Consider the following 144,179-nt stretch of genomic DNA (forward strand, 5'->3'; position numbering starts at 1 on the left):
TTCTCTGCCACTCTGTAAAACTAATATAAGCCCAGATCTCTTGAAGTGCTTGATGTGGACTTGACCTTCCTGTGTTAATAGTTGGACTCAATAACCCTCAAGGACTCTTCCAACCAAAACAGTTCTATGACTCTATGATTCCATGACTCTATGATTCTATGCCAGTATCATTCAGCAAACTCCCCTCATTTATGCCTTTCTGCAATCCCCACTGGTGTCAATTCTACTTGTAGAAGATTACAGCATTACTGCAGTGTTTCTGAAATTACTCTTTCTGGTTCCTTACAAACCTGAACAGCACCCACAAGGGCTGCGTCTCCCAGTCTGGCAATTTCATCTTCAGATATGTTCTCTATCCTATTTCCACACTGTCCCCAGTTGCTGATGTGGTTATTAGTACATAATCTGACTTATCTTCTACCTGGATGTGTTGGTTGTATTTTATGACCAGTAGTCTAGCATCACAACAGATATCAGCACAGATATCCATGAGCAGATCAGGATTTTTTTTTTTTTGAATGGGCATTTTTTTATCTCTGAGTATTTCTGTAATGACAGGGATTTTGTATATGAGTTAGTACCTTAGAGCATCCTCATTGTAAGCATTTGCAGTAAGATTTATCTTGCAATATGTTGGCCAAAAATTACTAGCAGCTAAACGGATTTTGCACAAACATCACGAAACAGCTGTGAAATATGACAGCATAAACATTCTTTCACATATCCACAGGACTGGAAGGGATTCTCTTTCCCAGGAAATATGGAGAAACAGACAGTAGAAAAGGTTCCAAAGTACAGAGTACAGCCTGAGCAAAGGATTGAAAGCACATTTCCCAGAGAGATACAAAAGGTGTGTTTCTACAAATAAAGCTATGCTATGCAGAGAGAAATTAAATACCTCCATGTGAGCTAATGCCATACTGGGAACAGTGTACTGCACTAGCACAGTGCTTTTCAAGGCAACATTCTAATGCATACCAAGCTGATAACCATGGGCATCGCTATGCTAATGGCTTCCCACTTAACATCCTTAGATGTGGTACAACATACCTTTGGACAGCACTCTCTTGCACTGTCATTACAGAGGGCTCTTAGTAGACAGGGGTGAGTTTTGAGACCACAGTCTGACAAGGCCAGTTGTTGAAAGCTGCTTGTAGGAGAGGAAAAAAGAGGGACAAGCAGACTCCATAAGCCAGAGTCATCATTTGAAAAAGGAGTGTTGAATACCTTAGGTCACGTCTTTAGCAACTGTAAGCTGGCACAGAGCCACTGAAATCTGAGAGCTTTGCAAAACACCAGCAGTTGGGACATGGTCACAAAATTAGTTCCAGTGCTGAGCATTTACTTCTGAATGTGTTTGCTTTTGCATTATGCACTGGACCCTCCTTCTTAATTATAGTAATCACCTGTGTACTTACCAAACTGCGTTGTATAACTATGTTCTTTGGGCACTAATGTCCCCTTTCAGAAAATACTGTCCTAAGGGTGAGAATAAATATAGATAGCCAAAATTGACAGATGTTCAGACTGGTGAAAAATGGGAGAATTTTATCTTTGAAAAGGCATCTATGCATACTTACTAGCAGCTGATAGGTGATAAAAATCAATTCAGTTAACATGACTAACAGGATGTGTTTAGAAAAAAGGAGTGGAGACTTATGCACAGAAAACCAAGGACAATGAAGCTGCCAGGTAAAACAATTCACTGATTCTTGGACCGCCACATCACCTGGCTATGCAAGAAGTAAAACAGATGGTAAATGTTCACACCAATGAACTTATAAATAGCATTTCATAATAGACAAATATGTACTGTCTAGTGTATGCTAAGGATATCTAACCTTTATTATCCATGCTATAATAGTAATGCTTTGGGTATAATCTCGTTCTTAGCCTTCTCATATCCAAGTCATGTAAGCAGAATTTTTGCATGTCAGTCATAGCTGAAATGCAGGAAATCAGTAGGCACATAGCCCAGTTTATGCATACACAAGAAGACCATGGGGGGAAAAGAAAAAAAAAAAAGATAAAATTTATCATATTGACCCAATTGGGATCCTATCAAAGGTCTTCATGTTTATTGACTGCATTTAAAAGATTGGTTGCATCTGATATACAGTAACTAGCCAGCTAGTTACTGTATATCAGAACACTGATTAGGGTAGGGAACTGCATAATGGTAGCTGATCATTTGAGTTTTACACAGTTTTGCAGGCATACATTGCATTGTATGTTCCACAGTACCACAGTTATGTGGTTATCAGCATCAGAACTACTTAATTCAGGTTGGGCATGTTGGCATGAATTGCTGTCATACCTAAGACTTCAACACTGGTAGTTCCTCCTCCCCCTCCCCACGAGAAAGCCTGAAAAACAACTGGTGAAGCTCTAGAGATTAGGCCAAATAACCTCTGGCAATCCTAAAATCCTCGTTGAGTTCTGAATGGTGGCAAAATACTAATCCTGTAAGTAAGCATTTAAGAAAAACCTTATACAGGTAATCAGAACAAGCTTTCAGATAGGCTGAGCAGCTGATAAACCATGGGCATGGTAAAGACAGATACTGAAAGAAAAGCAGATAGAAAAGAACAACATGTTAATAAAGGTGAAGGTGGGACATTCAATCTTCCAAACCACAATGAGTCATTCAAGAAAAGTAACAAGCAAAGCAAATAGCAAAATCTGCAGATGACACAGAGTTGTCACAGAAAATCAAGATGAAATGCTGTGAGAAGAATCAGAGGATATTTACAAGGCAAAATGTGGTGGGTTGAAACTAACCCCCAACTAATTTGGAGAAACTACTCCCAAAATAAAAATTGCCAGACTAGCTCAGAAAGTTTTGGAAGCAAATGCAGCTATATTTACAAGCAAACTAAAATCTAGAAATATGCAATGCAATGAATATGTACAAATACAATATACATGTTTTTGTACATATATATATATATATTTTTTTTTTTTTTTTTTTACCATTTATAAAAAACACAAACTCCTCAGACCCCCCTGGATGGATCTACTCCTCCATTCCTTCCCTCCTTCATGTTACCTCACAGAGTAGTCTGAACAGAGATACCGGCCAAGGCCACGGAAGAGAGAGAGAGGAAAGCTGAAAGTAGAAGCAACAGGAGAAGAAAAGAGAGAACTCTTTCTGCCAGTACTCTATAGCTCCCATTATCAAGCCAAAGAATTATGGAGACCTTATCATTTTTTTCCTTTTGCATCTAATGGTAATTTATGTTACTCTCAGTCTCTGCAGTCAGGGACTAGGCTAAAGTTCCCCCTTCAAACTGTAACACTAAGCAAATTCAGGATTAGGCCATTCAAAGCAAAAATGGCCTAATCTGAACATTTTGGTTTTCAGCTGTCATTCACCAATGAGCAGTTAGCTAAGAATGCTGGTCAGGGTGTAAAAACATCCCAAAAGCCAAATGAAAAGCAAGGATGTTCAAATGAATGTTATTAAATCCTTGCAGAAAGCATCACTGTAAAACACTGTTCAGTTCTTTTTACCTTGTTTCAAAATATTTAAAAATTGAGAGCCATAGGAGAAACAGAGAAAGTTTAGCAAAGTCTCATTCTTGTATCATGCTCACTGTGTGGGCCAACTAACAGTTTTGGCCAGGCAAGGGCTAGTATTCATATGCAGAACTCAGAACACCTTTGGACAACTAAACAATGCACACAGTGGTCTGTCATTCAGGCCTCTGCAACTCTGGCACCACTCTCAAAATTCTGCTTCTTTGCTGCACCATTCCTCCTTCATTAAAACACAATGTATTCCACACACAGCATGGTGTTCATACTTGCAGACAACCCATCTGGATTATAGAACTGTTCTAGCTTGTTTGATTCAAATACATACCTTGAATTTATAAGGGTTCTGAAAATTCTGCCCTTTATTTTAAATTGCAAAGCCAAAAATACATCACAATCTGATTCCCTTCCTTCCAATCTGTACCACATAAAACCAGCTTTCTGTAAAACCATTTTCCCACTTCTTTTCAAAGGCAAATTTATGATGTGGGATTTGCAAAGTAATTGCTATATTTTTCACACAGTTCTTGTATTGCTGTAGAAAAATACAGCTGCTGTATATTGTAGTCAAGTTATGAAAAAATCGAAAAAATTTAAGCAGGCAGTTTATGCAAGTGAAGGCACAGGTCTAGTGTTTTTCTTCTCTACCCTCATTGCTTCCAAAACAAAACAAAAAAAAGACAAAAAAATCTTCTCTTTGAGAAAATAAAAACAGACACTTTTTTTATAATCTCATCCTTGAAAGCTGTTAATAACACCAACATGGTTAGCAAAGGCTTCTCTTTAACACTGTGTAGAATGATACTGCAATAATACTTCTACAGTGAAAACAGCAGTTAGGACCTTTAACAAAATCATAATATAAAATGCCAAATAAAAGTAAACAAAGCTAAACATGTTGAGGCTATTCATGCCACCTCTACCCAGCAAGCATGGTTTTCATTGCTGATCAGCCAAGTCCCAAGAGACAAAGTGAGTTTAAAAGATTTCAGCTGATGACAGGTACCCGAGAACAGCAATACTGGAAGCATGAATGGAAAAAAACCAGCAGATTTCAGATTTTGACCTTTCCTGCTCTTTTGATGCAACAATTTTCGTTTTTAATGCTTGCAACTGTCTTTCTGAGATAAGCTTTACATGACTACCTCTTTTGGCCCTGCTCAGCACTGGAAAAGTGTCAGCCTATGTCCAGTCTGTGGAACTACATTTTACAGAAGTTGTATATGAAGAATAAATTGTAGAGCTTGGAACAATAATAATTAGAAACCTAAATATCACAATCTGTGAAAAAAAGATTGAGAATGTTCACCCCAAGAAAGAGAAGAGTGAAGGTGAAATCTATAACTACAGATATTCTGACAATGGAAAAAAAGAGATAGAAAAAAGTCTGTCTTCCATGGCTTTGATGGACAGGCAAAGGAGACATTGTCTTAAGTTTCTGGAACAGTGATTAGGTTTAAGTAACGGGAAAGCCTTCAAATATTCAGGAAAACTTTGTAACAGTAAGGAGAAGTTACAGTCTAAGGCTTGAGAGGCATGATCAGAGGTTTTTAAAAACAGGTTAAACAATGTGAGGGAAACATTACAAATCATGCCCTCTTCCATGACTGTCACTTACTCTGCTACTAAACTGCCAGAACTTGATTTTTTTTTCCAACATTGAAATACCTGATAAAGAGGTAATTGAGAAAGAGACGTATTCAGCAACTGTCTGAGAAGCCAGGAGTTCATGTGCTACAAATCAGTAGAGTGCAAAACATGTAAGATGATGGTATCCTATTAATTAATTATTTAACTAAATAACCCAGACTTAAAAGAAGTCTTTTTCAAAACATCAGAAAAGAAACAATATATTGTATACATGAGCTGTGAAATTGTCTAAGACACAAAAGTAAAGGACAATAAGCAGTCAGTTTTCTTTACTGAAGAAATTGTTGATCAGTGTAAGATCAAGCTGTTTGTTTCTTTTTATGTAAAACTGAAACAAAACTGGAACAAAGGCTGACTAGTAAGGAAGAAAAATGTGCAAGCGCTTCAATGTTATTTAAGGTGGTCAAGTCCAGACAGGACTGTGAGAAGTTTACAAGAGAAACTGAGTAAACCACCAAAATGGCAAATGAAACTCAATGTTAGGGCAAACAAAATAATCCACATTGGACAGAAGAAAAAAGAGCGTACTTTCATCATTGCACATTAATTGTGTGAGCATGTGAAAATAGTCTGGTATCACCATAGAAAACTCATTAAAGATCTCAGCTCAATGCTGAGGCTGTGGTAAAAAAAGCAGACATGATGTTTTGAAGGATAAGACATTGGATGGTGAATAATACAGAAAGTATTGTAATGCCATGATACAAATCAGTGGTGGAGTCTCATCTGGAATCCTGTATGTGCTTCTGATTACCCAGTCTCAAAAAAGCTGCTGCAGAACTAAGCAGGATTCAGAGAAAAGCAATGCAAACGATTAAAGGAGTGGAAAACAACTCATATACAATAATCAGAAAGGATGAAAAAAACCCCTACTTCTGAAAGGAACAGACTGTCAATAACAAATGTGTGCTATGATGAAGTATGAAGAAACCAAATAAAGGTTCTCCTTCTCCCAGCCTCATGACATAAGAACAAGCTCATCAACTGACATGAAAACATTACAAATTTAAGAACAAAAAAAGGAGATAGTTCACATCTAACACATAATTAATCTGTATTAAGCATAAACATGATTAAAGCCAAGTACTTATTCTCAGTCATTTTCTTTCTATATGTTATGAAGCAATTTTAAAGAAAATAACAAAAGAACTACAAAGAGCTGACAAAATTTGGGCAGAACAGCAAGTGAATTTAGGATAAGGAGTAAGCCAAACCTAGAAGGCAGATTACCCTCCATTTTACAAGCTACCTGGCAATGGCCAGGGTTGACTGCAGCTTGCTGAACTAAACCAGCCACAAACCAGATCTTACTTACTGCATCTGTGAGAGATGAACAAGTGATGTGCCTTGTACATCAGCAATGGAGACAGCACAGACAGGAAAGAGCACACCAGCACTGAGACACAGTGAAAAGCAATTTATAGGAGATTATCAAAATCCATTAATCAAAGTTGAATTTAAGAATGAGAGAAATGCTAAACTAAACCTGTTGACCATGGAAGAAACAAGGATGCCCTGAACACAATTATAAAAGCTATGTAAACAAGGTAAAAAAAGTAGGTTCACTAAGGCAGAGATGTGAATACACAACTGACAGAAATCCACCTAAGGTCAGAAAGCTCATTCCATGTCTCTCGTAGCACTAAATAACCAATTTAATGATGAAAACATAATAACTTACACCACATGACAGCAAAGGTGTACTGGCACAGGCCTCAGAAAAGGCATACTTACAAACTTTAAAATTGAGTTAACATATTATAAACAGGTAAGAAAATAGGAACTCACTCTGAGAAGTGATGCTATGGGTGACTAGCTTGATGCTCCACAAAGGCATGTATTTTAAAGTGTGCATCTGAGGGACCAAAAGACTTGTAGGCACAACTTTCAGGGACACTAAGAGGAGCTACACTTTTAAGTTCCATTCATACTCAAAATAAATTCCTAATTATATATGCAGCTTTACAAATATCTTCTTGATAGAAATAAGATTTCTTGGCTGTATATATGTGTGTGTGCTTGTTTATATAAGCAAAATATATGTGTATATAGGCAAAATAAATAATGGCTGGGACCACTTTCAGGCACTGAGGTCAATGGGTCATGAACTGATTTGGTCTCTACAACTACAGTGCCTTAGACTGCAAAATAAAGAAGGCACAACCTAGTAATAGATGTTGAATAGCATCAGCTCTCAAGTCCTGCCAATGAATTGCCTGGGAGAAGGGCAGCTGGCCTGAGAAAGCATGCAGCAGTGGCTGTTTTGGCAATGCAGCAACGGAGAAGACTCAGCTTTAAGTACTAGGGCAGATGCCCTAGTACTGCTTGCTAGCACTAAGCAGTTTCTGAACTGATGCACCTGATTACCAGTATCTGAGCTGTGCTTATTTGATTGGCTTTTGTGTTTTGTTTTTGTGTTTGTTTTGGGTTTTGCTTGTGGTGGTTTGGTTATTTTGTGGTTTGTTGTTGTGGGTTTTTTTGTTCTCTTTTGTTTTAATTCTGGTGGTATTTTTTTTTCTTTACAACAGAGGAAACATCAAATAAAATACAACTCATTATTTTCCATTACTGTCATTACAGGAAGACCAAAGTGGACATTTTTAGCTCCTGCAGAAAACCTTTTCTCTTCCCCTTTGATGCAGTCAGTTCATACAAAATGAAATGCATGTCATATTCAGGTGATGCTGAGACAGAACATGGCAACAACATAAAAGCCATATATGGACAATAAGGCAGACTGCTGCCTTCTGCAGTGCAAGGCCTTATGACAACATCATACTGCAGGATCTGCCTGACTAAAATTAGGCAAAGCAATATTCTCCATGAAAGAAAGGCAAGGCAGTCTGTAAGCAGCAGCCAGAGGCAACTTTAGACATGTCAATTCAGCTGTGTAAAGAATGTGCCAGTCTCACTGTTGGAATAGTTTCCACACTTAATATACAGAACTAGTCATTAAAAATGAGGGGGAGTAACATGAAAGGGTGAGGCATATGGCACACAGTCTGCTACCACAGCATACCATATATACCAGATAATAGGGTACATTAGAAAATCCATTTACACTTTCACTGCTGACAAGTAGCGCTACTGCCAATTAGCCTCTCTCTCCACCTCAACCTCAGCTTCTGTTTCAGGGTAAATTCCTAGCCCTAATGAATCAACAGGAAATTTGCCATAAAAATTAGCAAGAACAATATTTACTTGTTCTGCAAGTGTTTATATTTTCCTGGTTCAGATAAAGTATTACATAGTTTATAACACACCATTTGTTTCACAACCCTGCCTGCTCCCCTCCCTCCCTCCCCCGGACACACACACATTAGTGCCCTTAATTTTTAAAATTGTATTTATTTACTTATTTATTTTAATATTATTTTGGAATAGCAACAGCTGGAAAACATGAACCACTCAGATTACTATCAGATTCAAAAGAGCTGGGTAGGTGTCTAACAGCAAACACCTCATTTCATGATAAGAGAACATCATCTCATTATGTCTAGGAGAACATCTCATTTCGAGTTCCAAACATCCTTCGAGCTTTGTTATGAGTGGGTCCTCTGTAAAATGAACAAGGTGAAGCATAAGCAACATCAGCCAACTCAGTTACTGCAGGTCTGCATGGCACGAGTTCAAAGCTGACACCACTAGTGAAAAATTTTGCAATGACAATCCCATTCTGATGGCTCAGAGCCTAATCCTGCCCCATGAACATCAATGCAAACCTTATCATCAACTTCTCTTGTAGCAGTACTTGACCCTGGATTACAAGTGACATCCCACTACTTTCTTGAAAAGAAAATAGCAAGTACTGTTAAATCATATGCCACAATAGTAGTAACATAAAAGATCTGAACAGATCTGTTCCAAAACAATACAAAAATGGTAACGTTCCATTCTAGAGGAACTGTACAATTTGCTTTTTCGTAAACAGAGTGTATGGATTCATGTTGGTGACTGACATATACTGAAATTCAGAAGTTACATGCACCATTTAATGTGTTCCAGTGCAACAACAGATCACTTTGATCCATTACTCAAGAAAACAGGTCTGAGCTCACCCAGGAAAAAGGGAGAAAGATCATGCAGAAACCTGTTTCAGTTTTGAGGCTGCTTGCATTAAAATTGTGTAATGCACTTAAAGGCTCTATGTGAACTCAGAGCTACTGAATGAACTGATGAAGCTGCCGATATGTGCACACAGAATTTCTGAAAGGAAAAGGTGAGCACAACATTAAAAAAATATTAACTTACATAATATACCCTTTAGTGTGGGAGAGTTTACATTTGCCAGAAATTAATGTTGAAATACTCTCTAATGCATCTGACCATTGCAAAGTCCATCTGTACACCACTTCCTGACACTGAACAGTCAGTCCCATTGACAACAGTACTATCTGCACATTATGGTACTGTTCAGTATAGGGAATGCTACAATGCAGTTTGGTCTGCACTTTTTTTCACATTGAGCCATAAATCTTCCTCACAGAAACAGAAATGAACGACATTTAATTTCATAAATAGCATGTAAAAGGCCACAGGAAATCTACCCACTCCAAGATGACTTTACATTCTATTCATACTGTAAGAGATATTTCTAATTGATTTGCTGTGTGACATTCTGCCATTTTGGGAAACTTCAGTGCTGATTATTAAAAGCAATTCACCTTCTGGGTGAAAAATGTTTCTTTACACAACTCATAGGTCTTAGATACATTCTCTAAAGCAGAAGGGAATTTTCTTCTTACATTTGTACAGACTTAAAAAAAAAAATTCTTAGTTCACCTTTCTGTTAGTCACTACTTAAAAAAAAAAAAAAAAACACAAAAAACTACAACCAAAACCCACAAAAAAACAAACAACCAAAAAATACCCTGCAAACCACCAACAACCACCCCCCAAACAAAACTAAACAAAAACAAACAAACAGGAAAAAGCCACAAACTGACAAACAAACAAAACACCATCTTCTTATTTTATTCTTTACAACATCTAAGGATGAAATTTTTTTATTACAGACTAATCAGGCTGGTACCTCTATACATTGTTTTCCACTTCTAAGATCACGTTTCCCTCAGCGCATGAACAAATTCAACTACATTTGAAGCAAGATTCCTGCCAAGACTTCTTCCTGAGGATGAGGAGATCAGGAGGAGGAGGCTATAGCACACTTTCTAAATGCAGAATGCTAGAAATTGTGTGATCTAATGCTCCAGTTCATAAATTAATGTGTAGAAGGGATGCAGTGGAAATTCAGACACACATATTTCTAAGGTTTCAACTTACAGAACCCATATGTGCTAACACCAAGATAATACGCAATTTGAGTTCAAGGATGCATACACCAGCTGTGTTTGTTGAACAAAACCCTACAAATGCAGACTGTCATTTGTTTTGTTCACAAGAAACATTTACTATAAAAGGAAAATGGAACAAACAGCAAACTCATCTGAGTCAAGCACAAAGTTTGTATACCTGATGCTTGTACAGGCTTTATTTGGCAATCTTTCCATAGCAGTTTAGTAGTTCTACAAAATTAAACACCAATGATTCAATGCTAATAAAAAGCAGTTGTCCACATAAGTGGGAACATCAAAATATATTTATATTACTTAAGTTAAACTAACTCCTTTATTGCATTCATCTAGCTCTTCTAGCAGGGGGACATTTGTCCTCAGTCCAAGCACAAAAAAGATAAAATATTACAGCAATCCATCTGTCAAGCGAAACAATAATCTAGTAATGCCACTTCATTCCAAAATAGCAAATTAAATATTAAAAGAAAAAATATCAGCCCCTCTTAAATATAAACATGTTCAATGATTTGTACATTTTTGTACCTCTGTGATCACTAATAATGTTACCAGCCATTAGGCATTAACTCAGTATAGGAGATCAACAACCACCATCCTCAACAAAACTCAGCCCATCAAAGTCAATCAGGGAAATGAATCACATAGCTTAATATAAAGGTGAATGTCAATAATTTATTTCTAAAGCAACAACAAAAATAGTTTCTTGTATGCAATATTCTCTGTATTTATTATGTGCTAAAATGGTTTATAAACAAGAGAGGTACATATCAAAAACACTGCCATACAGCTTAAAGAGGATGAAATGTATCCCTGGAATGTTCAGGTCCAGAGCCAGACTAAACTGTTATCTTTATGTTCCGCTTAGGCCTTTGTGCTGATTCCTAGTAAAATTCAGTTTTAAGAAGAATTTTAAGATGGTTTTGTTCTAAGTGGGAATCTTATTCCAAGAGGATGCTGATGTCGAAATCTTGGTCCTACTACAGTTAACAGCTGTGCCTGCTCTTGACTTCAGTTAAATTTGGCTTTCAATCAATTTTTGTAGAGGTATTTCCACCTGTCTGGACAACACTATTCTTTCAGTGACAAGACATACAAATGTCCCAAAGTACAAAAAGTAACACATTCTGGGATTCAATGAATTTACCTCCTTAATAGGTATAGAATAAAGCAGACAGATTTTCCTGCTATTAAAAAAACAATCAAACAAACAAAAAAACCCAGCCAAACAAACAAAAAACAGCCAAGAAAATTCCTTCTTTCTTCCAAGGAAAACTCACACATATTTTAGCCCCACTTGTATCAATGGAATTTCATGTGCATGAAGCAATTTGGTCTAAAAATGGCAATGGTAAATTCGCTAGAGAATTTACACCAGCTGATACCAACTAAGATGAACAAAAATTCAGCTCTTGTAGATAACTCGCTGAATATATGATTTTAGCAGTAGATGTTTGAGAGGAGTCTGAACAAGAAAGATTTGATTCAGCATTCCACATGCAGGACAGACATTAATAATGTCATCCTTTGATACTGAGATAATGTTTTGGTGAGATATGTTTAATAACAGAGGACACTGGAAACACAGCCTAAGAAGAAACAAACCCTGTGCCCTGGCGTAGTCTTCACAGTATTTTATCACTACCATTATTTTAACCTCACAGACCCATTTTCCATTATTCATTGTATTACCCAGTCTGTCAACAAAGTTTCTTTTTTCTTTAGTATGGTGAAAATATGAAGCTCTGGAGTAATTGTCAAAAGCAATACTTTTAAGTCTCATTTTTCCTTCTCCAGAATAAGCAAGTGAAAACAAGAGCTAAAGCACATAGAGAGTTTACCTCCACTGTAAAGAAAAACATTCAGCCAGAAGATATGTCCATATAAAAAGTTTCCCTACTGATTCTCTTTCTGCTCCTTGAAATATGTTTGCAAGCTAAAGCTCAACACTTATTAACGTGCAATATCTTTTATAGTGCTCACAGTATAAAATAAGCTAGGTTTTCTTGTAAAAGAATAGCATATAATTCTGCTTTATTCACGGTGACCAAGGAACTGGCACATTCCTACAATAATCAAGACATTTTTTTTTCCACTGAGAAAAAAAGATTAATGTTTGTAAACTTTTCTTGAAAAAACACATTGCAGAAAACAAACCCACGACTTTCCCTTCTAGTATCTTGCATATTTCTAAAAGTTGCTAGGCAAAAGTTAAAAGGAAAATTATCCACCTGGGAAATTAAACCAAATTCAGTGGGAAAAGAATAGTAAGAAACAAGAAGAGACTAAAGGAAAATCAGGAACCACAGATATCTGAACTAACAGTGCAGTGTTTTCCCATTAAACTCAAAAGACAGTAATACTGAAGGCGCTGCGTTCAATATTAATACTTTAAAGACACAGATGTGAAGTGTGACACAAATTTTCAAGTTGTTCATTTCATAGTGTTACTCACATTGGTTGTAGTTTCTAGAATCAAACTCATTCACCACAGTTCCACTGGAAGGAAATCTAAATTACAATAAAATCATAACTTTGTTTGACACATGATCTTTTTAAAAAATAAATTAAATCACATAAAATAAACAATGAAATTAATTAAGTGCAGTTCCATTAAAATAGTGCTTTCAGTTGATACAACTGAGTTTATTGTCACAGCTAAGTGAAATCAGTAGGTTTCACTTATAGACTAAAGCTGCAAGCAACAAGTGACAGTCACTAGCAGATGGGACAGTAAAAGCAAATTCTTATTTTGCTGAAATCTGACGATATTCCTTTGGACTACACTGTACTGTAAATAGAATTTTTCAGACAAGAGAGACTAGCAGTATTACTGAATAGCAGACTATAAACCAAAAACATCACAACTTGATTTTCACAAACAACTCTAAATGTAAACCTTCCCCTAAAACAAAACAGAGAATAAAAAGTGTTGTTTCTATGCAGTTTTCTTTAACATCTTGTATTTCATATAACAAGTTTTTAAAATGTCATGGAAATTTATTTTCTTAGAGGTATCTGCCCATATCCTATCACAAGTCTTCTCATCCTTGTGAGAGGACTTTCAATACCTTGCATTAAAACAGAATCTGGGAACAGGACTAACCACATTTCATTTTGCCATTTAAGAATAAAGCATATTTTTTCAGTATGTAATCAAGACTTCCTCTCTGATGAGACAGGCACTCTCAGAGGACTACTCTACATGCTTTCAGGGGAGGCCTTTATGGAAACTGAAACACTCTTAAACTCGAGTTGCTGTTAAAAGGAACTCTGTCCTTCATCAGTTGCACATTCCTATAGGCTTTTGTATGCTCACATTCAATGAGAACAGGAAACAGACTGAAGTGAAAATTAACTCCAAATTCAGGTGAAAACACTCCAGGACACAATCTTTCAGAAACATAAAACCCAGTATGAATTAAGAAACACACAGAGAAAAATATCTGCATGTAGAGAAAAGCAGCCTGCACCTAGTTTCATTTAAAATGGTGATAAAACTGTAGCAGTTCCAGATTGCCCCTTCATTACAGAAGAAACCCAGACGACATTATAACACCAACCAAATCATATGAAACCTGTTTAAATGTCTCTGATCTTCCTGGAGTCTATAGAGTATTTTCCTCTGTGCTTGTGCAGCAAGGTTATTTCTTATGTAACATTCCAATGTTTCTGCAAAGCTTTTTTTCAGTGGAGACATAAACAACAAAGTGAGCTTTTAAATGTAAGATGCTTTTGTCCTTGCCTTTATTACATTAGTGCAACCAGACAGGTCCATCTTTAAAATTTCATAAACTAAGATCATAAATTTCTTCATGTGCAACTGAGTTTTACCCTAGAAAGTTCCAGACTAATAATTTAAGAACACTTTAGATTTCTTCTGTGGAATTGATAGTTAGGAAACCAAAGAGGTGTAGAAGACAGAAAAAAAAAAACAAACACTTAATGACTATTGTATGGGATTTCTAAAACCCTTCTGAGTTGTTCCATGATAGTTTTGTTGTTGTTGTTGTTGTTAGAAATTTAATTATTTGCAATAGTTCATAAATTTAAAATTCCTGAAACCTGATCCTGCAGTGTTTCTATGCACAAGGACACAATTTCCCTGAATTAATTTTAGAAAATAATTCCATACCTTTGTAACAAATAAAAATATCATACATCAGAAAGTACTGAAAATAATCTGATACATGTATTTTTGCAATTCCTATGACATATATTTTCAGATTTGCTATTCCAGGTAATGCAAGACTTCTAAAAGTTAAATTCTTCACTTTAAAAAACAAAACAAAACAAAACAAAATTGTGTCTTCTTCTGCACTTAGTACTATCCAACAACACTGAGGAAAAAAATAAATGTATATAAAACTATTCTTTGCCAAGAGACAAAATTAATCGTACTTCAGATGAAAGAGTAGACTTTGTTTTTTTAAAAGTGAAGATAGACAAATACATATAGGATACAATTTTACCTTGGCATTTTCAATTTCCATCATTTGTGCATTACTTACGATTTTTGTAAGATTTACCAGATTGTTTATGAAGTTTGAGAAGCTAGCACCACACCTTCCAGATTTCCTATAAATAGTCAATGTGCCTTGGTGCAAACCAAGTTATACACAGGATACAGCTCTTTACATGAATATATATAATACACTGGCGTGTGGCTCGCTGATGCAAGGGCCATTATTGTTCATGTGTTTACAGGTGCGTTCTGAGCTATTTTCATGCCTCTCCAGTACGTATCTCACATTTGGAAAGGTATTCCCACCAGTAAGTTTAGCCACACAATAGATAAATTAATTCTGTGTCCTAGAGCTTACAAAGTATATCTTTCTGGGCTTGTGCCATGACAAGTCCTGGAGCTACAAAACAGATTCACAATACATTCTGTTGTCTCCACGCTCCCTGTAGAGAGGCAAGGATCATAAAACCATAAAACCAAAAACTATTTGAGTAAATAAGTATGATAGTGACTGAGAAAACGCACAAATCACATTATATAAGGCCTTGTTAATGCCAAGGACATACAGGTAGCTTTGTCAGAGGACAAAATACAAAATTTAGGCCTTCAAGCATCCTAAACAACCATGAGACCATACTGCATGAAATCTGACAGCACCACAAGGTTCAGGAAAAAAGTGAAGATCAAATGGCAAGACCAAGTTGCAAAGCAATGAGAGTGTAATACTCCTACTGAGAAGAGAAATTCTACTAAGGTCAGAGCTTCCTTCTGAAAAACTAGCAGCAGTATCTTTTAGTATGCTTTATTAACATAGTTCATTAAGGCTTTAAATTGGCAAAAAACTACACACCTTATTAGCCCTCCAATCCTGAGGCTTTAACCTCCACAAGTAATATGCTGACTGTCTTACATCTACTGGAAAAAGAGCTGCTTGATTGTTCATTTCCCTAAACAGTTCATCGCTGTCAGTCTAACTCTCTTGTGCAATTATTTGAGCCTTCCAGTTACTGTAACAGCAATTTTTGCTTTCAGAAGGCTTCCCCTTCCTCTTAAAGACTGAAATTCATTTTGCAATTCTGTTTGTTTTATTTATAAATATTTAATTTTCATTTGCCTCCTTAAAATTTGTTCTGAGTGGATAGTAACATGAATTTATTATGAAGTGTATTTATCCTTCTGTACCTCATTAGTGCTCAAGAGTTCTCTTGCCTCTACTAGGCATTCTGCTAAACAAACTTATGGAGGCCAAATTCAAGCACATGAAGGAAATGAAGCATAAATTTAGGATGCAGTTCTTATTTTCTGCCCCTCTGAAATCTTCCTCAAAACCACATTGAGGAATGGCATCAATGCCGGTGATCTGAACACAGGAGACATGATCTGAATTAGTTTTGACTCCCCGGTTCCCTATACAAATTGCATCAACATTATTTCCAGGAATAACCCAAAGTGGCAGTTTTAAGGGTTATGAGGACACACCCAACATTAAAAAAAAAAGGTGAAAAAAGTCAGCCTTTCAAATGAAACAAGAAACTCTGACTCGTGTCTTGTAGTTTTTATCCAATATTAATTGATATTAGCTATTATGCAATATCACTTTACATTAAGTTTAATCACTGTTCACATTTCTCTGAGACATTAACACATCTGAATGAATCAGACACTTCAAATAAGATTTGAAGCTGAGAAAAATAAAATCCCTAACATACAGCTTGTCAGTGAGAGAAGAACTGACAAAGAAATAATGGAACTTTTAACCCATCTGCGCATCTCATGATGACAGTGCCTGATGACATTTTCAACATGCCTTCAATTCAACCACAGTTAGCAAATATTCTAATAACATAAATATCCTAAAAGCACCACCCAGGAACATCAGAGCATTATTTCAATCCTGTTTTGACAAAGGTGCATGACTACAGTTTCATAAAAACTGGTCATAATTGATGGAATTTTATTTGTCATTTTAAAACCTTTATGATGCAACTTTCTTGGCTGACTATCAGAAAACTCTCTGACTTCTTCCCTGCTAGGGGGAAATTAGAGAGAAGTTAGCAAATGGCAATGCCAAGCATATCTGCAAAAATTTTCCCCTAAGACCAGCATCATAACTACTTTATGTGTTATCAGTAAGATCACCAACGAATCGCATTTTCTCATCAGTATATTTTTTCTCACTTGGAGAGCATAAAAATGTAGAAGCAGTTAATTTAGTTTTGAATTATATCATAAATCACTGCAATAAGTACAGTAGCTGAACATATCATTCTGAATGGAAACCATACACAATACTTATATTGCGGGCTTAATGCAACACAGAAGAAAAGAAAGATGGAATAACACTGTAAATATTTAACAAAATCATTAAAAGAATAAGTGCTTTTTTACTCTGCACAAATAAAATATCTAGATAATGTATGTTGGAGCTCAAAGAAAATGCATTACACTCTTAAATCAGTAGGGAATCATATAGCCAAAACTACCTCTACTGGTGCTTTTGAATCTCATGATGATGCATTTTCTTTAAAATGGACTGATATTAATATCTGTGTGTACTTCAGATAAAACAAGTAGTATTTTGAAAAGTTCATGCTGGTCTGCTGAAACAGACAGTGCAGTTCTCTCTTCAGTAAAGTACCCATTAATCTGCCATGCTGTGATATTTCAGACATCTAAACAGGTTTCTGTCTACTCTTATAATGGACTTTAAACCAGGTTTTATAGTTTATAAAAGATTAGGTATTGCTCTAACACATTCTCTTCTTATTCCCAGACAAAACACAATGCTTAGGATGGCCAGCAATGTCCTACAATAACAGACATACTTTTTCAAAATACTATTCACTACAGATGCTTCTGGCATTTAAGTTTCCTTATTAGGAACTAGCCCAAAACCTGATGTCTACGACAACAGCTTTTGTAAGAACAATTTCTACATACTGAAAACTTACAGAAGTCACATATTTTATTACAGAAATGACTGGGATTACACTACTAAGAGAGTCTTAACACTATTTATTCACAAAACCTTACAACAATAAATGCAAATGACCATAACCAGTTTAGTCTTCTTGACTACGTATGGATTCTGATAAAAAAAAGTAGCTTGCACGAAAGCGTTAACTATAACATGTTAACATGTTAACTACAACACAATTTTTGAGATTGAAGTAACTGCTGTATGTTTAGTACAGTACAACTAAAATCATATCATATTACAACTTGAAAATGTAATTCAGTTATCACAACAGTTCCCTCTAAAATAGTAGTTAAAAAAATAAAACAGTAAAGTTATTTTATTTTCTTGATCGTCATAATTATTATTAAACAAATAGAAAATCCTATAATCTGCAAAGTTCCCAAATGCTGGAAGAGTTCCTATCACTGATAAAAATGTGACTGGTACAAATAATTTCTACTGGTTTAAATTGCATTCATTTGTATAACATACTGGATGAGCACCTAATGTCTTAAAAGGTGACTACCAATTATTATGCAGTAAAGTAATCAACAAAAACTAGAATAATAATTCAGATAAAGTAGATTGCTAAGGTTCTGTGGGAAACAAAAAGGAAGCACAAAAAACGTTGATTCTATCACAGAATCACAGAATGTTAGGGGTTGAAAAATCACCTAGTCCAACCCCCCTGCCAGAGCAGGATCACCTACAGTAGTCCACACAGGAACTCATCCAGGTGGGTTTTGAATGTCTCCAGAGAAGGAGACTCCACAACCTCTCTGGGTAGCCTGTTCCAGTGTTCTGTCACCCTCACAATGAAGCAGCTTTTCCTTATGTTCACATGGAACCTCCTATGCTCTCTCTTGCACCCATTGCTCCTTGTCCTATCATTGGACACCACTGAGGAGAGCCTGGCTCCATCCTCCTGACACTTGCCCTTCACGTATTTATAAACATTAATGAAGCCACCCCTCAGCCTCCTCTTCTCCAGGCTAAAGAGACCCAGTTCTCTCAGATTTCCTCGTAGGAGAGATGTTCCACTCCCTTGATCATTTTTGTGGCTCTGTGCTGGTCTCTTTCACACAGTTCCCTGTCCTTCTTGAACTGAGGGGCCCAGACCTGGACACGATATTCAAGATGCAGCCTCGCCCGGGCAGAGTAGAGGGGGAGGAGCACCTCTCTTGACCTACTAACCACAACACCTTCTAATACACCCCAGAATGCCATTGGCCCTTTTGGCCATAAGGGCACACTGCTGGCTCATGGCCATCTTTCTGTCCAACAGGACCCTCGAGGTCCCTTTCCCCTACAATGCTCTCCAATAGATCAGACCCCAACCTATACTGGTTCTTTCCCAGGTGCAAGACTTGCCCTTGTTGTGTTGCATTAAATTTATCCCTGCCCAACTCTCCAGCCTGCCCAGGTATCGTTGCCATACATTAGCCAAGTTGGTTAATATGGTAGAAAGCACTCCAATAATGAAGTGATGAAAGCTTCAAACAACCTACAGAAACTATTATAAGAAAATAAGCTATGAACAGATACTTGATGTAGGGTATTTGAAGAAGCAATTTTAGACATGAGATCTAGAAAAAAGGAACTGAGAGATTCTCACAGGAGTAAGTGGCAACATACATGGAAATGGGAAGCCATGAAAACAGGAGATGTAAAGAGAAGGTTTGAGGGATGCATGCAACACAGAAAGATCAAAGCAGTGACAGTAGCACAAGAGATTACATGGAATTTAAAAAATACCTTATGTTATCAGCATTGGGATTCATGGTTAGATCTGTATAAGTACACTATAGGGAGGATTTAAGTACTTCATTTGGTGGTGAAGTTCCAAAATTAGATACTCAGGCATCAGCACAGTTACTTAACACTGAATATCAGCACACTCAGCTGCTATTGCTCAAGATAGCTGACAAGTCTAGTACCATCTTAATTTTAATCAGTTTCACTTCTGTTGGTATCTATGGATAGTTCCACATGTCTCTGCTGCCCTCAGCTATGACAACCTAATGAAGGACATCCCCAGAAAACTAGGCTGAAGATAGCAAGACTAATGATAAGCATTCCCTGGAGCTAGGGCTTAAAACCTGTATCTCTTTACTCCAAGCTGTGTGAGCTAATCCAGGAACTGATCTTCTTTTGCACTTCCAATTATTATTTAATTATTCAATGCAAGGCAAAACACCTTCAAAAGGAGACATCACAACCATCCCACCTCAGAGTATTTTATAGCCAGGATACTTTCCTGGAAGATAAGAGACACTGATTAGAGCTCCCTCAGGCAGAGGAAGGAACCAAATGCAAGCCTGCTGCTTTTTTAACTGCTGAGCTAATGCATAGCATGCATTGGGAGTGGCAGGCAAAGAACAGAACAGTAGGAGTTTTTGCACTGAGAAGGCTATATGGCTAATTTCAGAAAAGGAATCCTGCGATGAAGGAGATTATGGTATCCCAGTTCCAGACAACGACACCGCTTAAGGCACTCTCCTCTCTGAAGTTCTTTTCAAGATATCTCCCAAGCAGCTCTCCGTTCAGCTTGTTAGGTTTTGCATGTAACTTTCACAGGAGCTGCCCAAGCAGCTCACCTTAATTTACTAACCCCAAGTATCTAGGTACCACAAAGCTAAAGGCTGCAGCAACTTGTGTGCTTCTTTGTGAGTGTGGTGCTCAGCAAATTAGAGAAGAAATCAAGAAGTAAAGTGTCACTGCCAGTGCAGGGAAATATATTGATGACTTGGGCAGCAGAACAATTCTGGGTGGGCACCAGGCAACAGAGTTAAAAGCAAGCAGCCCAGATTGCAAGCACTTACTCTAACTGGACAGGAAGTCACAAGGAGATGGAGAAATCCTTTTGGATACATGGTAAAGTTTAGACGAAAAGCAGTGTACCTACAAAACAAGATCTCTTCAATTCAACTTCTCCAAATGCTTCCGTTGTGTTCCTTTATTCCATCAAATCTTAGCATCAAACCTCCCACAATTTGTATGCCACACTAGCTGTCTTCCTGAAAGCTACCATCTTTCCACAGCCTTACAGATAATATCCCTTCTGTCATCACACTAATAAAATTAATATGATTAACCATTAATCATTAAAATAAAACATTCTATGTGTATATCTCTCTCTCAACACACATAAAATTATTTTAGATTATTTGTAACACAGACTAATTTCCCCTAATTAGGGATATGGGATCAGATTCTCAGTTGTGATATGAATCAGTACATTTCTAAGAAACTATCTGATTTACATCACATGTGTATGTCGCTTCTTTAGTTAATATGCATCAGGACATTATGCAGGAATGCTTTCTACATAGCATACCTATCCATGAACTGAGTGATACATCACATACATTCCTTCCAGATCTGAGATGTCAGAGATGGTGTCCCACAACAGTACTATACTTGCACCTGTTCAGGTAGGTGTGGCTGAAGCATTACTGCAATAAGCGTATTACAGATATACATGCAGGAAGAAAGGTGGCATAAACCTCAGAGATTTCAACAGGCCATTATTATTCAACAAGACACACTAGTCTCTTGTGTTGTTTTCCTTTTTCTTTCTCGTCAACATGCCTCAAGGAATCTCGCATAGCACAGAAATACTTGGAACAAAACTTGATACGTCCTGAGCTATAATTTTTCTGAGAACCACTCAGTCATTTCCAGGGTTAGACAACTCATGTCATGCATGTAAAAGTCATTTTTTCTAAGAAAGGATGGGAAGCACACAGGCACTTCATTTACCATACTAAAGCAAACTCCTAAAATGTGATCCTTCACATGACATGATGGCAGCTTCTCCTCCTCAGATTAAATAACGACTGCAGTCACTCCACTTCCTAAATCCAACTCAAAGTTCTTAAATAAGTCTTCAAACTGAAATAAATAATAATAATTTAAAAAGATAATAACACCACCACCAAAAACCACTCTGAGGCACTCTAGAGACACTACAGAGCACTCAAGCTTTTTATCCTAAGCAACTAGGAAAGAATCACGTAAAGTTCCTTGAAAATGTTCAGACCTCAGTAATCAACAACCTTTCTAAAGTTAATACCAGGCTCAGCAGCACCGCACAAGATATCACAAGCCTGTAGGATCACAGGTAATTACTCATACTCAATGCGATTTGAGCTTTCATCACAATATCAAAACTGTTACAGCTGCATACGGTAGCTGTAGCAACCGAATGTTTAGTCAAGAATACTTAGATTCTATCTCACGTCTCATCTGAAATGTGCGCACATGCAAAATTCAGCTACAATTTAGTGATAATACATACTGAAATTATATAGAAAAGAGCAGCAAGAATGCCAGTGTACATAAACCAAGGTTTATCTTGTGGAAAATTACAATTTCTGTTGACTTGTGGAAGTTCAGTCTGTTGCAATCAAAAGGCGTGTTTGCAAATCTTACATTTATAATTACACAAACATTCCCCCACCCTTAATGTCAAACACACTGAATGCCTTTCCAGCAGTGAGAGGCCTTCCAGCTGGTGAAGAAAACAGAATCATGAGCTCAATTTGTTTATTATTTGAAACTATTATCTATCTACATTTCTAAAGAGAATGGATTTAATTTTTGTCAGTCTGCTACTCTACCACAGCCAGATGCTATAATAATGGATAGGATATATAAATGCTAGATGCATAAATGAAGATTCACTTACAAACTGCTCCAAAATATTACTAAGCTAATGTATACCTTTAATAAATGGTGAGCTGCTTATTGTGGAATGCAGTGGTTCAAAGTTTACTTACATCTATTTATAGTATACTAATTGCCACCATACACATTATCCATCCGTGACAAGGCTACATTCTGAATTAGCCAGATGTTATCCCTTTGCAAACTGCTCACCAGCGAACAGTATGAAGTTCAAAATAAATACATCAATCAACTCTAAAGGGGCCTTTCTCTTCCAGACAAAGGTATTTCCACCTTGGAAGTCAACAGTGTCAACCGAGATTGCAATGGAGTGTCAAGTAACAATTGTGGTAGTAACCAGACCACTTTGCCTCAGTGTTCACTGGCTAGGGCTCTAACTGCACCTCCCAGGCTCCAGGAAACAAAGGTAGGAAGTGGGAAAAGGAAGATTTGCCCACTATAAGTGAAGATCTGGTTCAAGACCATCTAAAGAACACAAAGCTGCACAAGTCCATGGAGCCTAATGACGTCCATCCATGGGTCCTGAACGAACTGACAGATTAAGCTGCTAAACCACTCTCTGTAATATTTAAAAAGTCGTGGTGATCTGGTGAAGTCCCTGCTGACTGGAAAAGGGGAAATATAATGCCCCATCTTCAAAACGGGAAAAAAGGAACACCCCAGAAACTATAGGCCAGTCAGTCTCCCCTCTGTGCCCTGCAAGACCATGGAACAGATCCTCCTGAAAACTTTGCTTAGGCATATGGAAAATGAAGAAGAGGCAATTGGAGGTTAACAGCATGGCTTCACCAAGAGCAAATCATGCCTGGTGATCTTGGTGGCCTTCTGTGATGGAGTTACAGCACCAGCAGATATGGGAAAAATAACCAATGTCACCTACTTGGACTTGTGTAAAGCATTTGACACTGTCCTGCGTGACATCCTGGTCACCAAATGGGAAAATTATGGACTTGAGGGATGGAACACTTGCTGGGTAAGGAGTTGGCTTCAGGAATGTCAGCTGATGAAAAACTCAACATGAGACAGCAATGTACACTTGCAGCCAAGAAGGCAAACTGTCCTAGACTACATCAAAAGAAGCGTAACCAGCAGGACAAGGGAAATGATTCTCTGCTTTTACTCTGATCTCGTGAGACCTCACCTGGAGTCTTGTGTCTAGTTATGTGGCCCCAGCATAAGGACATGGAACTGCTGGAGCAGGTCCAGAGGAGGGCCATGAAGATACACTGGAGCACTGGAACACCTCTCCGAGGGGACAGGCTATAAGACTTAGGGCTCTGGGGGGCCCTTATAGAGGCCTTCCAGTAGCTGAAAGGGGGCTACAAGAAAGCCAGGAAGGTAGTTTTCACAAGATAAAATAGATGGAGGCTTGAGGAAGGCAGACTGGATATCAGAAAGAAATTGTTAACAGCGAGGGTGGTGAGGTTGCCCAGGGAGGTTGTGGATGCCCCCTCCCTGGCGATGTTCAGTGCCAGGTTGGACGAGGCCTTGAGTAATTTGACCTAGTGGAGGGTGTCCCTGCCATAGGCAGGGGCTTGCAACTAGATTATCTTTAAGACTCCTTCCAATCCAAACCATTCTATTAATCTATAACCCTTTGTGTGACTTTGGAAAAGCCGTCATGGGTTCCTCCACCTTCTTTTATACGATGGTGTTTAAACAACAGCTATCTTGGACAGCTATTCAGGTCTGGAATCATCCCGCGTTAGTACGATTACTAACCAAAGCGCCTGCCCTAGGAGATTAATTGCTTAGGTTTCCTGTATAATTGGTGGAGAACATCATAAATCTTCTACTGGTCCATATAAAAGCACTTCTGTATTCCTCTGATCATTAGAATATGGGGTTAGAAATGGAATCAATTATACCTGTATTGCTCCATAGTGAAGAACTTAGATACATTAACCATCCCTGATACAATCTGAGGGTTCTTTTCTGATAAACAAAAAAAAAAAATTAATCTGTTATTTCTGAAAGAAAATTCAAAACTAGAATACTTCCTGGCCTACCTGGCTGAGGCATATTTTAAAATAAATTTTAAAAAATCATGAGGACATGAAATGCTGCTTCAAATTGAACAAAATCTGAGTTACAGGGCTTCATTGAACCATGGCAGCAGAAGAGCTGCAGATCTGCACATCCCTTCTGTTATTCTTTAAAAGATTCAATGATCACATCAAGAGTGCTTCTGCTGCTCTTCGTGACTGACAGCTGCAGAAGCTTACTGGCAGGACTGGTCCCTAATGACTTGATTTAAAATAATAGATCTCAGAAAGAGTATACCCCTAGTCTCCAAAGACTATGAGTAGAGGATGTAGGTGAGTACTATCATGACAATCCACAAACATCTAGTCTCCTTAACGTCAACTGCTGTTGTGGTGCATACAGTGGCAGCAAAAATGGTGCTAGATACCACCACCAGCAGAACCACTCCCAACTTTGTACCAGGCTTTAAGCAGTTTGTGTCTCACCACACCACAGCTTCCCTAAAAAGGTAAACTAAGGTACAACTGCATCACTTCAGGTCTCAGAGTTTTTAAGCTGAATACTCTTGCTCTTCAACTGGAACAATTCTATGCATCCAGAATGTTTCGTGTTGAATCTATTGTACTAGGTAACAAATGAAAATAAATTAGCTTTTAATTGTCAGGCTGTTAATATGACTCTTCTCAGCATAAGCAAACTGCAGTAATTCTTAAAGAGCAAATGAAGTGCTTGGTAGCAGGACAGAAACTAATCTATTGCTGGATTTGGCTGACTTTTCCAGTTCCAGCCTAAGAACATGCCGTAGCCTAACAGTATGTTTCAGCAGCTGTTAATCTGATAAGGTCAGTCTGTTGAAGCTAATTTTTATTGCTCTATCTCAAATAAAAGGAAATGGGAATCATTAAGTTACGTTCCCTGATCATCCCTTGAACACACCTAGCTTGCTAGAGGATAAAGTACCCTCTACTGGAACAACAGAGAATTTACAGGCAAGAACACTTCCTTTAAAAACTTTGTGCACTTCTTCTTATGAGCATTCAGTTGCAAATACAGTTTGTCACTTGTTGCAGGCTTGCTAAAGCTTAGGTTTATTCCACAGATTTTGCAGCTAGTGTCCTCTTAGTAAAAGATAACTGACTCGTCTAATGCATTAATCATTTCCACAAAATCAGCCTTTTTTTTCAGTGACCTTCAGGGTTTTTTCTATGAAGCAAGCTGCAGTTTTAAAGAGGGCTTGTTTGCTTGTATTATTTTTCTTGGTCTTGGAATCTTTCAGAATGCAACACTTAGTGTGATATAATTCATTCTGTACAAGATTTGATTACGTATGTTAGTTACATAGCCTACAAAAACTTTCTGAATAATTGCAATTGCAAGCATTTATAAAAAGGAAAAATCTTTCCCAAAGAGCTCAGCCTCAGCATTTATTAGGAGAATACTTCCACCATGTAATGAAAGAGCCATTGCATTGCACTAGTAATAGTTCATTCATCGTGACAGCTGGAAATGCTTTCAAGCCCAGCCCCACAGTGGGCAGGATGGTACAAGAAGAAAGCTTCTATTAAGCTTTCAGCTGATCATAATTCACGTCTAGCCTTAAATCACATGCTCAGGCCAGCCTTCACGCTGCAAAGGCAGCATAAAGCCTCAGCATATCCAAAGAAGATTCTGCCCTCTTTCCAAAGATGGTTCAGGTGCTCTTCACAGAAGAAAACTAATTTTATCTCCAAAATTACTGACATATCTTCCAATGGTGCTTCACCAGGATGGAAAGAGAAAACACAATTTGTACAGAGGTAGGATATATTGCAGGGAAATTTTAGTTTATTTTACAAGGAGGTGTTGAATAAAAAACAAAGCCAAGTATGACAACAAAGAAAGGAATGCTACAAAACAATATAATGAGTTAAGCCACTTGCAGGACTGTTAATCCAGCTGCAAAAAATCACAGGTCCACAGATTTCATCACAGGTGTCTTCAGTATGCAGCTTTTAACACATGATAGAAGTTTCAACTAACCGAGCTGCACAGCTTCAGTTCTTTCTCCAAAGCTACCTAATATGGCTGCTTAAAACCCTCCCAGGCCCCATTGTCACAGTTCAAGAGAAAACAAGAAACAAGAGAAATCTTGCTACTTTGTTGACATTTCCAGCACACAGATACCATCACAATCAGTATCCTTGGAAAGAGTGTTCAGTCTTCACATCTCCCACAGACAGCTAGGCTCAAATAGGACCTGCCAGATAACTACATCCTGTGCAATGCTCATCTGTTTCTGCTTCCACCACAGCTGCCGATTACCTTACCTTGTCACAACAAGATGAATCACTACATGCAGCCAACTACAGAAAGCTAAAACAATACCAAAACAATTACTAACATTTAAGTATATTCCAAAGTTCCCTGTATATGTCCTAAAAAGACAGCTTACTTCACTGAAGGCGCCACAGTTGTGCCCAAGAGGAATTTCATCCACATTTTTTCTGCACAGGGTGACAGGTAATTATTGGTGCTGGCCTCTAAAAGGCAAGTAAGAATTGCCAGATTAAAAAAAAAAAAAAAAGAAAGAAAAAAGAGAAAAAAAATTTAAAAAAAAAGAAAAAAATTTATAAACAATGGTTGAGGAACCTAATCTAATCTATACTACTTCAAAGAAATTGGAAAAAATAAATTGAAAGTTAATGCAGGCTTCATAACTGCTAAAATAGAACTACATACTGCTGCAGTGACAAATGTTACTGCAGAGGAAAAAGTCATTCAGTGTACTATAAAGTTTAACAGCATCACTTAAACAGGAAAAGAAACCCCCAACTTCAGTAGCATGATTGACTAATACGGAACACATGACTGCAGACTAAATTATAGAGCTGTGTTTTTTGGCAGGACAGTGTCCTGATGGAGTGCAGAGGTGCCTTGCATGCCAGCACACCATCAGATCCCCTGGCAGTGACAGTGTGCAGCCCTCTCCTAGGGAGTCATGCAGCAAGAAAGGCCAGTGTAGGGTGGACAGACATGACACTGCTGTCACTCCCCACAGAATTCCCCCACCCAAGGAAATCCCCCACTCATCAAGATGTTCTAGGAGATACAATGGAAATGTGCCAGAAGTGCTAGCAATATTGCTAGTCATACTAGTAATAGCTAGAACTCCTAAAATAAGTTTAATGCTGTTACTATCTGAGATTATTTCATATGAAAATATGCAGGTCAGAAAATATTAGATGTTTTTAACCTACTTACAATGCTATTGCTATCCAAATTATATTACAGAATTCCCCAGTTCCCTATAAACTTTTTTTTAATATACTCCTTGCATTATTTTTTTCTTTTCTAATGATTAAAGAAAAACTATTATGTAACATTTGGTTCAGCCTCTTTCCATTGTGTATTAATGATTTTAATGTGGCATACAGACAGCATTTAGTCTAATGGCTGTTATTTTCCTCACAAACTTTATGCGCCAAAAGTGTGGCAGGTGAACAAAAATCAAACAAAAATGGCATCAAGAAGGTTTCCCCATACCCGTATTTCCCACGAGGAAAGGAAAAGGGTTGGCAAACTGTTAAGTATCTCAAGAATGTTGCTGGACTTCAGGTATTTAATAGGAGTTTCACATTTTTCAGACTTGCAGTATCTTAAGAGCAGCCTAAAGTTTCCAAAATTGGCTGTATACCCACTTTTACTGCCTGCTGAATATGTAGATCCTCATGAAGTGGAGCTCACAGAAGCACCTCCAGAAAAACACCCATCAATTCACATGCCTGCATGGGCATTTTGATGTTAAAATCAGTTACGTATAGCAGGGAGACCTCTGTGTAGTTTATTTGTCTATATTCCAGCTGATCCTGAGCAACACAGGTAAGGTTTTGGAACTATTAGATGACTAAAGCAGCTTTATAAGGGTTATCACATGGCAGCTGAGAAACACTGAATAAATACTAGCCTTTTACCACACCACAAAAGAAAAAAAATAAAATCAGTAATTTTAACTGAAATCTTTCAGCATGCTAAAAATATGATCATAGTTACACGGTTCAACTCATCAAGCTACAGTAGTTGACTCATGTATTTCAAAATTAATCCTCTAAAAATTAAAACATTGAAATCAGAGTTTACTCTCAGTCAAGTTTATCCTAATAACTTTCAGTGTCCACGTTTCCTAATACAGGTTTGCTTAAAAATGAACATTCTTATCACTCCAAGGCTTTCATTTTTCCTTTGTGATAATTTTGACATCTCAGCTAAAGGATTTCCACACAAAAAGTTCTTTGGTGGTTACTAAGTGCTACACTACTATGACAGCATGACTACTCATATTTCAAGTGGAATTTCTTCAGTTTTTCAGTTCTACTTTCTAAAAGTACCTTTTTTGCTCTGAAAACTAAGGCTTCTGTGTCATTATGCTTTTCATCCTGCCTAGAAGTTCCAGATATCAGAACCAGATACCCAGATATCCAGATATATATTAGTTTAAAGGGAAAATCCCAGAAGTTACTGGTTTCTTTTTAGTAACTCTAAAAGTTTTACACAATAGGTAGATACAGTAAATTTATGTGCAATCTATCCCACAATCCTGTGACCATTTTCCATTATATTAAAGAACTAACACTATTTCACAAAAATTGGCTCTCTATCCTTTCAATCAAAACTGTACTTTTGTTGTTCCTTCATTGATTTTCCTGTCTTACCTGCATTTTTAATTTTTTTTTAGATGTGTCCATTATAAAACAGATATTATTGAACATAAATAGCACTTATAGATTCACATATACACACATATACATACATGTATACATAACCACAGAAGAGCCTGCACACCCTCTGCTATGGATTGATGTTTCTGAAGACATAGAGTCAGTGATGAGATGGTCAAAACACCCACTAAGACTTGATCAGCAGTTAAGAAAAAAACTTGAAACAAAAGGCAGCAACAAAGAAACACAAGTCATTTCCTCTGCCTTTAGTCATTAAATACTTTTTGCAGAGCTTCAGGGAAGCAAGAAAATTTTTTTTTCCCATAGTAGTAATCACTGCTGTACCTGTGTTAACATAATCCCATATTATGGCTTCTAATACCAGGCAAGACTATTGAGAAATAATGGGCAATTACACTGCCTGAATTCAGAGCTAGCTCTGTACCCGGGTCAGTGCTCCTGGAACAGTTAGAAAACTGTTTAAAAGTGAGGAAAAAAACATTTGTGCTGTGCTTTCTTTTGAAAGTATTTTGAAGCACTTATGATGTGCTTCTGACAATTAGGCAAACCTCATTGAGCAACTTCTACTCCCACATCTAGCTTTGTGCTTGTGGCAGAGTAATTTTCCAGTTTTGTAAAACATAAAGACCTGTCAATGCAAGCAAAACATTTTAAGATGCTCTGCTTATTCTCTCTGTGCAGACTAGATCATCACCACTACTAAGGTTCCTTTATCTTAAGTGTTATTTCAAAACCAAAAAAACTTTCTAGAACTGAATTTTAGTTTTCAAAGCAGTTCAATAACAACACTAAAAAGCCAATCAAATCCAAGAACAAACAATAACTTTTTCTCTTCAGGTCAGTTCACACAGCATTGAAAACTGAAACTCGTTTTTGTCTTTCCCACAGTACACACTTGCCATCTCTCATGTATTTTGTTCTGTCAGGACTCTTCCTGTCAGTATATCATGATGTTATTCTGACTTTACCACATGCTATTAAGTCCACAGCCATCACTTTCACAGGCTTAAAAAAAAAAAAAAAAAAGAGGAATATAGCAAGACGTTAAAACATCAGACTTTCACAGTACCTCTTCCCTGTGGGTCAGAGAAGAGGTTCTTGTAAGGATATAAATGTCATGCTACAGGGCACAGATTTTGTGTAGCATCTAATGTACAAGAAAGAGTGTTAGTCTAGCTGGATCTGGCTGTCTAGTATGAAGGTATGAAGCTTCAGTACCTGACCCAGCAGCATCAGCACAGATCACCAAGACATTCCACTGTGGTAGAAAAACCCATGCATGCTCCTGTTGTGGTAATAGGTTTTTGCGGCCGTTTCTGAACTAGGGACTCCACAATTACCACTGGAGTGAAACTCACCACACACGCAACACATAGGAAGTGTCTGCTGTCCCTCCATCAGCCTATCTGAAGACTGAACTATAAACCGTGAGGCTTTGCCAGTATGTGTAACCCTGTTTCCAATTCATACCTGATTGTCTCATGTCAAGACAAAACAAGTTCTTGAAACAAACACACAAACACTTCCCTCAAACGTACACACCTCCTTCCTGTATTTAGTAACCTCGCTAACATAGGCCAGATACAAGCAGTACATCTGGAGATCTCTTCGGCAGCGGGAGACACCAGTCCTGCTTGTCTGATGCAAAAACATCCACTGCCAGCTTTGCTGCACCTGTGCTTATCTTCGTGAGAAACGTCCTGGCCGCATTCTCTCCCAGATGCTACTTGTGAATCAGCAGCCAGTGAAACGGCTACGGGGCACCAGCCCCTTCCTTCCCAGAGACAAGATGGTGACACAAGACCACCCGCAGCGCCAGGCTGCGCCCCGCTGAGCCTGGGACCCCTTCCAGGGTCCCGCGCTGCAATATGGCGGACCTGACCTGACCTGCGCCAAGCCCCGCTAAACACGGCTCCCTCAAGGCGCCGACCACCAGCGCTCCTTCGCACCCCATCCATTACAACCGAGGGACGGGCCCTAGGGAAGGACGGCCAAGCGGGCGCTGCGTGAACAGGTGGCGCGGGCTCAGGCTGTGCCAGCCGTCCACACACCATCCCCCCCACTCACGGCCACCGCATCCTCCTGCCACCGCCCCGCCTCACCCACTGAGCAGCCCCGGGCGGAGGCGCCCAGCCCCGCGCAACTTGCCCTCCACGGCGCGGCCAATGGGACACGAAGAGGGCGGGGAGGAGCGGCAGGAGCTACCCTCGCCGCCTCCGCCCTCCGCGGCGAAACTCGGCGGGAGCGCAGCGGAAAGTTAGACGGCGCCCGCGCCCCGCCACGAACCGCACAGGCGCAAGGGGATGAGCGGCAGCCACCACCGCGCTCCGCACTTGCCCGCACCGCCCCCGGGGGCACTTGAAGCCGCCGTCCGCCTGCTCAGGGCCACACCAGAGCAGCGCTGATCCCTCCGCGACGTCGGTGCGAGTGGCGGTGAGGAGGCTCCGCTCCCCTCGGCGCCGCGCTCGCGCCGCCCCGATCCCCCTCCGGGCTGGGCGTCGGAGCTCTGCGGTCTGCGCGGGGAAGTCGGCGGCAGGAAGAGGTAGCCTCGGCTCCTCGCTTGTAGTCGGTCGCTGCCGGACGGCACCTTCGGCTACTTTTTAGGACTTTTGGTTTTCTTTTTTTTTTTTTTTTTTTTAAACTAAAGCACATCATCTTTTTCTTTTTTTTTTTTTTTTTTGTTGTTTGTTTGTTTGTTTGGGTTTTTTTCCCCTATTTAAAATTTCTTCCTCATTTGAGTTTTTATTTTCTCGCTAGATTACCCCTCCCCTCCTTTACTCAGCCGGTCTGCCTTGCCTTTTTGGACTCGTTCTTGCCTTCGCACAACTGCCCAGCGGCAGCGTGGGCATCATGTCTTTCAACCCCACTATCATGCCACCTGCGAACGTCTCTGCCAACGGGACTGCCAGTGGGGCCGAGGGCGGGAAGCCCCCCACTATCCCCACCGTCATGTTCATCTTCGGCGTGGTGGGCAACCTCATAGCCATTGTGGTGCTCTGCAAGTCTAGGAAGGAGCAGAAGGAAACCACTTTCTACACGCTGGTCTGTGGGCTGGCGGTCACTGATCTGTTGGGGACCTGTTTGGTGAGTCCAGTCACTATTGCCACTTACCTGCAGAACCGCTGGCCAGGAGGACCAGCGCTGTGTGAGTACAGCTCCTTCATCCTCCTCTTCTTTGGACTTTCTGGCCTCAGCATTATCTGTGCTATGTCTATAGAGAGGTACCTGGCCATCAATCATGCCTATTTCTACAACCATTATGTAGACAAGAAGCTGGCAGGGCTCACGCTCTTTGCCATCTATGCTTCTAATGTGCTGTTCTGCGCCCTCCCCAGTATGGGGCTTGGCAAGTCTACCTTGCAGTACCCTTACACTTGGTGTTTCATAGACTGGCGAGCAAAGGAGGCCACCCATGCAGCATATTCCTACATGTATGCCGGCTTCAGCTCCTTCCTGATCATGGTCACCGTGATCTGCAATATCCTGGTGTGCGTGGCTCTCATTCGCATGCACCGCCAATTCATGCGACGCACATCCTTGGGGACAGACACTACCTCCAGCCGCTTATCTGACTTTCGCAGACGCCGGAGCTTCCGTCGGATGGCCGGAGCAGAAATCCAGATGGTTATTCTGCTCATTGCCACTTCCCTGGTGGTGGTCATCTGCTCCATTCCTCTGGTGGTGAGTAACATTGTGCAACCCTTCTTCTTTTCCGTCACCCCCACCACTGAGTCTTCTCCTCCTACTCTCTACTTGTAGGACAGACTCATATGTAGCTGGTGCTGCAAACTGTTAGAACAACTTAGAGGCTGTTAGCATGTACACATGGTGAAAGTTGCGTTGATTTATACTTGTAAGAAAAGAAACGCGCTTATCCCAGGTCCTGGGCTCCTTTTTGGTTAAATACAAGCACAAAAAACATTCTCAGTATTTTTTATGCTGTTCAGCTGGAATCTACACAGCAAAAATAGTACCAAGAGCTAAGGGCACTTTCTAAAGTTCACTTCCAAAAATCAGTTTGTAATGAGTGAGGGTTTTAGTCTGGTTTGCATTTCTGGATGTTTATTGTGTTTTTAAATGGTGCATGCTGTTACTGAGAGGTACAGCCATCATTTTTGTTAGGACAAAGCTTCGTTTACCTGGTATCAGCAACATGCACAGTGCTCTACACTCAAAACCTGAGCCAAGCTTTCCCTCCTGAGGCAGACTTGCCTGCTATCTCTGAGCTAGATCCCATACAGACATCCTTCCAGCAGCTCCCTGCTGTGGACGTCCAACCTGGTTGATTCTGTGATTCTGTGAAGGAGTAAACTTGGTGGAACCACCTGTCAGTGTAATGCTCAGTTAAATTAGAGTTGGAGGAATCTGGCCCGCATAAACGTAGAGATCATACTGAACTGCTAAACAACATTACCACTAACCATTCGCTAATTTTCTGAAATGACTGATACAATTAGTGTCATTAAATTGAATATGCAGGCTCCACTTAATTCTATTCTTCAACCTTATCTCCAAGGAAGAAAAAGGAAAGAAAACAACAAAAAATAGCCTACCAAAATCCACTAGCTGGAGGCTTAGCACTTGTTTGCCACCCACCAAAATAGAGCTTGGCAAACTTCTCTCCGCTGGCTCAGAGACATTAAACAAATACCTGGCTTGCCTTACTTGCCGTGTTCTAAGACACAGCCAAGCAGTGGTTGTCAGAAAGTGTTTGGGGAAGGATTGTTTTAAGGGAGTTTACTGTCAGTACGGTGATCCTTCTGTCACATGTGAAATACAGGTGGCCAGCTGGGGATGCAAAACAAATAGTGTATACCATGGTCAGGGAATTTAAAGAAGTACCTGTGAACAAGACTCCAGAGGTCAGCAGGTCCATCACCCTACTTCAGAGGAGCTATAATCCTAAGGTCTGGCCAGTTTTGCCACATTACTAACATAAACAGGAACCGGTGAAGTGTAGCTGTGCTGGAGCACCAGCATCCTAGCTGTTGTTGAAGGCTGTCTCCTGTTCCTCGGTGTTACCACTTTGTTCTGTCGTGGCATGATCAAGCACAGTGTCATGTGTTCATTGCATGACATCTGAAGGACGTTAAGAGGTGCTGAGCTGCATGCGGGGTGTCTCTGGGAGGTGCACATGCATCAGATGTGGGACCTCTGCACAACCTGCCTTACAGTCCTGCTCCAGAAACTGCCGTGGTAAGACGACTTGCTGCACTGGGAGGCATAGTCGTGGAGTGGGCAAAACCTTGACGGTATTGTAGGTTGACAGTACTTAAGCTGATTAATCTAGTATTAAAACAACTACTTCACAAAAGAACAATACTGTGTTTTCAAAAGAGATGCTGGTAAACGCAGAGAATATGTTCTGGGAATTAAATACAGGGCTGTAATGTGATACAGCATATCAGCTGATGGATTTAAGCAGTTTCATGAAAAAGCTAAACCTTGTCCTGTGGTGGTGCAGTTAGGGGATAGCTGAGAAGTACGAATATGAAATGAAATTGTTCATAGCCTAGGTGGCCTTTTACAGAATATTAAAAAGTAAAATCAAGAGAGAAGGGTTAGCAGAAAGGGAACTGGATTGTTGACAGCTAAAAGTTAATGAAGCTGGGTGAAGCAAAGAGTTTATTATTTAAACAGTAGCTAGTGAAAAACTTGTGCATGGCAGAAGGTATGTGAAGGTGATGAAGTTGTGTAGCTTTCTCAGACCTTTATTTCACTGCTTATAAAGGGACAGTATTGCCTTGAGATTGTTCACATTTAGTTCTTCCCTTTTAAAGCAATACAGTTGAGGTAAGAGAACTGTCATTTCATTAAATGGATGACTAAGGAAAAAAGCTTTCTTTAAAAAATCAGCAACCACATATCTGTGCATCATCAAAGTCTCCACTGCGGTTTAACTTCTTCATTGTAAAGCAGCTTTTTTAACTCATTTGCCTTCTCCTGTGGGAATAAGCTATATCCATATGTGCCTTTTGTTGTGCCATGATGTACTGCAGTGTATGCCACTGTATTAATCCCTGTGGTTGCATATAGAATGAGCTTAAGAATTGAGAGATAAACTCAGAGCAGTGATGCCCTTATGCTATAAATCTCTAGAAAGAGCCACTAGCAGAGATAGCCTACTAATACAGATGTACATATTCATGACTCAGGAAATTTACGAAGACCTGACTGAGGTAGAGGCTCTTCTAAGAGGACAGCCTGGCAGTCATCAAGAACATGGAAGCGGTAAGGTAGTGCTAGCAGGAAGATTCAGATACACAAAGTAGGCTCAAAGGGTACTTTGTGACTTACATTTTCTGGTGAACTGACTTCCTACTGATTATTCCAACCGAATAAACCATTACTTAAAGTAAAGCAACTTCTGAAAGGGAGACATAAACCATTTTAGAACAAACACTTTCACAACATAATAAAATAGGCAGAGGCAATCCTGCAGGCTACATTTATTAGGGTTTGACAAAAAGATGTTGTCTTAAAATACTAAATATCCCTGAATTAATATGAAAAGGCTTGTCTTGATTTAACAAGTGGTTAAAGCACAGCAAGCTGAGTCACAGAGAACAGCAGTCCTTAATAATGGGATGTTCCAGCACTCAGTTTACAAATAAGGTTGTTTAGTGTCTTAATGATTAATTAATAAGATTGGCAAAATTTTACAGTGACAACAACTGCTGTAGCAAAATTGTGGGTTATTGTGTAAGACACTGAATGCACTTGACAAAAGTGAAGGCTGATCAAATTTATCAAAGAAAGAAAAGCTGAAGGAAAAACAGTAGTGAAAGTCGACTTCAGATATAACCTGATGTGTTCTCAAAGTGCAAAAAGTGATGTCAAAGACATGAAGAAGAATCTGACAATAGTTTAAAAATTAAATAAGGAAAATACATGATTTGTGTGCTGACTCTTGGCTGCACTCCACACTGGTTATCTCATCTTTTAAAATACTGCACGTGTTTTGAAAATAGAACTGGATAGAGTTACAAGTAGGGAATAAGTTATGCTAGGAGGAATTTATCAAGAATAGAATAGAAATTACTATCTGGTCTTTAAAAAAACTCAAGACACTCAAGAGAAATAGGCGTACACTACTCAAAGTCTGTTACTCACTTCAGCAGTCTGTGAGATACTCTTAGGAGTTTTGACTGCATAATCGTTTTCTGATCCTGACCACTGAGCATTTTTGTTAAATGACAGTGGAGTGGAAAAAAAAAGTTTTAGGGTGTCCATCTGGGTGATCACATGAAATAATCAGGTGTTTCTAACTTAATGTTTAATTGATTTTAAAGTTTGGATTTTCTTTGGGCTTGGTTGGTTTTGACTTTTCTCTTTAAGTATCAGAGCTGTCTGCAGCCAACAGCAAGGTAGTAGACGTGATTTCTGAATAATGGAGTAGACATAGAGCAGATAACCAAGCCCTTGAAGGGCAAAGGTTATTGGCTTGTAGAGCTGAAAAACTTGTTCCTGCTTACTAATGTACATTTTTAAAATTTACCCTAGTATGTGGGGAGAGTTTGAGGGCAGGTGGAAGTTAAGACAATTAACCAGTGTGACTGTAATTATACAAGTCATTTTATAGTACTGCATAAGATTAGAAATCGTGATTTGCCTTGTGTAGTTAGTGAAAAGGAAAATAGCAAACAGCACAAGGACTCTGATCCTACAAGTATCTATCGTGAGCATAAACTCAACATACCTTGGAGCTATGCGCTTCTTAACACAATTGCAAACAAGCTGCTAGTGCTTTTAAGAGTATTTTCCTGAATTCTACAGCTACAAAGCTAAAGTACAAAACTTACTCTTCTGAATTTTGAATTGTTCGAGTTTGCTGCTTTCTTTAATTAGGATTTCAAAATGGACAAATTCAAGCATCAGGTTAGCTTAGTAGTGGATTCCAATTGGCACTTGGCACTTACTTAGAAGACGTGAGGCAGTATCCTTTACCATGCTACCTGCTCCAGCAGAAGACCTGTAGCCAAAACAGGGTACATCTCTTGCCGTTCTTGTAGAGGATAGACAGGTAAATGTTGTCTCACCATAATGAAAATAAATGATAAAACTGACATTCCAACACTGGCATTCAACCTTAACCTAATTGTAATTCAGACGTAATCCCAGCAATAGGTCTGAATCGATAAATATGTTTCATATTCTGGAAGGCTTCTAATAAAAGACCTTCTGGGAAGTAGAAACAGTTTTGTACAGTGCAAAGTTTTCATTAAATAGGTCTATGTTATGAATTTTATGTGCCACACATCTATCAAAAGGAAATAAAGCATACAGAGCCAATATAGAGCACTGTGCCATTAGTGGCTGTCCTTTTCAACCACAGAGTCAGATTTAAAGACATTTTTGTATTTACATGAAGTCTGTCAGTTAAAGAAAGGTGAAATTTCACATGCTGCTTATCAAAAGAACAATCCCTCTGTTAAATCACTGGTGTCTAACTATATAGCTCCAAATTGGGAAAAAAAAAAAAAAGTCAGGTCTCCCAAGGTGGACTGTGTACTTCTTCAGCTCTCTTCAATGTGTGCCTTCTGGTTCTGTAATCTGGGTGAATTTATCAGCAAATACACCTGTCACACCTCTAATCTTCCCAGTAATGACATTTGGTTGTATGAGCTGGTGCAAGGCCTCCACTCCCTCAACACCACGCTTTGAACTCCTGGCTCTCCGTGCTGGTACCTGTCCAATGATCTACTTGTAAAATAGAATGACCAGCACTTGCAGTCTCTCCAGCTGTCTTACCCCTGCATAGAGAAATCTCAGTACAGAAAGGGGTACTTGCAAAGAAACGTTGTTGTGGCACAAGTTAAATACCCCGGTGAAATCTGACCTTTGTATAGTTATACATTTGATCTCATACCATTTTGGAGGGGAAAAAAAAAATCTCAAACAAGTGGTCAAAACAGTTTTCAACTCAAGACAATGTCGCGTCAGTTCATTGTTCAGCCTCCCAGGCTCCTGAATCCCAGCTGCCGCGCTCCGCGTGCAGCGCCGGTGTCGCTCCTAGCGGCTTTACTAGCACGGGGCCAGTCACTGGAGCCACGGAAGCCCTCTCCGCCTGCGAAACCCCTCAGCACTTGCCAAGTTCCCTCGCCCGCCGCCGCCAGCAGCCCGCGGCCTCCCCCCGAGCCTGCGGAGCCGCCGGCTGATGCCCCAGTGCCCCCAGGCAGCCCGCGGCCGCCCCTCGGCGCGCGACGTCGCGAGGGCGGGACGCGCACGCCACCTAGCGGCGTACTCGCGGCAGGTGTCCTCGAGCCAGCGTCGCGACCACCAGCAAGTGGCAGGAGGTTTTAACTGAAGTGTTCCTCAGGGCTCGTCAGTGACCATCAGCCAAGGTGCAGGAGCTGACAAATTCTGACCCCTGGGACCACTTGTCTTTTCTCAAACAGTGATATATGAGGACATCAGATAGAAGGCCAATACAAAGTAATAGTGGAAAAAATGTAAAACAAGAAAAGCTTAGAAAAGAAAACCACATAAAAATAAGTGCTATATGCAAGTACTTTAATTGCATATTTGGCTTAACAGAAAAATAAAGTCAATAAGCTAGCTGCCAAAAACACATCTGCAGTGTTAGGAATCATTAGGAAGGTAACTGGCTCGTTATATTGCTGCATAAATGCAAGATTTGAATTCTGTGGGCAAGTCTGGTTACTTATAAACCTGGAGAAGAGTACTTTTAAAATACAGGCAATCATAGATTTGCAAGTTGATTTGAGAGAGACTGTATGCAAAGGATTTATGAAGAGGGACTCTGCATTAGTTTGAACATACATCACTGAGATTTGGAGCACATTCAGTCTCTGAATCCTGACAAGCCAAATGCCACCACACTACCCTACTGCAGGAAAACTTCTCCAAACATAATTGTGACATTTTTTTACCAGACCATGATGGCTTTGCATGCAGAACTTCTAATAAAAGGGCTGTTCTACACTGGCTCATTTATTTAAATCTTGTCTGCAACCTCCTAGCTAGGCAAGAACTGTTTCATTTCAAGGAAGAAAGACCAAGCTTTTTAAAAAATCATAATTTTGCTCAGATGAGAAGATAATGAAGGGATTTATGTTGACTTATCTCAAGAAATCTAAAGAAAACACCATGTTCCATTATCAGTCCCTTTCAGTGGCTTTCCTTAGCCTTCCTATAACTGGTCACTGCATAGGTCATCCTGAAATGGAGAATAGCCATTTGAGACCGATCAACATAGCTCCTACAATGCCATCGTCCTTAGTGACACTGGCAAGATCACAGAATCACAGAATATTAGAGGTTGGAAGGGACCTCCAGAGATTGAGTCCAACCCCCCTGCTAAAAGTAAGATCATCTAGGGTAGTCTGCATAGGAATGTATTCGGGTGGGTTTTGAAAGTCTCCAGAGAAGGAGACAACTTACTAACAGAGAAGAAGATAAGAACTTACTAACTAGCATTTACAAAAGTAGCTTCTAAATCAAAAAAGGGACTAGGTTACTGTTTTTTTCACTTAGATTCAAAAGATGGCATTTCTGTGTAGAAGACAGAATCCTTTAGTCTTAAATTTTGTGCATGATAAACGAAGATTTCCAATTACAGTCATCTCATGCAGCACCTTCAACATCTTAAATTCTTGACCACTTTAGTATTTTTGTGCTTTTGTAGCTAGAACCACAATGCTGTCTTATGTAGGAGCAGAACACTCTAGTCCAGTGCTGAAATCATTATCTCATCATCTAAACCCTTCCTTTTTTTTTTTTTAAATTACATTGCTTTTTTGCAAATCATGCTGCAGCAAGCAAGCAGTTGAGAGTATACAGACAATTCCAGAATGGATAGGTGCCAACAAAATGCATTTCTAAATATGGGAATCAACAGCTTTGGACTTGTTTATAGAGTCTACTGTACTTGGATTATAATCTGACTTTCAATTTGTTTCCAAACAAACAATTGACCTTTGCTGGAGGAACTGATTGTCCAATCTTCTCAGTCAAGTATCTCTTTGAAGGCAGCATAAGACTTTGAGGTATTCCAAGGAAGCAGGATACAGGCCTACAGCTTTGCTGCTGAGTTCTATCAGTGAAAAGGAATTTTTAAAAATACCGGCCAAAAATTGGAGGTTCAAGGATTAGCTAACAGGGGAATGAGAAAAGGAAAAAAAAATCCTACCTCTAACAGGGCAAATTTACAGTAGATTAATTTATCTGATTTTTTTTATCCGTTTCCACAAATACACTCATGGCTGACAGAGATGCCTGGTTTTGCCAGCCTTTTCTCTTGTAGCTTGCAGCAGCAAACCTAGATCTCTGCTACAAAATGTGACCTTTGATTTCATGATGTAATTGTATACTTGTGTCTTTTTCTTCCCTCATCTCCTTGGGTAGGTCCGTGTCTTCGTGAACCAGCTCTACCAGCCAGAATCGGTGAGGGATGTGAGGCAAAACCCTGATCTGCAAGCCATCCGCATTGCCTCAGTGAACCCTATTTTAGACCCATGGGTCTACATTCTCCTCCGCAAGACTGTACTCAGCAAAGCCATTGAGAAGATCAAATGCCTCTTCTGCCGCATTGGAGGGGCTCGGAGACAGCACTCAGGGGGCAATTTCAACTGTGTGGATGGTCGCAGAACCTCCTCCGGTATGTCAAGTCAGTCACCCTCCTTCATCTCCCGTGAGCTAAGGGAGATCAGCAGCACTTCACAAACACTGCTCTATCCTCCAGAGTTAAGTGAAAGCAGTGTTGGGGGTCGTGTGCTGCTTCCAGGCCCCAGTGCTAGCTTGGCTCAGTCTGACACCACATCAGTAAGGACACTGCGTAGCTCGGAGACCTCAGACTCCTCACAGGGACAGGACTCGGAGAGCGTCTGCCTGGTGAATGAAATCAGGTCTGGTGGTGGGGCCAGCTCCACACCCAAGGGCAGCCCCCTCCAGGTCACCTTTCCCACAGAGACACTGAATTTATCTGAAAAGTGTATATAGATAGCCAAGAAAGGCATCGACCCTGGGGATACTTCCTGATACATTGGAAAAACTGGTGCAATACATAGGTGTACTGCCTATTGGAGGGGTGAAGGGTTCAGCTGTGCTCCAAAGGGCTGTTTTTCTCTTGCCACGTGATGGGTCCATTTCTTTTAGACTACTGAGGACTGTGTGGAACCAACACTGCACTTGGGCCCTGTCATCAGAAGTGCTAGAAGGCAGATCTAATGGGACTGGAAACATGAACGGCCTTGTCCTGTTTTGGGAGACAGGAGAGGTACTGGGCCTTTGGGAATAGAAAGACCCATCACTTTATTTGTTCTTGCTTTCTTTCCCTTTCCAAATCTGGTAGAACTGTTTTCTCTCCCCATGGCTGCTCAACTATCCTAAGTTTAAGCTTCTAGTACTAGAGCTGAATGTGAGGCAGCTGCTAGGAACTGGACACAGCTATTCTGAGAGCTGCGTGGGGGTAGGATTTTAAAGTGTCTCACTAAAGCATGAAAATGTGAATTTTTACCATTGTGTGTATATATATATATATATCAGAATGGAAAATATTTAAAAGTGTATTCTTCTCTATGAGAAGGTTTTTTATTAATACAAGGTATATAGAAATGATTGCCAGCCTCCTCTTCTCCCAGTATTTCCTGCTGATAAGACATTCTTGGTTTAGATTTATTGTACATGCTAGATTCACAGCTGGTAAGGTAATTCTCTAGCTGAGAATACATAAGCACTTTCAGAGTGAAATGGGAATATATGCGCTAGTAAGAGAGAAAAACACATCCTTTCAGCTAATAATATTCCTTTTCAGTATATGTACATATTAAAAAGCCAGATTTTATTTATGTGCTGGGAATGTTTCTCTGTATAGCACATCTGTGCCTCTCTGAGTACTTTGGCCCACAGTCTGCACACTTAAGCACACAATTATCATCGCCCACCAGAGCAGTCCCACTGCCGCCAGGGAGAATCCATCCATGTAAAGTTAAGGATGTACAGAAGTGCTTTCAGTATCAGGGCCTAAACCTATCAACCCCTGGTTACTAGTCTTAATATTCACTTTAGTTAAAACATCACTGATGTAGTAAAGGTATTTTTTTTCCTAACATTTATAATTTTACTTTAAATAGTAAATAGAACTTTATGGCTGTGTAATCTGATACTCCATCAAATAAATGTACAAAACTATGGAAGCAGAATCTTCATCCAAAAGTATACATGATATAAAACCATATCCTGGTCTTGAAGTCACTGAGAATCATTTGTTCCTAGAGTTGTAATGGCAAACACATCACCAAAAAAAGCTGTTAACCACTGACAAAAAGGAATTTTGTGTTTTATGTTGTAAGGGTTAGATCTTGTTCCAGAAACAGTTTGTCAAAATAATTATGTACAGATATTCAGAGAATGTTTTGTCAAATACTAAGCATGTTATGCTACTTAAAGTGTTTTCATGTGAATGCTTTATTGTAATGAAAATCTTGAGCCTTATGTTGATATGTTTAAGCAGTTGTACTGACCAAAGTAATTTTGGGGATCACAATTAAATGGAAATGTTCTGCTTGATCTCAGATGTTTATATGAGTGCCATTCAGTGCCAACTCCTCACCTTAAGAAGCCTAATATCTTGGAACACTCTGCACTTAGCTACTGTCAAAACATACTTTGTCCAGTAAGTTTCCAAAACACCACAGCATAGTCACCATCAGCAAGAGGCAGCCATCCTCAAAATTTTCCCCAAGAGCACTGACACAGAGCTAAAAATTTTTTATGCAAGTAAACAGAAATCAAAGACATTTTCCTGTAACATGGGAGCAGCTGAATTCATTTGCTTTGACACACGTAGAAAGAAAAATTAATCTCTACCCAAGCCAATTTTCCACCACTTAGCTGAAGAACAGTATTACTCAAGTTCGCACTGCAGCTACAGATGATCTACCTTAATTCTTTGCAATTAAACCACTTAACTATAATCTGTTGTTTACTAGTGACCAACAAATAAAATATACTCATCATACTTCCCAGGACAGGAAATAGTACCTGGCAGAGTGGGAAGGTGGAATCTGCACCTGTTGCAATACTGGACCACACCTTCACAGCTGGCCCAAAGCAGCACACCAGTGTTGTTCATCCTCTATGCAATGACAGTGACAGAGTTAGTATCAATAGTGTGGAATAAGTATTGAAATAAGGGCTTATAATTTTAAGAGTCTATAAGTGTTACTTTATTGATATTATGTTTTTATTACTTCTTGTCATTGCTGATGAGAAATACATGTGACCTAGTAAAGCATTAAGCAAGAACAGACCACCTTAAGAAGATGACCACCTAGTTTTCCTTAGCAAAGACACACCATAAGCCTGAGGTGTTCCTTCTGCCCACAATGTTACTGGTGTGTCAGAAGAGGACAGGACTCAGGGCACACATCACTGACAGAACTCCCTCTGTAGAGAACTCAAAAGATTCCCAACCAGTCCACAAAGTCTCCTGAGTAGTACTGGATTTGACTGCCACAAATCAATGGCAGTACACAAAGATAACTAGGGAGCCCCTTCTCCTGCATCATAATACAGACCAGCGTTCAGTAGCCTGGCTGAAAGGACTAGGCAGGTGTGCCTTGTTTTAGGGTGACAGACTGTCACACTCCTTTACCTGCCTGACAGTCTCAGTCAGCTTTGGTGCCTTTCATGCTGACCACATAAACATTATTGAATTAACTTCCTCAGCCACCCTGAGAATAACAAGTCTTGTAAATTAGTATTACAAATTTGTAAAGATTATTATGCCACATGGAAGTTAAAATATTGTTTTCCTGTTGGGTATTATGAGTAGGTTCCATACATATGATAGGGCTCCTCTTCCTGCAGAAATGGATTTGGGGGTGCTGACGGATGAGAAGCTGGCCATAAGCAGACAGTGTGTACTTGCAGCCTAGAAGGCAAATTGCATGCTGGGCTGCATCAAAAGAAGCATGACTAGCAGATTTGAGTAAGGTGATTCTGCCACTTTGCTCTGATAAGATCTCACCTGGAGTACTGTGTCCAGGTCTGCAGCCCTCAATACAGGAAGGACACAGAGCTGATGGAGTGGGTCCAGAGGAGGGCCACAAAGGTAACTGGGAGCTGGAGCACCTCTGCTATAAAGACAGGCTAAGGGAGTAGGGGTTGTTCAGCCAGGGAGATGTAATAGTCACCTTCCAGTATACCTGAAGGGAGCCTGTAAGAAGGCTGGAGACTGTTTACAAAGGCCTGTGGTGATTGGATGAGGGGCAATGGTTTCTAACTAGAGAAGAGTAGATTTAGATTGGATGTTAGCAACAAGTTCTTTACCATGAAAGTGGTTGCCCAGGCAGGTGGTTGAGACCCCATCCCTGGAGCTATTCAAGGTGAGGCTTGACAGGACACTGGGCAACCTGATCTAGTTGAGGATGTCCCTACTTACTGCAGAGGGGGTTGGACTACATCACCTTCAGAAGTTCCTTCGAACCCAAACCACTCTATGACTCTATGATCCTGTGTAATAGCTCCCTTACAGCCCTGGTCCCCAGAAATTTGTATTGAAACAGTCTGTCTTCCACATCTGCATCCACCTTCGCCAGTCCTCTTGTGTTCACAGAAACTGCACTAATTTGCCATACCAGAATTCTATCTCCCTGACTCTGTCCTGCTAGCCCTGTGGCTGGCAGTCCCACTTCCTCACTTCAGCAGCATGTCCTGCCCACACGTCCCAGACCGCTGTCTCACAGGGGCCTTTCCATCCAGAAGTACTCCTAAACCTCCCACCTCTGTATCAGGTTCTAAATCCCAGTCCTAACTCAGTTTAAGGCCCTGTCCTGTGGCACACCTTGGAGGATATACCCACCACAGGCAGGATGACAGTCAGTATCAATGAGGCACTGGTTTCTTTGAACACTTGTAAATGTATTATTGATCAGAGATTCAAATTAAAGTTAGCATTGCAATTGAGCCCAGGTTTACAGGATATACTGACAGAGGGCTTGGACTGTAATGGTGGGTTGTAGGATGCTGCTCTAAATCAAACTCGTTCATCTCTGCTGTCTGCAATGCTAACACTGCCTAACCCAGATTTGTGCTATAGGTGCGATGCCAAAGCACTAACAAAATCAGTGCAACCCACTATCTTCAAATGACACCAGCCATCATCCTAACCAAGAAACTTTTCTAAAAGGTTCTTGCTCCTAGACACAGCTACAAATCTGTTCTACTTAAAGCACATCTACTGTGAGGGCTACCTCTCCTGCTAGGCCTGGACTTGCCAATTTTATGGACCTGCAAATCAACTGAGGTCTAAATCATCGGCCTTCTGAACCCAAATAGTAAACCCATTCCACCACCTTTAATCTTTCCCCTTTATAATTTACCCTCAGATATCTTAGAGTTGTACCTCTTAGAAAATCAACACTCAATACCAGCCCAGCACATCTGTCAAGATCCAGATCTGTCAAGATCCATGCTCATAAGCTGCTCCTGCTTCTAAATTAGCCCTCTCTCGGGAGATACAGGATAAGGACTCAAATCAAGAACATGATGTTCACATGATACTGACCTGCAATAAATACACACTGTCTGTAACCTGCAAATAAACCAAGCCCACATGCTTCTGTTTTCCTGTGCCCCAGTCCAAACTATGTTTATAGCTTATAGCTATAGTTTCATAGCTATTGTATAGTTTTACAGATATTGTATAGTTTTATAGATATTGTATGTCCTCAAAATAATTGCAGAGAGCACTTGCCCTCAATACTAGTTCTGAACTCCTTCTTCTTGGTTTTTAAGTCTGGGGGCACTTACCTTGTATGGCCAAATAACTTTCCAACACTACCTCTCTAATTTTGATCCTCCACACCAACAGATATTCGACAACTTTCAGAAACTAGAAAACTAGAGGAAACTGATACATTTGTTTTTTTCCCTTCCATAACTATTTTTAAAATGCAATCTAAAACCAATCATAAGAAGAACATAGAATGTTGGAGCAAGTCCAGAGGGTCACAAGGATGACTGAAGGGTTAGAGGCATCTCTGGTATAAGGACAGGCTGAGGGAGCTGGGGTTGTTCAGCCTGGAGAAGAGAGGACTCTGGTGGGACCTTACAGCTGCCTTCCAGTACCTGAAGGGAGCCTACAGGAAATCTAGAGATTTCCTGTACAAATATCTGAGGGGTGGGTGTCAAGTGGAGGGGGCCAGGCTCTTTTTGATGGTTCACAGTGATAAGACAAGGAACAATGGGTTCAAACTTGAACACAGAAGATTTCACCTCAATATGAGGAGAAACTTCTTTACAGTGAGGATGACAGAGCACTGGAACAGGCTGCCCAGGGAGGTTGTGGAGTCTCCTTCTCTAGAGGCTTTCAAAACCCACCTGGATGCATTCCTGTGCAGACTACCCTAAGTGATCCTGCTTTGACTTGATGATCTCCTGAGGTCCCTTCCAGGCTCTGATACACTATGATACTGTGATACTTTTTTCAAGTATGTCTAGTGACAGGACAAGGGCAAATCAGGTTTTAAGCTGAGGAGAGCAGGTTTAGACTGGATCTTCGGAAGTAGTTTTTCAGAACGAGGGTGGTGAGACTCTGCAGTAGGTTGCCCAGAGTGGTTGTGGATGCCCCCTCCCTGGAGGTATTTAAGACTAGACTGAATGAGGCCTTGAGCAACCAAGTCTAGGTGAGAGGTGTCCTGCCTATGGCAAGGGGTTGGAGCAGACGATCTCTGAGGTCCCTTCTAACCTAAGCCATTCTATGATTTTATGATCAATTAGGGTATTATCAAATTAGAGTCATTGTTATCTGATTCATAATATTTTACCCTCTAGTATCGTTAGAATAATATTTTTAAGTTTTTCAGAGATATTTATCTCCATCTGTAAGAGTGAAATTCATCTGCCCTGTATCAGCATTTGATGTTAATTGCCAGTCAGTTAACCTTCTGCTTCATTTGTAGTCAGTGGAAATAATTAGGCATCCTGGGAGGCTGATTCAGCTTTCTAAGATACTTACCTAACACAAAGCATATGAATGGTACTCTGAGGCTGTGTATTTCTTTGCACCAGCTATAAAGAGGTTCAGAAGGGAAAAAAATATTTAAATGTTTAATTGCAGACTTAAGGAAAATTAATCCACCTAATCTACTGTTGAGGTTTCCCCTTTAATGACACTGAAACACTTCAGTGTTCTACTACATGTTGCCTCATGGAAGGCAAACACAAAGAAGCTACTGCAGCCACTGCCACTAGTGACAATGAAGAACAATAAAAACAAATTCCTGATGACAAAGGGGGACTGTGCTTCACAGATACCCTAGTTTTCGTATGAAAAGCTTTCTCCTTTGAGTTCCTCTCATTGGGATACCCCTGAGAAGTTTAAAAGTACTGAGCACTCTTTTTGCCAAGATGTCTTTTTTCTTCTTACTGTAATACATTAACATATTCACTAGAGACAGAAGTCAACTGATTAGATAAGTAACATTTTAAAAAGGTCAGTGGTAACCCTTATTCTTGTTATAACCAAAAGAACAAACAAGCATCACTAAGTATTTTACTTGAAAAAAAATCCATTTCCATACATGCAGAACACAGCATGCTGCATAAAAAGCAATGTTTAAATCATCAGGTTTTGAACTTCTTTCCGGTTTCAGAAGAGCAGTGTTACGAGAACTTACCTGCTCTACAGTGCTTTACAAAACACTACTGTCCGGACAATATCTAGAATTGATAAGCTAATCTAATCAGAACACATTTAGTACAAGGGATGGAAACAACCAACCCTTGAACTCTGCATGGCCATTCTGTCTGGTGCTGTAGATGCATACCTCTCCACAGGTTTGGGCCAGCAGCGCTGAAGACAGTAAAAATTTTGTGAATCATTTAAGCGGGAACAGAGTCTGTGATAATATATACCTCTGAAAGGAGGGAGGCAGTCCTTCCTGTATGACTAAATATGGAACAGTAGTGTAAGTATGAAATGCAAAGAAAGATATCATGTTGGATTATAGCAAAGCTCCTGCAAAATGAAAACATACTTTACAGCTTCTCAGACGTTCCCCTTCCTAGCCAAAGAATGTCTCATCTTGAGTAAATCTGTCCAAATCCTTCCCATGCTGACTCTTCCTTATGGCTGAATAGACTGTATTATTTAAGTTGTTAGGAAAAACAAGATTAAGAAATTATTCAACTGAAACAGTTTAAACAGTCTACCAAACCAATTCTTAATGAAATGCCTATTTAGTAAGCATTTTAGATCTATTTCTGAACTGAATGAGTAAATAAGCATGTGGCATGGTGATAGTGATTATGTTTCTTATCATTTTTTAGTCACTGTCATAATTATTGTTTTGAATACTCAAGAGACATTAAAAAGTGTAAATATTGTGTGTGTGCTCCTGCACAGATATCAAAATCTGTATATATACAAAAATATATTCAGGAAGAATCTTGCAGAAATTAATTAAAACTTAGTAAACCACAACATAACAATTGAGCTTTCAAAAAGGGGTAATTAATTTTTTTCAAAGACTGCAAGTGTTCTCTCAAAATTATTCAGATGAAAAAATGATGTGAGAAATAATTTTTCTGTGATACAACTTCTATTGCAAAAATCACTATGCTTCTTCAGCAACATGATTTCCTTTATAAATAACTTGACTACAAAACAAATGCTGTATCTACCACACACATGAGCAAAGTAATAATCCATCTCTGCTTCATAGGAAACTTACCATTAGAAAAAGTAATCTTAATGAAAATAAATACTTCTGATAACAGAGATCACATTAAAATATACAAGAAATTTAATGCTAATGAATAGACACTGAAATATATATTTTTTAAATCCCCTTTTTTAAAACAGTTTAAATAAAAGCTTGTTAATTACTGGGAAAATGTAGACATTAACTTGTAAAATTATGAAATATATGAAGATGAAGGCTGCTGTTAGACTACAGTTAAGCATTTTAACATTACATTTGTTTGTAAGATTTTTAGAAGCAACTCTCGGCTTTCTTCTCCAAAAATATGGATGGAACAATTTAGGTCACTGCTTTTTCAATTGCCAAAAGAAAATAACTTAAATTCTTTAGCTTTTGCAGGCTCTCCCACTGCTTTAAAGAAAAACTCCAAACCAAAGCAAGCCCCATACAATAAATAACAGTAGTTTTTAAAAAGGCGTTAACAACCCAAACGGGTGCCCTATCGAGCTCTGATGAAAAGGGTTTCATCAGGAGCTGTAGGACAATTCTCCTTCTCAGTAACAGTCTGTACTGTGCCTGAAGCAGACACGATCACTGCCGTTTTAGCTGCTGACAGAGCTTTCTCCTTCTCTGCGATGGCAGCACAGACTGCCACAATTTCATCACTTTCAAAATCATATTCTGGGAGTGAATCTTCTACAAGCTCTTTTTCTTTTGACAGTGGTTGCACTGCCTCAGCCTTTGTTGCCTTCTGCTGTTCATGTAGTTTTCTTGCCCAGGAAAGGTCTTCTTTCCATACTTCAGGGTTCATTGGAAAGATGTGCAAGGACACCTGGAAACTTCGGATTGCCTATAAAGAGAACAGGGACACCCAAGGATTGGACACTTCAAAGGCTAAATCCTTCATTACAGAAATTACAAACAATAACAACAACAACAAAAATGTTCAACATTCAAGCAAAGACACAAGCAATTCTACTCCAGTCTGTCTTCGATGGAACAATCCTCCCTCAGCTGTTAAGTTCAGTAACAGTGATAACTGCAAACAGCTGTGGTAGTTTTAGGCTTTAAAATTTTCTGGAGATCTTGAACAGAAAGTAGTAAAATGTAAATAAATCATCACTGGATGTAAAAACAAAAGTTCTAAACAATCCCATTGGACAGGTATCTAGCATAAGAATTAGTTTGGTAAACAATCTTTCGCTCTTTTGGCTTCCGTCATGGTAGGGCCATGACATGGCCCAGTACAAACCCAGGCAGGCCTTAAGATGTCTAGAAAATGTACCTTTCTCTCCCCTCCTTCCTGCAGAAAAACAGGGCAATGCAGGAAAAAGAAGAAAGGGGACAGGATTCCTGCCTGTCTGGTAAACAAGATGTTTATCTGGGGTGAGAGCATGTGAGCTGACCACTGTTCCCCCAGAAACAAGGTCCTTGCTTCTGCCTTTCATGGTTATAGCCTGGCAGAACGCCTTTCCATTGGGCAGCTATACATTAGCTCATCCAGAACCTGGGATAAAGCCACAAGCCATACACATGCAAGCCGGAGAAGTAACGAGCCTAGAAGCCAGATCCACCTAGCCTGCTTCCTCTTGCTACTAGAATCGTGCCGTGCCTCAGTTCACCCAGAAACCAAGCAAGCGCCTGTCGCCAAGAGCATTGTTAACTGCCCACTGTCTGCTGAAGCCAGATCAGCCTGGGACCATGCAGTAAACTCTAACCCAGCAGCAGCAGCATCCCCGTGTGGGTAAAATTAGCTGTGAGTAAATAATTCACTGCCCTTTGGGACAGCAATGAGCCCTTGTGGCCAAGAAGGCCAATGGGATCCTGGGATCCATTAAGAGGAGTGTGTCCAGCAGATCAAGGGAGGCTCTTCCCCCTCTATTCTGCCCTGGTGAGACGTCACCTGGAATATTGCATTTAGTTTTGGGCTCCCCAGTTCAAGAGCGACAGGGATCTGCTGGAGGGAGTCCAGTGGAGAGCTACCAGGATGATGAAGGGACTGGAGCATGTGTCCTATGAGTCTGAGAGACTTGGGGCTGTTTAGTCTGGAGAAGAGAAGACTGAGAGGGGAATTTAATAAATGTTTATAAATATCTGAGAGCTGGGTGTCAAGAGGGAGGGGACAGGCTCTTCTCAGTTGCACCCCGTGGTAGGACTAGGGCTAATGGATATAAACTACAGCACAGGAGGTTCCACCTCAACGTAAATGGGAACTTTTTCACTGTGAGGGTCACAGAGCACTGGAACAGGCTGTCCAGAGAGGTTGTGGAGTTTCCTTCTCTGGAGACTTTCAAGACCCATCTGGATGTGTTCCTGTGTGACCTGTGCTAGATTATATGATCTTATAAGATCTTCGGAGGTCCCTTCCAACCCCTAATATCCTGTGATCGTGTGATCATAACAATAACAATAATAATGATGGTAATAAATAATTATAACAATGATAATGATAATAATAATAACAACAACATAATAGTTATTGTTGTTGCTGTTACATTTATTTATAAAAATACCACACAAAGGCAGCTTCTAAGCTTATCAAATGTTACTTTGTTTTTCATTATTATGTTGAATATTGCTTATTGTGCATGAACATATAGAGACGGGCTTTAATTTCATGGAAAGCTTAAAATCAGGTGACCCTTGTTTATATCTAGTAATTAACAAAAATAGAAGAGCATTTATTATTTCCTTTTAGCTCATTTATCTCTGGAAATCAAAAACTCACAAAGTTGACTAAAACTACACTGTTTTGCAAGAATTAAACTTCACTCTGCCTTCTGTTTAGAGTTCAGCATGCTTCTACACTTCAGAGCTGGCTGTGGACCAATAGTAAAATATTTTGATTTTTTTTTTTATCCTGGACCTGAAAGGCTGCCTATTGCAACAGCATTTATACTGCTAGTGTAATCAGCATTTCTTAAATCTGATTTGTATCTTTTCTCCGCTGAGTTCATGTCATATGGAGTTTGTGTATTATTCTGTGCCAGCAGAAAGATGAATTAGCAGTTTACTTCAATGAAGATGAAAAGTTGTGATTTTTCAGATTAATTTGCATACTTTAGGTCGTTATAAATTACAACAGAATATGGCATTTGATGTTCATTCATGTCTTTAAAGTCTTTATATTAATGCGTTGCTAGAACTCCTTCCAAATACAATCCAAATCCTTATCACTTTTTTCCCACCTCAAAGGAAGGCTTCTGTACATTGTAACACTCCCTGCACCCCTTCTTACCCCACTGGACGCAAAGGGACAAATGAAAGAGCTGAGAGATGTTAGAACTTAGCCAAAACAATGCAGCCAAGGTCAAGCAGAAACCAGCACAGCACAAAGTTAGTATCTCCCAGAGTGAAGAAGCTGTTGTGGTTGAGGGGGGAATTATTAATTATTTACCCTCACAACAATAATAAACAATATGGCAAACGGGTATTAATAAAAATATTAGTAACCCTTTATTAATATGAAATATGCCAAAACTTGTTGAATAGGATCGTTGTATGGTTGGAATATACATTTACAATGGGAATATGCAGTCTTAGGGCAAAATACAAACTATTTTATGCAAATTAGGAGGCAACAACTTGGAAAGAGAAGGTCCCCGAGAGCAGATAGCACTTGATTACAGCAGGGGGAGGCTCGATAAGAACCTTTAAACCTGTAGTCTTAAGAGACCCTTCATGTCAGACCTATGAAATTTTAAATCTATATATTGTCACATATCTGCTTTTGCTTCTGTAACGAAGACTACTATAAAATGTACTGCAAGACATTCTCATTTGCTGAATTAAAAATACAAATTCTTCTACTATTGTAAAATATTCTACATCTCACTGTAGGATATTCTGCAGCAAACAATCTCTCATTTGTCCCATGAGTAGAATCTTTTCTGCTGGTTTGCAGAAACATTAAATGCGAAGGACAACCTTGATCAGACTACGCTGTTTATAATATGCTTTTATAACACATCAACGTGGTAACTTTTACTATAATAGTGACCCCTAAAAAACAGGTAAAGGAGCATTTTAAGAGATAATGCAGTTCACATCTGCCCCTAAGGTTTGTATTAGGCCTTTAAGTCACATCTAACAGACACCATCTGACTTATTTCAAAGGATGTCCACCAGTGAAGATACATGTGTACAAGTAAACTTTTCTTATGTTTAATGATCCTCAAATATGGATTACTTCTAGCAGAATCCAACATAATACTTGGGAGTAGTGGTGGATGAAAAGCCAGACATGGGCTGACAATGTGCACTCACAGCCCAGGCAGCCTACCAAATCCTGGGCTGCACCAAAAGAAGCATGGCCAGAAGGTGAAGGGAAGTGATTCTGTGCCCTCTTTTGAGCACAGTGCCCACCTGAGCACTACACCATCTCATTTCCTCCTCACAATGTTTACTGCCTGTCTGCCCTTATCCCTCAGTGAGTACCCCTGCATGCTCTTCAGAAGTCACAGCTTCATGCTGCCTCTAATACACAGATCTCTACACTATACTCTAGATGCATGGACATAATCCAGGATACTGAGGAAACAAGAAAAAATCTCTCCCATCCTAGAAATTAACATATTTAGCTCAAGAAAATAAGGCCTGAAGTGATATGAATGCTCTTAACTTGTGAATCATGAAAATCCAGGAGGGTGGAAAACTTTTACCTATTACCAAATCATACTGCTAAAATTATTACGAATTATTTTAAAAATAATGGTAGCACAACTTTTTCCCAGTTCATCACATGCTCCACATCTGCTTTAGCTAACACTACGTTACAAGAATGTTAAGAAGATGGACTTCATGATGGCTAAAACCTTAAAAGTTCTGAGCATCTGGCAAGAGTAGCTTACAGGGGATGCCAGTCCTCTCTCTCTCTCTCTCTATCTCAGGAAATGCTTGCAAGAACTGAGTACACTTGGCAGAAATTAAGTAGAAAGGGCATTTAAACTATCGGAGACTTGCTGGCCCTTTATTTTCCTGGCTGAAAATAAAAATCACCTCTGAGTAGAAGATATTTTCATGCATTAAAAAACATCATTAGGTGGGTTATCAGAATATATTTATGAATTCCAACAGTGGTCAAAAAATAAAATAAAATTAAACTATCATGAGATGGAAACTGCAGAAGCAAGAGCTGACTGCTTTTCAATGAAAAGCCTTCCAACAGTTCCCTTTCGATTACCAAAATATTTACGTGTCTGCACATTAACATTCTGAAAAATCCTCTCAGAATAAGTGATGCCAATTAGTTGAATTCCAGTAAAATGCAGTAACTCCTGTCTTTGCTAGTACATAACTCCCATCATTATTATGTAAGAGGCCTAAAAGCGTTTCTTTCTAGAGAAACGAAAGGGCTGATCTGATGATCATCTTGTCAAGATCTCATTCCTTCTACAAAATGTAGTATCACAGTTGAAGACTGCTGTACCACTACTTACTTACTAACAGTAACGTGAACTACATCCTTCAAGGCATCAAACAAAAAGCATGCACGATCCATTCATATTTACACACCTGCCCAGTTAACTTTGTAATCCCCAATACTCCAGATTTCACACAGGGACCCCAACCCACAATGAGGGAATTCACAGAATAGTTGAGGTTTTTTTGGGACCTTTTGAGTGCATCTGAGCCTACTCCTTGCTCAAACAGGGCCATCTGGAGCTGGCTCCATGACCATGTCTAGATGTCTTAGGAATTTCTCCCAGGTGGGAGACTCAGTCACTTTCAGTTGGTTTGTTAGGGATTTTAAATGCTGTTTTTCAAACTGATGAAATTGTCACTGCTTATCATCACCAACACAGTAAATGTCATTAGTAAACATAAACATTTACAATTAAATGAGAGAAATTGTGCATGCCCCAACTACATGTCTATAGTTTCTATGTTTACGTTGCAAGGTTTACTCCAGTGTGCTTTTCCAAACTGATTTGTAAAATTTAAGGAATTTCTACTTTTACAGAAATAAAGTTTGCCTGCATTTAATTACCATGGAATTACCCTATGTAGTAAAAAGAACAAAGAGCTTTTATAAAAGCTAAATAAATAGAAACTAATTTATCTCACTCTGTCTCAAGTTTGACAAAACCAAAATTAAACTTTTTTTTTTTCATAAGAAATTGATATACTCTGCAGCTCATAATATAAATTAGATTTGTTCGGAAGCTGTATTTTAGACATGAGAAACTTGGAATTAAGATACAGTAAATTGTCTTTTTCCAAAGAAAAAGTGCATAATTCATTACAAACTCATAAAAATATTTTGAACAGATCATTTGACAGGATGTGGGTAGTGAAGACAGATATCAGTGGGGAAGAAATGAAACAAAGAAACTGAAACTACACTTGAGAAGGGCAGTAGTTCCTAAATCTTACAGAAAAAGCCCTTTATGACATTTATGTCATATTAACTTTTATTTGTAACAAACATAATGCAGTGAAAAATTAGAAAATCATGGTAATGAAAGGTCCTGAGTTCCACTAGGATAAAGTAAATTTTCTTCACAAGAATTTAGGAGGGGGGACACACCCAGGATAGCTATCTGAGCCAGACAGTTGGATATTTGATATCACACTATATAAGGAGAAGGCTTTTGGCACACAGCAAGTGTCAAGTGTTGGCAGTGTCCGGTGAACCATTCACATTTTGTGTCACTTCCATTATGTTTTACTTTATTATTATTGTTATTCCTGCTCCTGGAGCACCTTGATGATAACTTCTTGAGACAAGAAACAGACACCCCTACTGGATCTGTTGGTCACCAGTGCAGGCGAGTTCATCAAGCTCGTCAAGACTGGAGGCAGCCTGGCCTGCAGTGATCATTTGCTGGTGGAATTCACAGTACTAGGGGAACACAAATCAGTCAAGGAATATAGAAGGGACCCTGAATTTCAGAAAAGCAAACTTTCAGGGAGTTAGTCAATCGGAAACCCTGGGAAATGGTTCTCAAAGACAAGGGAACAGAACGGAGCTGGCAAATCCTTAAGGACATGTTCCACAGAACATAAGAGCTCTCGATTGCTAGGTGTAAGAAATCTAGCAAGAAAGGGAAGAGACCTGTTGGTCAAGCTGAAAGGCAAGAAGGAGCTGCACAGGCAGTGGAAGCACAGATAGGTATCCTGGGAAAAGTATAGAGATGCTGCCCAATTGTGTAGGGATGAGGTCAGGAAGGGCAGGGCATGGTTGGAGCTGAACTTGGCAAGTGATGCGAAGAATAACAAGAAGGACTTCTACAGGTATATCAATGAAAAAAGGAAGGTTAAAGAAAACATGTCCCTGGAGATTGGAAGAAGGGAAATAATGTGCCCATTTTCACAGAGGCAAATACTGACCTGTCAGCCTCACTTCTGTGCCTGGGAAGATCATGGAGTGAGTTGTCCTAGGAGCTCTGAAAAGGCATATGGAGGCCAGGGAGGTGATCCAAGACAGTCAATGTGGCCCCAGTAAGGGCAAATCCTGCCTAAGGAAACGAGTGGCCTTCCATGATGGAGTGACTACATCAGTGGACACGGGATGACCTTTGGATGTCATATATCTGGCCTTCTGCAGATGCAAGGCCTTTGTTGTGGTCTTCCACAACATCCCACTGGCCAAGTTGGAGAGATAAGGAGTTGATGGGTGGATTGTTCAGTGAATAAGGAATTGGCTGGATGGTCACATCCAGGGGAAAGTGGTCAATGGCTTGGAGTTCAGACTGACATTGGTGAAAAGTGATGTCCCTCAGGGGTCTATAGTGGGACCTGTGCTAATATTTTTATCAAAGATATGGATAATGAGATTGAACACACCATCAGCAAGTTTGCAGATGACACCAAGGTAGGTGGTGCTGTTGATATGCTAGAGAGACAGGATGTCATCCAGAGGGACCTGGCCAAGCTGGAGAGGTGGGTCCAGGTGAACCTCCTGAGCTTCAACAAGACCAAGTAGAGGGTCCTGCATCTAGGCCAGAACAATCCTCATTATCGATACAGGATGGGGAAAGAAGTGATAGAAAGCAGCCCAGCGGAAAAGGGCTTGGGAGTTCTGGTTGATGAGAAGCTGGATATGAGCCAACAATGTGCACTTGCAGCCCAGAAGGCAAATCACATCCTGGGCTGCATCAAAAGATGCATGGCCAGCAGATCCAGAGAAGTGATTCTGCTACTTTACCATGCTCTGGTAAGACCTCAGCTGAAGTACTCCCCCCAGCTCTAGAGTCCTCAATACATGAAGGACATAGACCTGATGGAGTGGGGCTAGAGGAGGGCCACAAAGATGATCGGGGTCTGGAACACCAGTCCTGTGAGGACAGGCTGAGGGAGCTGGGGTTGTTCAGCCTGGAGAAGAGAAGGCTCTGGGGAGACCTAATAGCAGCCTTCCAGTACCTGAAGGGGGCCTACAAGAAGGATGGAGAGAGACTGTTTACAAAAGCCTGTAGTGATAGGAAGAGGGACAATGGTTTGAAATTAGAGAAGAGTAGACTTAGATTCGATGTTAGGAACAACTTCTTTATCGTGAGGATAGTGGAACAGTGGAACAGGTTGCCCAGGGAGGTAGATGAGGCCCTGTCCCAGGGGCCCATTCAACTTCATGCTTGACAAGGCTCTGAGCAACCTGATATAGTGGGAAATGTCCCTGCTTAACGCAGAGAGGTTGGACTAGATGGCTGCTGGAGGTCCCTTCCAACCCAAACCATTCTATGATTCTATGACTTAGATCATCTCATCAATAAGCCTTTTTGAGTTAAATAGTTATGAAATAATTTGAGCTTCTAAGACTCCTCCAGTCTTGACCTTTTAAGATTCCTTAAAAATTTCTTAGTTAAAAAATACATAGTGCACACTATCTGCATTTCAGAATAAATCGCCAAGTTCTTCTCTGCACCTAAAAACATATTCATCAGAAGGCAGGTCAACATATGCCTTAAAGTCAGAAAAGCAAAACTCCAGCATGAGCTTACCTGGCCCTGGTGATAACTCCTCCATCCTTTCTCTTCACAGACAGAAAGGTCAATGTAACAATTACAGGAGCACCTATTGCAGTGTTTTGTTTCAGATGAATAACGTGTTTGATGTAAATCTCTGATTGTTTACACTTAAAATGCTTTGATTTGCATCATGGAATAGTCCCAGACTACATAAATTAGATTCCTTTCTGATTAAGCTTGACAATGCACTCCAAGAAAGCACATGAATTGCTACTCTGAAGTAAAACCACATGAAGATAACGTGAACACCAGGTCTCCAGCACTAACAAGATACCCACTCTTATTGGTGTGATGTGACTTGCAAATATAGACGAAGCTTATAGGATGTGGTGAGAGCAGACCTGGAGGTATAACTAGGACATACCAATACCTATAATTCACAATACAGCAACTAGCATTTTTTACAGAATAAGCTGTATCAGTGACCTTGGATCCTTGTGGGAAATAAAAATTGGAATTCTCTAAGACTAATGAGTTTTAAAATCTCAGACATAATTTACAATGACAATTTCAGATACTTAGAAGTGAAAAAAGCCTTACAGATTGTAGACCCAAGCAAGACAGACCATCTACTCTTACCTTCTACACCACAAAAGCCATGCAATGTCACTAGTTTTGTGATACAGATATGCATGGATTTGTATTTTCATATTATGATACTGCAGCAGCATATAATAGCACACTACACATCTGTAACACACAGCTTTTATCTTATGTAATTCCCATTGTTTTGTTTTTTTAATACTGCTCCTCACTATCAACTGAGACTTCACTGTACTTTCATCTTTCAACTAGAGTGAGCTGTGCTGTAGCAGTATAGTAACCAGAATGTAGTATATGCAGTTATGTCAACGTAATTATCCTATTGCTACCACAAAGATAAAGTATATAACACAAATGGCTTTGAGCTGGACAGGTCTGCCACAAGTCCAGCAACAAAACTCACACAGGAACCATTTGTGAAAAACAACAAAGCAGAAGGAATACTGAAAACAAATGACAACAACCTTTTTCCTCACCTACTTTCAGGTTGCGTAAGGATATTCAACTGCCTTAGTTTTCTCTGTACTTTCATTCTCTTACACACAATTCAGAGGATGTGGTTTACAAGGCTAGCATATTAATGTTGTTCATTTTCCTACCAGCGCTATCTCTCCTAATCCAAGCTGGGCACGTCCCAAAGTCTGCCAGGCATCCCAGGAACGTGGGTTTCTCTGGACAGCCATTTCTGCTGCATGCACTGCTGGGAACATTTCATGCAGAGACATCAGGACCTATGATAGGAAAACAAAAACAAGAGGGATATGAATAAGCAAAACCGAAAGCAGGTTTAAGTTTTCTGTGATTACCCAGCCACCACCACTGTTTCGATAACCAAGGACAGGTTCATCTTATGTAGCTTTTCCTAGTTTAAAAGTTAGTTGTCTAATCCCAGATAGTCACCCAGTCTCATTCCATAGCCCACAGAGAGAAACAAGCATGCTAGGGAATGACTCATCTGAACTATTTAAGCAACTCTATTAGAAGTATAGTAATTGCTTCTGAAGGTGTCTCTCCTTCTCCCTTCCTCCCCACAAACCCCACACCCTGTAAATGCACAGCAGAATACACTGAAACACAAGTGCATTGAGAATGAATCACAGTATATAAGCAAGTAGTGTTGAAAAAGTCCTGGGTTGTATTTTTTCTTTTTTAATAGAAGACTGGGATCTATCAAATACACTTGCAGTACACATGATAAATAGAAACAATCCATGACATCCCACGTGGAAAGTGCCCTTACCAGTGACTGTTGTATTTGGAGAGTAAGCATTCTGCAATAGCAAAGCCTAACTTAGGCATGATATCATTTACACTTAAAAGAAAAACAAACAAACAAAAAATAAACACCCAAACCAAGAAACAAACAAACAAAACAAACCAGCAAAACCTCAAATAAACAAACAGACAAAAAGTGGTTTCTGCATATGGAAATCTCTTTTACTCAGTAGTACAAGTTAGTATCAGTGTTACCGTATCATTTTACTCCTTGAACTGAATCTTCATAACTAAGCCTACAAATCATAGTTAATGATACACAATGTGGCTCAAAGCTTGCCTTGTTTTTCCAAGACCACCATGAGATTGGCATATTACCTGAAGATCTGCATCACCCTGAGATCATGACTTCAGACACCCACATACTATGGTGACAGACACCAGTACAAGAAACAAATGACAACTACGTTCCTAAAGTCTGATGAGAATGTCAACCACAAGAGTAAGACTCATGTGTGGGCAGCCACTTTCATCCCAACTCACCCACAAGCATGACGAATAATATTAGAACATATTAGGACTCTTGCTGAAGTGCAAAAAGCATTTATTACTGTTCTATGATATATGAAATAAATATGAGCATGGAGTAGGGGAGGATTCAAATGCAATAATATTGAGTATTTAATTAACAGAGTATTTGCTTTACTACAGAAAGTCATCTCGCTCTCAAGAAATACAGGAAGCACAGCTTAAAAAAAAAAATCATAAAACAAGCCCTTTGGATGCATACTCCTAAACTTTATTCTAAAGACTAGTTTTATGGCTTCTCTTTAATTCCATTCAGTAGGCTGTATGCTGGCATTTAAAAGTACCTAAAAATCTTTTTAAAATAACCCACAACTACTGTGTCATGTCATTTTCACTCTTCCCAACAATTCTCAATGACTATGCTTTCTAAGCAAAGTTTGTAATGAATGCTGTGCAATTTGCCAAAGCTTTCAAAAAACTGCAATTTTGTGCTTCATTTCTCTTCTCTACAGCAGATCTGTAAATGGAATCAAACTGTTACTAGTACACAGGTGGCCATCCTACCAAAATTAAGTTGTTCTGTGTCTAACAGCTTTTACATAATCTCTTCATGTGTTTATTCTTATAAGAGAAAACAATTCCAAGTATAGTCACCTGAATATTTTTCTGCATCCTGAGTATTCAGTCTTTCCTACCAGTACTTTCTACTGCAACACGATTCAAAAACACCTGCATAAGAATTTAGGAAATCTTTTGTATGAAATTTTTTGAATTAATTTTACTACTTTGCTTACTGAATTGTGACCTCATTAATAAAAGACAATTATTCCATTTTAATCTATTCATGACTGTTGTGTCTACTAAATTAAAAAGCTGCTTTCAAAATACTCCTCCAGATTATGGTGGTCAATACTGTGTTCCTAGTATCTATAGCATCAGTTTCTCAAGGTACATTCAAACAAATACAAACTTGAACGTATGTGCAATTTTTCCATTGCTGGTCAGTTTGAGTTGTTATAAAATGAGTCAGCTATGCTTGTCAGTCACATAAGACAGAAAAAAAAGCTATTAATGCACACTGTTTTCCGACACTTTTGTTTTCAAGTGATGACATCACTGAAATGAACAGACAAATTGCTACAGTCTTATCTTGGGTTACACTACTTATAGTATTAGTATCATTTTAATAAAATACCTCTGCATACCAAATTCCACTGCTACTTGAAAACTGAACCAGCAAGCAGTTATTTTACATCTGGGAAGCCATGCCAGCCACCAGCACAAAGTTTTCTTAGGTGCACATTTAAGAAGAGGTGCTCAGCCCTTGTACAGGCCACATGGCCATGACAAAGCCAGAGAGGAACCACAGGTGTTGTAATCCCCTTTGTCATAAAATGTGTATGTCACATGCTTAATACATAGCCAGATGAAGCACCAAGTTCATGTGCAAATTCATCATCCCCTGGTAACACAGAGTCTAGTGTGGTCTCCATTTCACTAATATGCAAAGTACCTATAAGGTTATTACCACCCTTTGCACATGTGCCCCTCAGAGTGAGTCCAAAAGGGGGAAGCTGGGTAGCATATTATGTAAATTACACTGCTAAGACTTCTCCGAAACATAAACTTCTCATCCTGAGCATTTCAATTGTGTATTTATACACAATTGAAAAATATTTTCAATATAATATATTATAACATAATAATCTTGACTTCTGCATGACAAGGTGTATTTTCAAGGATGCAACTATCCTGAAATATTGCTTTCACTGCACTTCAGATCTTCTCAAACATCTGCTAGTCTAAACATACCTAGAACTGAACTCTTTGCCTTCTTCCCAAATCATGTGTAGCACTGTCCTTACCATCACAGCACCATTTTTAATATTCTCTTCCTTCACATGAATTTAGTCTGCATTTATGCCTCCTCTGAGAATAAACTTACTTTGCACAACTGTTTTCTTTGTCTCATGTTCTATTTATTGTTGGTTTCCTTGATCCCTACATATCACACCATAGTAGATGAAAGTTTATCTGGCTTTAAAATGTTAGACACTCAATAAATGCCTTGTTCAAAGTTTTGCTCCCACTTTTGATCACATACAACTTGATCTTCTCACTTTAAGAATCTTTATTATTTGTTTATTTTTATTTACCTCTTTGAATAAATGTTACTCGCTTCAAAATGGCATCAGCGTAATGGTCCATCTTTCTGGGTCTTACAAAGATGCCTACAGCTCTTCTTTCCTTTCAACACAGACTGGGACCAGTTCTGTTTAATATCTTTATTAATGACTTGCATGAGGGGATCGAGGGCACCACCAGCATGTTTGCAGACAACACTAAATTGAGTGGGAATGTTGATCTGCTCAAGGGTAGGAAGGCACTGCAGGGACAGGTTACATTGATGGACTGAGGTCAGCAGAACAAGGTTTAACGAGACCAAGTGCTAGGTCTTGCACATTGGTCACAACAACCCCAAGCAACACTACAGGCTTGGGGAAGAGTGGCCGGAAAGCAACCTGGTGGAAAGGGATCTGGGGGTGCTGGTAGACAGCCAGCTGAATATGTGCCAGCTGTGTGTCCAGATGGCCACCAAGGTCAATGGCATCGTGGCCTGTATCAAAACCAGCGTGTCCAGCAGGAGTAGGGAAGTGATCATGCTCCTGTACTTGGCCCTGGTGAGCCACAGTTTGAGTGCCACATTCAATTCTGGGTGCCACAGTACAGGAAAGACACTGAAGTCCTGGAGCAAGGCTGGTGAGGGGTTTGGAGGGCATGTCATATGAGGAGCAGCTGAGGGAGCTGGGGTTGTTTATTCTGGAGAAGAGGCAGATAAGAGGAGATCTTATTGCTCTCTACAAGTACCCAAAAGGGGGTTGTAGTGAGGCTGGTGTTGGTTTCTTCTCCCAAGTAACTAACAATAGGATAACATTAAATCGGTTTAAATTGTCTCCAGGGGAGGTTTAGATTGGACATTAGGAAAAACTTCTTTACTGAGAGAGTGGTGAGGCATTGGAACAGGCTGCCCAGAAGGGTGGTGGAGCTACCATCCTTGGAGGTGTTCAAGTGGCATGTAGATGAGTCACTTCAGGACATGGTTTAGTGGTCATGGTAGTTGGGTTATAGTTGGACTCAATGATCTTAAAGGTTCTTTTTCAGCTGTAGTGATTCTATGATTCTACGACTCTATATGCTCGAAATAGTTGAGCTGATCAGAAAAGCATTATTTTATTGAGATGTTGTGGTGGTTTGAGCTCTGACTGGAGTTCAGGAGCTCGAATGATAATAGATTGACATTCCTCCCCCCTGCCCCTCTCCCTTTCTCCCAGCAAGGTGGAGAGAGAGAAAAAAAGGGGGGAAAAAACAGTAGGGGAGAGGGGAAGTAAATTCGTGAAAGAAATAGTCTGAAATCGGTTTTGGAAGTAGGAGAAGTAATTTTTTTTTTTTTACAAAAACGGAAAAAAATCTTTATATATATATATGTATATATATATGTATATCAGTAACAGGGGGGGTTCACAGAGGTGAGGGATGAGGGTAAGTGGGAAAATACACAAAACCAAGCCTGATGGCCTTGTGTTCCGCTGGATGTCAGTGGATTCAGTTGGGAGAAAGGAGGCCCCAGCCACGTGGTCAAGTGCAGGGGGCAGTGGCAGCAGCAGTGATCTTTTTCGAGCGGACGAGGCAGGAAAGAGTGAGCAGCGGGATGTCTGCCTTTTTTATAGGCTTGCTGGACAGGAAGGGGGAGTGGAATAGACCACTTTTGAGTCAGGGGATCCCCCTTTTCCCAGCAGGGGAGGGGCCAAGTTTCTTTTGTCCACCTGGGGGCTGGGTTCTTTCAGCCCCATCCAGGATGGGTGTAACTCAGCACAGATGTGTAACTGAAAAATTAACCTGACAGCCAGCAGCAGTCTTTACAGCCAATCTGAACACACTACTTGCTGCTGATCTCATCTTTGCTCATTTTTATCTGACACAGTTATTTATTTTCTTTATAGGTTTGTTTACACGTATTGGAAATAATTATTCTGTAGAAAATAGAATAAATAGAACACAAGCCCAAGGGCTACTTCAAAAATAAGCATATTTGATTTGGTTGAATTCTTTTCAAAAAGAGTAAAGCAATCTCCTCTGTGTTGGCAATGTTTCTTGTTGGGAACTCTACTGTACTTAATGTAACAAGTTCTGAGCTCTCTTTTAATCCTTTCCAGACTACTGTAGTACAACTGACTCTAAACTGTAAGCCACCATCAGCATCAATCCAGATCTGCATACATTCACACTACTTCATCAGTAACTGTGCCATCTCTTTTGATTCAAGTTCACACCAATTTCAGTGTGGGTTTTGGGTGGGTACTTTGACAGCAGAGATAATTGTCACCCTCTGCTAGTAACTTCCTGCAAAACATTCAGATTACTAGTAAAACTAGGAGCGATCATGCACTATTCCTAAAAGGTCACAGCATAATAAAATAGAGTATTCAGACATGAGATTTCTTTTTTAAACAGATGCCTAATTTTCACAGAAACTAATTTAGTTCCATTCATTGATCACACAAGCAGCATGACCTTCACAGAGGAACCATGAATCACAGAAAAACTCAGTTTAATCCCTGTTCCTCAACACTGTACCAACAGCTTAGTCTTTAGCTGGCCATGCATTCAGAAAAATGCACAAATACACCCTTATAATTTGAGAGTAAGATCTTAAGCTTTCACTTATCAAAATTATGAAAGCTTTCCCCAGCACAAAAGAGACAATCTTGCCAGTAAAATAAGCCTTTAATCCAAAGCCAGCTGTGACAGAAAAGGGCTATTTTCCCAGAATCACCCAAGATAAAGACAAGCATGTGTGAGTTTGCCTATGAACACTCTGTTGAGAGCTGACACACTAAGAGTCTATTCACTTCCTGTTGCTCTTGAATTAATTTCTCAGATACATTTTCTTTGCAAACTTCATTAGCACTCAAGCTTCACAGTTAAGTAACCTCACTATTTTCCAGTAACAGTAATAACACTACAACACTCATAAAACTAATCATACAATTATGAAAAAAAAATTTCTTACAAAGCAGTACAACCATCTCCATTTTCTCATACACTTACAGATATAAAAAATGACTCGAGTTTAGGAGCCAGAAAAGCACATGAACCATTTGTCTGACTAAGAAAAAATCATACCAGGTGGGCTGTTTTATTCAAAATAGTTAAATCTTTAAATTATAGTAAAAAAAAAAAATGTGTGTGTGTATAAGGTGGGTGCCATTTTCACATCTTGACAGAATTTCTTTACCAGTGGAGTTAAAAATGACATGTACAAATTAACAGCAAGGTAACTTAATCTTTTAAGCAATCTGGAAAGATGTAAATAAAGCAGAATTACAGTATTTTGTCTCTTCCAATAGTGCATAATTAAGAATTGGAACTCCTTGGCACATAGCTCTGCAGATGCTAAAATTTTGCAGAGAGTAGAATGCAATGAGGCAAATTTGTTGAAGCAAAATCTTTTCAGAACTTTTAAACACCAAAGTCCCAGGGCCAAAGCTTGCTGGAGGCTGGGAAAAATATCATGGGGAAAGTACACCTACACACTTGTATGATTTTTCCTAGCCATCCACTACTGGAAGTTGTCAGGACACCAGGCTACACGGATCTTTCATTTAAGTTAGCACTGATGTAAAGACATCCTAATACAAGTAAATATTCAATGAAGGTTTACATGTTTAAGATTTTTTTTTTTTTACCATAGAACTCTAAGTATGCAGGAGTCAAAGCACCTAAATCATATAGGAGATCCATGAACATCAATCTGCTATTGAAATAACAGAGATCTGATTCTGTGTGTGCTCAAGTTAAGAGAAAGTCCCACTGCAGAATTTCCAGAAGGTATGAACAACAAGCATGAAGAGTTTTTTAAATTATTTTTTTCTAAAAAGATAGTACGACTCCTGTTTCAGACGTTAGGAGAAAAAAGACTACAAATCTAGGTGAGTGAGAAAAGGGAGAGAGAATATATCCACTTTTCAGCATCATGTAGGACACAGAATGAGAGAACTGCATTAGGAAAATGCAGTGATTTAAAGTAAAAGCAATTATTATGAGCACCATTCAAATTAGCTGACCAGCACTTCATCCAAATCCTTAACACATAAGGGAAAGGAAGGAACCTATCTGGATCTCTTCTATACATATGGTATGACGACAAAGCAATGCAATGATACACCTCTCCCAAAACAAATCAGGAACAGAAAACCTTTAAAGTCATAAAGTGTTTCTCAAACAAATGCAAAACTGGTGAAAATCTAAATCTTCTTGTCTATAAAATGAAAGAATGCTTTGTCATCACTGTATTGAAATGAGCGTAGATTAATAAATTAAATTCTTTAGCAAAAATCACCTTTCTTCACAGACCGAACTGAGAGAAGGAAATGTGATAGCATCCAGGAAAAAAGGTCAACAAACCTTGGAAAATAGCCAGCTTTGCTTCTTCTTTTTTGGGGGGGAAGGTGGGACTGGTTTTTTAATACAAGAACAGAATTACAGCAAAAAGAAAGATTTTTAAAACTAAACAATATATCAAGCTTCCTAAAAATTATGTAAGACTTTTACCGTAGTATCATGTGGGGTCTCTTCATTTTTTCTCCTAACTTTAAAAATATTTTTCAGCCATATTTTGAGTAGCTGTCATCCTAGAAGTATTTTTCTCCCGTTCTTATCTGTCCAGACAGTTGAAAGAAGCCATACGTTTATTGTTCTAACCCTCAATTCAAAATAAAATAATTTTTGGAGAAGATCATTTTTTGCACATTTGCATACAAAAGCTTCCCAATACAAACAAGAAAACATAGCCTGGCACTTTAGCCATTTAAGCCACACAAAGACACGCTGAAATGACATGCTGATCTCTCAGCTTTACAGAGGTGTTCATGGCTATAAGCATTTTCCTCAAAAAACAGCTTTGAAATAAAGGCTCCAGTGAATTGGTATCAGAAGTATACTCTGTTTAATGCTGGTTTACAAGACTAACTGACCTATGTAACAGTTAATATGAAAACAGACTGCAGCATATCTTTTGCGTATAGCATCTCTGCCTAATGTTGACAGTATCAAGCCAACGCTTTGGAGAACAAGGAGATTTTTAATGGTTGTATTTGACAATTCATCATAGTAAGGCTCTCTTTGCTCCTCCCCATTCAATTTTTAAATATCTCCTAACAAAGATGTTCATTATGACTGACTGGAATAACAGCCCTGTTCAAATTCCTGTTAAAAGACACCCTGTTGTGTTAGGAAAACTGAAACACCTACATTGTGCTGGAGTTCATGTGCACAACAACTACACTACATTGCACAGGATCTATTTACAGGCATAATGTTTTCTTTAATTTCTAAACTGATAAAGAATTGTCATGCTTTACCTGTGATTTCATCTCATAAAGTGTAGCATCCTCTGGAGTTAACTGAAGTGCTTCATCCCACTTGTGAATAGCCTCTCGGTACCTGTAGTTAAAACAATATTACAGTCTCACTAGATTTAAAGATACTAGAAATTTCTATTTATATCCTGACATCATCCTAAATAAAGTGCCATGGCATCTCATTAGCATTAATAAATTTTTCTAACCACTTCCCTGTAAGGCCTGCTCAACTCTTTTCAGGAGCTATTTGTTCTCCTGACCAAATGGATGCCCAGTATGTACAACTGTTCAATGCGCCTCAAGTGACTTTACAAGTCAGTATAGGAAACTGGTGACAAAACAATGACTTTAGACTAGGAATCTTGAACTGAGTCAAATTCTCATTCTTGTAAAAATCATCTTTAAGCATAAAGAAATATAACTTGAGCCAAACCTGCTTTGCTACGGTCATAATTTAGTATTTTCAGTATAAAAAGGCTGAAACATTGCAGCTGTCCTCTTGCATTTCTGTGCTGTAAACAACTATAGTGAAATCACTCAACTTTGGGAAGGCATACAGTAGCTTCACAGTATGTTGCCCTTCCCTACAAAGCAGGACAAAACAGAAGAGCTGACCAAAACAAATAAAAATTTGGGGTTTGTCTTGTACAAAGAGGTAAAAGTCAGACAAAAGCACAGAAGGTTTTGACCCACACTGAAGAACTGTAACAGCATAATAAAATGAAGTTAAGGGATTGCAGTCTTTCAGCTCTAAAGGAGACCTCAGATTAACATTAATGAGTCTGCGGGGGTATCACATGTTCACAGTTTGCACTGGCTTGGAAGGTACCTTCAAAGGTCATCTTGTCCAGTTCCCTGCAGTGAGCAGGGATACCTCCAATTAGATCAGCAAAAGCAACTGAAGTCAAACTCCCATTATGATTCAATTTTATTATTCAATATATTATGATTTCCCACAGCATCCTCCTAAAGAAACTGTCTGCTTGGAGTTTGGACGGGTGAATGATTTATTAGGTTCAGAACTATTTGGATGACTGAGCCCAAAAAGCAGAGGTGAACGGAGTTAAATCCTGTTGGAGACCAGCCAACAGTGGTGTTTCCCAGAGCTCAGTACTGAAGCCAGTTGTCTTTATCAATGATCTAGTTGAGGGAATATTGAATGTATTCTCAGTTTGTAGATGACACTAAATTGGACAAGAGAGTTGATCTGCTTTAGGGTAGGAAAGGCTCTGCAAAGGGATCTGGACAAGCTGAGTTGATGGGCTAAGGTCAACTGCATGAGATTTAACAATGCCTCAGAACGCATGTTGAGGCACAGCAGACGCACAGTAACATGGCTTTGAATCTTATGTCCCTTCAGAAAAAGGAACATGAAACTCATCACTAAAAAATACGATCTCAGAAACGAGAATGAGACAAAAATCACACATTAGTCCAATGATGATGCTGCAAACCTTCAGAAACTTTTTATATTTGTCCAAATGAAGAATAATCCTAGCTGGCTGGAGGCCTCCTGACAGGAAATCAGCTTTGCAGATAGAACACCTGGGAGTCCTGTGGGATAGGAAGTTGAGCATGGCCAACAACATGCCTTTGTTGCAAAGAAGCCCAACAAGCAGCCTGAGCTGCCTTAGTGCCACAAGCAGACAAAGAGATAATCTACTTCAGTTCTGGTGTGCTGGGTCAAGTTCTGGGCTGCGCAGTTAAGGCAGAGCCATGGGCGTAGTGAGTCCATCAACAGGCCATAATGATGATTAAGGGCTTGGAGTATGTGTCACATAAAGAGAGGCTGAGACAGAGGAGACCACATAGCCTGGAGAAAGGAAGTCTTAGGAATATCTTGAATTAGAAGTGTAAAATCTTCTTGAATAGAAGTGTAAAAACATCCAGTTTGGAAGAGGGGCAAGGAGTGAAGGAATCACAGAATCACACAGAATCAATAAGGTTGGAAAAGACCTCAAGGATCATCAAGTCCAACCTGTCACCCAAGACCTCATTACTATCTAAACCATGTCACCAAGTGCCACCTCCAATCCCCTCTTGAACACCTCCAGGGATGGTGACTCCACCAACTCCCTGGGCAGCACATTCCAATGTCTAACAGCTCTCTCCATGAAGAACTTTCTCCTCACCTCCAGCCTAAATCTCCCCTGGCGCAGCTTGAGACTGTGTCCTCTTGTTCTGGTGCTGGTTGCCTGGGAGAAGAGACCAACCCCCTCCTGGCTACAACCTCCCTTCAGGTAGTTGTAGACAGCAATGAGGTCACCCCTGAGCCTCCTCTTCTCCAGGCTAAACAGTCCCAGCTCCCTCAGCCTCTCCTCATAGGGCTTGTGTTCGAGGCCTCTCCCCAGCCTCGTTGCCCTTCTCTGGACATGTTCAAGTATCTCAATGTCCTTCTTAAACTGAGGGGCCCAGAACTCGACACAGTACTCAAGGTGTGGCCTAACCAGTGCTGTGTCCAGGGGCACAATGACCTCCCTGCTCCTCCTGGCCACACTATTCCCGATACAGGCCAGGATGCCATTGGCCTTCTTGGCCACCTGGGCACACTGCTGGCTCATGTTCAGCTGTCAATCAGTATCCCCAGGTCCCTTTCTGCCTGGCTGCTCTCCAGCAACTCTGACCCCAGCCTGTAGCTCTGCATGGGGTTGTTGTGGCCAAAGTGCAGCACCTGGCACTTGGACTTGTTGAATGCCATCCTGTTGGACTCTGCCCATCTGTCCAGCTGGTCAAGGTCCCTCTGCAGAGCCCTTCCACCTTCTAACAGATCAACACCTGCTCCCAACTTGGCGTCATCTGCAAATTTACTGATGACGGATGATGAAAGAAGATGGAACCAGACTCTTATCGCTTGTGCTCAGTGACAGGACAAGAAGCAACAGGCACAAACTGAAGCACATGAAATTGTTTAAACATGTCTCCACTGTTGGAGATATCCAAAACTTGACTTGACAACATCCAGAGCAACTTGATTGAGCAGGAATTGGAGTAGAAAATCCTCTAGGGTTTCATAGGATTATATTATACTAAAACATCAGCAACCTTAGTTGCCGATTAAAACATGATTAAAAATGACCACATTTTGTCTGAACTAAATTTTATGTAAAATATAATATTACAAATAGACTCATTAATTTTTTAGATATTTTATAAAAACTTCTCTAATGTAGCAATAGTCAAAGAACATTAACAAGTTTGCACATTTTGATTTTACAGAATATCAAATTAGTATTTCCAGCAAAAGTCAAACTCTCAGCTGCATATAATGTAACTAAGCATCTAAACCTCAGCAAAATAAAGCATTTTTAAGAAAATACTATCATGACTTGAAATTTTGAATTATTATCTATGTGAGCATAACGATATGCTACATTTTATCTACTTACAGTGATTTCAGTAACACAATACATCTACAAAAAAATTACACAGCTATAACCAGAGCTTAGTTATAATTGTTTCTTCTCTATTGCAATGCCACAGAAAGGAATAAATTATTGAGAAGTAGATACATCTGGGATGGCTTCATTGTATAAGACTTGATGGATATTGCCCATTTTTATTTAACAGCATATCCGGTAGCTCCCCTAAAGTACTAAAACTGCTCTCTTCAGACACATTACTGACCATCTGGGAGATATACAGACTTGGCATGTTTTATTACAGCTTGATAAGCTTTTAAAACAAATATCTCATGCTTACACTTCACTTTTTCATCACTTCTGAGAAAACAGGATCTCTCAAACTCTTAAAATCAATAAAATAAATTCATATTTCCATAAAGTTTTTTTCACTCAGAATCATCCTCCAACTAAAGGAACAAACCCTGTTCAAGTTAACACAGAGATCAGGTTTTGAATCATAAGTATATACGTATATACAATGCTAAAAAACATCACTGTACATCACACAGGATTACATTCCTATAGCTTTACTCCAACAAGTTTGCCACAACTGATGCTTAAGAACAAACTGAGACAGGGCATGCTCAGAGTGACACTGGAAATATCTCAAGATATACTGAAGAGATGAGATGGTATCAAGTTAAGACAAAATGAGATAGGCCTGCAGGAGAGAGACAGAGACAACAGGACGAAGCTTAACTCCTGGGAATTCTTAGTGACATGGAGAAATGCTCATACTATCAGATGTTACAGGAGGATGAGGGAAAACACAGTTAGATGGAGCCCAGGAAGGGATGAGGAAAACAAGAGTTTTAGAATAATATGGGTAATTGCCAAATACTTGTATCACAGAGGATGAATATCAATGGTCAGCAGCCACCAGAAGCAGCACCTAGAACAACTTTAATCTAGTGTAAGGGTCAAATTCAGACTTTGATGGAAACTAGAGAAAAAGAACCCTAGACAGTAATTATACAGAATACATAAAAAATGAAAGAGAACTTAAAAACAAAGTAGACATTAATTACAGGAATAGACTTCCCTTTTTTAAGCTGGAGATGATGCAGCTGTGGGAAAAAAAAAAGATTCAAAGAACAGATGAAGGAAACCTTGTAGTGTATTTTTTAATTAAGAATGGTTAACAGCACAAGTTCTCTCTGCAACCTGTTAATAACTTAGATACCAGGACATTATTCAGAGTGGAAGAACAGAACTGGAAGAGTTTATTATGCTTCCTTCAATTAGATAGGGATTTTGGTGGTTTAGTTTTGTCATGAAAACCACAAGACCCTATAATCTCTGACTGCGTACTTGGTTAGCTCTTAGAAACATTAACAGACTGCATTGAGAAATATTCAGATTTTTACCACATAAACATTTAAAACTACTGTACAGATAAATGACTGACCTTAAGAAGGAGTCAAAAGAAATAACCTATTTCTACCTATATGCTATTAACATCAAACTGTCAATTAATTACGATACAGAACATAAGTGGTGTATAAAAATACACAGTTGAAGATCTTAATTCACCAAAGAGTGTGCCACATTTGGGAACTTATTTAGGCAAGCAAACCTTTTACCTGTATTTCTCAGGTATCTATAGCTAAATCACATAGCATACCTTTTTGTTTTAAACACACAGCAGAAATGTAATTTTTTCTATTGACAATGGCAGTGCTAACAGCAGAGTTGTTGACAGAGGAAATAATAATTACATTCACATATAGGGAAAGCCATATTTGAGTGCATAACGGAGAATGAAAATGGTCAGAACCTTCCATACCACTGAGAAACAGCATCACACAAGACAACATTTAGTGTCATACAAACTACTGTGTTCCTGTAGGAGTACTAAAAAGAAGAAATATGACTTCTATATGTGTAACTACAAAAATTTCAATTTTCTAATGTTTTCATGTTCAGCATTAGTGCCAGATGAAGTGACAACTGGTTGGGGCAGAAAACACCTAAGGAACCCACTACAGGGTCTAGAAAATGCTGTACAACCATCTATAAACACATGAAGTACCTTGTTAAATCATAGTCCTGTAATTTAACATAACAGTATTGACTGTCATTTTATGGGTGAGAGCTCTGTAGGATGCCAAAACAGCGACAAATAGGAACACAACTGAGGTTTAGACACCAAAATTCAAATCAACAAAAAGAATATAAGTCTTATTACACCTGTCATTTCATTATTTAAGCACTAAAAAAAAAAAAAACAAAAACATCATAACCTTACAAGTTTCAAGAGAAGTAATCATATAGCTTAAGTAAAATCAATTAATTATTTTAGTATACTAAACTAAACCTTAAAATTTATATAAATCTAGTAACAGATATTGCAATAGTTAGAACATTTAAAGTATTCACAGAAAAGTAATGTGGTTGGGTTTTTTTCCTCAAATGGAATTTTAAATACAAAGCATTAGTGCCTCAAAACAGTTTCAAGAGTAGTTCCTTTGGAAAATCAGCAAGAAAAATGTAGAAGAAAATCTGTTATGGGACAACTGAAGCAATTTTGAGGTTGTGTTCTGATCTTCAGAATTATTTGTTCTGATAGCTTTTAGAAACATATTAGAACTAGAATTATGGGTACCATCTGTTTTTTTTCTTAATTGAGTAGGCATTTAATCCCTTTAATCTTTTAATTATTTGTTCACAGATGAGCTGACAACTCTTGTCTCTCTTACCTCATACTATGATTCTACTGGTTCTCAAAAATCAGTCACAGAAACTACGGCAAGAAATCAAAAGCTGCACACAGCAGAAAAAAAACAACCAATTGAACAAAAACACACTGAAAAAATATTCTGGTGTTTAGATATCAGCATTTCTCTATCTTTCTCAAAAAGACTTACTGCCAAAATACGATGCTCAAAGGTAGGGTGTTAACAGGCAAAACACTTTGGGAGAGATGATACCTAAGAACCAACAGTCTGCTCACATTCCATTCTGAGCGGTTCCACTTCATCTAGTCGACATGCTCTTGTTATCTGTACTAAATAATGTAATTCTCCTTCATTTTCCTTCCCTCTATTACTTCTGGCCTCTTTAAAATGTTCGCTGATGTTAACATCACAGAGCAATAACAACAGAAATTATATACAAAAAGACAAAGCAATAAAACCAGAGGAAACATATTTCATTTTGAGACTTAAAGGGCATTTTAAATTTCTTTTCATGAAAGTACCAGTATGTCAAATAGGGAGGTACCCTACAAGTTTCCCCACACAGCTGAAATGATTACTAAGTATTGATGCAAAGTATTACTATGTAGTACCAAAGCAAATCCTAGCCAGCAAAAGCCATCAAGCCTCTTGAAGTAAGTGAAATACAGGTATGTAACAGACCATTATCATCTACCTGCACAGACATCATATAGACATATACTCAATGTACAGATATCAAAATCCATAACTAAAGGAATCTTTCAGACACTTCTAAAGCCCAAGAAGACATAACATCCAAATTACACACATAAAACAGTGAAGGAGTGGGAACTCTTACCATCAGCACTATAGAGACAAGAAGTGGTAAATCTCACTGTCACTATGCAAAAATGTTCTGTAAACGGACAGGAGGCAAGTTTGTGCTCCAATTTCCATGACAGAGCCAGTCACTTAAAATGTTACATTTCTACTGAAAAGCAACCTTACAAGAACGAATCGATTCAGACTGCATTTTGTTGGCACTGTGATTTTGCATGCATGCAGTAGCAGCGTCTATCAGAGGAAAGTAACTTCAAGAACTGGTTTGGAGCTATTTCCTTAATTTTTTCCCATAGCACAGAATGAGATGCCAAATAAAACATTAAAGATTCAACAGAAGACTCATATTTTAGATGTCTTTATCTATATTGCTACTACATAAGAATACAGAAGTCACTTAATCTACAGAATCCTTATGCTTGTGAATCCTAACCTGTAAAATTAAATCTTCCTTGTATGACTTAAATCCTACGCTCTCACCTAGCAGAGAAGATCTACAAAGTTCTGGAACGGCTCCCTTTCCATTAAACTACCCATAGATTTACAACATACTCCCAGAAAAGAAAACAGGATGGCAAACAAGAGTTTGTTGCAATAATACACAGAGATGTAATGCATCTGTGAACTGGAATATTCCTTCTTCTGAAGAAATTAAAAAAAAAAAAGTAATCAATGATTCATACCTTCAGTGTTGCACATGGAGATATATGCCTTCTAACATATCTTCCTTACTACCTCCTCTCTTTAAACATTTAGTTAAGCCCACTGATTAGATACATATAATGGATTTGCAAAAGCCTTTTTCTGGATTTCATAAAAGGCACCATTCACAAATTCTAAGAGTGTCAATGAATTTTATTTAAACTGAGAAATATAGTCACTTTGGTGGATTTCTGCCCAGTTTGGCTCAATATCCAAAATTTGCCTCTCAGTCTCGATTTATTATCAGAAAATAATAACCAAAACTAAGTAACTTAGCCACTCTCATAATCAGTTAAAATATATTCAAAACCTGTAAATTATTCCCCAAAAAAGTGCAAGGTTAAATATTTCTCCCATACATAATGCTCCATGTAACAGTTGTTTATACTAGTAATTTACATAAAAATTCCCTAGGTTTTATGACAGCAATTTATTCCATAAATCAGTTAGGGCATTTTAATACTGAGGATTCTAATTTTAGTATTCACTTTCATTATGTATGTCAACAACACTTCCAAAACTTTTTACAGTGTTGCTTGGAATTCCTTTATAACTGTGAATGCAACAAAAACCATCACCTACTAAAATAAATACTTTCTGAAACTTTTTTGATTCAGTTCCAACCATAATACGGAAGTATTGGAATTCTGCCACATTTTTGACAGGCAAATACAAATGTCTTTATATAAATTTGTAGTCATTCTAAGAAACTCCTCAAAAGTCATCCTGCATCCTCACATCAGTCTACACTCTTGACCCTGGCTTTGTACCAGTATAAAAACTTCTGCTTTTTAAACCAAGTGGACAGTCTAATCCAGGTTATGACCTATCCAAACATTACTCTGTTTTCAATGTCAAGCAGCTCCCCAGTGTAATTCTCCTTTTGGCTACACAAACACAATGAACAGAGCTTTATTTAGGCAGCAATGACACTGCTATAGTGTAATGGTTTCCACATGATAGCTATACTTTATCATCTCAAGTACATGTTTGGATGTTGGAGGAGTTCACAGTCCTTACTTTACTAAAAAAGACAAATGTTGTGCTAGTCATGAAACTGAACACATTATTAAAAAATGGCACCTTTAGCAAATCTTTTTACCACCCTCATACTAAGATGTCTACAAACAGATCTTTCAATTTGGCAGTGAGAGAAAGATGGTCTAGCAAGGGCTGACTAAAACAAAATCTGAAATAAAATTTTTCCGGTGTAGAAAACAAGGAAAGCTTGTATTAAAGTTTCCAGATAAATACAAATGTAGGTTGAAGTCTCAGCTGCATAACTCCTTTCAGTAAGTTTATACTATTTAACATACTTAACAGCTGTCTTCCATTTTTAACACTAAAATAGGATGGTGGAGCCAACTGAACACAACCCTTTACTCTTCAGCAACATCTCTTATCAAAGATCTTAGTTGGAAAAAAAAATCTGTAACTACAAACTGCATTTTGTCATTTCTTAATTTTTGCATACAGCTTAAGCCACAGTCTACCACATTACATGTTCTGACAGGTCAAAGACAAAGCAAGTAATGTTTTAAAGATTTGCCATTTAGTTGCTAGATTCATCAGAACTGCATAGACTGGCATTAAAATAAAGTACTAAAAATGGCATCCCATAAAAATGGTTAGTTTGAACTAGAAAACTTAGGTTCTTTATGAAAATTTCTGTGATTGCCATAGCCTTCCTGTTCAGAAAACTCCTGAAACAAAATGTTGATGGGTAATTATGATCCCTTAAATTCAGTACATTTTAATTTTAGAAGGTACACATAATGTTCAGTAAGAATCACCCAAGGGATATTGAATTGTTTCAAAACTAAACTCCATGAACATAAAGACAGCTAAAGCCAAGGGTGTGGAAGGGAATATTATCCTTTTGCACAGCAATAGCTAGGATTTGTTTAAGAGCAACTGAAAAAAATGTATTAAATTATTAAGAGAAATAATATTACAAGAAGATAATTTCTAAATACAAAGCTTTCATTATTCAAGTAAAAGCAACTAGGTGTGTTTAACAGTAGATCTAGGCCATAAACAACACCATAAAATTCTGACTTTAAAAACCTTAGGTACAATATTTTACAGCATCCATATCATAATACCTAATGTTGTTAGTACAGGGAATCCTTGACACTGTGACAGACATACTTCAGTAGAGCAACATTTGCCAGTGTCTGTCAGTCAAGAGATGTGGAAAAGGCCTCCGGTTGTTATTGTTCTGTTAAAACTGCTTAAATTATTAATGCAAATTACTGGGTTTTGCTTCTTTATATACTAGGTATATAAATTATAAAAATAATACAGTTCTCTGCATTTAAGGACTGCATTATTACAATGTCTAACTGAAGTTACAGGTAAAATCTCTTAGTTTAAGTCAGAAACACATTCTTTAACTTGCTAGATAAGACTTTTGTATTATTTACATGAATCTCCAGCCACCATTTACCTGCACAGACTTGCTGGCAGCAACTAGTTTGTGCAGGACGGTGGCAGCTAGCACTAGTACTGCTGCCACTCTGTCTACTATTTTAAGAGATAGTGCCTGTCCCAGACAGTTTATAATAGTATGCAGCAAGATAAAGGGAATTAAGACAGTTTCAAAGATCAGCTCTGAAAACAAACAAGCCAACTGTGAGAAACTCACAGTGGAGCACTTCATCTCAATACAAGACTTAAAAGGAAACGGAAATGCACCAGGTGCACTCCGCTATATACACTTATTATCCCCCATATGCAGCAAAAGGTTCTAAGTGTTGCTGAGGAAAAACATCAGATTAAAAGAAAATCACAGACTGTCAAAAGAATAAATAAAAAAAGGTAAAAAGAATAAATAATTCCACTTATGTACAATTTATAAGGCTAAAAATATGCCAGTACATGTGCTTTCATATATCTTCATAAATTTTTCAAGCATATTTGTGATGACTGATGAAAGTTAAATATAACATGTAACAACAATGACAACAAAAACAGCAAAAATTTACATTGGTTATTTACAGACCATTATGTAATGTAGTTACTTATAGGCCCCCTAAGCAGTACTAACTAGTTATTCTGGAATTAGATGAAAACATTTTACTTGGTTATAAACAAAAGCTGTTGGGGAAAAATGCTAGGAATTAAACAGAAGCAACAGAAGCAGCTAGCAAAGTAAAAATTCAGAAACTATCAATTCCTGCCCTACTGATTAAGAAGAAAAAAATATATTTTTTTCTTTATGAAATCTAAAAATGAGAGTCAAGTGTTCATTATTTGTAGCAATTTTACATGCATTAGAATCATAGAAGAGACCTGTGAGATCACCAAGTCCAACTGCTCGCCTAGAGCACAGTTTCACCACTACTGCTAAGCCTATGATGGAATGAAGTCATGTCAGGCATGACTTCTCTATCTATATAGAGATACTAATATATACATAAAAATTAAGATATGCTGATAAAATTTCACTTAGGAAAATAAAATCTTTATTGTTCGTCAGTTCCAGTAACATACTCTACATACTTAAATATAAGGGGTTTAAATAAACAGACACATTTTCAAAGAGTTCATTTAAGAAAACACTGCATAGCATATGTGCAATGAATACAACAGACTTTCCCTTACAAAGTTCTATAAAGTGTATTTGAGGCACAAAAGGAACAAATTCTCTAATCTTGAATCCCAAAACAGATTAACACAAAATTATCATTCGTTTCAAAACAGGTATTTAGCAGTTAGACTGCAGTTAGCATCCCACATAAATGTAGGTACCCAACCTCATGTATTTACAGGAAGACTTCAGCCACACAGGTTGCATTTGTACCAGCATACTCAGTGTCAGGGAATGTCCCAAACAGTGCTACTCACAGGCTTACAGAGTGGTCCTTGGCGTGGCTATGGCCAGCAAACACTCTACCAGTTAGTCCACAGCCATCCTGTTGAGGAAGGCAAAAGGACCACAAAATGGTCCTGGTACACGTTTTCTACAGGATTAACACTGAACAACAGGAACCCCCAAGTTCCTTTAAGTTCTTAAATGAATTATGTTGGCTCCCCTTTCTCCTTACATTTTGAAGAAACCTTGAAGAAATTCAGACTCACATCTCTGCTGACTCTAAGTTCTATAGGATGATATAAAGGCATCAATTAAATTATGTTATATGCTTAAGGAAAATATATGTATATATTAACACTTCCACAGTCTACAATTGTTCCATGAATATTCCTTCTGTTTCTATTTACAAATACACACTCATTCAAATACAGATGGATACTACAATGTCATAATTCCTCTTCATCAGGCCAAACCACTCTTGAGCTTGAAAGAGGTAATTTGCAAGAAAAATTTACCCAGCTCTCTTGGACCCTTCTCTCTAACATACTCCACTTCTCCTAAACTTAATCCATAACGCTACTCATTGTATTAAACTGCTGAAATGTTTCTGACAAAGATAGCTGTTGAATCTTCTGAACATGATCTTCTCCTTATTAACACTGTATTATGTAAGTAACATCTGATTTGACTCAGAATTGACAAACAAATACAATGATCTTTACCATGTTAGTTGCATCAAAATATATTATCAAAATAATCTGAAAGTAATTTTATTACTCTAGCACTTTCATTGTAGCTCATAGCACAACATTGTTACTTCTCAGTAAGCAAGTGCTTATCATAATCTAAGCCTGAAAGACACAGGTAAAATGAACAAATATTATAAGAACATGACAGAAAGGCTTTTCAGCTTCCTTTAAATGGGTATTACTCTTCTGTTCCACCTGCTAAATTTTTCTGATCACAGAATCACAGGACGTTAGGGGTTGGAATGAACCTCCAGAGATCACAGAGTCCGACCCACTCTGCCAAAACAGGATCACCTAGGGCAGACTGCACAGAAATGCATCCAGGTGGGTTTTGAAAGTCTCCAGAGAAGGAGCCTCCACAACCTCTCTGGGCAGCCTGTTCCAGTGCTCTGTCACTCACCATAAAAGAGAGTCTAAGCTCTATTGAGGTGGAGCCTCCTGTGTTCTAGCTTGTACCCGCTGATCCTTGTCCTATCACTGGGCACCACTGAAAAGAGATTGGCACTTTTGTCTTGATACCGATTAACTTACAACTACACTAAACAGTTTTCAACAGAGTGTGCCTCCTCATCTGACACCGACACTTTAAAACATTTAGTGAGAAAAACAAACTCAGTTACAGCTGATATAGCTAAGGAATCACAAAACTACACATTGAAATGATACTACGTATTATAGAATCATAGAATCAGCCAGGCTGGAAGAGACCTCTAAGATCATTCAGTCCAACTGATCACCCAACAATCAACTAGACCATGGCACTAAGTGCCTCATGCAGTCTCCTCTTGAACGTCTCCAGCGATGGTGACTCCACCACCTCCCTGGGCAGCCCATTCCAATGGGCAATCACACTCACTGTGAAGAACTTCCTCCTAATATCCAGCCTATACCTCCCCTGGCACAACTTGAGACTGTGTCCCCTTGTTCTGCTGCTGGTTGTCTGGGAGAAGAGACCAACCTCCACCTGGCTAGAACCTCCCTTCAGGCAGTTGTAGACAGCAATGAGGTCACCCCTGAGCCTCCTCTTCTCCAGGCTAAACAACCCCAGCTCCCTCAGCCTCTCCTCATAGGGCTTGTGTTCCAGGCCCCTCACCAGCTTCGTTGCCCTTCTCTGGACATCTTCCAGTACCTCAACATCTCTCTTGAATTGAGGAGCCCAGAACTGGACACAGTACTCAAGGTGTGGCCTGACCAGTGCTGAGTACAGGGCAAGAATAACCTCCCTTGTCCTGCTGGCTACACTATTCCTGATACAGGCCAGGATGCCATTGGCTCTCCTGGCCACCTGGGCACACTGCTGGCTCATGTTCAGCCTACTATCAACCAGTACCCCCAGGTCCCTCTCTGTCTGGCTGCTCTCTAGACACTCTGTCCCCAGCCTGTAGCACTGCATGGGGTTGTTGTGGCCAAAATGTAGAACCTTGCACTTAGCCTTGTTAAATCTCATCCCATTGGCCTCTGCCCACCCATCCAGCCTGTCCAGGTCCCTCTGCAGAGCCCTTCTACCTTCCAACAGATCAACACCTGCTCCTAACTTGGTGTCATCTGGAAACTTACTGATGATGGACTCAATTCCTTCATCCACATCATCAGTAAAGATATTGAACAGGATGGGGCCAACACTGATCCCTGGGGGACACCACTAGTGACTGGCTGCCACCAACTGGATGTGGCACCATTCACCACCACTCTCTGAGCCTGACCCTCCAGCCAGTTCTTGACCCATTTCAGAGTGAATCTGTCCAAGCCAGGAGCTGCCACCTTTGCCAGGAGCTTCGTGTGGCAGACAGTGTCAAAGGCTTTGCTGAAGTCCAGGTAGACTACATCCACAGCCTTCCCTCCATTCGCCAGGCAGTAACCTGATCCTAAAAGCAGATCAGGTTGGTCAGGCAGGACCTGCCCCTCCTGAATCCATGTTGGTTGGGCCTGATCCCCTGACCATCTTGTAGGTTCTGTGTGATAGTACTCAGGATGACCTGTTCCATAACCTTGCCTGGCACCGAGGTCAGGCTGACAGGTCTGTAATTTCCTGGTTCCTCTTTCAGGCCCTTTTTGTGGATGGGCATCCCATTATTATATTAGCATCAGATAAAAAAGAATTCACAATAATTCTTTAAAAAAAAAACAATTGAAAATGAAATTATGTGGTTCTCAAAGATTAATGCCTCCAGAAAAGAAAACTGTTCCATGAAAATTACGTATTATCTAGTGTGAGCATAGCACTTTGACGTGTCCTTACTTAATCTGCTCTTGCAAAAGCTAAAGAAAAGAAAGAATAAAACCTTATTATTCACATATATAGTCACACAAATTAGTAATTTACACATCAAGGGACAAAGTAACACAATTATTTATTTTACTATAGATCAATATCTATAAAGCCAGCCAAAACATAAGTGTTTCCATTGAAAGTATGAAACATGATCTTCCCAAATCAGTACCAACTTTAGAGATGGAGATCTTTTAGTGCCACATGGAATCATTAACAAATATAAGCAGAAGCTAGGGCAATACTACCTTTCATTTAGCAAAAATTAAATATAAAATGCAGATCACTAAGAATTTGAAGCCAGCAGTGTTTACTCGCAGAAGAAAACAAAGTACTTAGATGAGGGTGTTTTGCAGATCTTCAGGGTACACTGAGAAGAACTCTATCTCCACCTACTGGACCACCTACAAACGTGGTCATAGGTTCAAAACAGTAGAGAAAAACTGCAAAGCCGTCTATCCAAGACAATAAGCAACTCAATGACACTGAGGACACTAGTCTAAAAATAGGTTTCTCTTCTCCTTGCTGTCAGCTCACTGAATGCCATGTTTACACTACCCAATTCACTGTTTAATCTCACCTAAACATTTTCTTAAACTTGCATCCACATCCAAAGACCACCAACCTACCATTCAAAATACACTATTATTGCAATCTGCTGTGTTCAAAGGAAGGGGACTGAGCACATGAACTTCTGTCATTTTGGATTATGCTGGATTTAAAACAGCACAGGACTGTCAACACACACAAAAAACAAACAACCCCCTAACCTTGATTATGGCTTTTGATTTCTGTGGGTATTTTTTAATTCCAGTGTATGCAGATACATCCAAACTGATGCTGAAACTGAATAATCTACCAGCATTGTAAATTTGATAAAAGCAAAACCAATTTCTCTTAAATATTCTCCATTTCTGCACCAACAGATAATACTGTTTAATGAAGGTCTACTTGGGGATGGACCCAATGATCTCTTGAGGTCCCTTCCAACCTGTAATATACTGTAATACTTAGAATCATAGAATCAGTCAGGGTTGGAAAGGACCACAAGGATTATCTAGTTCCAATCCCCCTGCCATGGGCAGGGACACCCAACACTAGATCAGGCTGGCCAGAGCCTCATCCAGCCTGGCCTTAAACACCTCCAGGGACAGGGCATCAACTACGTCCCTGGACAACCCATTCCAGGCTCTCACCGCTCTCATGGTGAAGAACTTCTTCCTTACATCCAGCCTGAATCTCCCCACTTCCAGGTTTGTTCCATTCCCCCTAGTCCTATCACTATCTGACAGCCTAAAAAGTCCCTCCCCAGCTTTCTTGTAGGCCCCCTTCAGATACTGGAAGGCCACAATAAGGTCACCTCAGAGCCTTCTCTTCTCCAGACTGAATAGCCCCAACTCTTTCAGTCTGTCCTCACAGGAGAGGTGCTCCAGCCCTCTGATCATCCTGGTGGCCCTTCTCTGGATACGATCCAGCATGTCCATATCCCTCTTGTAACAGGGGCTCCAGAACTGGACACAGTACTCCAGGTGGGGTTTCACCAGAGCAGAGTAGAGGGGGAGAATCACCTCCCTTGACCTGCTGGCCACACTTCTGTGCTTGCAAATGTTTAATTGCTTCCCACACACATCAGAAGACTACACAAACACAACACTTCTTCCACATATCTGCCCTTTCTGTTCAGAAAGCAACATTGCTCATTCACAAGTCATCTTCAGAACTGTCTACTTATCAGATTGCTAGGTCAGAACCATGTCTTCCACACTAACAGGCCCACTGGGATAATCAATCTAGTTCTAAACCTTTTTCCGGTAGTCTCCCCATCTTTCTTCCCATCCCACAGAAGATTAAAGTCTGGATCAGAAACTGTTCTCTTCAGTGACATTTTTCTTCTCCATGTGTCTCAGTCTCAGCTTTATAAGCACAAGTCAATGAGATCTCACTTATCCACAGCAACACTTACTGCATACAGCAACTTGTAAAGCTTTGCTGGGCTGTAACATCATCATTGCCTTCCCTTCCCAGAGAAGCTAATGGACGAACAATGTATCAATCACTACTCTAGCTAAGTGGATCTGCTTATGAAATTCACCATCATATTGATTTTGCCATGCACGCTAACTTGAAGTCTCTTTTCCACAAGAAGTGACTTTGCATTCTTTATTTAGTCTCTTGCTTCTTCCCAAGTCTGCTCCCTTTCAGGATCCCCTTTCTCTCTACTCCACAAGTAACACCATCTGAGATACCACCTTAGTTACTCTCCAATGCTTAGTCTTTGTTTTCTTCCGAGTTTCTTCAATGAGAGGGATATAATCCTTTTACCTAAATGCTACACAATCCAACTCAAACCTTTTTTTAACTGTTATTATGCTTTGCTATTTTAGGATACAATTTATACTCAGCATTTAATTACTTACCTGAGTCTGCTTACATTGTACAAATGTATATTCAAGAAATAGGCCACGTAACTTTGAAACAGTTTCAGCATTTTCGACTGGAGAGAATCAATACTCCTTTCAGCCTACTTCCTGAAATAGTATGTCAACGATTCCTTATGTGTAATGAAAACTCCCACTGTGAATTTCTGTGAATGTCACCCTCTCTGGAGACATTCAAATCCCACCTGGATGTGTTCCTGTGTGATCTGCTCTAGGTGATCCTGCTCTGGCAGGGGGGTTGGACTAGATGATCTTTCAAGGTCCCTTCCAGCCCCTAACATTCTGTGATTCTCTCAATTTCACCTGGAAACTATGTGACTTCTTTTTTTGTTACGTACCCTAACACCACCATACAACCATAACTGCCCAAACAGTAGATTGTGCTAGAGTAATCGATGAAAACCACAATTCCAAGTGTAGAACTTCTGTAAATCATCAGAGTGTTAACATGGAAAAGACTGATAGAATCAGAATGGTAGGGGTTGGAAAGGACCTCCAGACATCATGGAGCCCAACCCCCCTGCAAAGCAGCATCATTTAGGGCAGATCACACAGGAATGCATCCAGTTGGGTTTTGAAGTTCACTAGAGAAGGAGACTCCACAATCTCTCTGGGCAGCCTGTTCTCATGCTCTGTCACCCTCACAGTAAAAAAACTTTTTTCTCATGCTGAGAGGGAATTTTCTGTGATTGAGTTTACATCCATTGCCCCTCACCCTGTCACTGGATACTGAAGAGATTGTCTCCATCTCCCTGACAGCCACCCTTCAGATATTTGTAGTCATTGATAAGGTCTCCTCTCAGCCTTCTCTTCTCCAGATTAAACAGCTTCATGTCTCTCATTCTTTCCTCTTAAGAGAGATGCACCCATCCCTTAATAATCCTCAGTGCTCTGCTGAACTCTCTCCAATAGTTCCCTGTCCCTCTTGATCTGAAGAACCCAGAACTGTACACAGTATTCCAGATATGGTCTAACTGGGGCTCAGTAGAGGGGGAGGAGAACCTCCCCTGACCTACTGGACACATTCTTCTTAATGCACCCAAGATAAGCCTCCCAAAAGCCTTTCAGTTTTTCTCAGTAGCTCTTATAAAGCATCTCTGATGAGAAACAGTTCTCATTAAACTCATTAAAAACTCTTATGCTGCCACTTACAGATGGGTTAAGGTTTTGCACTGTTCTCTATCTGACAGAAAAATGAAAGATCAATCTGGCAGAAAAATGAAAGATCAATCTCCAAGACCAGCTCAAGATATTAAAAGCATAAAAAATTACCTACTGCTCAGAAAAAAAAAAAAAAGCAGAAGTCTGTATCTCCCTGCCTTAAATCACATGTACAATAGAATATTTGCTGCTAAGTTTTATTGCACTTTACATAATATAATCAAAAAAGAACACCAAAATCAGAAAAGATAAACAACATCCAAAGTAAAATAAAAGGAAGGCAAAGGTAGAACAGAGAATAAGACAAAAATCTGTTTAATATATGCAAGTACAGTAAATATTAATGATTTTTAATGTAGCATGAAACCATTTCGTTTTCTCAAGATTATAAACACAATCTTTATATCCTGAAAAAGGACAGAATAGACCTACCTTTTTTCAGAACACAGTATGGGATATTGCCAGTGTAAAACCAAAGACGTTAATATTAACAGACTTAATTTGTGTATTCGGTGTTTTCAGCTATTAGTTTTAAGGTAATTAAATTATGCAACCACTCCATTAAAAGGTTTAATTAATACAAGAGCAGAATGCTTAGAATTTATTTAGTTTAATTTGGTTTAAAGACAACTTCGAAAGGCTTCAAAATTTTATTCAGGAATTAAAGTACCCAAGAACAGGGTGTACAGAAGTGAATCACTGCCCTCCCTGAATAGTGTCAATATTCAAGTGAACAGTAAAAGAGGAAAACGCATTTTTTTAAGTATTTGAAAATAAGCCTTTTCTCAAAGACATTTTGTATTTATTATTTTTTCAAACAGATCAAACCACATACAGATTGTGTTTATTATGATATATAAACTTGCCTGCTTTAAACTTCCAAGTTGTTCTCTCCTCCATATTGCCCAAGGAACTCTTGTAGGATGAAATTCCTTAACACAACGTTTAACAGCAAAGGAGTGCATACAGACTTCTTATATAATTGTTTCTACCAGGAAAATAATGTTATCTCTGATCTGGGACAATGAACAAAGCACAGATGCTCATACAAATGAAGATACAGATTTAGATATCAATCATTCTGAAAATTTTAAGGAGATTGTTCTTGGAACTGTTTCTCCCCACCCCCTGCTTCCCAGCCCCAAGAAAATCTGTTGAAATTATATAGCTAATATGTTACTTACAGTCTCTATTTCCATATACTAAGCCTCCTCTACTCTACCTTCTGCTTAAAGCATAATAGGCCAATGCAACCACCTTCGCAATACCCTTCCAAAATTGTCAAAGTCTCAAGACTCGGTACTACCAGAGGATGTACAGAGCAGCTCCCTGAACCTGACTTTCTGGAAGCATTAGAGGGATTAATATTCTATTAGCTGCCTTGCAGTATTTGCATAGGCACTGTATAGATGTCAATAAACTCATTCTAAATAAAAGACACATTTGCAAGAGAGAAGAAAGCTACCAGAGTAGCAAAATCATTACTTACAGTATGGCTTCTGTCTCTGTATGTTATTTATGTTTCAAATTTTCAGATCTAATCAGTTTCTCATCTCCCTCTTTCTATAATTTTTGTATTATGTAAACATGCAAAAGTGAGCTGGAATACAGACCTCATTTCATAGCTGTCAGCATCACCAAAAGAAATAACTTATTTAGAATCACTAATTAAAGAATTTTTTTGTTTTTTTTCAAGACCAGAAAATATAAATGCAACTGCTAGCAATCATCTAATCTTTGGAGAAAGAATTCAAATATCATTCGTCAGTTATTCAGACAATGAAAAAAAAAAAGAGTAAGATAGCATTAGTACCTCCTATTTTCAGCCAAATTTGCACCTTCATCCTTCAGCTCCTTACTTTTCTTTACACAGTCTTCTAAGAGAATTTCCTTTCTTCTCTTAGATGCATGCACCCAGTTAGCATCATCATCATCAGCCAGATCCTTGTCATCTGCAGCTTCTGCCTCAAACTGTTGTGAAGTAGCTTTTGACACTTTCTCACCAATCTTTCTCTTCCACCCAAAAGAAGCCATTTGGATAACTAGAAAAAAAATGTATTTTCAGTAGTCAGGTAATTTAGCTACGAAGTAAACAAAAGCAAAACGACACTTAATTCATCTCAATTCTAAAGCAGTAACACGGAGCAGACTGCCTCTCCCCCACATACATTCTATCAGCTTCACCAGATGTTAGTGGGGCATTTTGAGCCCAGCCTGAAAACGTTCTCGAACATGAAGGCGGAAAAAAAAAAAAAAAAAAAAAAAAAAAAAAGGAAGAAAAGCCAGAGCTCTGATGCACCACAAAGCTTTAAAACGTCTGAAGCCACTACACCAGAAACAAAAGCACAGAGGAAACGACTCGGTACAGAGTGTTAGGTGCGTCTGCAGGAATGGCCACTGCCCGCGACCGCGGCGAGCTGCGCGGGGCACCCAGGCCTCCCGCTACAGTCCCAAATGCCCGCGGCCAGGCCGCCTCCCGGCAAGCTCCAAGGTACGTCCGCTTCTCAGCCGGCGAAACACTCCCGGGACGGGCGTCTCCGGCGGGGCACGGCCCACCGCTCAGCCTGTCCGGGAGTGAGGCCTAGCACCGACAGAGAGGTGGCAAGAGCCGAGCAGTGCTGAGACACGCCGTGTTCTCAGTCGGCTGGACACCGTCCTCCTCCTGCCTCCGGCGGAGGAGACCCCGGCGCCGCCCCGCATTGCCCCACGGTTGCCCGACCAGGCAAGCAGCCGCTACCTGTCACTCTCCCCCACCTGTCACTCTCCCCCGGGAACTCTCTTCAAGCTGGAAGGACCATGCGACCTCTGACCCGCAAGCCGACAGGAAGCGGAAGGACATGCGGCGGCCGCGGAATGGAATGGGAAAGGAGGGAAAGGATGGAGAAGGGGAGAGGGGTAAAGGGAAGGGGGCAGAGACGGGAAGAGAAAGGGAAGGGAACAAGCAGTGACCACTGCCTCTCGCGGCGCCTGAGACAACCGTGCGGCCGGCCCCACGGGACAGACCGGGAGCTGTAGTTCTGTCGGGAATGGCCCCTACCCCGAAAGACCCGGCTCGGGAGGGACGGGAGGGCGCCAGGATGTGAGTGAGTGCCGGTGAAATTCCACTTCCATGAACCGACCGTGAGGTATGCTGCCACGCTGAAAGCGCCAGCTCAGTGAAGGAGCGCGTCGCGGGGCGACCCCGGCTGCCCTGCTCTGTGCGGCACGGCGGGAGGTGCGGCTTTGCGCCGTTTTCACCCACCTCAGTGGAGCTCACGTAACCCAGCAGGACGGGGAGGGGAGGCAGGAATAGCACCTGTATGTCCCCCCAAGATTCCACGGTACCGACTGCTTTACTCTTCAGGCGGGAAGTCACAGGATGATCACAGGATGTCAAGGGTTGGGAGGGACCCAAAGAGATCATCAAGTCCAACCCCTCACTACCAGAGCAGGACCATAGAGTCTGGCTCAGGTCACAGAGGAATGCATCCAGACAGGCCTTGAAAGTCTCCAGAGAAGGAGACTCCACAACCTCCCTAGGGAGCCTGTTCCAGTGGTCTGTGACCCTTACAGTAAAGAAGTTCCCCCTTGTGTTGAGGTAGAACCTCCTGTGCTGCAGCTTACATCCATTGCTCCTTGTCCTATCACAGGGAGCAAGTGAGAAGGAGCCTGTCCCCTCCCTCCTGACACCCAGCCCTCAGATATCTATAAACATTTATTAAATCCCCTCTGAGTCTTCTCTTTTCCAGACTAAAAAGCCCCAGGTCCCTCCGCCTCTCCTCATAAGGCAGTACTCCAGTCCCCTAATCATCCCTGTAGCCCTCTGCTGGATCTTCTTCAGCAGGTCCCTGTCCCTCCTGAACTGAGGAGCCCAAAACTGAAAGCAGTACTCAAGATGAGGTCTCACCAGGGCAGAGTAGAGGGGGAGGAGAACCTCCCTCTATCTGCTGGACACACTCCTCTTAATGCACCCCAGGATCCCATTGATCTTCTTGGCCACAGGGGCCCATTGCTGTCTCATGAATAACTTGTTATCCACCAGGACTCCCAGGTCCCTCTTCACAGGGCTGTTCTCCAGCAGATGACTTCCCAGCCTGTACTGGTGCAGTTCATTAGTTCTTCACAGATGCAGGGCTCTGCACTTGTCCTTGTTGAACCTCATTTGGTTCCTCTGTGCCCAGCTCTCCAGTCTGTCCAAATCTCGCTGGATGGCCACACAGCCTTCAGGTGTATCAGCCAAGCCTCCCAGTTTGGTGTCATCAGCAAACTTGCTGAGCTGACACTGTCTGTCTGTCTGTCTGTCCCCTCATCAATGTCATTGATGAAGATGTTGAACAGCACCAGACCCAGCACTGATCCCTGCGGGACTCCACTAGTTACAGCTCCCCAGCTGGACCTGGCACCATTGATCACCACTCCAATTTGAATTCTTATCTTGTAACCAGTTCCTAATCCACCACACTGCCTGCTCTTCCATCCCACACTTCCTGAGCTTACTCGTTAGGATGTCACAGGAGATGGTGTCAAAGGCCTTGCTAAGGTCAAGGTAGACTACATCCACTGGTCTCCCTACATCTATGCATTCAGTTATGGCATCGTAGAATGCTGTTAGATTAGTCAAGCATGATTTCCCCTTGATAAATCCATGTTGACTACTCCTGATAATCTTCTCTTCCAAGTGCCTTGAGATACCCTCCAGAAGGAGCTGCTCCATCATTTTGCCAGGGATGAGGTGAGGCTGACTGGTCTATAGTTCCCTGGAACCTCTTTCTTGCCCTTTTTCAGGACTGGAGTGACATTGGCTCTCCTCCAGTCCTCAGGCACCTCTCCTGTCTGCCAGGGTTTGGCAATAATGATGGAGAGTGGCAGAGTGACAACCTCAGCCAGCTCTCTCAACACTCTTGGGTGCATCTCATCAGGCCCCATGGACTTGTGAATATTCAATTTGTGTAACTGATCCTTAACCCAATCTTCACTGACCAGTGGGGAGCAATCCCTCCTCCAGGCTTCCTCTCCTTCATCAAGGGTCTGGAGTACATAGGGGAGTTCACTCCTGGGTGTAAAGACTGAAGCAAAGAAGGCAATCATCAACTCTGCCTTCTCTGCATCCCCAGTTATCAGGGCTGCCTCCTTGTTCAGCAGTGGCCCCACACCTTCCCTGGTCTTCCTACTGATAGATTTGAAGAAGCCCTTCTTGTTCTCTTTAACTTCCTTTGCCAGTTTCAGTTCCAAGAGGGCTTTGGCCTTCCTTGTTGCCTTCCTACATGCCCTGGCAACTTCTCTATAGTTCTTCCAAGTGACAAATCCCTGCAAGTTTCTTTCTTTCCTGAGATTTCCTTCAGGAGCTCCTTCCTCAGCCATGCAGATCTCCTAGCGCGTCTACCCGATTTTTCTACTCAACGGAACAGACCTAGCTAGGGCTTGGAAGAAGTGGTCTTTAAAAATTGACCAACTTTCTCGGGCTCCAGGTCTTAACTCATGGGATTTCTGCAAGTATGTCTCTGAAGAGTGCAAAGTTATCTCTGCAGAAGTCCAGGGTTGTAATTCTACTTGTTGGTCTGCTTCTATCCTGCATGATACTAAACTCCACCATGTCATGATCACTGTCACCAAGGCTGTTCCTGACCTTAATGTTCTCAACCAGTCCTTCTTTATTAGTTAGTTAGCAGTGCACCTCTCCTTGATGGTTCCTCCACTACCTGCATCAAGAAGTGATCATTGATACAAGAGCCTTTTGGACTGACTGTGCCTGGCTATGTGAGCTTCTCAGCAAGTATCAGGGTGATTGAAGTCACCCAGGAGTACCAAGGAGTTTGTTCTAGAGGCTAACTCCAGTTGATTGTAGAAGGCCTCATACTACAAGGAAAAATAACCATAGCTTTGAAGGAGGGTATTTTCCCCAAAGAGGACAAAAATATGCTAGGCTACAGCTTAAAATAACTCCCTAGTTACAGGGGCAAATTAACGTTCCAGTGCATGAAGGGCAAGGTCGGAGATGTGAAATAAGGCAAGTGACTCCAGAGCAGGGTAAAAGGGAACACTCCTCATTATCAACACAGACTAGGGTATAAGGTGATAGAAAGCAGCCCTGAGGAAAAGGACTTGGGGATGCTGATGGATGAGAAGCTGGATATGAACAGGCAGTATCTGCTTGCAGCCCAGAAGGCAAATCACATCCTAGGCTGCATCAAAAGTGTGACTAGTAGATTGAGTGAAGTGATTCTGGCACTGTTCTCTGCTCTGGTAAGACCTCACTTGGAGTACTGCATCCAGGTCTGGAGCCCTCAATATACGAAGGACATGGAGCTGATGGAGCAGGTCCAGAGGAGGGCCACAAAAATGATCAGGGGGATGGAAAATCCCTGCTACGAAGACAGGCTGAGGGAGCTGGGGTTGTTCAGCCTGGAGAACAGAAGGCTCTGGGGAGACCTAATAGCCACCTTCCAGTACCTGAAGGGGGCCTACAAGAAGGATGGAGAAAGATTGTTTACAAAGGCCTGCAGTGATAGGATGAGGGGCCATGGTTTCAAATTAGAGAAGAGTAGATTTAGATTGGATGTTAGGAATGAGTTCTTTACCGTGGCGGAACACTGGAATAGGTTGCCTGGGGAGGTGGTTGGGGCCCCATCCCTGGAGATATTCAAGGTGAGGCTCAACATGGCTCTGGGCAACCTGATCTAGTTGAGGTTGCTCCTGCTTACTGCAGAGGGAGTTGGACTACATGGCCTTTAGAGGTCCCTTCCAACCCAGACCATTCTGTGATTTTACACTGAATATAGTGTTCCTTCCTCCTTGTCATGGTAGAGCCAAATAGGCCCAGCATAAAACCCAGACAAGCCCTAAAGTGTCTACACATGGTCCCCCTCTCCCCCCTCCTTCCTGCAGAAAGTCTGGGCAACGTGGGAAAAGGAACAAAGGGGAAATGTCTGGTAAACAAGTTGTTTACCCAGGGTACGAACAAGTATACTGGCCCCTGCTCCCCCAAAGTCAGGCCTTCGTTTTGCCTTTTATGGCCAGAACCTGGCAAACCCAGGTTTTTTTAATTGGGTAACTATGTGCTGGCTTCAACTGCCCCAGTTGTATCTTGGGCAAGATATATATACGGGCTGACTTGTAGTCACCCTTGTCTTGCTCTCAAGCCTTGCTTTTAAAGCGTTGCCTTGCTCAGATCTTGCTCAAATTACCTTGGACCTATTGTGCTTGAAGTTGCCTCGAGTTGCACAGTCCAGAACCTGGGATAAAGCCACGAGCCTACGCACATTGCAAGCTGGAGAAGCCACAAAGCTTAGGAACCAGAGCCAAGCCTACTTTCCTTTGCAGCTGGAATCGTGCCATGCCTCAGTTTACCCTGAGGACAGGACAAAGCAAGCACCCACCACGAAGAAGTAAACTGCCCGCCATCGCCAGATCAGCCCTGGGACTGTGTGGCACCATCTTGCCAGCAATCTGCCATGCCAGCACCATATAAGAGTGCCTCAAAAGCCTCAACAGCTAATAATACAGCAGCAGCAGTACCCACTTGGGTGAAACCATCTGTAATTAATTCATTGCCTCTTGAGCTTAAAAGTTGAGTCTCCCCTCTCTGTGGTTGAGCACCATTTTCAGTCCCAGGGATCCTCTCTTCCATGTTATTTCCTCCTGTTTTGCATAGACTTATTGTGTTTTGCCTGAACACTGTACATTCCTATTGTAAATATATATTTCAACTGTATAACGATCCTATTTAATGAGTTTTGGCAATTTTCCATGTTTATTAATATTTTTATTAGTAACAACCTTTTATTAACTATATTGGCAAATGGGTAAGTACAATTCCTTAACACACCTCAACTTCCTTTCTTGCAAGAGGGGTTGCAGGATCTAAGGGAAAACAGTGAGCCAGGTTCACACAGTTCATGGCCCAGCTTGCCAAGGTTAGAAGTCTGCAGTACGTTGTCACATTGCTGCTTACTCTACAGTCCTCGTAGCTGTTGCTCTTAGACAAGGACTGTTAAAGGTTATTTTGTTAATTTGTAACATGCTTACCACTAGAAGATAGCATGCACACAGCTTCACACAACATTGGTTCAGTATTTGATGTTTATTTAGTTTTGAAAGTTTAAAAAGTTATACAGTTATAAACAAGCATTTTTGCAATTCAGCTTTGTCAAAAGAAATTAACATAGGAAGTAGGCACATCTTTGTTAAAAGAACAGGACTTCATATATTACAGCGGTAATCAACTGGTAAAATAAACTTTATTTCCAAGTCTGTATTAAACACTCGTATCAAGACAAGCATGAAAGGGTTTTTTTAATATTGCACCACCAATATGAATTTTATCCATTACCAGGTGAGTTATATTGCATATGGACAAATTCAGGTTCATCCATGTTTTTGAAAAAATACAATACAAAGGCAAGATAATTCAATATACTCCCATACAGGAGTAAGCAAGGGAATAGAGAGTAACATACTTGACCAATCTATATTTGCATAAGCTGCCTCCTTACAACCCTGGCAGCTTTCCTAGTGAAGTTTTGTTTCACACGCTATTGGCAGATATTAGTGTGATGCTTAAAAGAAGGTCTGCAAGATCAGCAGGAACATGAAGAAAGCCATTTCAACAGCAAGATCTACAAAGCACAGGAAAGTCACACAATAGACAACTGTTCTGGGTTCAACAAGGTTGTCAGTCCCCATTGCTCCTCACCTATCCCCTATTAAAATCTCACTTCAATGAGAAAACTTTTGGCCACCAAAAGTAATTCTGTGATCATAACAGTAAAATTTACTTTATTTAAAACTACACATGGTATGCTTGTGCCAGAAACTTACTCTAACCTCCAGATAAGACAAAGGAAAAACCACAGTTCTCTTAATGCACAAGAGGGCCAAAAAAAATTATAGAAAAACTAAATACTATCTGCACCTTGACATCTTGCATGTGTGGTGAGCATACAAGGAGCACATACCATGTACAAGCATTGAAACATCTAAGAGTGATCCCAAACCAATTCCAGATGAGTTAAAAAAGCCAAAACGGTGCATTTACTGTATTTGCACAAACGCAATGCTTAACAATTTTAAATTAAAAGGGTAACAAAAATGAACACAGTGATTCACTCAGTACCTCAAAACCAATTCATACAAGACTAAAAACATGGCTTAAAAGAACAATTTGCAGCTGGTCCCTCCTGTTGACATCCCAATCTCAATCTTTACCTAAGGAAAGCCTTCCAGTTAGATACAGTAATACAACCTTGCATCACATGACCACGTGTGACACTTGAGGGTAAAGAAATGAAGTTGTAACTTTCATCAACATACCAGACAGAACACACAATTGCCCAGTTCAGAATGCAGTTTACAGCAGTTCGAGGGCTTGAAGCAGCTTTGTTTCTTCAGATTGTGAATGTTCGTAACAGATGAATTTCTGGGCTGACGCCTGTTGGACTGGATTAAACTGTTCTTGTATCTGCTCAGTCAATGGCAAGAATCCCCATTCACTTTTAACAGTACAGGTCTCATTGTTCACAGTAATGCCCTGATTTTCAATCTCTCCTTGGGAGAGCAACCTTAACTGAGTAAGTCATGAAGATGAGAGAAAATTCTTGAATGCAAAACTAAACATGTTACGACATATTTTACTGTTTATTAGCAATAGATGAAAAATGTAAATTAGCCAATTAAATGAAATTTACAGGAGATTAAATGTTTTTCTGAAAGTACTAGCTGTGATTTTTAACATATGGTTCAATTTTCTTCCTGAAATGTTGCAAAAATCATAAATGCAGAAGGCTAATTGGCAATTGGTCTGGCAATTGCAATCCACTGTTGAAAACATTTTGAATGCTAGCGCTGAAGTTCTTAAGATCAGTTTTCAGTGTTCAGCTGAGAAGTTGCACTACTTAATTTTGCAATTAATTTAAATAGCAAAGTTCCTATAAAGGTGGCCTAATAAAACCTAACCTATATACATAGTTTCAACTGCAAAGTGAATTCTATAGTGCATGCTAAATTAATGTGATAAACAGTTGTATCAAAGTATTAACATATTTTAAAATGTCTGTTTCAGATTGTGGAATAGCATGCACCACCCCTTAACTACATGCACTTTTCTGAGGAAACGGATTCTCAGCCTGCAGTAGCAGCGGGGAGCTGCTGCGCTGTGTGTGCTACCATACTCTAAAGTACATCTGCACCAATGAGGAGCTGGCCCACAGTTCCGTTTCACAGAGCAACACTGTGCTTTTGCCCACGGGGCACCAAGTCTTCTCAGCATTAAGCCTCTCACCATTGTTGTGGACTCAAATCGGTCTACTCACAGGCAACCAAATTTCACCTTTAGTGCACTACAGAGCACCTACATGCATTTCCATCTGGTTGGGTTTGCGTGCATTTAATCAGATGTATCAGTTGTTAGAAGTAGTACATTGCAACATACTAAAATATTTATCATTTACTGCCGAATCAGGGGCAAGAAACACAGCAGTTTTAACACATTACAGTCAGAAGATGATAGCTCTCATCAACTGAGGCACAACTGTAGAAAGTGACCAACTAGTTATACTTAGGTCACTGAACTAGTAGGTGTATATTTACTTAGTGCATCAGATATATGTATTACTAGTGAAAAACGCAAGAAGATCCATCTAACTTAAATGTTCTATTCAGCCTAATGTGCACTCCACGTAAAATATTATGAACACTGCCCCAAAGGGCAAGATTTTTCCTGTACCTGTACTACGCTATTGAACAGCAGACAATCAGAATTCACTCCAGCTTCAAAATAGTATGTGTTAATTGCCAATAATCACTTCAATCCCTGTGCAAATTGCTTTCTTGTGGCTAGCTTTTTCAGCGCCTTAGTTAATTTAACTTGATTATAATCGGAAGCATCTGACTACAATTTAAGCAAGCTTATTGCTATGAAAGAAATAAGCCCACCTTCAAAATTACTGCGCAAGTATTTTAATGAGATTTGCACACATCTCAAAGAATTCTATTGTATGACTCCCTGGTCTCGGAGTTAAGTCAGCTGTAGAAGAGTCAAGAGAAGAGCTCACTGATGAGGTAAGGGATGTATCTGCAGATTTTCCTTGTGCATCAGCATCTGCCTCTTTTTGACAGGATCTATAGTTACTCACAGAACCTGATCTCTGTGGCGTTGCAGTCCCAGACTTCGCTTCAGTAATTTCCTCTGGGCAGAAAAAGGAGAGACTGAAAGTTAGCTATCACTATCAAATCAGTGATAGGAACAGCAGCCATTTTCCCCTTCTCACACTTCTAGATCTTGGGGTTTAAAACCTTCATTAATACTTTAACAGCTTTTGCAAACTGTACATATCTGATACCTAATAAAAACCCATCCTAATAGTACACAGAAGTCTTCTTCTGTGAACTGTCTGAAGGCCCAATTATATCTAGTTTAGACCAGAACTTGACATATTTTTAATTAACAAAACTCAATGGGTTAATGGTTCAACTCAGGTTAGTTACAACAAAAACAGAATAGCATCATATGGTTAATTCCAGTAACAATTCAAACATTTTCCAGATTGTTTTACTAGCACCTACTTTTATTCTATTTTTGCTTTCTTTGTATTTGGTTAATTACACCTTGTTATTGTTCAAATTTTAATTACAATTCAGCAGTACATTAATTTTTAACATCTACATTAATTTATCCTTCCCTATTTTTTTTTCCCCCATAGCATGCTGTACATTTGGGCAACAGCAGCGTAAGTGATTAGTCCTCTCTATCAAGTACCACTAGGTCTACGAAAGCACCTGTGAGTCCTTCAGACTATTACCCCAACACTTAGAAAGAGCCAACAGATCAATTCATGGCTCTGGGACTGGTGTCATTGACAGGATATTGGATTTTATGATCACAGCACAGTTTACAGGGCACCAGAGCTGCAAGCAACCAATGGGATGCACCTGTCCCAGAGCGGGAAAAGGATTCTGGAGCAGAAGTTGGCAGGGCTCATTGATAGGGCTTTAAACTAGATTCAAAGAGGGAAGGAGTTATTAATCTCATGCTCACCTGTGTGACAAACATTGGGACAGCTCACCAGAGGCAGAGGGATGGAGTGCTAGCAAGGGCTCTCAACTTGTTGCCCTGAGCCAAGCCAAGGATGAAGCACTGGGACACTCCAAGGGAATGAAGGGGGATTCACCTAAGAGGGTGACACAGCCAGCCCAGCTGAAGTGCCTCTAGGCAAATGCACACAGCTTTGGCCAATAGGGAAAGGCTGGTGACCAATGTGAGGCTCAGGGATAACCTTGGCTGCAGTGACCATAAAGCAATAGAATTTAAGATCCTCAGGGCAACTAGGAGGACATATTCCAAGCTTACAACCCTGGACTTTAGGCATGCAGACTTTGATTGCTTCAGGGATCTGCTGGCCAAAGTATCATGGAACAAAGCCCTAGAGGGAAGAGGGGCCCAAGACAGCTGGTCAGTGTTCAAAGATCACCTTCTCTGTGCCCAGGAGCAAAGTACACCCACAAAGTAGAAAGCAAGAAAAAATGCTAGGAGACCTGCCTGGATGGACAAGGAGCTCCGGGACACACTGTCCCACAAAAAGAAACTCTACAAGCAGTGGAAGAAAGGACAGCTAGAATGGGGGGCAGATAAGGAAGCTGCCCAAGCATCAAGAGACCTGGTTAGGAAAGATAAGCCTTAGATAGTATTAGAATTAAATCTAGCCAGGGAGATTAAGGGAAAAATAAAAAGTTCTACAGGTATATTAATGGTAAAAAGAAGACTAGGGAAGGTGTGGGCCCCCTCAGAAAGGAAACAGGGTAGCTGCTGACAAGTGACATGGAGAAGGTTGAGGTTCTCAATGACTTCTTTGCCTCAGTCTTCACTGGCAAGCTGCACTCCCAGGATCACGGAAGATAATGGCAGGGACTGAAAGAAGGAACTGCCCATTGTGAGTGAAGATCAGGCTGATGACCATCTGAAGAACCAGCAAGTGTTCAAGTCCATGGGACCTGATGAGATACACCCACAGGTGCTGAGGGAACTGGTGGATGAGGTTGCTAAACCATTCTCTATTATATTCCAAAAGTCATGGCAGTCAGGGGAGGTCCCCACTGACTGTAAAAAGGGAAACATAACTCCCATTTTCAAAAAGGGAAAGAGGGATGACCAGTGGAACTATAGACCAGTCAGTCTCACTTCTGTGCCCAGTAAGATCATGGAGCAGATCCTCCTGGAGGCACTGACGAGACAGAAGAATAATGAAGAGGTGATTTGGTACAATCAGCATGGGTTCACCAAGGGCAAATCCTGCCTGACAAACCTGGTGGCCTTCTATGACAAGGTCACAACATTAATAGATGAAGGCTGAGCAACTGGACCTGAGTAAAGCCTTTCTCACTGTACTTCATGACATCCTGGTCTCCAAGCTGGTGCAGTCTGGGTTTGATGGATGGACCATTCAGTGGATAAAGAGCTGGCTGGATGACCGCACCCAAAGAGTGGCTGTCAATGGGTCCATGTCCCAGTGGAGGCCAGTGATAAGTGGAGTCCCTCAGGGAGCAGTGCTGGGACCAGTCTTGTTCAACATCTTTGTTGGTGCCATGGACAGTGGCATTGAGTGCACTCTCAGCAAGTTTGCTGATGACACCAAGCTGTGTGGTGCAGCAGACACGCTGGAGGGAAGGGATGGCATCCAGAGGGACCTTGACAGGCTGCAGAGGTGGGCCCGTGACAACCTCATGAGGTTCAACAAGACCAAAATCAAGGTCCTGCATCTGGGTCAGGGCAATCCCAAGCACAAATAAAGGCTGGGCAGTGACTGGCTAGAGAACAACCCTGAATAAAGGGACTTGAGGGTGCTGGTGGATGAGAAGCTCAACGTGAGTCACTAGTCTGCATTTGAAGCCCAGAAAGTCAATCACATCCTGGGCTGCATCAATAGAAGCATAGCCAGCAGGTCAAGGGAGGTGATTCTCCCCCTCTACTCAGCTCTGGTGAGACCCCACCTGGACTACTGCATCCAGTTCTGTAGCCCCTATTACAGGAACAATTTGGACGTGCTGCAACGTTTCCAAGAGAAGAGCCACCAGGATGATCAGAGGACTGGAGCACCTCTCCTGTGAGGACAGACAGAGTTGGGACTATTTGGTCTGGAGAAGAGAAGGCTCTCAGGAGACCTTATTGTGGTCTTCCAGTATCTTAAGGGGGTATATAAGAAAGCTGTGGAGGGACTTTTTAGGGTGGCAGGTAATGATAGAACTAGGGCAAATGGAATTAGAAGTGGGTAGATTCAGATTGGATGTTAGGAAGAAATTCTTCACCATGAGGGTGGTGAGATGCTGGAACAGGTTGCCCAGGGATGTGGTGGAAGCCTCATCCCTGGAGGTTTTTAAGTCCAGGCTGGATGGGGCTCTGAGCAACCTGATCTAATGGCAGCAGGGTTGGAACTAGATGATCCTTGAGGTCCCTTCCAACCCTAACAATCCTATGATTCTAATTTTACCTTCAGTATGAGGAAGAAATATTTTCATGTTAGAAGTAATCTTCTACTTTAAATACATAACATTAGTTTGTCTCTCACCTGGCACCAGGAAGGTTATTTCCAGGGGAAATTAGCAAACAAGAGATACTGCCTTCTCACATCAAAGCTACTTTTAAACTACAGTTTGGTAAACGGAAGAGTGAAAGTTAACTGTGATAGAGAGAAAAGAACATCAATTTGGCTTCACTGTTAGAATAGAGATGGAAAATCCATGCCTTAGGTTGCATTTTCTCAAGACTTGAAGCCAGGACTGCAGCAGTTGCCCTCCCTCCAGCTGCATGGTTCCAAGCATTCACCTCCCCTCCAACAAGGATGGTAGATGGTATTTGTCCTAGACTACAGTATGGTCAGTACAAGAAAGTGATTAGTCCTCACTATCAAGTACCACAAGGTCTAAGAAAGCACCAGTATCGTCAGAAGGAACAAGGCATGAACTTCATGCCTCCTTCAGATTGTCTTGGGGGCAATCACTGCACACCTGAAGGATGGCCAAGGAATCAGGCCCAGCCAACATGGATTTAGGAAGGGCAGGTCCTGCCTCACCAACCTGATCTCCTTCTATGATCAGGTGACCAGCCTGGTGGACGTAGGAAAGGCTGTGGATGTAGTCTACCTGGACTTCAGCAAGGCCTTTGACACTGTCCCCCACAGCAAACTCCTGGCCAAACTGGCAGCTTGTGGCTTGGACAGGAGCACTCTGTGCTGGGTTAGGAACTGGCTGGAGGGCCGAGCCCAGAGAGTGGTGGTGAATGGTGCCACATCCAGCTGGCAGCCTGTCACTAGTGGTGTCCCCCAGGGATCAGTGCTGGGCCCCATCCTGTTCAATATCTTTATTGATGATCTGGATGAGGGGATTGAGTCCATCATCAGGAAATTTGCAGATGACACCAAGCTGGGAGCAGGTGTTGATCTGTTAGAAGGTAGAAGGGCTCTGCAGAGGGACCCTGACAGGCTGGACAGATGGGCAGAGTCCAACAGGATGGCATTCAACAAATCCAAGTGCCAGGTGCTCCACTTTGGCCACAACAACCCCATGCAGAGCTACAGGCTGGGGTCAGAGTGGCTGGAGAGCAGCCAGGCAGAAAGGGACCTGGGGGTACTGGTTGACAGTAGGCTGAACATGAGCCAGCAGTGTGCCCAGGTGGCTAAGAGAGCCAATGGCATCCTGGCCTGCATCAGGAATAGTGTGGCCAGCAGGAGCAGGAAGGTCATTGTACCCCTGTACACAGCACTGGTTAGGCCACACCTTGAGTACTGTGTCCAGTTCTGGGCCCCTCAGTTTAGGAAAGATGTTGAATTGCTGGAGCATGTCCAGAGAAGGGCAACGAGGCTGGTGAGAGGCCTTGAGCACAAGCCCTATGAGGAGAGGCTGAGGGAGCTGGGACTGTTTAGCCTGGAGAAGAGGAGGCTCAGGGGTGACCTCATTGCTGTCTACAACTACCTGAAGGGAGGTTGTAGCCAGGAGGGGGTTGGTCTCTTCTCCCAGGCAACCAGCACCAGAACAAGAGGACACAGTCTCAAGCTGCGCCAGGGGAGGTTTAGGCTGGAGGTGAGGAGAAAGTTCTTCATGGAGAGAGTGGTTGGCCATTGGAATGGGCTGCCCGGGGAGGTGGTGGAGTCACCATCCCTGGAGGTGTTCAAGAGGGCACTGGACGTGGCACTTGGTGCCATGGTTTAGATAGTCATGAGGTTTAGGGTGACAGGTTGGACTCGATGATCTTTGAGGTCTCTTCCAGCCTTCTTGAGTCTATGATTCATTGCCAAGGGAGATCAGATTAAACTGCCATGAAATGTGACTCAGCCTAGGCTGTAGAGCAGTCATACTCCAGTAAATCCTCTTCTCCATGCCACATGTTTTCCTAGACATGTATCTACACACCACTGGCTGTAGGTAAGTCTGCTTTAGTCTACTGTGCCCATTAAAAAAAAAAAAAAGAAAAAAGGCAATGACGCTATTAGCTCCTCCATTCACTTTGAGGAACGTATCCCACCAGGATTTTTGTGCTGTGTTACTGTCACTATATAAAAAAATGTCTTTTTACTGGTTAGACTAACTGCTTTCAAGCTTTCAGTTACTGCAAGCTTACAACTCTTACCTCATTTTGTCATCTACTAGCATTAAGGTTGACTCTGACTGACAGCTAGTAATTGAGCACAATGGGAAAGAAAATTGAAAAGGCTGAAATTGAGAAATCTTATGGGTAGAAATAGTTAAGGAGGAGGAAGGAAGAAAGAAGAAAAATAAAATAGTGATGCAAAGGCAACCACCCACCACTTCTCAAAAGTGGAATGATGCCCAGCCAGTCTCAAGACTACCTTCCTTAATCCCCATCCCCTCAGATTATTTGTTAAAGATAGTATTATATTGCATGGAATATCCCTTTGATCAATCTGGTTCAGCTCCCCAGGCTGCAGCCCTTCTTGCTTTTTCCTGGGCCAACTCATTCAGCATGACAGAGTAGGGAAAAAGAAAGACTAGATTCCATGCAAGTATGGCTCAGCAGTAGTCGTAACACTGGTGTGTTATCAACGCTGTTTTAGTCCTAGATCCAAAACACAGCACTATATAGGCTACTATGGAGAAAATTAACTCTCAGCCAGACCTCACAGAGCGATATACAGCCCAAATTAAATGCATAGACACCAAACTTTATCTTCACTAGGAAATGTTCACATTTATCTCAGAGCCAAATTAGTGTTTAAATTTGGGAGCGAGGCTCTAAAGGTAGCCCTGTTCCCTTCTGCACTAGTGGTATTAGTGCTGATGCAGACAAAATGGAGCAGTTCAGGAGCTGATATAGCTAAAACACTATTCTTTAAGGGATGAAGCAGCTAACCATTTCATTACTAGAACCATAGACATGGAAGGAAAGAAACACCAATACTGATCTAGACTGGCTTGAACTAATAAAGGGCAACATTTAATTCACATCTAAACAAGTAAATCAAAACATGTGTGCATTTAGAACGATTTCTTGTACAGACCCACCAATTTATGTAAGTGTTCACATACCATCAATGCTACGAAAGTCCAGTAAATATGTCCTGCTGTCCACCTGATACAACTGCAGACTCATTTTGGAATATGCACTTGTTACTGGATTCTTCCTTCTTACACGGAGATAGTATGGATTTACAACCTAGTGCAAGAGATTTGACTTATTTACAAGAACTGCTCAAAAACCACTGCATATTGGTATTGTCATTTCAACTCACTCATGCTATCAAGTGATGTCAGGCTTACCTGTTGAAGTTGTGGGTTGGTTTTAAGGAGAGAGGAAGGGGACAGCTTTGGGAATTTTTACTATTTGTTGGGGGCAGGGAGGGTTGGTTGGTTGGGGTGTTTTGTTTTTTTTTTTATGTAACAGGAAAACATTACTACAGTCCCAACAGAAAAGCTAAACATGTTAGCAAGACTTTTTTCCCCACTCAGCATAAACAGCCCCCCCAAAACCCTTTCTGCACAGCAAGCACAGGCAATCAGCACATGCACATGAGATTATTTTTCACCGGGGGAGAAGTTTAATGCTCCTAGGTTACGTAACCACACAACCGAAACAAAAACGTATTGTCTACTGTAAAGATACTTTATTCTTTTACCTTCCATTCATAATCCAGTTGTTTGATTGCTCGGCACACTTCAACCATGATATCATTTGGTCGACTCTGACTCCGTATGCCCAAATGCCACTTAGCTCTTCTTACACCTGGGTGTTTTGACTTCTGTGGATTCAACTCATCAAGAGTGTGTCTAGGACGTGGTGCTTCTGCTACTAAAAATGGCACTCGTTCAGGATGAGGACGAGAAAGATGGTGATCATCAAGAAAAGAATCTGGTGGGCTTGTAGCCAAGTAGAAGTCTTTGGCCTCATTCATTATTCTTCTGTTATCTATAATGAGGTGATAAGCAACCACTAAAGGGTCCTGATGGTTTCGGCTGTATAGACAGCTTAGCACTTCCTCTTCAGTGCATTCAAACTTCTCACACACTTCTTTTAAGGCTTCATCATCAATCATGGTGGAGCTATATGACGGATCTTCAGGAAACAAGTATTTTGGAAGGTCCTGCTTAAACCATTCATGTTCCCTAGATTTAAGAATTAAAAAAAGTCTATGGATATAAAGCAAAATTTCTTAATATTGAATTATTTAAAAAACAATTTTTAGCCTGTAAAAAAAGAATAAGTTGTCAGTTCAAGTACCCTTTTGTGTGGTAGAGACAATAAGTACATAAAGAAAAGTAATTCTACCCTCTGAAGAGATACCCATACATTATGCAGGAGATTGAAAAACAAAATCCTCTTTCCTGTAAGTTTTCCAACTACTCTATTTCCAAAAACATCTTTATACAACTCGCCCACCAGCTTTTTATATAAATAGTGTATTTTCAGTACCACCATGTTATTTTGAGATATTTTCAACTGAAATTCTTGCGTTATATAGTTGAGTTACCAAAAAGACACTAACAAGATGAAATGTCAGTGATGGATAATTTTTTGGTGGAAGTTCAGACATAGATTTCTGAACACTGAATTCACATCCTTCCCAGCTCAAACAAGCTGCCTATGATTTAGTTCATTCAGAACACCCCCAGCTGTTTCTTGAAAGGGTTGAGGAAAGCTACAGAAGGGTCAACTTGTATCTCTTTACTGCTGTATTCACAAGCTGGCATTCATAAAAGAACATGTATAGAAGGAGCCACATATGATAATTCAGAAAAAAAAGCAGATTGTTTACTGTACCCGGGGCAAACTGCTCATCTAGACAAAGGGTGTGCCATAACACTGATTTAGAAGCACCAGACGGTCACTCACTCATCCCACCACAGTGGCATGGTGGGGACAATCAGAAGGTTTTGTAAAAGCAAGAAATAAATGTGGGTTTCTACAGTGGAGATATAGGCCAGTAAGGAGGAAGCAAGATTCTCTTCTAATTCTCAAGGCTGGCTGGCCAATCCATCCATATTGATGCATCCATACTCCCATCACCAGCACTGAGTAGAGAGATACAATCACATCCCTGGGCCTGCTGAACACACTATTCCGTGATACAAGCTCAGATGCCATTGGTCCTCTTGGCAACCCAGGCATACTACTAGCTCATGTTCAGCCAGCTGTCCATCAACACACCCAAATCCTTCTCTGTCAGGGACCTCTCCAGTCACTCCTCCCCAAGCCTGTAGTGTTGCATGGGGTTGCTGTGGTCCAGGTGCAGCAGCTGACCCTGTTGAACCTCAAACAATTGACCTTGGTCCATCTGTCCAGATCTCTCTGCAGTCTCCCTGCCCTCCAAGCAGATCAACACACCCACCAAACTTGGTGTCATCTGCAAAATTGGTGAGGGCGCACTCAATCCTCTCATCCAAGTAATCGATGAAGATGTTAAATAGAACTGACCCCAGTACTGAGCCCTGGGGAACACCACTTTTAACTGGCTACCAACTGGATTTAATTCCATTCACCATAACTGCTTCAGCTTGGCTATTTTTCACCTAACAAAGCACAAACAGTTTCTCCAGAAGGATGCTGTGGGAAAACACATTGAAGGCCTTACTAATGTTGAGGTAGATAACATCAACAGCCTCTCTCTCATCCACCAAGCAGGTCACCTTGTCATAGAAAAAGATCAGACTGGTTAAGCAAGACCTGCCCTTCACAAACCCATGCTGACTGGGTCAAATCATCCTGTTGTCATGTGCATGACATGATGTCACAGAACGTATCTGGATGGAAGAGACCTCCAGGATCATCCAGTCCAACCTTCAACCCAGCACTGAAGGGTCAACAGTAAACCATGTCCCTAAGTGCCAGGGCCATGCTGCTTAAAAACCTCCAGGAACAGTGACGCCACCATTGTCCTGGGCAGACCATTCCAATGTTTGATAACCCTCTCCAGAAGAAAAGGTTCCTAGCATCCAGCCTGAACCTGAAGCAGCTTGTAAACATTTCCTCTAGTCCTGTCACTTGCCACCAAGGAGAAGAAGCTGGCCCCCTCCTTGCTCCAACCTCCCTTCAGGTAGTTGTAGAAAGTGATGAAGCCTCCCCTCAGACTAAACAACCTCAGCTTCCTCAGACGCTCCTCATAGGCCATGTGCTCCAGGCCCTTCACAAGCTTCATTGCCCTTCTCTGAACATGCTCCAAAACCTCAGTGTCCCTCTTGTAGTGAGGGCCCAGAACGAAGACAATGCTTGAGGTGTGGCCTCACCAGTGCTGAGTACAGGGATGGATGGTCACCTGCTGGCCACAGTGTTTCTAGTACAAGCCAGGATCCCAATGGCATTTTGTCCACTTGGGCACACTGCTGACTCCTATTTAATCAACTGCCAACTAATATGTCCAGGTCCCTCTCCCTCTGAAAGCTTCCCTACTGTCTAGCAGTTTGACAGACACCTTGCTTGGTGTCATCTGCAACGTTACTGAGGATGCTCTCAATCACCTCATCTAAACCATTAATAAAGGTATTAAAGAGGACAGGCCCCAGTACTGAATCCTGCGGGGGACACCACTACTGACTGGGTGCCAGCCAGACTTAACTTCATTCACCACCACCCTTTGGGCCCTGCCATCCAGACAGTTTTTTTTATCTAGTGCAGAGTGCACTTATTCAAGCCTTGTGCCATGAGTTTTCATAGAATCATAGAATCAAGAAGGCTGGAAGATACCTCAAAGATCATCGAGTCCAACCTGTCACCCTAAACCTCATGATTATCTAAACCATGGCACCAAGTGCCACGTCCAATCCCCCTTTGAACACCTCCAGGGATGGTGACTCCACCACCTCCCTGGGCAGCACATTCCAATGGCCAACCACTCTCTCTGTGAAGAACTTTCTCCTCACCTCCAGCCTAAACCTCCCCTGGCACAGCTTGAGACTGTGTCCTCTTGTTCTGGTGCTGGTTGCCTGGGAGAATGCTGTGGGAGACGCTCTAGATGGACTGCTTCATGATTTTCCCTGGCATTGAGGTCAGGCTAACAGGCCAGTAGTTTCCTGGATTCTCCTTCTGGCCCTTCTTGTAGGTGGGCATCACATTTGCCAACCTTTAGCCCACCAGTGCCTCACCAGTTAGCCACAAGTGCTGAAAAATGATGGAGAGTGGCTTGGTGAGCACTTCCACCAGCTCCTTCAGCGCTTGGTCACTCCTTGCCAGTGGGATGAGGAGAAGAATCAAGAGAGTAGAAGTGAGAAAAACTTGTGGCTTGTCATAAAGATATATATTATTAGTATTAAAATTGTTTAAACATTTTAAGAAAAAAGACAAATGAAAAAGAAAAATAAAGGGAAAGTAAGCCTCAGGAAAGACAAGTGATGAGAACAAAAGCAACTGCTCACCACCAACTGAACAATGCCCAACCAGCCTCAGAGTAGCAGCTCCCCTGACAGAGCAGAAAGGTATACAACAGTGCTGTTGTCAATGCCATTTCCAGTACGAACTCAAAACACAGCCCTATACAAGCTGCTATGAAGAACTTTAAGTCTATCCCAGCCCAAGCCTGTACAGTAGACCAAGTTCTAGTCAGTGCAATCCTGAGAACAAGCCTCAGTACAAACACTCTGAGCAAAATACATTTTCATCAGAAGCAACCATTTACTTTGGAAGCAGAAAAAGCATTTCCTATACTACTACAAAGCACAGTCCCAGCTGCATGGCTGAACACAGGGGATTATTTTGTTACTACTCACTGCAGTAAGCCTCCCCCTTGCATGTACACTCCAACCCGCCCAGCAGCAGATTTAAGGTACACAGGTTAAATGCAGTTTGTCCTTTAAACTGTAAAGTGATGTGTCTTAATGACTAATAGGACAGAACTATTTTAAGATGAAAAATCTCTGTAACTAACATTTTTCAACATCTCTTTCACACCATTTCTCTTCTGGAGTTACTTAACATGACATCCACTCAAATTTTACTATAATTACTGCTTCTCACAGTGCTTTGATTTCTGAAAGAAAGTACTTCACATTGTAATAAAGTAGGAAGGGATAAGTGCTCAATTTTTTTTCTCTGAAAGAACATTAACATTGTTAAGTTCCTCACTTTTAAACCCCAAAGAGGCAGCATTTTCATTAAGTTAGTATGTTAGAGTTCTCCCTTTGAAGCTTCTTACAAAGGAAATGGGAAAATTTAACTAAGCTGCTTCATAGAGTACAGCTCCATCAGCTACCAATTAATTTTTATTTCATCCACTGCACACTTGCCAAATGAGTCACCTTCCCTAGAACATCCTCTTGGAACCTGGAGTCCATGATGGCTATCTGTACTTATAAGCTGTAATTTACAAGTATTTTGATTAAGCAGTTATCACTCTTACACAAATTCACGCCAAAGTTATGAAGCTAGAAAGTGCTATCTTGCATGCAGAACGTCTTAACAGATGATTTTTCAGAGCCTGGAGAAATATGATTAGAAGTAGTAGTTATCAGATTGAAGAGTCTGAGGAAATGATAGCATTTACAGTACACTGTTCAGTGGCTCTTAACAGAAGAGCCTTTTTTCTAATGAAGTCAAGACAATGCAGCTTTCACAAACCATTCTGCAGGTAAACAGCTTAGCTGTATATAATTCCATTTTTCAACCTACCACATATGACCTCTAATGGACACCTCACTGGAGATCAAAACTATCAGACCTATACCACTAGAAACTGAATTTCTCAGTTACATTAATTATTTCTTTGTTCTGTGTACATGTACTGCGATTATGTTCCAGCATCCTTGATCAGGCAACAATTACTGTTTTACCTAATATCTCTGATTGTTGCTCTCTTCATTGGATCCACTTGCAGCATGTGCTTCAAAAGACTAATTACAGATGGATTCAGGTACTGAGGGGTATAAAAGATACCATCACATATCTTCTTAAAAAGGGTTGGCACATGATCATCATCAAACGGAAGCGTTCCACATAACAAAGCATAGAGAATAACTCCACTGCTCCAGATATCTACTTCTGGACCTGCATACAATCTGGGGAAAAAAAATTAACTATTAGTCTTTTTTTTCTATACTATGTTAGGTTGTATCACAATTTTGGTTTTCATCTACTTTCTTACATTGCATGTCAGTAATTAAAAGTGGATCAACTTGGGACAACGAATCTACAGGTACTACTATACTCTTTCAGGTCAATGTCAAGCATTCCTGTAACTTTAGTGTCCTTTCTTTTCAAGTATGTAACAGAGCACAAGTACATAGTTTTCTTCTCTAGTGTAATAATCCACAAACGCAATTTAAGACAAAGGCAAACTTAAAACCTGCATCTACTACTAGGAAACCACATGTTATACAGTGTTGCCATTTTTCAGGGGAATCCGTGCAGTTATTTATCTCTCAGAAGGTTGAAAAGTTTAAGACAAGTCTGTACAGCAAAATTTGTCACATATTCTGTGCTACTGTCTATATGGACAGACATCTGGCCTCCAATCAGCAAGAGGCAGTATGATGATGAGTAGCTTAAAGTAGCAGATTCAACTATTATCTAGTAACAAAAAACTGGAAAGTTACCTCCAAACTGAACATCTATTCTGTAGCAAATATTTCACTGCCACACAACCTCACAGCACTTTGCCTGTATTTCTACCTGTACCTCTAATTCCACAGTCTGAGCTGTGAGTGATATTTTTAAACCCATTAAGGCACACTAGATTTGAAGCATTAGATGAGGAACTATTTAAAGCTAGTTCATAGAAGCCTTAGATATTCATGAAAAATTAATAATTAAAAGTTCCATCCATAGTTTTAATTCACCTAATTTTGCAGCATTTAGAATCAAGCAGCAAAATGGCTGAAGTACATGCACACATGTATCCAATATAAAAGAAACTACCTTCCTGAAATTACTTCTGGTGCAGCATAGTTAGGGGAACCACAGCTTGTTCTTAAAAATTCTCCATCTGACATCATATTTGATAGACCTGAAAGTGTATAAGAGCAACTACTAAAAATTCAGAGAGTAAAGTGATTTCATAGTGCATATACCATCTAGAACAAATCACTAGTAATTCACACCAGAAAAAGAACAAAAACTTATCTCGGTAAATAAGTAACATTGTTTGGAATTACTAAAATTTGTATAAGAGCATGCCCTGTAATCCCCCATTTAGTTTACCAGAAACTTCAGTAATATCAACTCATTATTGCACACAGCCTAGAAATATTTGAGAACATATTCATTACAAGAGAAAAAGCCATTTAGATGACAAGCATGATAGAGAACCAAGGAGGTCTAAGGCAGATGGAGCAGCATAGCAAGATAGAATTTTGGTCATTACCACAAAAGTCTTTAAAACCACATCTGCTTCTAATGTCAAAGAAATGGAAGAAGCTACCACAGAATTATCTAGAATTCTGTAAGAGTTTAATACAGTTATATATATATAACTCTGTAAGAATTACATAGAATAAGGCAGCTGAATGCACAGCTTCCCCACAGTTTAGACACCTACGCAGCTCAGTTGGTTCCTGAATTACCGCAGTAGTTTGATTTTAGATATTCTGTTAGTAATTAAAGTCTACCTCAGAACTAGGCCATCTTCATTCAGCAGCCCTCAGTACAGTCAAACCTGAGTAAAAGACCTATCCCTCTGGAACAGCTGTATAAAAATATCTTTTAGTTTCATCAGCAGAGGCTACATGATCAAGGCTGCTCTAAGTCAGAGAACTTAGTCTCCAAGAAAGAATTAGGCACTTTTTACAAAGAGAAGATGAAAGAATACAGCTTGGCTAATCTCCATATTCTAATACACAACAGCTTTTATTAAACCCCTGTTTAATACACTAGTCACAATTAATAGAATGCTACAGCTTTGCTGATGTTCAGATTACAAGAAGTTTTTTTTTTAAAGCTTTTGTACTTAATTTGTTTGCCATGTAAGCCATTTCACTCAATGCATTTTCTATATGCAATTAATCAGTATGAATCACATTGCCCACATACTTGAATATCATACTTTAAAAATACACTTTGGATACTCTGAATTACCTAGCACCTTTCAAAGTGTTTTATATGGGTGAGTGTTATCCACTATGTCTACAAGAGATAAATCATGATGATACAGAAGTATGCCTTTCTTATTAAGCTTATATGGTGAGGTTTCCTGATTCAGATAGTTTCCAAATCTAGCAGCCAGTCTTCTCAGCAGCTGTGCTGACAAAAAACTAGTACAAGCAATTAAGCTTTCTGATTAGCTAGGCAAATATACAGCAAAACCACACATGAGTTTGCATGATTAGCTGTTTCATTACTTTTATCTTTTATGCTTTAATTACACTGCTTGAATCACATCTTTATATTTTTCAAAGTGAATACGGAGTAGTTTAATAGAAGGACTAGTATATTTCAGTATAGCAATGTGGTCCTTGAACATGATTTAACTGTCTTTGCACTGTACTTCCAAGAGAGCTAAGTATTTGTTTTAAACAGTGAAAGAGGCACTTAAAGCATATTTTAAAAGTGGAAAGGTCAGAAACTAAGTCCATTTAGCATTTAACAGAAAATATTGTTAAGCAAAAACAAGTAACTTAGATCACAATTTCACCCAGTCACAAATAAAAAAAAAATCTGAAAAGAAGCCTTCAGATGAAAATAAGGACTTCACAGGAGTTATGAATGTAAAGCAAAATTACATTCTTGCACTTCAGATTCTTACACTGTTTCTCACCACCTGGATATTCAAGCATACACATTTCAATAAATAACTCCTACAGCAATTGTGAGGATCTAAACACCAGAAATATAATCAGATATAAAACAGGAATGCTTACCAAAGTCAGCTATCTTGGCATTCATGTGTGCATCAAGTAGCACATTTTCAGGCTTCAGATCTCTATGTACTACCATATGCCTGTGACAGTAATCCACACCAGAAAGGATTTGCTGAAACAGACGTCTACTTTCCTTCTCATCAAGCTACAACAGACACAGGTTTAAAAACAATTATGATATAGTGGAAGATGACCTGTTTTTCATCTATCTGAATTAAAGGAAATTTTCCAGTAACTTAAAATTAACATTTTATAGTTTTAGTACTTTATACATCAGGTTATCAGTCCCAGATTCCTGGCCATCCAAGCAGTGGTGATGACCCCCCTCACAGAACAGGGGAGTGTAACAGCAATTAGAGCAATGCCAGTAAAATCTAACAATTTCAAGTCACAAGCAGGAAACCCAGACCAAAACCTCTGCTGGACAGGAACACCTGTGACCTTTCAATGGCTAGGGACACATCTATTGTCCTCTGCTTCCTCTGAGGACTGAGTGTCTCACGTTCCTGTCATTTTTATACACACATCGAACTATGTATTAAGATTTCACCCAATCTGTGGAGGTCATGGTGATTAGATATGGTAAGCTGTATTTTAAACTCTGCTTCTGTTACTACATTGATTCTGCTTGCACAAATCATGTGCCATTGTAACCATAAATTCTATGTACACTAATCATAATATCCTCTTAAGAAAAAGCTTTTGTTACATCATTCTGCCAAAGATCCCTAAAAAGAACCTGTCTGTCCCCTCAATTTTGGGTAATACAGGAAAACAGTCACAGAATGCAAGTTAATGATTTGTAGAGTTGAAGTACTTACCCTTCCATTTTTACAGATATAATCAAACAGTTCACCTCCTGAAACATACTCCATCACCATGAAAATGTCAGTTGGTGTACTGATGACCTGGTACCTGATAAGAGAAGGTATCAGCTAGTCTACACACAGTAAAAGATACTGTTTACATTTAGTTAAAATGAAAGTTGGGCAAAGTATCAGATAAAAATACACTTCAAAATACTTATCAGCCAATCTAGAGCTATCAGAATGACAATATGTTTCAGAAGGTATATCCTCTACTTTCATCATATGATGCCACCTCATCGAAGACTAACAGGAAATTTTTATTTTCCACCAGGAATATTGTATTTGTACTTTCAGAGGGGTCCAAATGATTTCTTTCAAATTATTCATAGTGCTGCCTCACAGACAAGCTAGCTTGTTGCAGTGAGGAAGGAATTCAGAAGTACTTTGCTAGTGTCTCAAGAATTACACTTTTCACAATCACGCATGGAAAAAACGTGGCTTGCCATAAAAAAACTGTACTTCAAGACTAGAAAAAAATGCTCTTAATAATCATTAATATAATCTTTTACAAAGACATCTAAATTTGTCATAAGTATTTAAAAGTACCAACACTGGTTATTATATTTTTATCAATTAAATAAAAAAAAATACCCTTTAAAGTTTTGAAATAAACGAGGAGATTGATCATGAACTAGTTAAGACACTCTGATTTTGTTCTACTAATCCTTACCTGAAAGTTGTTAATTTTCCCCTTAGAGCAGACAGAAGTGATCAATTTTTAATGGAACAAGGAAATGAACACTGACAACACTTTAGCCAAAATTCAGATATTAAACTGAGAAAACAGGAGATAGCAAATCAGGTGAAAATGAATGTTTCAAGGTACTACACTTAAGCATGCAAATATCTGAACTGTAATAAATAACCGAATTCACATACATTGCAGAATGGCAACACTCTTCAAAATGGTTTCAAGAAAAACGGGAAAACAAAATGTGCTTCTGCTTAGTGAGAAGTTATTCTTGAATTAGACTATAGGAGTTCAGACTATACAGGTGAACGTATGCACCTTTAACTTAAGCTTAGTGTTACAGTGAACACTTCAAACCCTTCTGAGGCAGTTACCACCATGGAGATCTTCAAAGTTAGTTTTACTTAAAAGACGCTTTAACTTTACCTCAGTTGAAGGTACCTCATGTATTTACATATCAACATTCTGAAACCATGACTAAGACACTACTATAGAAACAGTATTTTAATCTTTTCAACCCAGAAGTTATAGCCATGCTTCTCTATAGTCAGCTCATTCTTCTGTTTATGGAAAAGGAGGTTGTGGAATAGTTACATACCTATAGTACGAATAAAGTTATCGAACCACGTAGCATAGAAGACCAAAATGCAGAAAGAGGAAATTTTATGTAGGAAAAAAGATGTGTTCTATTGCTAGAGGTTAAAAAAAACAGGTTAAAAAAAGCTCCAAAGAATTTTTTGTTAAAGCACAGTATGTAAAGAAAACCTTATTGCAACAGGCTTGTAATTGTATATACTGCTAAAGCCACGTATGAAATTTTTCATGAAGCACGATGTCTGTTTTGCTGAAAAGAAAAATCAATTTATTTTATCCCAAATATTGTAAGCTGGTCTTTAACAGTTCTCCAGTCCAGTTTCTAATAGCACAAGCAGCATGATCCTAAATTACCAGCAAGTCCATCTGTGCAACAGTCTCAGCTGATCAACTGGAAAGTTGTGCATCCATCATTTTTCCATTATCTCCTATAGCCTGTCCCTTTTCCCTACACGCAGGAGAAAACATTCTGCCTCTAAGACCCAAGAAAGAAACTGTCATCTAAAACTTGTTAAGATGAGCATAAATTTAGTGACACCAGAAGTACAAGTTCCTGTTCCTGTATCTCAGTTGATACAATGAGTTTTCCTGTCTTGTTTTAGCTACAGGTAAATCCTTTTGATTAGTTGACAAACTCTTACTGGCAGCACTGGCAGTTTTGCAGCTAAATTAGCTCAATAGCCTTCTGAAAACTAACCTACTGCAGAAGTTAGCCATTTGGTTATACACAATCTACTTTAGCTGTCGCCAAATTAAGGGGGGCCTATAGAGATGGCCTTTGTCAGCAGCAATACGGACTTCAGTCAAAACTCTGCCAAGGGGGAAAAAAATTTAGAATATGTCACAACAAAAACTGACACCACAATTAAAACAGAGAAAGACAATGAAAGTCACTAACATACAGGATGTGCAGGTTAACCTTACAGGAAATAAAAGTGAGTGGGAAACAAAAGCATTTATAATTTGTTTCCTTAGACCAGACTTGAAGGATCTACTCTGCATGTACTGTATTCTGAACTCCACTACCAAACTCTGATAAATTTATAAATACCTCATTTAGCCATGTGGTACCAGCTATATTGAAGAATTATGAAATACTGCATTTAACAAACTGCACATCCTTAACACAGAAGAATCGCGCAGTGCAATCTATATTGAAAAACTATACATTACTAACAAGCACATCACTAAAAATATTTCAAGTAAGAAAACAATAAATTGACTATAAAAATGCCCTTAAATCATTTTCTAAGCAGAAAAATTATTAAATATAACCATAAAAAGAAAACTGAAGTAGCATCTAAGAACAGAGATGGACGCTACAAGAAGTATCTTTCATGCCACTACCTTTTATCACAATATCACAGTATATCAGAGGTTGGAAGGGACCTCAAGAGATCATCAGATCCAAACCCCTTGCCAGAGCAGGATCACTTAGGATAGTCCGCACAGGAATGCATCCAGGTGGGTTTCGAAAGTCTTCAGAGAAGGAGACTCCACAACTCCTCTGGGGAGCCGGTTCCAGGGCTCTGTCACCCTCACTGTAAAGAAGTTTCTCCTCATGTTGAGGTAAAACCTTCTATGTTCTAGTTTGAACACACTGTTCCTTGTCCTATCACTGTGTATCACCGAAAAGTGCCTGACTCCCTCCTCCTGACACCCCTCCTCACATATTTATAGACATTGATCAGTCTCCTCTTCTCAAGACTAAACAGCCCCAGGGATCTTTTATACATCTCTCCAAAAAAATCTGTTAAGCAAAGATCTAATGGACGCTCTCCAGCAAGCAGAGATGATCAATTTTATGAAAAGGCATTACAAAGGATACTGGAAATGGCTGCATACTTGGAAGCTGTTACTTTCCTTGTAAGATACTGCCTTTCAAATGTTTCACATTAGTGAGAGCAAAAAGAGATTACATGTTTGATTATAGCAGACAAAACTTACAGCTTAATTATGTGAGGATGCCTGAAGAGTTTGAGGTTCTGAATCTCCCTGCGGATTTTTCCTACAACATCAAGGCTGCGAATCTTTTGTCGATTCAGGATCTTCACTGCAACTTTATGGCCAGTCAACTCATGTTTGCCAACTGCAAGGAACAAGGAAGTATTTAGTCAGCATTTTCAATTGCTCTGTAAAGACATCAATTTGCCCATTTCAGCTGTAGCTGAGAAACACAAGATGTTAGAATTCCACACATCTCCATTATCTTTGGTGAGATTGAAAATCAGACAGTACATAATTTCTGTGGTCCTACTCCAATTTTTCTCACAATTCTATCATTAGTTTAACGGAATATGTGAGAAAAACCTTAAACCTAACCCTCAGTAGTCTTGCAGTTTGCACCATTACAAAGCATATCCCCACGGATTGCCATACTTCCTAATGAGGGAGACCATTTTTTCTCCTTGCCTATGTCGATCCAAACTCGTCTGACTTGCTAACCCACTCAGACATACTTTCCTCCAGCTCTTCTACTTTATCTGCAAAGATCACTCTTACAAGAGAAATAGCTGCTATTTTTCCCCTCAAGAAGCCCCTTTCAGCAACTCTGAATTATCACTGAGTTTCTGATCAGTTTACTTGAAGAAATTATTTGTCCTTGGAGCAGTCTCACCTCATATATATACTCCAAAGCCTATGCAGCAAACACCAGAGTATTATTATAAAAAGGAAATGACAAAAGTTACAGGAAATGCACAAAAAAAATCCAACAGTAACTACAAGATGCAATGCAAACCTGCAACCTCACACATTACTCAATTTCAATCCTATTTCTATGAGAGTTTCTTTTTTCTTCCAACAGAAGAACTCAAAAAAGTCTAATATATTTTCTACACAGCTACCCCTCTTATTCTTTAATTTTGCAGGTGATACTAGAAGTAGCTACAAAGTTGCTGAGAGTATTTTTCTTAAACCAAACATCACATCCCAGGTTAACCACAGAAGGCAGTACCTCTTCCATTAGAAGGCTCTGCTGCCAGCATCAGTGTCTATATGCAGTGTTTATATCTATACCACTTAAATTCACCACCCTGATTCCTACCTTACGAAGATAAACCAGATTCCAGGGACACCTATATGGTTCATTCTTGTCTACTTGAACAAATATTGGTAACAGACCTGTGCTGAACACACTATTCATTCATGTGAGTGCCCCTCTTCAGAGTTTAGCTAAGCCCTAGGTTTTTTTAAAATATATCCATGGGCAGATCTGGCAACAGCAGTGATCCACAAAAATCTTTCTGTATTCAACCAAAATTTTAGTAATAATTAGCAAACATCTATCAATCCATAAATCTCATGACCAATACAAGACATTCTTGATGTTTTTTGACTCTATAGCAAGCTAGAAAACAATGCAAGTGAGCAGAAATTCTTAGCAGAGGGAAATGATATGCAGAATGATTATTTTTACAATAAAAAGATAGCCACCATGTACAATAAAGCAATTTGTCTTAACTCCTGTAGGTAAGCAACTAGGCAGTGAATTACCCAAGCCCTTGAACCATCAAAATGTGGTGGTGAGATGCCTTCTGCACCTCAGAATACAGAAGGGCTCTGACTGCAAGGTGAAAAACCACATTCCTCACTCAAGATTTGTTACCTGAGTATGTCCACAATAAGCACAACAGCAGGCAGGCAGACTTGTACTGCTATGGAATAGAATGCAGGACAAAGCCCACATGCATCACAAGTTGCAAACAAACCATAAAGCATTGATCGGAAAGCGCCTAAAACTGCGAAATCATGTCACCTGTGAGAACTATTTGCTTTCAAAGAGATCTAGAATTGAAGTAATCACGTATCCTTTATTTACTTCAATTCAAATGTGATTGAAGTTTTAAAGGAATCCCAATTAATCACCTATGTTCATGCTAAAGATTAAGGAATCATTAAAACATTAGAAATGCAAATATTCCATTTGAATAAGAATCTATAGCAATAGGACAAGGAGGAATGGTTTTACATTGAGGGAGAATAGGTTTACACTGGATCTTAGGAAGAAGTTCTTCGATACAAGAGTGGTGGGACTCAAAAATAGCTTGCCCAGGGAGATTGTGGATGCCTCCTCCCTTGTAGGTATTCAAGGCCAGGCTGGATGAGACCTTGAGCAGCCTAATATAGTTGTGAGGTGTCCCTGATCATGGCAGGGAGGTTTGAGTAGGTGATCTCTAAGGTCCCCTCCAACCTAAGCCATATAATTATATGAATTAGAAAGTCATTGCCTGTCAACAATGTGAAGAAAACTAGAAGTATTTTGGGAAACAAAACAAAACCACAAAACCAAACAAACCAGCACCAAAGCCACCCACACCTTTAATCAGTTACTTCAAGTTTAACAATATTTTTGGTTAGTAAGAAACAGATTGTTAGAAACTACCCAAAAATTTGCTAGGACATACAAATTTGTATCTCCTTTGCTTTAAACACCTTCTTAAATGCACTTTGTAATTGAGTAACATGTATGCCACTGTGTTATAAAGTCTCATCAGCTAATCCCTTACATTTATGAATTTTACCTCTTAAGAGTATCAACATTTCATTAGAACTCAAAGGAATTTTAGAAAGTAATTAGTTACAATATACATTCGATATACAAGCCACATAAGAAAAGGTTTTCAAAATATATTTTATTCAAAGCAATTCAACATTTTCAGTTGACTGAAACTGACTCTAGCTGCGAGAGCATTCAAGACTGCATGCCTCAAGCCTCAGTTTTATTCATTAACTGAGAGAAAACATGGTTTTCTACTTCATAACAGTTTCCCAACTTTAAGTACTGTAATGAAAACCTATTATGGTTTTGTGCAGCTGCAAATTAAATTTAAGATTATAACAAAGCTAGCTTTGTAAGATATGCGTTTCCAATAACCATATACTTCACAAAACAAAGCTGCTTAGATACGGTTCAAGGTATTTGTTATCAATAATACAGCAGACACTAAATGGTAATAGACTGCTGACTACTGAATTTGGCATAAAGACAGAACTCAGACCAAGATCTCAGATGACCACACCACTTAGAAATTAGAGGCCAGCATTATCTTTACAAAAGCTACTTTGTATTACCTCTTGATAGAAGTTTTACCTATAAGAGGGAAGGCTCACAAATTTGAAGTGATCAAAACACATTAGTCACCTTAATCCTCAACCACCTATCAGTTCTTCAAAAGAATCATTGCAAAAAAATAAATTTACAGACCTAATATTTCCCTATAATTTCTATTATCAGAACAAAGAAATGTGTTCACTATGGCTATGCATAGCACCAAGATTTCCATGACACTGACAGAGTCTCAAAGCAGCAGCAACTTGTTTTATCTGAAGTCCAGGAACAATAGTCTCTAAACTCAGTTCAGCAGCTCTTCAATTGGAAAACTGATTATGAGGCTATCCAAAGTAAATACAACATTCTCATGAAATGCAGATACCAATCATGAAGTTGGTAGAAAATAAGATGAACAAGCATCTATTGTCCTCAATGACACATCTCTGCAACAGGCCAAAAATCCAACCTGAGGCTCAAAGGAAATTAGCTAAAAATGAGCTAAACAACTATTTTTTTTTTGTTAGTGAAAACAAGTCAATACTGTGCAAAGACACACTGCTGCACAACATTACATAGCAAACTGACCTTCACCATCCATTTCCAATTTTTTATAATCACATTGAACACAGACCTATTCACATCTGCTGCAGACAAGGGGTTTTAACCTATTTTTACAGGCTAGAACATAACTATTGTATATTTACGACTTTAAGCAGCACCTCTCATTTTCTCAGTACTAATCACTGGAACTCTGACTACTCCTTTTATGAAAGCTGAGTTTATTTCAAAAAATAAAAGTTTGCATTTGGTTTCAACAGTAAACATCTAGAGTGTTTCGTTGGGTTTTTTTTTTTTTTGTTTGCTTGTGGGTTTTGTTAGTTTAGGGTTTTTTTAAATAGAACATTAAAAAAATATAGGGATAGATGTTTTATACTGAATTGTGTTTCACAGTTGATTTAGGTTCAGTACTTCCTACTGCTCCACAGCTTTTCACTCATGTAACATTTCAGCTTTGCCCAGGCTATCTATTAGAAATAGCTGGTCTCCTCTATGACTATCTGTCATAAATACACTAGCAAAAAAAAAATGTCTTTTAAAATTTTATTGGGAATAAGGATAAGCAAAGCAGCACACTTGGCTGAGAAAAGGGACAAAACCACAGCTATGTAAGAAGGAAAAAAAGCTATTGCTGTTGCTATCTCATTTACATAAACAGGCTTATGTTAAATAGAAAGCAGGGATATAATAATGAGTTCTTAGAATGTTCTGGGGTGCTCATGAGGAGGATAGGATCAAAGGATGAAATAATCTTTCTCCCAGTGCCTGCTGAGAGGCCTCCCTCTTTAAACATGCACTGTTCCCAAGGTCTCTTATCTGAAATCCACACATTCCAAGCCAGAGCCAGCACCGCTTTTATCTTTGGTCTGTCTGGTTAGAAATCAGTGCGAGCTTTTTGAAAACGGCTCTTGCAATCTTTTTAAAACAAGCTCCTTGAACTTCACTCCTAGCTCACCTTTTGACACAAGCCACATTCTTATTAATATTAGTAATATTCATAACACTCTCCACCTGAGGAACAAAAGTAAGTTGTGTCAGTCACGTTGTTAACTCAGGCTAGTAGAGCCAGATGAACAGTTAAACTGGAAATCCTTCACATCATAATGGTTACCTGTAAGGGTAAAAGCCTAAGTAGCAGAGTGAATTAATCTGACAGGTACCTTGACAGCAGGAGAACTTTAACAATTAAGTTAAGCACTGTTTTTAAAGTTTAATCATATAAGGCTGCTGCCACTGTTACAATTAAAGATCACTTCAAAGAAGCCACACACTTGACCTGATATAACACATCAGCTCAAGAAAAGCTCTACCTGAATAAAAAAAAAAAAAAATGAACACATTTGTTAGTTTTTCACTTCACTGATGAAGACATATCAGAGCAACTAGAGAAGAAAAAACTATGGTTACAGGAAAACAACCACACATCTGTTATTAGATGAAGAAACTGAGTCCTCAGGAGGAAAACCAGCACCATATAGATGAAAGATGTCCTTTATTAAGATAAGACAAAATACAGTACATGATCCAGTGCAAATAAAAGGAAAGAACTCACACAAAAGGTCTTAAAACAATCTGTATATGGGAATAGAACACAGGCTCATGAACACTTACACTTTCTTTCAGATACTAAATAAATTCCCAAGCCACTTACAGAAGATATTCAATATGTAGTATGCTGCATTTCACATCCTTAAGAAAAAATGGTAATACATGCATTTATGTACTTTTCACATAAAATACAGTTTCAAAGCAACTTGAACACCTAATGCCAATCAAGTAAGGCAGACAGAGTATTATGGCAATTCCTTTTTTTTTTAACCCCACTAAGTGTTTCAAGCTAACTGTATTTCATTAAATATTAAACAGGAGAGATGTTCAGTAACATTAAAATCGTAACAGCAGCTCCACAAATGGATCATCTTTCCAGATTTCAACTTCAGACAAGTTTTTGCCAATACAGATTAAGAACAGCAGTGTTAGTGCAACAATGCACTCTGAACTCTAAGAGCATGCTAACACATTTATGGGTATGCCAACCTTAGTTTTGTGTGATGTACTGGAGGGTAAAGCAAACACACACAACATTTCAAAACAAAAAGCACCTATCTTTGACTCCTCCCCTCATCCTCACAGTTCCTGAGGTAAGCGAATCTGATGCCCATCTTCTGTCTTATCTCGTTTCTTCTCTATTTAAGCAGCTGCTAGGTTCCAAAAGAAAGGAATGGTACTCCAGCTGCCAGTTAGGGGTCACTGTTCTCAAGTAGCTGGAGATGGAGGTGCCACTTTGTAAGCTTGCTTTGAAATTAGGAGACTCAAAGGTCTATACTCTCAAAATATTCTCTGCTGCTTTCCCAAGTATTCTTAGAAACAAACATGCTTATGTTTTCTCTATATCAGTATTTTATTCAGAACATGCCAATAGTTAAAAGAACTTGTGCAGAGAACATGCTACACTGAAAAAAGGTATCATGCTAGAAGTCAGCTAGCACTGTAGATACAAAAGAATAAACCATGTTTTTTACTTGTTATAATCAATCCATTAGGTTAACCACAAGAAACCTCAAACAAGCTAAAAATAACCAAACAAACCCCACAATATACCCTAATCAAGGACTCATTTGTGAAAGGATGCTTTCAAGTTGCTTAGGCCAATATTTGAACATACCTCACAAGCACAACAGGAACGGTATAAAGCACAAGTTTTTCCACCTGTGGTGGACATCAAGAGAAAGTTTAATTTCCGTTTTATTTCTACTAGGTTTCGAATTTCCAGCATGGCATCCTGCACCACTACTGGGACAAGTTTTTAATGTCTGAGCTGGAAAGGGAAAAAATAAAAATTGATAACCACTGGTCAACTAGATTTAGCATAAAGTCCTTCCATATGGGCGTATCAAATGCATTACTGGTTAATTCCAAACTTATCTTTTTATGCTTATTTCTCTCACTGTAGAGGGAGAAATCCTACCTTCCTTGAAAGGTCATCAAGTGTTAACACTTGTGCCGCAAAATACAACGTAGTAACACCTCAAGAACGAAAGCTCATTACATACCTAGTGGTATTTTAAATAAATGCAGCGATATTACTTTCCAGCAATTACTTCCGTAAATACAGCAATTATTTCCCGCTATGGGTCTGCAAGTCCCGTCCCCAGCAAGTCAAGAGTCAGTGACCTCTTTCCGAAAGCCGTTCCCTTCATACCAGGCGCTGTGTCCACAATACCGCAGTGGATCGCGATCCCCGGCCGCAGACACCACCTTCTGCTCGCTGTCCCAGCCGGGCTGCAGTCGCACTCATCATTCTCCGTCCTTCCGCCTCCGTTCGGACCGCGCTACCAGTACCGCTGCAGCTCAGTGACTCACCCGGCGCGGCGGGAACGGCGAGGTAGCGCCCAGCAGCTCAGGTTTCCCAGCGTTACCCGCCCCGTGAAGCTCGGCCCGGCGCAGCACTATGGCCCGGAGGCGGAGAGGAGAATAGCCGGGACCTGGGCGGCGGCGGCCACGGGCCCCACATGCCTCCGCCCTCCCCGCTCCTCATCCAGGCTTCGACAACTGCCCAACCCTAGTGGACCGGCCGCCATGAGATGACCACTGGGGAACAGAGACCCTTGCTTAACCCGACACACCTAGCCGGTGCGTTGCGCCCTCCTCCCCGCAAACCAGATGGGCCATGCCGCTCCACGGAGCAGGCGGCAGTCCCGCTCCCCATCGCTCACCCTTGACTTTGCCGAAGGTGCCGACGCCGAGCGTATCGCCCAGAATATAGTGCCCGATCTTTACTCGCCCATGCTCGTGTTTCTGTTTATCCGCCGCCGCCATCTTAAGCCAAGGCCCGCGTCTGCGCATAGCGCCCGGCCGCACTACAGCGCCGGCGAAAGAGGAGCAACCACAGAGGGCCTGCCCCGGAACCCGGAAGCGGACGCCGCACTTTGCTCCTTCCCGTCCTCCCCGAGAACAAACCGTCCCGGCTGTGGGGGCAGGGCTGGGGCTGGGCTCGGTGGCGCCCTAAGGCAGGTGGCTGCTCCCGGTGGGGCGAGGCGGCGGGTTTGAGGAAACGGCTGCTAAAGGCTGTGGAGCAGAGTGAGGGGCTGGGAGAGGGCCCCATTTTTACACCCGCCTACTCGGCATTTACCCGGGTTTGCGAACCGAGCCTGAAGAAGGGCGCTGGACTGGCTTCTTAGCGGCGGTGGCGGTTTCTCGTTGCGCTGGCCCTGTGCGAGGGGCTGGTCCGGGTCCGTCGGTGTCGGAGACGGCACAGCCGGTGAGTCTGGAGCGACACTGCTTGGAAGCTGAAGCATCCCGGTGTTGCCAGCTGGCAACACCATCGCTGCGGGGCGTGTCCCGTGTGGAGCCAAAGTGGAGAGATGTAGGGATCATGTACATTGTTTTAATTAAGAAATCGCACAGTTGTAATGAGATCAGTCGTTTGCGTTACCACAGGTGCGGGGTGCCGGGCGATGTGCTGGGATGCTCCCTGTGGAGAGTTGGCAGTGGCGCTCCCTGGGGCGGCAGCTGGGCACCACACACCGGCAGGGTGCTGCTGAGCACTTGCCAGTTGTTTCGCTACTGGTGGATGCTTTCGGTCCCTCAGATTCATTCTTAAGTGGTGCAGCTGATCACTAACCACTTTCTCTTCATTGTGGGGGCTTCATACTGCTCTCCATCCCTATCTTCTAGCTCAGGAGGCTGGATATCTAGCAGAAACTGGCCTTGCCACTGGCCTTTGCCTGAGGCAGAGAAGGTATTGGCCTCAGCCTTTTCCTCATCCTTCACAACTATGTTTCTCCCTGCATCCAAGAAAGGGGTGAGATTCTTCATCTTTTATTGATAGTATACCTGTAGAAGGATTTCCTCTTTAACAGCTGAAGCCAAATTAATTTCTAGTTGTACTTAGGCCCTTCCTATTTTCCTGTTTCATAGCCTCAGGACAACATTATAGTCCTCCTGAGTGGTCTGTGCCTTTTTCCAACAACCATAAGCTCTGGTCCCTAAACTGCAACCAGATTTCTCAGTTTGGCTAGGCTGACCTTCTTCCCCACCAGTTCATCTTTGGCACATAGAGATGGCCTGTGCCTGCGCCTCTTAAGACATCATTCTGTCCAGACTTGCTGGACTCCGTGGCCCTTCAGGACTGCTTTCCAAGGGAATCAATGAGTCTCTGAAACAGACCGAAGTCTGACTGCTGGAAGTCCAAGGTGGCAGTTCTACTATAAGACCAGTCCAGTCCTTCTATAGAGTAAGTAAATCAGGAGTGTAAACTGACAGAAAATCAATTCTACTTAAAAAGTAGTATTGAGATCCTATGACAGAAAACATAACCACCCTCAAAACCCAGACTTCTCAGATCTTTAATCAACCTTGTAAATTAAAGTTATGTTATATATTAGTTTTCCTTTTCTTTTGCCATTCTCTGGTCAAAATCCAGACCCTATTATAGGGATACAAAGAAAAGTATGACATTCTTAATTTCTACTTCTTTGACCACAGTATCACAGAACAAGAATCCAAATGCATTTGAAGCTTTCATACACTTTTGGCCTTTTGCCTTCTGTGGTGAGCTCCAGGTACACAGAGACCCTTGAGAAGTGCATTCAGTGGACAAGAGCCTCTGAGAATCGCTGCCCTGCAACATGAGTATTGATGTGCAAACCAAAAATAATCACAGAATCACAGTATATCAGAGGTTGGAAGGAACCTCAAGAGATCATCGGATCCAACGCCCCTGCCAGAGCAGGATCACTTAGGGTAGTCTGCACAGGAATGCATCCAGGTGGGTTTTGAAAGTCTCCAAAGAAGAAGACTCCACAACTTCCCTGGGCAGCCTGTTCCAGTGCTCCAGCACCCTCACTGTACGGAAGTTTCTCCCTCATGTTGAGGTGAAATCTTCTGTGTTCGAGCTTGAAGCCATTGTTTCTTGTCTTATCACTGTGCACCACCGAAAAGAGCTTGGCCCCCTCCACTTGACACCCACCCCTCAGATATTTATACACATTGATGAGATCCCCTCTCAGTCTTTTCTCCAGACTAAATAGCCCCGGGGATCTCAGTTTTTCTTCATAGGGAGATGCTCAAGTCCCCTAATCATCCTCGTGGCTATCCATTGGATTCTCTCCAGCAGTTCTCTGTCTTTCTTGAACTGGTGAGTCCAAAACTGGACACAGTATTCCAGGAGTGGTCTCACCAGGGCAAAGTAGAGAGGTAGAAGAACTTCCCGAGACCTGCTGGCCACACCTTTCTTGATACATCCCAGGATCCCATTGGCTCTCTTGGCCACAAGGGCACATTGTTGTTCCATGGAGAACTTGCTGTCCACCAGCACTCCAAGGTCTTTCTCTGTGGAGCTGCTTTCCAGCAGGGCAGCCCCTAACCTGTCCTGGTGCCTGTTGTTATTTCTCCCCAGATGCAGGACCCTGCAGTTGTCCCTATTAAACTTCATGAGGTTTGCCTGCACCCAGCTCTCCAGCCTGTCCAGGTCACGTTGGATGGCAGCACAGCCTGACAGGTGTCAGCCAACCCCCCCAGTTTTGTATCATCAGTGAACTTGCTGAGGGTACTCTCAATCCCCTCATCCAGGTCATTGATAAAGATATTGAACAAAACTGGACCCAATACTGATCCCTGGGGAACACCACTGGCCACAGGCCTCCAAGTTGACTCTGTGCCACTGAGGACAACCCTCTGAACTCTTGTGGAGCCAGTTTTCAATCCACCTCACTGACCAACCATCCATGCCACATCTCCTGCACTTTTCTGTGAGGATGTTATGGGAGACAGTATCAAAAGCTTTACTGAAGTCAGGATACATGACATCCACTTCTCTTTCTTCATCTACCCACTTGGTCATAACTTCGTAGAAAGCTATCCGATTAGTCAGGCAGGATATCCCCTTGGTAAATCCATGTTGGCTATTCTGCTAACCTTCTTGTCTTCCATGTGGTTAGAGATGACCTCCAGGATGAGCTGCTCCATCATTCTTCCAGATGATGGAGGTGAGTCTGACAGGTCTGTAGTTGCCTGGATCCTTCTTCTTGCCTTGTTTGAAGACTGGAATGACATTTGATTTCTTCCAGTCATCAGGCACCTCTCCTGTTCTCTACAACTTTTCAAAGATGGAGAGAGGTTCAGCAACAGTATCAGCAGGTCTCTCAGGATTCGTGGATGCATCCCATCGGGGCCCATGGATTTGTGTCATCTGCATTTGGACCAGATAACCTGTTCTACCATTTGTCTTGCCAACTCGTTCATTCACATTATATTAGGCCACTATCCTGCCTTCCATTCATGTGTTGAGCTTTTCTGTTTAACAAACATCATATTCTTTTATTGTTGATTATTTTTTAAAATCTCCTTCAAATGCTGAATTCAAAGAAGCAGATGAACCTGGAGAAGAGTGGCAATGGGATGAGTATTTTTACATGGAAAGGTCATCAACTAGAGAGGATTATTACAGGAAACTCCCATCCTTTCAACTCCTTTCCCTAGTTCTCCAAGCTAAGTGAATGATACCAACTAAAGTGTTTTTTCTTGCCTACCCTAAGAACAGCTTATAAATGTGTTTCCAAATAGATAAAGATTTTTAACTGTACAGACATAGAATCATAGAATCAACCAGGTTGGAAGAGACCTCCAAGACCGTCCAACCTATCACCCAGCCCTAAGCAATCAACTAGACCATGGCACTAAGTGCCTCATCCAGTCTCCTCTTGAACGTCTCCAGTGATGGTGACTCCACCACCTCCCTGGGCAGCCCATTCCAATGTGCAATCACCCTCTGCTGGGCCTTCTTCAGCAGGTCCCTGTCCCTCCTGAACTCGGGAGCCCAAAACTGAATGGAGCACTCAAGATGAGATCTCACCAGGGCAGAGTAGAGGGGCAGGAGAACCTCCCTGCCAGTGAACACTGAGGCAAAGTAGTCACTGAACACCTCAGGCACCTCTGTACCTGTCATGATCAGGTCACCATTTCCCTTTTGGAGAGGTCCCACATCTTCCTAGCCTTCTTTTTGTCACTGATGTACCTTAAGAAATTCTTGTTCCCCTTTATGCCCCTAGCCAAGTTTAATTCTATCTGTGCTTTTGCTTTCCTGAGCTCATCCATGGCTGCTTGGACAATTTCTTTGCAGTCCTCCCTCATGGCCCATTCTCGCTTGCATTGCTTATAGACTCATTTTTTTGCCCAGGTAAGTCAGGAAGCACCTTGTTCATCCATGCTGGTCTGCTGGCACTCTGGCCTGCCTTCTTCCTTCTGGGATGCACTGGGCTTGGAGGAGATGGTGCTTGAATATTGACCAGCTTTCTTAGGCCCCTCTTCCCTCCAGAGCTTTATCCTGTGACACTCTGCCAAGCAGATCCCTGAAGAGGATGAAGTCTGCTCTCTTGAAATCCAGAGTAGTGAGTAGTAAGATAGTATGTAATGCAAGATAAAAACAAGTACTAGTGTTCCTCAATAAGCCTGTGTTAATGCATAAAGGTACTACATTTTTCACTTCCTGGCTTCTGAATTCACATATGTTAATGACACCCTTCATGGGCATCATCTAAAGAGAAGTGGTCCCACAGAAACTCTTATTTTAGTCATTGTTCATGCTCTTCATCGGTAGGCTTGCAAAATACGTTGTGCATTTTTTTATGCATTTTTGTAATTGAAATACAAGAATAGAGAATACAGAAATCTGGCCATTTCTCTGTATTTCTTCCTGTCTTCTGCTGCCAGACCCATCGGTTCCTAACAGAGCCTTGGCGTATGCACAGGGAGGGGAGACAAGCAAGCATCAGCCTTTATACCCATCTATATCCATGTAATTTCTTACAGTTTCTGCTTAAATAGAAGGGGTATCTCTTATTTTTAAGGAAAACCATAACAAATTCAGAGCTGTTAGCTTCCACAAACATGGCTTTTAAATTACTTCAGTTTCAGTATTAAAATAAAATTAAGGCTCAGGTTTAAAAATGCTAACATTAAAATGTATTTGACATTGACTAACATAAACTCACCAAGTTTTACTTTGCAGCATGTTTATCCACCAGCACTCTGCCTCCCATATCCCACAGCAGGAAAATAATCAGCATCAAGGTCAGACATAGTTTCACTGAAAATATTTTCTGTAGAAGATCAGTTGCTAGTCATTTGTGAGAAGTCTTCAGTGGTGACACAAAATAAACCACAAAAGAGAGAACCAAGAACAGTTAGCACAGAAATATCAAACTAACAGTCTCACATTGTGCCAGGGGAGGTATAGGCTGGATATTAGGAAGAAGTTCTTCACAGAGAGGGTGATTGCCCATTGGAATGGACTGCCTAGGGAGGTGGTGGAGTTGCCATCACTGGAGACGTTCAAGAGAAGACTGGATGAGGCACTTAGTGCCATGGTCAAGTTGATTGCTTAGGGCTGGGTGATAGGTTGGACTAGATGATCTTGGAGGTCTCTTCCAACCTGGTTGATTCTGTGATTCTATGATTCTAAACACGTTTAAAAAAAAAAAAAAAAAAAGAAAAAAAAGCTCAGTTCCAAGGGTTTAAAGCTGCTTAGTAGGATGTGTGTGAAACAAGTGATAGCTGGCACCATCTTCAGCCACTTGAGCTGGCAAAAAGCCTGGAATAGTCTACCAATGTTTCTAAGTTATATAGGGAATATATAGTAAGAATGCTCCTCTTCAATAAAATAGCTGGAAAATTTTCTGTAAGTATACCTAAACAGATGACAAGACTCCAGTGATACTAAATTCTAAACAGAGATCAGACCATTATAGCCCTTAGCTCAGATTCAACAAAGCATGCAGCAAGCTGCATGGGCTTTATCCAGTGTTGGTGCTTGTTAATAAAAACATATGAGCTGAGCCCACTAATACTGTTCTTCAGTTGTGATCTTTTGGGGCAGTACATTATTGCAGTCAGATGGGAACACAGCTTTGAGTTTTTCTTTTTTCATTTTAGGTTGTTTGTGTTTCCGCCTTTCTCTCCTTCATTATCCTGTGAAATGCTTGTATTTACAAAACAAGGTGATCTAATATTCAGCCTAGATCTGGCCTCACTAACTGGTCAGTGACTGATTTTGCTTTCCTCTGTGGTACTGTAGGCTGGCTAAATCCAGTACAGAAGAAGCATAAAGCTGAAGCATGTCTATAAGAAGACTCAGCAAGAGGTACTGGTTCCAAGTTGGGGCCTGTTTAAAACATCTTAAGAATTTCAGCACTTGCTTGAAGTGTCTAAATGCCTACGTTTTTCATAAAATCCTACCTGTGGCTTTATGGCAAGACTTATATGTAATATAGGAAAAGCAGTGTATGTAGGCTCATTTATGTAAGCAGTAATACAAACGTATATGAAAACTCAGTGAATCATTTTCTGATTGGTACACAATATGCAGACATGCATTTCTTACTTAGAATACCAAGTGCTAATTAAGGCAGCATGGGAATGAAGGAACACACAGAGCGCCACTTGCTGTGCCTGCTGTCCCATGCCTGACTTGCTCCAACAACATGGATTCAGATGATAAAGTTCCTAATATGCTGAGATCGCACATACACACATTCTATTACTTTGATCAGCATGGAAAATAGAGAAGTGTAATTAGAGGCACCATGACTATACAGGTGCAGGAGCAAGCTGTCTCCATGTGCCAAAGGAAGAGTTGGTGGCGAAGTGGACTGACCTGGCTGAATAGAGACATTTGGTTGCAACTAGAGGTAAAAGGAGAGTTTACAGTCATTAAAAGAAGATGCAGGCCAGCTGGGAGGTCTACAAAGCTGTTTTGAGACTATGCAGGGAGAAAATAATAAGTGCCGAAGTCCAATTGGAAATTAACCTGACTTCTGATGAAAAAAAAATGGCTGGCCAGGCCCAAAGAGTGTTGGTGAATGGAGTTAAATCCAGCTGGTGGCTTGCCACTAGTGGTGTTCCCCAGGATTCCGTATTGTGGACCAGTTCTCCTTCAGGTCTTGATCAATGATCTGGACAAGGGAATTGAGTGCACCCTCAATAAGTTTGCAGATGACACTAAGCTGGGAGGGAGTGTTGATCAGCTGGAGGGTAGGAAGGCTCTGCAGAGGGACCTTGACAGACTTGATCAGTAGACTGAGGCTTACTGCTAGGTCCTGTACTTGGGTGACACCAACCCCATGCAACACTTCAGGCTTGGGGGAGAGTGGTTGGAAAGCTGCTCAGTGGAGAAAGACCTGTGGGTGGTGATTGACAGAAGCTGAACAGGAGGCAACAGCATGCTCACAGGTGGCCAAGAAGACCAACATCATCCTGGCCTATAAAGAATAGAGTGGCCAGAAGGCCCAGGGAAGTGACTGTCCCCCTATACTTGGTACTGATGAGTCTGTGCTTTGAGTACTGTGTTTTGGGCCCTCCACTACAAGAAGGATATTGAGGTCCTGGAGCAGTCCAGAGAAGGGCAGAAAAGCTGGTGAAGTGTCTGGAGAACAAATTTCTAAGGAAAATCTGTAAGAACTGAGATCGTTTATTTTGGCAAAAAGGAGGTTGAGGGGAAACCTTTCACAACGTCGTCACAGATTGCATCGGGTTGGAAGGGACCCTCAGAGGTCATCTTGTCCAACCACCATGCAGTGAACCCAGACACCTCCAACTAGATTCTTGTTCTCTATGACTACCTGAAAGGAGGTTGTAGCAAGGTGAGGGTTGGTCTCTTCTCCCTAGTAACAGGTGATAGGATGAGAGGAAATGGACTAAAGTTACATCAGAGGTGGTTTAGACTGGATTTTGGAAGAAAATTCTTCACTGAAAGGGTTGTCAATGACTGGATTAGGCTCCTCAAGAAGGTGGTTGATTCTCCGTCCCTGAAGGTGTTTGAAAGAGGCAGAGATGTGGTGCTAAGGGACATGGTTTAGCACCAGACTTGGTAGAGTGAGATGATGTAGACTTGATGATCTTAAAGGTCTTTTCCAAACAAAACCATTCTATGATTCCAAGTGGTTTCTTCAGGGCTTAAACAGTAGATGTCATGGGGTTTTATTACAGATCTGCTCTTATAAATATACATTTAAACTTCCTTTTTTAGGTCTTGTGGTTTAGCTTCTTGTACTTTTAGTCAAACACTTCTAGTGAAACATGAATTGTAGTTTCCTCACTCAACAAAGGGGAATGCCATCCTTTTATAATTGGAGTTATCACTGACAATAGGTACCAGGCAACTACACAAAACCATCTCACCCTAATTCCAAGACAATAATTTGTCTTGTCATAGACAATCCTTGTCTCTATGAAAATTAAATATGGAAAGTGTCTATAACACAATATAGTTGTGATGAGAGGTCAATCCATTTACCAGGTCATTTGTAATTTAGAAGGACAAAATGGCTGGGAGGGACAAAATGAAAGAAACTTCTCTCCTACATTTTAACACTTGAAATTACAATACCAAAAGAAATATACCTGGAGAAATACCTAAGAGACACCCATCCTCTGCTATGTATCAAAGGATTTTTGTCTTGTTTGTTTCAACAAGGGTTTTTTAGCAGACAAAGAGATACTTTATGGGATAATGTGTTTATACTAAGGTGATAGGTGGATGTTCATCTCTTTGGTCTGAAGCAAAATCTATAGAGTTCCCCAAGAGAAAATTCAAATTCCAGATTTCATCACCCTTGAAGTTACTGCATTACCACACTATAGCAAATATAGCTATAGCATGAGTATATGAGTGATATCTTACAGAAGCCAACCTGTAACCAGGATATTTTCTCAAGAAAATGATTTGATTATAAAGGGCACACTATGCTAATATTTTTTAAAGTACTGCATGTGTACATATTTTATTGACAAACCTTACCAATGGCTTTAAATAACAGAGTTAACACTTTCTGGCAACTAGATGATGTCAGAATTACGTTTTGTGGCATAAGTCAGAAATACTGGGGCAAAAGCTGTCACCCTTCTCCCAGAACAGGACGAAAGCACAGAACTCCCATTACATGTACACAAGAATTTTACTAGCCAGAAATCTTACAGTTTAACTAGGTGGCTGCAAACAAACTGATAGCAGAACAAGTGCACGTTCTCTAAGAAAAAACTGACAAGATTTGTACAAGATCTTTCTGTTGATGTCTCACAAGTCATCCTGCTTCAAAGACCTCAATTATTTGACAACTATTTGAGAACTATTCAAGGTAAGCTACAACAACATCTCACTTCATGTCACTGCTTCTCAGAGAAGTAATCTTCAGAACTGTGGATACTTGTTATTTCTGTGACAATTCTATGACCATTCTCTTTGATTCTCTTTCTTTCTTGAAAGACAGCTGCTTGGGTTCACTGACTGCAATTTCAAATTCCTGAGACTCCAATTAAAAACTAGATTGGTTTCCAAAACACTATTAAGAACACACCAGAGGATAAGCATTTGAATTTATTATCATGAATATCAAGCTGTCTCCTTATGTGTGGCAGAACAGTGTGAGGAGAAAGCATGCCACAGAAAAGCCTTTGTCTAGGAAGAAGGAAGAATGTCCTTCCAACAAAGTGGAGGCTGTGGTTAGTGCTTCTCACCTTGTTATATGCCTAGAGTACAGGAGCTGGCACTGGTGAGATATGCATACCACTATGAGTGCCAGTGCCATCTGGCAAACTTTCTGAGCCAACTCTGCCTTGTGTCCAACTCACTTGTTTTCTGTGTGACACTCAGGACTTGATGTTCCCAAGCTTGTGGCATCTCCATATCAAACAGCCAAATACACAAAATTTCTTTTCCTGTTTTGTTTCAGTATTACCTGAGAAGCAGACCTGATAGTACTTTTTGTCTTATGACTACTGATTACTGTGATCTGCCCAGAAAATGAGATGAGCTTACATGGAGCTTTGGTCTTAGTAGTACTGTTGCTAGTTTTTCCTTCTCTGTGTTCAAATTCTTCTCAGCAGTCCTTTAGCAAATAAGGTCAAGGTCTCAGGCAAATTTACTCTTCTTAGCTCATGTATCTTTTTAACAAAAGACAGTAAAATTTATTTACTTTTCATCTCCGCCTTGAAAGTAAAGGAAATCATATGCAGAAAAGCTGAGTCTGAAATACATTTTCCTTCTGAGGAGATTGCAGCATCTCTGCAGCAGTTCTGACACTATCCTATACTGAAATGCAAAGAACAGCATGGTGTCAACCCCAGCTACAAAATTCTTCAGCAGCTTTGGTCTTTCTCCATTTCTAGCCCTAACCTCATGCCCCCATTTTATTGAATTCTTCCTTAAACCTGGCATTGAAAACACTAGGAAAGACACTAGAGACAAATGGAATGCCTATTAGTGGATGGAAGAAAGCAGAATCTAGTATTTCCATAATGAAAACAGAGCAGATTAACATGAGAAGAATAAGGTTTATCCAGCCAGCATACCCCCACAATCCAGCTGAACATGTTTGCAAGGTTTGGAAAGTTGAACATTTGGTGCTGGTGTCATACTTGAGGAATTGTTCACTGCAGCTCTCAGTGCCTGACCCAAGAGCCATCAAAGGATCTTCCCCAGCTCTGCCCGATTCTGGCATCTGGGGCACCCAGGAGGAATGCTCACAGCAGCAAAAATGAGGTGGATGGGTAAACTTCACCATGGGGCACTGGTAAGGTTTCCTTCTTAAGAGGCCTGGACATTTCTTACACCCCTTCTTGGACCAGCAAAGGGTGGTGGTCTCTCTTCCCTTTCTAGTGTGATGCTTCTGTAGCACCAGTTAAAGAGGCAGCAGCCCCACACCCCCAGCTCCTGCCGTAGCCCATTGCAGCACATTGCAGCATCCTGGTTTGAGCTAGAACAATTCTGCTCATTGATTTTGCTTTTCAGTTCATTCTCTTCTAAATAATCACATTTTCTGAAGTTATCAGTGTATTTTCACAGACACTGCTTCTAGTTGTGATAACGCTCAGTGTTTGTAGTTAGTACCAAGGACTGGTATGCAGAAAGGCTCTTGCTTATAATTCCGCCCGCAAAGACCAAGGTCACTGCTAAATTTTGTATACCATGCTGGGGGTGCAGTGCAGAAAGTGGTCTGCACCTGCAGGGAGGAGCAAGTAGGACAGGTGACCCAGAACTGTCCAACAAGATACTCTATTCCATACACGTCATATTCAGTATAAAGCTGAGAGATCACAAGGGTCAGGCTCTCTTCTTCAATGGCTGGTGTCCAAGGAGGACTCTGTCCATTCTGCCTTCAATCCCAGCCTGCGTGTTCCTGAATCCAGCTCCTGAACCTGGTTCCTGTCTGCTGCTGACTCCAGTCTGGGCCTTCCCCAGTGCCTGCCTACAGCATTACTGGTGAGGGTGACATAACTGCCATTGAGGTGGTCAGGTTTGATAATAGTTTTGTATATATTTATGTATTTTTTATTTTGTTATTGTTTTAATTAAAGCAGTTTTAGTTTTCCAGTCGATATCCCTCTCCCTTATTCCCTTTCTGTTTCTCTTTGGGAAGAGAGAGGGATTAATAGCCTCATTTAATGGCTGGCCGAGCCCTAACACATGACAGGTTTATTGGCACACACTAAATTGCTCAGAGGTCTGACAGATTGTCCAAGTGCTTTGAACTCCAGCTTGCTGGTTGAGAGAGTACCAAACTTGTTTCTTTTGAGAGCCTTTAAGGACTGGAGATGAAAATGTAGTGTTGACATCATGTCATTGCTGAGAGCAATGTTACACTATGTTTTTTAGAGTTGGTTTCAAAGTTAAATGCTGTCACGTTCTCTTACCTGCCATGTGTGTTGCATCATTGTTTACTTGTTCTTACTGTTTATCTGAAAGCCATCTGCACCGGGTGCTGGGCACAAGCCACTGCTTTGCTGTGGTGTTTATCCCTGGTCTGTGCTGAGATAAGTCAGGCAGTGAATGCATCTGTGCGTTACAGGTGTGGATTTTGTTATACTTTCAGGTTTACCTTGGGAAGCTATGTGTCTCCTCGTTATGCTAGTCTGATTGCACGAGATTCTGGGATTCCATTAGATTGTGAGGACTGTGTATAGGGTTGTTACAATAAAAATTTTATGTTATTTCTATTATTATAATTTAATTTATTTGTGTAGTGTCAGATTAAACATCAGTGCAGGTGTACATGCCAGGCAGCCCCCCCCAGCTTGCAAAATGTGTGCTACCCCAGCTGAAGGCACTGCAGCTACTCAGACTCTACAAGGTTTTATGACATGCACCACAACTATTCACACCCCATGGTCCCCCTCAACAAGCAGTGTCACTACTCTAGAACACTGCAGCTACATGGGTGATGGAACACTGGAACAGGTGGCTCAGGGGGGTTGTGGAGTCTCCCTTTCTGGAGATATTCAAAACCCACCTGGATGCGTTCCTGTGTGATCTGCTCTAGGTGATTCTGCCTGATGTCATTTACCTGGACCTAAGCAAAGCCTTCGACACTGTCCCGCGCAACGTACTGGTCTCCAGACTGATGAAACGTGGGTTTGATGGGTGGACCACTAGATGGATAAAGAACTGGCTTGATGGCTACACTCAAAGAGTGGCTGTCAATGGCTCCATGTCTCAGTGGAGGCCAGTGACAAGTGGATAGACAAGGGAAGAGAGGTGGAAGAGTAGCATTATATGTTAAGGGGTGCTCTGACTGTCTTGAATTCAATGTTAGACGCAACAAGATAAGGATAAGGTTAAAGGGGAAGGCCAATGAGGCTGATATCCTGGTGGGAGTCTGCTATAGATCGCCTTAGCAGGATAAAGACACTGATTAGACATTCTTTTAAGAACTTGGTGATGTTTGGCATTCACTAGCCCTTGTTCTTATGGGGGGCTTCAACTTACCAGATGTCTGCTGGCAGTACAACACAGCAGAAAGGGGGCAGTCCAGGAGGTTCCTAGAATGTGTGGATGCTGTTGCAACTGGTGAGCCAGCCTACCAGGGGTACTGCCCCACTAGACCTACTGTTTACAAACAGGGAAGGGCTGGTGGAAGATGTGGTGGTTGGAGGTTGCCTGGGGCACAGTGACCATGATATGAGAGAATTTTCAATATGTGGTGAGGTTAGGAGGGCTGTCAGCAAAATCTCTGCCTTGGACTTCCAGAAGGCTGACTTTGGTCTATTCAGAATGTTGATTCAGAGAGTCCCTTGGGAAACAGCCCTCAAAAGCAAAGGGGCCCGGGAAGGCTGGGCCTACTTTAAGAATGAAGTTGTGAAGGCACAGGAGCAGGCTGTCTCTGTGTGCCATAAAATGAGCCAATGGGGAAGAAGACTGGCCTGGTTAAGCAAGGAGCTTTTGCAAGAACTCGGGGTGGGGGGGTGGGGAAAGAGTGTACCAATGTTGAAAAAAGGGGCAGGTGAACAAGGAAGCATTTTAGGATATTGTAAGATATTGTATGTAGAAAGAGAATTAGAGATGCAAAAGCTCTAATTTGAACTTAATCTGGCCAATTCTGTCAAGGATAATAACAAGTGCTTTTATAAATGCATTAATAACAAAAGGGGAGCCAGGGAAGATCTTCATTCCTTAATGGACCAAGGAGGGAACATAGTAACAGAAGATAAAGAAAAGGCTTCTTTGCCTGAGTCTTTAATGAAAAGACTGACTATCCCCAGGGCAACTGGGCTCTTGAGTTGATAGATAAGGACAGGGAGCAGAATATTTCTCCTGTAATCCACGAGGAAGTAGTTAGTGACCTGCTGTGTCACTTAGCCCTTAACAAGTCAATGGGTCCAGATGGGATTCATCCTAGGGTGGTTAGGGAGCTGGCACAAGAGCAGGCAAAATAGATGTCCATCGTTTATCACCAGTCCTGACCTGGGAGGTCCCAGATGACGGGAGGTTGGCCAATGTGATGCCCATCAACAAGAAGGGCCAAAAGGAGGATCCAGAAAAGAGTAGGCCTCTCAGCCTGATCTCAGTACCTGGAAAGATTATGAAACAGGTCATCCTGAATGCCTTTGAACAGCATGTACAAGAAAACCAGGGAATCAGGGCCAGCCAACGTGGGTTTAGGAAAACAAGGTCCTGCCTAACCAATCTAGTCTCATTTTATGACTGGGTGACCCACATGGTAGATGAGGTGAAGGCTGTGGATGTAGTCTACCTAGACTTCAGCAAAGCCTTTGCCACAGTCTCCCACAGCATCCTCCTGAAAAAGCTGGCAGCCCATAGCTTGGACAGGTGCACCCTTTGCTAGGTTAAAAACTGGCTGAATGGCCAGGCACAGAGAGTATGTGAATGGTGCAGCACCCAATTGGCGTCCGGTGACCAGTGGTGTCCCCAGGGATCAGTACTGGGCCCAGTTCTATCCAACATCTTTATCAATGACCTGGATGAGGGGATCGAGTCAACCGTTAGTAAATTTGTGGATGACACCAAGTTGGGAGGGAGTGCAGATCTCCTGGAGGGTAGGAGGATGCTGCAGAGGGACCCAGCCAGGCTGGGTTAATGGGCTGAGGCCAATGGTATGAGATTCAACAAGGACAAGTGCAGGGCCCTGCACTTTGCCCACAACAACCCCATGCAGGCTACGGACTGGGGGATGAGTGGCTGGAGAGCAGCTCCTGAGAGGGACCTGGGAATGCTGGTTGACAACAGCTGAACATGAGCCAGCAGAGTGCCCAGGTGGCACAGAAGGCAAATGGCATCTTGGTCTGTATCAGGAATAGTGTGGCCAGCAGGACTATGGATGCAATTCTGCCCCTGTACATGGCACTGGTGAGGCCTCACCTCGAGCACTCTGTGCAGTTCTGGGCCCTCACTTCAGGAAGGATATTGAAGTGCTGGAGTGGGAGCAGAGTGACCAGACTGGTGAGGGGGCTGGAGGGAAAGTTGTATGAGGAGAGGCTGAGAGAGCTGAGGTTGTCCAGCCTAGAGAAGAGGAGACTTAGAGGGGACCTTTGCACTCTCTACAACTGCCTAAAAGGAAGTTGTGATCAGGTGGGGGTCAGGCTCTTCTCCCAGGCAACTTGTGACAGGACAAGAGGGCATGGTATGAAGTTGTGCCATGGGAGGTTTAGGTTAGGTATTAGGAAGCACTTCCTCATGGAAAGGCTGATTAGGCACTGGAATGGACTGCCCAAAGAGGTGGTGGAGTCGCCATCAGTGGAGGTCTTTAATAAAAGACTGTATGTGGCACTTGGTGGCATGGTTTAGCTGATGTCATGGTGTTGGGTCACAGGCTGGACTTGATGATCTCAGAGGTCTTTTCCAGCCTCATAATTCTATGATTCTGTGATTCCTACAAGTATATCTTCGAAGAGTACAAAGTGATACTTTTATAATTGTTACTAAGTGGCAGAGACATTAATAAATATTTAATTTATTAATATAAATATTTTGCCAAAACTTATTTACAGTTAATATTTACAGGTATGGGTATTCAGTTGAAAGAACTATCTCTACAGAATATATACAAGTAATGTAAACAGTTTAAACAAACTAAAGGATTTAGAAATTGTGCTTAGTTTGGAAAAAGAGAATCAGCACATGCCTGGCTGCAAGTGGGAACCAGCTGTGCACAAAACAAAGCATCTGTCACAAACCTTTATAGAAACTTTTGTAAGAAAATGTTTGATTTACTCACAAATTTAGGGTTTTCTGGAATCTTTCCTGGATGTTGCTCTTGTAATCCAGAAATTAAGGCACGGGTGTACCGTAATAAACAGAACAAAATGGCACTGACCAGGTGGAGCACTGTACCACGTGGTGGTTTTCATTGCCAGAGAGAGACCTTCCCACTAGGGGGAAAGCGTTGCCGTTGAGGGTTTGCAAGGCATGGCGAGACAGCTTACCAGCAGCAGGGGAGGACACACTCCTTCCATGGCTCGCTGGGCAGAGCCAGAACTGCTTGCTGGCTGGATGAGGCGATGTCCCGCCTCATGGGGCTGTAGCAGTCTGGAATGAGCAGTGCACATGGGGATACCACGTTGCCCTTGCAGCGTCAAAATGTGGCATTTTACTTCTGCTTTTGCCCTGTCAGCAGCAGCTTTTGCTCAGCTTGCTTGTTGCAACGGCAGCACTCAGGTTATGATTCGCAGGACACAATCCGCAGAGGCTGCAACCCAATATGGCTGTGCTTGTAGATGGGCAATGGCTGGCTGCAGCTGGGCTCGCAGCTGGCAGCTGGGCTCACAGCTGCCAGCTGCACAGCACTGCACTCGGGCAAGTGGCTGCTTTGGGATCTGGAACAAGTGGTTCTCCAGATCCCAGGATCAGTTCTTGAGATGAGTGGGTCGCAGATTGTGGTTTAAGCAGGCATTCCGATTACACAGGATGTGGAGTAAACAAGGCATGAGCACACTTGTTTACCAAACAACCTGAATTTAACATTTGCCAAAAACAATGGTTGGCCAAAGGCAGAAATTGGTAAAAAAAGATACTAATGAATAACATGGTATGTTGCCAAATATAGTATATACAGGCCAGTATAGTATATACAGTGCATAAGAACTACAGAAGAATCCCATGAGCTGGGCTCGTGATTGTTGTTTACCACGAGGAGGCAAGTTGGTGTTTACCTAGACTTGGTGATGCCTATTCCTTTGTTCATTTCACACCAAAATCCCCCAGTCCAGAAGAGAGGGGAAAAAGATGGGGTGAGCCAAACAGGTAGGGACATGTTTTGGGCTTATTTGGGGCATGTTTTTGGGCATATTTTGCCCTTCCCACACACAAAGTTAGCCTTGTGGAAGTCCAGGGTTGTAATCCTATTTACTGCCCTGCTTCTACTGCCCTGCTTCTACCTTGTATAATACTGAACTCCACCATGTCACGATCACTGTCACTAAGGCTGATTTCAATATATGGTGAAACCAGGAGGGGCATCCACACTGGACTTCCGAAGGGCAGACTTTGGCTTATTTAAGGAACTAACTCAGAAAGTTCCTTGGGAAACAGCCCTTAAAAACAAAGAGGTCCAGGAGAGCTGGACCTACTTCAAGAAAGAACTCTTGAAGGTGCAGGAACAGGCTGTCCCAATGTGCCAGAGAGGAGCTGATGAGGGAGACAGCTGGGCTGGGTGGGCAAGGAGCTTCTAAAGGAATTAAGGGAAAAAAAGAGGGTGTATCACCTGGGAGGTATCCCAGGAAGAGTTTAACGACAGATCTTGTAGGTCTTGTAGGAAAAAAAATTAGAGCGGCAAAAGCCCATTTAGAACTTAGACTGGCCACTGCTGTAAAGGAGAATAAAAAATATTTCTATAAATATATTAATGGCAAGAGAAGAGGCAAAGACAACCTCCACTCCTTATTGGATGTGGAGGGGAATGTCGTAACAAAAGGTGAGGATAAGGCAGAGGTACTTAACACCTTCTTTGCCTCAGTCTTCAATAGTGGGACAGGTTGTCTTCAGGACAACTGGCCTCCTGAACTAGCAGATGGAGCCAGGGACCAGTATAGTCCCCCTGGAATCCAGGAGGAAGCAGTAAGGGACCTGCTGAGCCACTTGGATCCTCACAAGTCCATCGGACCACATGAGATCCATCCTAGGGTGCAGAGAGAGCTGGCAGATCAGCTGGCCAAGCCACTCTCCATAATTTATCAGCAGTCCTGGCCCACTGGTGAGGTCCCACATGACTGGAAGCTGGCCAAGGTGATGCCCATCTACAAGAAGGGACAGAAGGAGGAACTGGGAAATTACAGACCTGTCAGCCTGACCTCAGTGCCAGGCAGGTTATGGAACAGGTCATCTTGATTGCAATCACACAGAAACTACAGGATGGTCAAGGGATCAAGAGTAGCCAGCATGGATTCAGGAGGGGCAGGTCCTGCCTGACCAACCTGATCTCCTTTTACGATCAGGTTACTGCCTGGCGAATGGAGGGAAGGCTGTGGATGTAGTCGACCTGGACTTCAGCAAAGTCTTTGACACCGTCTGCCACAAAAAGCACCTGGCAAAGCTGGCAGGTCATGGCTTGGACAGATTTACTCTGAAATGGGTCAAGAATTGGCTGGAGGGTTGGGCCCAGAGAGTGGTGGTGAATGGTGCCACTGCCAGCTGGCAGCCTGTCACTAGTGGTGTCCCCCAGGGATCAGTGCTGGGCCCCATCCTGTTCAATATCTTTATGATCTGGATGAGGGGATTGAGTCCATCATCAGTAAGTTTGCAGATGAGACCAAGATGAGAGCAGGTGTTGATCTGTTGGAAGGTAGGAGGGCCTGCAGAGGGACCTGGACAGGCTGGATGGGTGGGCAGAATCCAATGGCGTAGAGATTTGACACATCTAAGTGCCGGGTTCTACACTTTGGCCACAACAACTCCATGCAGTGCTACAGGCTGGGGACAGGGTGTCTGGAGAGCAGCCAGGCAGAAAGGGACCTGGGGGTGCTGGTTGACAGTAGGCTAAACATGAACCAGCAGTGTGCCCAGGTGGCCAGGAGAGCCAATGGCATCCTGGCCTGTATCAGGAATAGTGTAGCCAGCAGGACAAGGGAGGTTATTCTTCCCCTGTACTCAGTGCTGGTCAGGCCACACCTTAAGTACTGTGTCCAGTTCTGGGCTCCTCAATGTAAGAGAGATGTTGAGGTACTGGAACGTGTCCAGAGAAGGGCAACGAAGCTGGTGAGGGGTCTGGAACACACACCCTGTGAGGAGCTGCTGAGGGAGCTGGGACTGTTTAGCCTGGAGAAGAGGAGGCTCAGGGGTGACCTCATTGCTGTCTACAGCCAGCTGAAGGGAGGTTATAGCCAGGTGGGGGTTGGTCTCTTCTCCCAGGCAACCAGCACCAGAACAAGGGGACACAGTCTCAAGTTGTGCCAGGGGAGGTATAGGCTGGATATTAGGAGGAAGTTCTTTACAGAGCGAGTGATTGGCCATTGGAATGGGCTGCCCAGGGAGGTGGTGGAGTTGCTGTCCCTGGAGTGTACTGGTTTGAGGCCAGACAGATCGTCTCTTGCCCCGAGAGGGGCAAAAGAATGAGACTCACACAAACGGATTGGAGAGTGATGGAAAGTTTAAATGGAAAAGCAATTGGTGAAGCTACAGAAAACTACAAAGCATGGTGCCAAGAATATCCCAAAGCATAGAGAGCCCCTTACATAATCTCAAAAGCTTCCCAATCCTTCCCTTCTCCCACCTGAGGGTATACCCAAACCCCCAGGGCTCTTTCTTCCCCCCCCTGCTAGGCTAGTCTCAGGCTGGCCACGTCCGAGACTGCCCCCCCCTCCCCCTCTCCATTCTCCTCCTGGCATTAGGCCTAGAAAGGCCTAAGAGGTCTTGAGATACTCCCCCATGGTTACCCAATAAAAGAACATCTCCCAGGGAGCAGAGAGGGAAGAAAAAGGAAGATAAAGACTTTGCAAATGGCTTTATAGGGTGCAGAATTTATGGGTAGAAATACGCCGTTTCCTGTGTCCACCCCTATTGGGTGGACATTCAGGACACCAGAGGTGTAGCTTATGTGGCAGTAGCAGGGGGCACCCAGCCTGAACTGCCACACTGGTGATGTTCAAGAAAAGACTGGATGGGGCACTTAGTGCCATGGTCTAGTTGATTGGATAGGGCTGGGTGATAAGTTGGACTGAATGATCCTGGAGGTCTGGTTCAACCTGGTTGATTCTATGATTCCCTGGCAATGCCCCCAGCTGCATCATTCCCACGAGCACATGAGAGGTGCTGGCCCTGCTGGTTCTCTCCTGTCTCTCCAGGTATGCCTGTGTCAGGGAAACCTCCTGTTCACCTAAAAAGAAAACAAAAGAAAAAGCACTGCACAGCCATAGAGCCTCCTGGAGCTGGTGCCAGCACCGGTGTCACTGTCTCAATGATTGTAGTCTGATGGAGCACTGGAACAGGCTGCCCAGGGAGGTTGTGGGGTCTCTGGAAACTGTCAAAACCTGCCTGGATGTGTTCCTCTGTGACCTGCCCTATGTGATCCTGCTTTGGCCAGCAGATTTGGCTCAATGATCTCCAATGGTGCCTTCCAACCCCTACTGTTCTGTGATTCTGTGAAATCCACAGTTTATTCCCATCACTGATTTTCAAAAGCAATGCCTGCATCCATAAATGAGATGCTGAACAGGTGTGCTGTGACCTAGCAGTGGAGGTTCTCAGTAACACTCTAGGCCTAATTTTTAGATAGTATCCACAGCATCACAGCATCACAGTGTATCAGAGGCTGGAAGGGACCTCAAGAGATCATCAGGTTCAACCCCACTGCCAGAGCAGGATCATTTAGGGTAGTCCACACAGGAATGCATCCAGGTGGGTTTTGAAAGTCTCCAGAGAAGGAGACTCCACAAGCCCCCTGGGCAGCCTGTTCCAGTGCTCTATGTCACTCTCACTGCAAGGAAGTTTTCCCTCATGTTGAGCTGAAATCTTTTATGTTCTAGTTTAAACTCATTGTTCTTTGTCTTATCACTGTGAACCACTGAAAAGAGCCTGGCCCCCTTAACTTAACACTCACCCCTTAGATATTTATATACATTTATGAGATCCCCTCTCAGTCTTCTCTTCTCCAGATTAAATAGCCCCAGGGATCTCAGTCTCTCTTCATAGAAGAAATGCTCAAGTCCCCTAATCATCCTCATGGCTCTCTGTTGGATTCTCTCTAGCAG

General features: G+C 40.9%; 3 protein-coding genes across 3 annotated transcripts; 1 reads left to right on the forward strand and 2 right to left on the reverse strand.

Annotated features, from left to right (window-relative positions):
* The first annotated feature begins 32,145 nt into the window (after nt 1-32,145).
* PTGER4 (prostaglandin E receptor 4) lies at nt 32,146-41,271 on the forward strand. Its single transcript, XM_054398084.1, has 2 exons — nt 32,146-32,991; nt 40,678-41,271. The coding sequence occupies exons 1-2, from the start codon at nt 32,161-32,163 to the stop codon at nt 41,269-41,271; spliced, it is 1,425 nt and encodes a 474-aa protein (XP_054254059.1). The 5' UTR covers nt 32,146-32,160.
* A 7,859-nt stretch (nt 41,272-49,130) lies between these two features.
* On the reverse strand, nt 49,131-88,451 carry TTC33 (tetratricopeptide repeat domain 33). The gene is made up of 5 exons (XM_054397960.1): nt 88,442-88,451; nt 87,501-87,729; nt 67,654-67,735; nt 59,089-59,220; nt 49,131-49,830 (listed from the first exon to the last, which is right to left on the reverse strand). The coding sequence occupies exons 2-5, from the start codon at nt 87,719-87,721 to the stop codon at nt 49,480-49,482; spliced, it is 786 nt and encodes a 261-aa protein (XP_054253935.1). The 5' UTR covers nt 87,722-87,729; nt 88,442-88,451; the 3' UTR covers nt 49,131-49,479.
* Nucleotides 88,452-96,242: 7,791 nt separating this feature from the next.
* On the reverse strand, nt 96,243-123,554 carry PRKAA1 (protein kinase AMP-activated catalytic subunit alpha 1). Its single transcript, XM_054397254.1, has 9 exons — nt 123,425-123,554; nt 116,045-116,186; nt 112,765-112,858; nt 111,944-112,088; nt 110,007-110,094; nt 108,923-109,147; nt 103,783-104,269; nt 103,196-103,322; nt 96,243-96,848 (listed from the first exon to the last, which is right to left on the reverse strand). The coding sequence occupies exons 1-9, from the start codon at nt 123,552-123,554 to the stop codon at nt 96,604-96,606; spliced, it is 1,683 nt and encodes a 560-aa protein (XP_054253229.1). The 3' UTR covers nt 96,243-96,603.
* Nucleotides 123,555-144,179: the final 20,625 nt, after the last annotated feature.

The sequence above is a fragment of the Indicator indicator genome, chromosome Z, assembly GCF_027791375.1.
Source record: "Indicator indicator isolate 239-I01 chromosome Z, UM_Iind_1.1, whole genome shotgun sequence".
NCBI lineage: Eukaryota > Metazoa > Chordata > Aves > Piciformes > Indicatoridae > Indicator > Indicator indicator.

What these genes read in the sequence shown, in the direction of transcription:
- PTGER4 (XM_054398084.1), top strand. Translation starts at nt 32,161, where the DNA reads ATGTCTTTCAACCCCACTATCATGCCACCTGCGAACGTCTCTGCCAAC. An exon ending in TCTGCTCCATTCCTCTGGTG is followed by an intron (nt 32,992 to 40,677) that starts GTGAGTAACATT and finishes CTCCTTGGGTAG; the next exon opens with GTCCGTGTCTTCGTGAACCA.
- PRKAA1 (XM_054397254.1), bottom strand. Translation starts at nt 123,554, where the DNA reads ATGCGCAGACGCGGGCCTTGGCTTAAGATGGCGGCGGCGGATAAACAG. An exon ending in CCAGAAGTAATTTCAGGAAG is followed by an intron (nt 109,148 to 110,006) that starts GTAGTTTCTTTT and finishes TTTTTTCCCCAG; the next exon opens with ATTGTATGCAGGTCCAGAAG. An exon ending in GGACTTTCGTAGCATTGATG is followed by an intron (nt 96,849 to 103,195) that starts GTATGTGAACAC and finishes TTTTCTGCCCAG; the next exon opens with AGGAAATTACTGAAGCGAAG.
- TTC33 (XM_054397960.1), bottom strand. Translation starts at nt 87,721, where the DNA reads ATGGCTTCTTTTGGGTGGAAGAGAAAGATTGGTGAGAAAGTGTCAAAA. An exon ending in TTTATGAGATGAAATCACAG is followed by an intron (nt 59,221 to 67,653) that starts GTAAAGCATGAC and finishes TTCCTATCATAG; the next exon opens with GTCCTGATGTCTCTGCATGA. An exon ending in GATTAGGAGAGATAGCGCTG is followed by an intron (nt 49,831 to 59,088) that starts GTAGGAAAATGA and finishes TTCTCTTTATAG; the next exon opens with GCAATCCGAAGTTTCCAGGT.